We start from the raw sequence: 144,179 nt of genomic DNA, 5'->3' as shown, positions 1-144,179 counted from the left end.
GAGTAAGGGAAAACAATAGAACCCCTAATATAAACTCAAATCCCAAAGTAGAAGACTCGTGGGCCTTTTTTCTTGGGTGCAGCCCAGAAAAATGAAAAGCACTTTAAAGAAATATCTCACACTTGCCAGGACAACTATAGTAGCTGTGGTAGGGGACCCACTGAATCTGGAGGTACTGAAGGACAACAAGACCCTCACAATCTCCCATGCTACCAGAGCATATAAAAGGGGAGGAAAGATGGCTAGGTAAATGGCCAGTTTTATGCTGACCTTCTAGTGTCCTTACCATGGCTGGCCTCTCACTCTACCAACATCCTACTGCTGGATTTACCATGTGGTATGTCTGGTGGGTCCAGTGATTTATACCATCATGGCAAGAGTGATCCTCCTTTGAGGCCACATCTTCTCTGGCTTCATTTTTTGAAAGATACTTGTCCTGGATACAGAATTCTTGGTTGATAGTTTTTTGGGGTTGTTGTTTGTTTGTTTTTATTCTTTCAGTAACTTAAAGATTCTCTACTGTCTGCTGGCTTACATTGTTTACCACGAGAGAAATCTGCTGCCATCTTTGTTCCTGTGTTCACAATTTGTCCTTTTCCTTCAGCTGACTTTTAGGTTTTCTCTTTATTACTAGTTTTAAGTAGCTTGATTCATGTTTATTTTATTGTTTTTTTTTTAAGCTTTTTGGATCTGTGGCTTTACAATTTTAATCAAATTTGGAAAAGTATTGACTATTGTATCTCCAAATACTTTTTCCGTTTATCCTTCTTTTTCTCCTTCAGGAACTGCAATTACATACACATAAGGCTGCTTGAGGTCATTCCACAGCTCACTGATAACTGTCTTCATGCTTTTTTAGTCTTTTATGTTTCTGTGATTCATTTTGGATATTTTTTAAGTCTTCAAATTCGCTAATCTCTTTTTCTGCCATGAGTTATCTCTACCTTTAATCCAATAGGGTTTATTTTACATCTCGGGCATTCTTTTAACTCTATAGTTTAGTTTGTTTCTTTTTTATACTTTCTATGTCTCTACTTAATATCATCAATATTTCCTCTTGCATCTTGAATAAATGAAAAGCAATTATAATAACTTGAATGTCTGTCTAATAATTCAATTATCTGTGTCAATTCTAGTTCAGTTGCGATTGATTGATTTTTCTCCTCATCATGGGTTCTGTTTACCTAGATGAGGAATGTCTGGTAATATTTAATTAAATACTAGACATTATTAATTTTAACTTGTGTGTTAGCTATTTTTGTATTCTTATAAATATTCTTCAGTTTTGTTCTGGGATATGGGTACATTACCTGGAAATAATTTGATCTTTATAGGTTTTGTTTATAAGCTTTTTTAGTATGGATCAGAGCAGCATTTAGAATATGGCTAATACTTCCCCACTATTGAGGCAAAATTCTTTCATGTAATCTACCCAACATTCAGTAAATAATGAAGTTTTCTACTCTGCCTGGTTGGAATTGGACCTCTTTTCAGCCCTGTGTGAGCTCTAGAGATTGTTCCCTCTAATCCTTCCAGTGGTTCTTTCTCCACTTCTGGTAGTTTACTTTCATGCATGCGCTGATCACTACTCAGCTGAAGACTTGAGGAAGACCCTCTACAGATTTCTGGAGGTCCTCTCCACTACCCTGCTTTGTGAACTCTAGCCAAACTAGCCTCCCTGGACCTCCAGCCCGATTTCTCCACCTGGTGTACCCTTCCTTATACCATCTCTGGTTTTCCAACTTTCTGGGGTCATTGTCTTCCTTGCCTGATGCCCAATGTCTTGAAAACTTTTTTTTAAAGATTTTATTTATTTATTTATTTGAGAGAGAGAGCACGAGCAGAGGGAGGGGCAGAGGGAGAGAGAGAGGGAGAAGTAGACTCCCTGCTGAGCATAGAACCTGACAATGCAGGCCTCAATATCAGAACCCTGAGATCATGACCTGAGCTGAAGTCAGACACTTAACAGACTGAGCCACCCAGGTGCCCCTTGGAAATTCTTATTTAATGTACTATGTCAGGTGCTTTAGTCATTTCAGGTTGGAGGGTATATTCATCTTCTGTCATCTCATCTTAGCAAGAAGCACAAAATAGTGTAATATTTTTTCTAGTGTCTTAAGTTTACTGGTAATATTTGAGTTCATATATTCTGATGATATTCTGTTTGGGGTGATCTGGGATGGCAGTTTTCAATCAACAGTCTTTCTTCCTCAAATTAAAATATCTATAAACATCTCCTTGTTTAGGATTCTAAAGCTAAGATCCTAATGTATTAAAATGTCTAGAGTAAGAGCAAACCACAAAAACATTTTGCTTACACATTGCCAAGTATCTAAAATCTAGATGTATCCAAGTAGCCTGATGTTTGATTTCATATAGACCTAATATGTGAATGCTTACTTTTTCTCTTTCCTGTCAGCTGTTGGAGTTCAGTATCCATGAGTGCAAACTACAGACAATTCACCATTCCAAAGCTAATCCCATTCTTCTCTTTAAGCAGCTTTGGAATGTAGCCATACCTGAGCCAAGGAGGGTCCAGGAGGTTAAAAATAAGAAATATTTTTCTCTAATTGGATATTGTAAAAATCATTCTACAAGTGGAAAGTAACTTTTTAATGACAAATCACTTTTTAGTTATTTTTAAACTTGTTTATATTCTTCTTGACAGAAATATTTTTCTTCTCTGGGGATCATTTTGTCCTTTTCCATTTGGCTTCTACTTTTGAGATAAAGCCATTATCAATAAACCATTTGGGAGGAGAAAAAAGGAAGATAGCTTATCCTAGGCAGAAAGCCCCATATTCATCTTATCCAAACATGCATGGACCCAGTGACACACCCCACAGCTAAGTGGCAAAGTATACCTAATACTAATTAAAATCTCTAAGACTGAGAGCATTTTTATTTTGTGTTCTGTCTCTATTAAATACCTTCAATCCTATTATATTACTGTGCTGTCACAACAGTGTTATTCTAAGTCACAAGTCTTTCCACTATTCATAAATTATAGCTTGCTGTCAGTTTGTACCAGGCACTGGCCTACTTTGGGGGGAAAAAAAAAGGATTCTCTATTTTTTTAAATACAGTTAAGAGTCTTTCTAAACATCATCAGTTACTTGGTTACTTGACAGACCTCCCCAGTAGCACATGCTCTATTTTTAAACTTTCTTAAAATCCAAACATCATTTTTATTTTTATACAGCTTAAAAAAAATGCTTCAAAGGATATTTTCATTGAATTGTGTTAAGACCAAGACAAATTTTGTTGTTATATTTTATTAAAACTGCCCTCTTTATTTTTCATCATTGAGAATGGAAAATTACACTTTTCCTCCCATTTTCCTTTTAACATTTGCATGTAGACAACCACACATCTTTCAAACTTGGTTCAACTATCCCTGAAGGAAAACATCATTTACATTAAAAGAAATGAAAGAGAAAAAATATGGTAAGTATCTAACGATGTAGATTTTTTTCATTTTCTCATGTACATTACAGGATATAATTTAGTCTCTGAAGCTACCTAATAGAAATTCCTTCCATTTAGGTGGTGGTATGAGGCAAAATCTGGGAAGCAGCAGTCTTAATAAATATACAAGGGACCTGGACCCGAGAAAGGAAAAAAATTAAAATCCAGTTGTCTTGAATTATTTGGCCCGACCGTAATTCCTGGATTTTAGGATTTCTGGTTAGAAATCCTACCCAAGTGTAGAGAAGCTTTATCACAAAATAACCCTCTACAACATTGGGATTGCATCCCCCCTCACCTTGCCCTCCAGCCCAACCCTTAATACTAGCAATGAAAATTCTGATCCAAAAGATCTAGGAATTTAACCTCAGAGTCCACAGTCCGAGAATGTGCTTTTATTTTGACAGTAGAATGAATCTACCAGAGGTTACCAAATCCAAAGGGTTTGGGTATCTGGCTCCAGCGCCAAGTGGTTTAGGAGACTAATGCAAATGAATGTCTGCTGTCTGCAGACCCAGAATCAGGATGTCAGAGAAGCCTTCTGCCTAAAGAATGTAAAGTCAGGAGCTCTGTGAAGCGGATGCTTTCAGAATGTAGCCCAAGATTTTCTACCTCTCAGTACTATTTTCCTTTCTTTGCTTCTCTTTTTCTTCCTAAATTTCATACTATACCCTATTATGGAAAATATGAGAAAGGCAGACCAAATTAAAGAATAACATAGCTATTACCTCCATAGAGGTAAGCATGCTACCTTTTGTCATATTACCATCTTGGCTTTGTATTGTTTTTATTGCTTTCCTTAGTAATCATTTTTCATATGGTATTGTATCACAATACTTTCTCATTTTTATTAAAAATATCTTAAATTTAATTTTCAGGGGCGCCTGGGTGGCGCAGTCACTTAAGCGTCCTACTCTTGGTTTTGGCTTATATCATGATCTCACGGTCATGAGATCAAGCCCCACGTTAAGGCTTCACACTCAGCACAGAGTCTGCTTAAGTTTCTCTTTCCCTCTCCCTCTGCCCCTACCCGCCCCCACCGCTCTCTCTTTCTCTTAAATAAATAAATCTTAACAAAAAATTTAATTTTCATAAGATGTAAAATCTTTCCAGTATAAGGGTACACTATGTATTTAGTTTAGTTGTTTTTTTTTTTTTTCTCTCCTTGGGAGATTTTGCTTGTTTCTACCTTTCTATTCTTAAAAACAGTGCAGCAGTGGATGTCTTTGTTTATACATCTTTCTATGCATTTCTATATGTATTTATGTTTCTGGCATATATTCTAGAAGCAAAATTACCGGGTCCAAGTGTATGAAAAATTTTAAATCTCTCAATACAAATAACCATACTGCTTTGCAGAAAGGTCAAACCCATTAATATCTCCATCTTTAATATATGAGAACACTTGTCTTTCTATGTCATTATAGCATTAAGAAGTATAACTATTTTATACTAATATTAGGACAAATCCTATCTCATTGTTATTTTCATTTCTGGTTTTTCATTACTTACAAGGTTACATATTTTATATGTTAAATAGGAATGTAGTTTTCACTACTGAAAACTGCCTACTTGTCTCACTTGCTCATTTATCTTCTGAGGTTCTAGTGTTTTTCTTCTTGGGTTCGTAGAACTCAGTATACACTAAGAATATTAAACATTTCTTATCAAAATGTGTTGCAAATATCCCAATTCACAATCGTGACTATAACAACTTTCACATATGTTTTGTATGTAACCAAATCTACCATACTTTCTTTTTATAGATCTTTACATTGTTTTATTTGCTGTTTGTTCTTTGCAGAGTTGCAATAACAAGCTAAAGACAAGGCAGGCTGCAACCCGGACTCACTGCTGACAAATTGTTTATTATGAACAAAAATTTTGTTCATAAAGTTCATCGGCAAATGAGTACATTTCCCCAGTCCAAAGAATCTTTAGTTACGTGATCCGTAGTCTGTTGCTAATAAACTGTCTCAAGTCTGTCCCCATTGAGCCCTCTCGTGTCCGTGGTTCAAAACATATGGTCAGTATTAAATTGATAACCCCACTTACAATCATTGGCTTAATAACTTCCAACAACAAATATTTGCTGAACACCTACTCTGAACTAGGTCAGATTGAAGAGCATCCCAGTTTTAAACAAGAGCACGCCCTAAACAGATTCAATACCTAAAGAGCATATTTAAGTAAATTGTTATATCTCAAATGTCTCTATGAGCCTATTCTTCTGCCTCCATCTGTTCGACATTTAGGGCCATCAGTAATAAGGGCCAAATGAGGAGTAGGTAACAGGAGTGAAAAGTTAAGTGTTAGTGTTCATTAGGCAGCATAAACAAAGCTGCAAAATAAGAAGTGGAGGAAACTGAGTCCAGCCTGGAACCAGGATCTGCGAATAGGCTTTCTGAAGTATTCAGACTTTTCCTCCCAAAGGCAATACTGACAAGCCCATTTTGACTCATCTTCAAAATAGCCCCTATCATCCTCTTCCAACTGCATTTCTTTAGAATTAAAAACTGGGTTTGGATTTGGATTCAAAACATAATCAAGGACTTTTTCACTGCAAGACAATTTTTAATCTCCAAGATCTTGAAAAAAGGCAGCCAAGGACCAAGAAACACAAGCATGGAAGATATTCCTGTTTTCTGACAAAGAAAGTGAAATGCTATTACTAATCTGGCCACATCCCTCCACTCCCCACCCTAACTGATTTCTGAGGGGCATCTGTTTGGCCATTTTGTGGACTCCTTTATAAATTTCATTAAGACCAGAACTAGCAGAGTTCCTTGAACAAGGGGACTGACTCAGCCCCATTGTTCCTCAGTAACCTCAGTCAGCGGCTCTTGGCCTAAAAATTTCATGACACTTGTCCTGTTCCCAAGCTCAGATGTGAGCTTTCACTCTGTCAAATCATCACAGTCTTTGCAGGTCCCTCTCATCTGATCCTCTTGTATACTTCCATCTGGAGACTCTTTGCACCCCGAGTCCCCCGCAACCTCAACAGATGATACAGCTGCTTCTGCTCCTCCTTGTTTTCCCATGTGGTTGCTGAACAAAGTGCTTGCAGTATCAAAGTGAAACTGGTATATCCTCTCTCTTACTCTATCTCTCTGCCTTTTCTCATTTCCCCCAATTCTATTGGTTTTTATAATTAAAATGATGAGGGAAAATAAAACACTGCTCAGAGAGGGGAAACAAACAAGGTTTGATTCTTCTCTGACCTAGCTGGATTATAACCCAGGACATGCACTTCCAATAGCAGTAAAGTGAAAATCTTCACCAGGCTAATAAAGTACACTGCAGGGTGGTCTGATGCTTCTGTAGTTTACAAACCAGAACACTCTAGGACCATATATACAGACTGCTGCACAGTTTACTCAGGACAGGTCAAAAGTCGCCCTTCTGAGCAATACTCCCCTCTGAATGTTCTGAATATTGGAACTCGCAGAACTTTTTCCCTTCTCTACTGCCAGATTAAGTGTGAGACATCACTGGCTGACTGTTGGCCAGATAAAATATGTATTCAAATAGATAGATTATCTGACCATCATTAAATTATAGAATTCCTTAAATTCTACAGCTTAACTATCACAACAACAAATATTTGGCTCTTGCTATATGCTTGGCTCTGTGCTAATCACAGAGAATATAAAGGTAAATTTAAAGGTAAATAAAATACACTCTTACCCTTGAGGAATTCACAGTCAAGTGGGGAAGACAGACTAGTTCATAGATAATCCAATGCAATGCAACACACATAACAGAAGAACAAAGAAAAAGTACCATTGAAACACTAACTCCAGTGCAACTGATGAATGACTAAACTCTACCTCTGAAACTACTAATATACACTATATGTTATAAACTCTCTATATAAACTCTGCCTCTGAAACTATAACATATACTGTATGTTAATTAATTAAATTTAAATTTAAAGAAAAGAAAAAAAGAAAGGAGACAAAGAAAAGAAAAGAAAAGAAGAAAAGATAGAAAACACTAGTTGCAAAAAACATCTTGCCGAAACACTGACTAGGAAGTGACCAACTTCACCTAGGGTGCTAACATGTATTCATTAAGCACTTCTTATGACTGTATTAGGCACTCAGGATATAGAAGGGAACACAGCTCCTGTCTTTCTGTAGTGTAAACCAAGCTGGAGAGACAAACTTAGAACAAATAAATACCTAAATTAAAGTATAATCATAAACAATAGAAAGTGCCATGAGGGAAGAAACAGAGTGGTATAAAAGGAATTGATAGGGAGAACTAATTAAAATTGGGAAATCAAGGAAGGGCTTTTAGAGGAAATACCATTATAGCTAAGTCATAGAAGAGCGTTACTGAGTCACCCTGACTTGCAGTGGACTTGAATTTGGTGTTAACATGTTGGTGATATTTGTTACCGCAGCATATCACAGCCTTTTCTCACTAATGGAGACAGACTGGGAGAACTGATCAAACTCTTCCCACATTATACTTATTTCCTTGTAAGCATTCTCATTAGGTTTCCATGGGTGTGTTGTATTGCCTATATTTCATGGGAACTTTGTGATTGTTCTTGTTAAGAATTGCCCCTAACCAATGTTATTATAGCAAATAATAATAACCACTTCACTGAATTAATGTGACAAATAAATTCGATCATCAAAATTTATTCCACTCTCTCTTCTTTTTCTCCTTCTGTCTTTTCTTCCTTCTTTACTTGCTACCTTTCTTCCTTACTCATCCATTTCTTTTCCTTTCTCCTTCCCACCCTCTGTAAACAATGGTTGCTAAACAAATGCTAGTGATTTCCTGTTAATTGATAAAATAATACCCAAAGTGCTAAATACTGGGGCTTTCTTATCTTCTCCCCTTTGTCTTCCTTTTCTCTCTTCTCCCACCCCAGAACGCCTACTCTGGTCCAAGCTAACTTCCTTGTTTTTTTCTTCTCTGACATGGTTTAGGGATTCAGTCTGAATTCAGCCTCCCCCCCCCCATTTGGGGGAGGGGAGGTGTTGAGAGTGAGAACTTCCACTTCCCAGAGACACACTTTGAATTTCTAGACTGCGTAGTGGGACCTCATCTCTTACAAGCCTCTTTGTCTATAAAAATTCCACTATTATCATAATCAGAAACAGGGGATCACAAAAGTCTTTGGCAGGGGGAAATCATGGAGCTTAAGAAATCTTATAGGTCTTTAGGCTCATGGTTCCAGCCTGATTTCCTGCTTCCCTCTCTGAAGTGGTAACTGGACCAAAGGAACAAGATTTAAAGTGCGCCAAAAAGAAGAAAGGATACACGAGCTGTAAGCTAGCCAACCCTGCTTGCGTTGCAAGGCAAGGATTGCAAATAAGCAGCTGGTACTGGGTGAGGATGCTTATCTACTTACATGACTCCAGCCACTGCTGCTGGGGTCCTCCTTTATTCTTAATTTTATCCAGTTCCTGCCGTTTGACTTCATCTCTAGTTTTCAGCCCTAGGACTGAAAACTCAACTATTGTCCCTATCAGCGGATCGTACTTCTCGATTTTACTTCTCCAAGTTCTCCGTCCTGTATATCTGGGTTTGGACATTTCCTCTGGCTCCATTTACTTCAGGCCAATCATTAGAAGCCCACCTTAACTCTGACTCTAGTAGATCAGCCCAAGACGGGATTGTGCACATATGAAGACTTTATAAATAAACAACTTTTAAAAATGAACAAGATGAAGTGTTTAGTGCAAAAGGCCATGGTGTGCTGGAGCTAACTAACACTGGCTCGTGAGAACTAATCGTTAGGTTTTTAGGAATTTTGCAAGTCAGTTGTTAAACAGTCATTATTGAAAATTATGTTATTTATACTTGCAGTTAAATAAATTATATTAAAATAAAGGGAATGCATATGTAAAACTCATCACTTTGAAATTACTATTTTCTTTGCTCTTGGGGTTATCTGTATCTAATGTATCTGTATAATGGAAATGCTATATAATGGTGTGTCATTGCACACATCTTCCTAACTCTGTCTGTATTCAGTGATCCAGGCATGGTGAGTGTATTCACACCATGGAAATCAGCAAATGCTACAAAGAGCTTTTTTCTCCCATAGAGCCAGCTGTTAAATAGTTGACTGCGCACAACTACAAGAGTGCTGGTGTCTTTCAGAAATGGTTAATAAAGACAAAAGCATGGGGTAGGGAGAGTATTTGTAGTTACTTCCCTGGAATCCATTCTCATACTGTCCCCTTCCTAAATAAGACCTTAAATTTTTCATCCATGTAGTTTGCATGGTACCTTGCCTTCAGCTGCAGAACAGGGTCCTTTTTCATTTGTTGTCCCAAGCGCAGTGGCCAATCCCAAACCTCTGACTACAGTCAACCTGGTTCAAGGATGAATTAATGGTCCAAATCAAACCAACATGGCCACTGAGGCTGATTTGAAGGACCTGCCATTCATAACCTTTCATTCCTACTACATAGGAACAAGGACGTTTGCAGCTGCAAAAGACACTTGTAGCTGTCCTGGAACCACAAATGAAAAAGACTACCCAAGAATGAATTTAAGCTGAGGAAGTAGAACCAAAAAATGGTGAGAAAGAAACTAGATTCTGGACCAGGCGCAGACTGAAAATCTAATTATAGACTTTCTGTAAGTCAGTGAATTCCTTTTTGACTTCAGTGTGATTGGAATTAGACTTTCAGTTACTTGTGCCAAAGCAATGCCTTCCTGATACATGACATGGAGTTTATATCTTTAGATGAGGTAATTGTAGGAAAAAGTAAATACTCTTAGCCATTCATATCATGGTTGTTTGTGTATATAGGCCTGACTCTTCACCAGAGAGCAAACTCTTTGTAGGCTGAAACTTCTTACTGCACATCTTTGTATCTACAGCTCACTTAACACTGTGCCCTGCATAAAGTAGGGGGCAAGTAGTAATAAGTGCTTAATTTAGGTTTGCTTAATTGAATTGGTTCGTAAGTCAGGGAGGGATTGTGCAAGAAGTGGAGTGAATCCGAGTAAATTCCTCTTCCCTTCTTTGGCCAAGCAGCCAATTTGAATCCATCTGTTGTCATTTGTGAATGTCCTAGGAAAAAAAGAATGAAGTAATATGACTCTTGAGTCCAACAGTCCAGTCTCTCCATGGAGAAGGTGGTAGTTCTCTGCTGGAATGCAGTGAAAATAAGTCATCATCTTTTTGGTTAGCATAATCGCTAAGAAGACTCCTTTTATCTGTGTTTTCATGATGTCAAATATCTGGATAAGAATTAAATGTGCAGTCAACATGTCTTGCAAAATCTATGCATGTGGCACCACAGTGACGAAATATCCAGGTACTTAACCAGACTTCTCATCTATCCACAAGTCTGGGTTGTTTATGTCAGAAAGTGACGGTAACAAGTATGACAATCCCAGAACTCTATGGCACTGTAGCTCTGAATGACACCAGTCCCTTATGACTTGGAGAGGAAGATAAGTACTAACACAGGCAGATCACATGAGTATTTCAGCTACATTTCAAGGCCGAAAGGAAATAACTACAAAAACAGGAATTCTGCCTCCACTTTCCCATCCTTTCCCTGTCTTTTCTCCAACCCTCTCACTGTCAACATGCAATGTATCTTCTTTATTTATATTAGTTTAATTTTCTCTCAATTTCCTAGAATGTAAGCTCCAAGAGGGCAAGTATTCGTCTCCATTTTTTCCACAGCTCTCGTAGCGGTATCTGAAATAGACTCTAGCATATAGTAAATGCTCAGTAAACATTTCTGGGACAAGTGAGTTGGCCGATGGATGGCAATTTGTTAATTAACTCATAGATCAGAAACTAAAAAGGCCTGGTAAAAACAAAAAACAAAAAACTTTGTTTTTCTAAATTAAATGAAAAGACCCTGTGCTGGCTCCACCACAGTCTAACTTTGTGACTACAAACAATTTGTTTCTCATGGTGTCCCTTGGTTTCTCCAGATAATAGTCCCAGCCCTACATTCTTCAAAAACTTTTAGGCATCTCAAAAGAGACAATAGCTGCAAAGGTGTCATTGCCGAAGCTCAGCACGGATGGTTTTTCATAGGATTAAACAATTATCTCAGTTGTCCACTTACTTATTAAACTGGCAAAATTCCATTTTCAGCTTTTGTTCCTGTACATACCAGCAACCATGCATTAATCAGTTTTCTATATTGCTATTGCTTTCAATGTATTGTTATTAACATTTTTAATTAACTAACCATTTCCAAACAAAACTGCCATGTCTTACACTACAAATTTGCCTTCGAAGTCACAAACTTTCTAATGATAAATATAGACATACTTAACAAATCCAATCGAACTGGTACTTACTTCAAATGTGAAGTAGTATTTCTCCAGAGTAATCACTCTTCCCTCCAGTATGTTAACAGCAGATCAGTCTTTCTGTTGTAAGCATTCTGTTTACCCTGTTCTTATTTTCTCCTTCAAGCTAAATTCTATTTTGCAAGGTCCCCCTTCCAGTCTTAAAAAAAAAAAGATCCTGTACCTTTAATAGCAGAGACCTGATGAGAGGTTTCTTTCCAAACTTGTTCCCTGGCTTCCAAGTGACGAAACCAGCTGTAATTTGAGAGCAGAGAGATCCTCAGGATATCATTAGCCAAAGGAAAAGCTCCACATTCCCACCCAGTCCAGAAGTTGAAATCGTATCAGAGGGCAAGAGCCTCTCTCTCCAGCTACAGGCTCCATCTCTCAGGAGCAAGGGGGAACTCCGAGAGAGAGTGGGGCAACCGAGCCCTGGAGGAGGGGTTCCCTCTCCTGCCGGTGATCCCGCCGCCGCCGCCGCCGCCGCCGCCGGGAAGGAGCCGGCTGAGTTCCAGCCCGGAGCGCAGGAGCCAGAGCCTGCGTGCATCCTGCGCTGTGTGGCCGTGCTACCCAGGCGCCGGTGACACAGCCACATGAAGCCTGCCGGGGAGGGGGGGCCAGGGTGCAGCAAGCCGGCGGGGATTGAGGCTGTCGCCGTCTTGGGGAGGCACTGACTCCCAGGGGGACCCCCTTCTTCGTGCCCGGGCGAACTGTCTTCTCCAGGGGTCCCCGGTCATCCTGACTCTCCAGGATGGTGTTCCTGAAGTTGCTCTGGATAGGTTTCTTCTGCCGCCTGTGTCAGGGCTACTTCGATGGCCCTCTCTACCCGGAGATGTCCAATGGGACTCTGCACCACTACTTCGTGCCCGACGGGGACTATGAAGAGAATGATGACCCTGAGAAGTGCCAGTTGCTGTTCAGGGTGAGTGACCACCGGCGCTGCTCCCAGGGGGAGGGGAGCCAGGCCAGCAGTCTGCTGAGCCTCACCCTCCGGGAAGAGTTCACCGTGCTGGGCCGCCAGGTGGAGGATGCTGGGCGTGTCCTGGAGGGCATCAGTAAGAGCATCTCCTACGACCTGGACGGGGAAGAGAGCTATGGCAAGTACCTGCGGCGGGAGTCCCACCAGATCGGGGATGCCTACTCCAACTCGGACAAGTCTCTCACTGAGCTGGAAAGCAAGTTTAAGCAGGGCCAGGAACAGGACAGCAGGCAAGAGAGCAGGCTCAACGAGGACTTCTTGGGGATGCTGGTCCACACCAGGTCCCTGCTGAAGGAAACGCTTGACATCTCCATGGGGCTCAGGGACAAATACGAGCTGCTGGCCCTCACCATCAGGAGCCATGGGACCCGGCTAGGTCGGCTGAAAAATGATTATCTTAAAGTGTAGGTGAAAGGGCACACTGGCAGGGAGAGGGCATCAAGTCAGCCCGGTTGTGGAGGGTGGGGGCAGAAGACAGGGCTAACATTTCCCTTATACTTCTTATTTTTTATATCTGGAGTTGCACTTGGAGAATGATCTGAAGTGAACTTTAAAGGAAATGAGTGAGAGTCGAGTTGTTTCGTTTCTGTACATTATTTATGGAATTGCTATTGATTTGTTACTTGGAAAGAACAACTTATGGCTATGCCTCCTGCCTTCCCTAGAGGACTTTATAACTCTGCAGAGACACCTGTTTCAGCCATGTCTAGAAGGACACAGTTTATGCAGTAGGGAGCGATTACATTTCCCCACCCTGGAGATTATGGGAAAATACTCAGAGAGGATAGTGCAGAGTTCCCTTTCGCCCTCAGCCTTGGCTCTTGGGCTCTGAAAGTTGTCAGTTGTCTGTTTTTCAGATGAGGTCCCAGGTGCTGCTCAGCCTGCCTGCCAGCAGATGGAAGTCGCCAGTTTCTTCTTCTCCTTTTCTCTCTTATTTATTAACCATGGTCTCCAAGGTTTTGTTTTTAGTTTTGGGGGTTTTTTGTTTGTTTTTCGTTTTTTTTTGTTTTGTTTTTTTTTTTTTTTTTGTAAGAGTATTGCCTAGAAATATGCAAATCGTCCTTTGCAGGGAGATGTCCAAGGTGCCTCTGTGAGTGTAAGTTGAAGTGACCACATTTAAGAAGTCCAAGCTTTGTGGTGGGTACACACTCATGTTGCTAAGCTGATTTGTTGTGTCTCTCATTGTATGCCTGTGTCCTCAGAGCTGCAGTCCATTACAAAATAGTAGATAGATTGAACACACCCCTGAATGCCGATGATGTAGGTTACCAATGTATTCGTTCTGGGTTTGGGGGTTTTGCTTCTGTTTGCGTATTGGAAACTTGTACTTCAAGTAGGGGGGGATTCTAATTTAAATAACTCCTTCATTAAGTTTTATTATTCAGCCAATAAATATGTTCGCGTATAATACTGGCTTATTTTCTAATTGATATCCATAACTTTCATATTGCAAAGAGAAGTACAGTGCAAGAGGAAAGAGAAGGGTGGGATTTAAGCCAGTTTACTCAGAGTATATGATAAAGAAGGCAGAGGGATGGCTATGTATTTGGCAATCCTCTCTTCCCTGGCCCCCCTTATCATCCTCAAAAGAAAAAAATCTAGGTCTAGCCAGAAGTTGATCTCTGCTGGTCTGCCTAAAAACTCCATTTTCCCCAGTTTTTCCCATAGAAACAACTGGAAAATCTTATGACAAGGCTTGTTAAGTTATATGCCCTCATAATGCAGACGGAGGGTTCCATTCTAAGTTATAAGAACTATAATGATGTTTAATAATTTTGAAGCCAGGTCTATGTTATTGACTAATGATTTCAAAAGGTGGAAATGCACTTTATTTCATGTCTTCCCCCAGCCCCTCACTCTCACCTTAAATATGTTTTTCTTTCACACACACACACACACACACAGGAAAATAAATAAATGTTCATAATCTACTCTTCAACAGTGAAGCATTTTTTTTCTCTCCCATGCACGAAGACTCTAGTTTTCTATTCCTATGATGTGTCCAGTATATCCTCCTATTACTTTAGGGGAAACTGAGGCCCAGAAAGTGGCTGACCCTTGTTTTAACAGCTCCTGGTCTCTTACAGTACAGAACTTTCCCACACGGCTCCTTGCAAGGATGCTGAGGCCCAAACCTTTGCATAAACCTCATTGTTTAAAATATAAAAGAACAACACATGGAATAATACTTAAAATAATTGTTTGTAATTTCTTAGCTGCCTCTATACTGGTGTGTGGGGGGAAGGTAAATGATTGTTGAAAAGGGTTTCCTTCTTTATTCTATGAAAGATGAGGGAAAAACAGCAGAGGCAAAGGAGATGATATTTGGCACTTAAATGATTGTAGTTTGTAGTCACAGCACTTAATATCTCAAAACTTTCCTATCACTCACTTCACAGGACTGAAGTCTAATCCATGGACATATTAAATGTCACCTCTTCAATTTTCCCATCTGTAATAGAATATTAAGCACATGACACAGTTAGAAAACTGGCTTCCCTGTGCATGCTAATTTCAATCAATCCATAATGGCTGCATACACTATTAGGCTAGGAAGGATTTATAAGGCACCTTTTAAAGATGTAAAGAGGGCTGTCCCCAGTTAGAGATGCCTTCCATGGGTGCAGAAAGAGGATCAGTGGTGCATCTGCTACAAATTTGAAAACCCTGAAACAGATTGTGTATGAGGTTCTTTCTAGGGCGAACATTCTATGAGTCCTGCAAAACCAGAACGAAATTATCTGACTTTGAATCATCCATTCAAGGCTAGAGGTACAGCCAGGAATCCCACAGAGTCTTATGTAAATGGCCCTAGAGGGCAAATGAGAATTTTCCGGGGGTGGGGTGGGGGTGGGGGTGGGTAGTGAGCCGTCCTAGATACCAACCCAGAGGCTAACATCACAAAGCTTTTCCAAATCCTCTTATGGGGGGAAACAGACCCACTCAGTTCTTTCCTCCCCACTTCCTTGTTATGCTTATTGGGACCTCCTTGCTTGCCAGGTGACAAATTCTTTTCAATAGTGCTTCTTTATTTCTCAGACCATGAAATAATATTTTGAGAATCTGAAGAAAACTACATATTTTCTTCCCTGAGAAATCTGACAAAAATATCCATACATTTTAGGATATGCATTATTTTTATAAATACCAATCACTTAACATGCATCAGGTATGGAATTAGGTTGTGGGTAATTCTGGGATTCACAAAGCCTTGGGACTTAATCTAACTAACAGTTTTAAAAAGCCTCTTGGAGTTTTATTTGAGTAAGAGACATTTTCGTTATTGCTATAATTTTCAGTTAGTTTTTTTTTTTTAAGATTTTATTTATTTATTTGAAAGAGAGAAAGAGAGCACAAGCCAGGAGTAGGGGAAGAGGAAGAAGAAGTAGACTCCCCACTGAACCCAGAGCCCGATGCAGGGCTTGATGTGGGGCTCCATCCCAGGACCCTGGGATCATGACCTGAGCCAAAGGCAGATACTTAACCGACTGAGCCACCCAGGCACCCCAAGTTTCAGTTAGTTATAACAACAAAACTGCTAACTTTTTTGAGAACTCAGGGCCTGTGCTAAGAACTTTGCCTGAACTACTTTGCCTTAATTCTAGCAACAAACTGTGAAGGAAGTATCATAGAAAAGGAATTATTCCATGCCAAGTGCTTTGAACAGTACCTGACACAGAGTGAATCCTCAATCAATGTTACTTACTATTATGGTTAGTTTGGTAACTGAGGCCCAGAAAGCCTAGGGAATTTTCCCAAGGTGAGAACTGTGTGATGTCTTACATACTTCACTATATTCTCCCTTTTTAAACTGATGGTTATCTAGTGGAGTATAGATCAAATTAAAGAAGACTGTGGAGGGTGGGGGTCCCCTGGAGCCACCAGCTGTCTACTGCACATGTTGTCCCTATAGGCCTGTCAACTGACTTCCTACAGCAATTCAGATGTCTGATCTCTGTCCATCAGAAGCTGAGTGGCTCCTGTGTTTACCGAATTTCTCGCTGAGTCTTTCTCTGTGTGATGCATTGTTAAATACCACTACTCCTCACTCTCCCAATCTGACCATGTGAAAATTTCCGTATACCTACTTTGAAACATTCCATAGGTATCTGTCTATCTAGAGTCTTGATAAAGGACACCAGGCCATGTTAGCCTTTGCAACCACCAAAGCCACACTCCTAGAAGCCGGCAGAAGCCTGCTGGTGTAGGTATGTTATGAAAGGCAGCACGGAGAGGCTGTTCCATAGTTCACATAGTTTTCATTGCCTTTTAAATTCTTGTTTATAACTCTGCTAAGGAAATAGGCTCAAAGCTTTCTGAGAGAAGCCTTGAAACTTAGATTATAAACTATTTTAGCAAGTAATAAAAATGTCCATGAAAACCACCAAAGATATGAAATCACTCTAAATGGGTTGTATGCTCAAATTTCCTTGGGACATTTTTCAGAGGATCATTATTAAAATCTTCTTGATAAGAAACAATAATCAGTTGTGAAATATAAATGCTAACTGCGGTTTGTCAGTGTTTTCATATAAAATCAGTGTTTTCATTAAAAAACAACTGGAGACATAAGTCTTGGTTAGAAATAGAATACAGAAATGCGTAACAATAATTCGCTGATATAGAGAATGAGATTCTGTGAATCACCTTAGCAATTTTGGAATTGGGGTTATCCTTAGGAATATTATCTCCACAGTCAAGATCCCAATAGGTATGTCATTCATCCAACATTTTTAAAGAGCCCCCGTATGAGGTACAATGGAAAATGGCATATAGACACATGAGAAAAAGGACACCTAGACAAAGAATCAGAGCATCATGTGGGATTGGCAAAGTACAAGCTTCTATGGGAGCTTAGCAAGAATCTAAACTAGAATTGTTTGGGAAATGTAAAGCAGTATAAATAAAATAAGGATTTGGTATAATCACACATTTAAGAGATACAAGGGTTTCATCGCTGCTGGTATTACTGTTGTTCTGCTTTTAAATTTTAACATTTTTTTCCAACTATATAAGCCGTAACTGTTGTATTCTAATAACCATGTAAACAGCAAAACACAAAGAAAACAAAATCATTCATAGTCTCGAACTCCCCCAGCATACACCTACTATTTGCATTTTAGTGTACTTACTGTTTTAGTATTTTTTTTTTTAAAGATTTTATTTATTTGACAGAGAGAGATACAGCGAGAGAGGGAACACAAGCAGGGGGAGTGGGAGAGGGAGAAGCAGGCTTCCTGCTGAGCAGGGAGCCCGATGTGGGGCTCGATCCCAGGACCCTGGGATCATGACCTGAGCTGAAGGCAGATGCCTAACAACTGAGCCACCCAGGCGCCCCTGTTTTAGTATTTTTAATACAAATCTACTATGTAACTATATTTTCCTTTGTGAAAAAAAAATGATATCCTAGTAATACCTTGTTTTGTAGCATCTGTATATTTTAGGTATTAAATATGTTCAGTAGCATAGATCTTTTAAAAAAATGCTTAAATCTCCCCACGGTACTCCAGGAGGCAGAGGTTCTGGGTTCTAGATCTTGCCCCACCATGTATTAGTTGTACAGCTTTGAATAAATCCCTTAAGTGTTCTGAAATTCCATCCCTTTGTTTGCAAAATGCAAATAATAGCCAATATTTATTAAACAAGCACCGCTCAAAGTATTTTTGGTGTATTATCTGATATAATCCTCCCAGAGTTATATTCTAGGTAGATGTTACATTTTCTGAACTTTTTGGATAAAGAAACTGAGACACAAAGAGTAAGTTAAGTGACTTACCCAAGGTCTCACAGCCAGACAGAAATGGATTCAAGATTCCAGTGCAGGCGGTCTATCTCCTCTCCCACCCTACTAACCACTAATGATGCTTTTCCTTTCGGAAGGCAGGAGACACAAGATTTCTTAGCTCCCTAGCTATTCTAAATGGCCTGTGAAATGAACATTTTCCTTGTATGATTTCTTTAATTGAAAAAATGCAAACCCAATTTCTCTCAAAGAACTTATTTCTCTGCTTGATTTTATGTTGGGTGAAGAATCTCCTTACACATATGTGTGTGGCTCCATGATTCTTTGCCTAAGAGCAACCGGCTTCTTGCTAAATCTTATATTTTCCAAGCACTTTCACTCATACTATCACATTTGACAACACATGATTATCGATGCTGAACCAGCCAGGACAGCTCGTGGTGTTCAGCATTTGGTGATGGGAGCCCAATGTTCACATCTAGAAAAGTTACTCAGTCAGGACTGAAGCCAAATGGAAAGATTCTTTGTCTGGGCACCACTTACCTTATAGGTCTGCCTTTCATGCATCTATTCATCTATTCAAAACACATTCACCGAGTTCTTGCTTCAACAGCATGTATACTAAAAATGGAACAAAATACAGTCATTGAATGCCTACTAGGTATCAGGCCCTGCTCAGGATACATCAATCAGACAAAATCCATGCTCCCCTTGATCTTATATTGAAATATGCAAGTTTAATGACTCATTAGGACTCCTCTAGTGGGATGATAACAAATAAATGAAAAAATATCTATAATGGGATATTAGGCAGTGATATGTACTATTTTAGTTAAGATGGTTAAGGAAGATCTCACTGGGTAAGTGAGAGATATTAGAACAGAACCTTAAATATTGAGTAGAAGACCAAGAAAGTAAATGTTAGAGGAAAGAGCATTTCTGGTAAAAGAATAGTAAGTGCAAAGTCCTTCAGGAAGAGATAATTTTAAGTTTGAGAAGGCGGGGGGGGAGGGGGGCAGAGGGGGAAACAATGGGCCTAGAGCAGAGCAAATCAAAGAAAGAATTAGAGAATTTGAAGTCAGAAAGGAGATCCAGGCTAGGTAATATAAGAACTGGATGGCCATCAAAAGAAATTTGGATATAATTCTAATTTTAATGCACTGGAGCTCTAAGGAGAAGATATATTTGGATACTAACTAATATATTTTATATAATATATATAACTAATATATTTGGGTACTAAGGAATAATATTTGGGTATTATTCAAATTTCAATGATCTCATTTCCATTTGAATTCCAAACACCAGAGGTCTAAGGAGAGGAGTGATTTGTTCTGATTTACCCAAAAAAGATACTCTGGGAAAGATTATCTGTACGGAAGCAAGAATGGAAGCAGGAAGGCCATGTGGTTGGGTGACTACTAGGCCATCTGATGAGAGATGATGGAGGTTTGCTCTAAGGTGGTGGTGGTGAAGGTGGCAGAAATGGACTTCAATCTTCCACATTGCCCATTGTTGATTTTTGTCCCAGAAGAATGTGAGTCATTCTTCTTAATCTTCTTATGTATTATTCCAATTCCCTAACTCTTGGCTCCATTTCTTCTATTCCTCCAACTTTGGATTTGACAGTACTGCCCCCCTCAGATTCTTGACCACCTTCCCTGCCCCCACCAAGGCTGTTGGATATGTGTGAATTGAATTCAGCTGCCTTCCTGACGACATCAGGAAATATATGGACCCCAGCTGACCCCTCTGACTCAAAGCCCCAACTGGGCCCACCAGCCCAAACCCAGTCTAACTTACTTGATGGGTTGGAATGACACTGCTCTGAAGGTGGAGATTTGCACTCAACCACAGGAATGCCTCACATGGCTGACTAGTACACAAAAAATAACTGTGATTGAACTAAAGCTTAGATATCTATCTTCCCTTTATTATTTTTTTAAAGATTTTATTTATTTATTTGAGACAGAGAGAATGAGAGACAGAGAGCATGAGAAGGAAGAGGGTCAGAGGGAGAAGCAGACTCCCTGCCGAGCAGGGAGCCCGATGCGGGACTCGATCCCGGGACTCCAGGATCATGACCTGAGCCGAAGGCAGTCGCTTAACCAACTGAGTCACCCAGGCGCCCCTCTATCTTCCCTTTATTAATGATCTCAAGCAGCATCACTATATTTCTGCATTTTTCTTCACAGGCATTTTAAGTAGATAAGCTATATCTAAAGATAAAGCTTTTCTCTTGAGGCTTTCTGATGACTTCAGAATTTTGCATTGCCATATATTCAGTAAAGATACAGAGCATCCTATTTTGACTCTAAGAAGCATTTTCTCAGAAGGCTTGTACATTGCACCATTTCCCATTTTTTGCTATCACACAACCCCCCCCACACACACACAAAAAAAAACACCACCAAAAGATATTTTGTGTCAACAGCTTGCTGTTTACAAAGAGGAACCTGACAGTTATGATTAATGAGGTAAAGCCTCCATCCTCCAAGGCTGGCAGTAATGGCGTGCATTTTCCAGTTGTGAAAAGTTTCCTCCTGCAGGCAGTTAAAGAAGTGTGTTTCCTGAATGTCTTCTCTTGCTTTGATCTTTGCCCAGCGTTCATTGCAAGACCAAGCAAATATGGGCGCTCCACTAAACTTTCAAAATGTATGCTTTGCTGGCAGTTCCACTGAGTCAGTCACTAACATTTTCCACATGATTCTACTATGAATTAAATTATAAAGAGCAGAAAACCTAGTGGGTTCGCTTTGCTCTGAATTATATTTCTGCCTACCCGTCAAGTGTCAGTTTTCTCCTGCCCTGGTTTCCCCCCCTCCTTCTTGCCTTAGCCAAACTCTTTCTCCCTATTTCCTCCTTTGCTCTCTCTCTGCCCCTCTTCTTGCTGTTAGGAGCATGGAAAGTAGAGGCAGAAAACTCTGTTCCCCGTAATGCCTCTGTAATTTATTAACTGCAGGACCTAAGCAAATTGTGTAACTTCTGAGAGCCTCTCTTCTTCCTGCTGTACAGTGGGGATTGTGACACATAGTTTGCATGGTTTTTGTGAGGATTTGATGAGCCCATGTATGGAAAGGAGTTACCATAATCTTGAACAATAGCAAGTGCCACTCATCCCACAACGTTTGACCACGCATAGCTCATTGAAAATCCTCTTTTGGGAAAGGACAATCTTTTGAGAAGGGACAGCCTTTTAAGAACGTTGAAATTTGGGGTGCCTGGGTGGCTCAATCGTTAAGCATCTGCCTTCGGCTAATAGTTAATCTGAGCCTTTGGCTCAGGTTATGGTCCCAGGGTCCTGGGATCAAGCCCCGCATCCGGCTCCCTGCTCAGCGGGAAGCCTGCTTCTCCCTCTCCCACTCCCCCTGCTTGTGTTCCCTCTCTCGTTGTGTCTCTCTCTGTCAAATAAATAAAATCTTAAAAAAAAAAAAGGTTGAAATTTTTTTAAAAAATGTATTTCAAGGGCGCCTGGGTGGCTCAGTTGGTTAAGCGACCGCCTTCGGCTCAGGTCATGATCCTGGAGTCCCTGGATCGAGTCCCGCATCGGGCTCCCTGCTTGGCAGGGAGTCTGCTTCTCCCTCTGACCCTCCCCCCTCTCATGTACTCTCTCTCATTCTCTCTCTCTCAAATAAATAAATAAAATCTTTTAAAAAAATGTATTTCAAATAAGCCGTGGACATTCTATGTATGTCCCCCAAACCAGTATTGGGCTTCCTTCCCATTCCAGGCAGGCACCTCAGAAGCCAAAGATGCATCGGTTCCCATTCGTCTAAGAGTTGCTCCTATGTGCGTGTCGGCACTGCAAACACTCCTCGCCATTTAGGCCAAGAGAATGAATTCTGCAGCAGGAAATAGGTTAGGAATTTCGCTGACCCCTCCTCTCCAAATGTTAACAGTGCCTTTGCTCTTCGCCTCTAGCATGACGGGGAGGTACATGAAACGGGAAGCTCAGCACGCAGGTGGCTACCATGAGAGAACTCTCAAAACTTGGCAACAGGGCTACCAGGTGAGAAAGAATAAGAATATTAATTCTTGGGGCGCCTGGGTGGCTCAGCCAGTTAAGCGGCTGCCTTCGGCTCAGGTCATGATCCCGGGGTCCTGGAATTGAGCCCCACATCGGGCTCCCTGCTCGGCGGGGAGCCTGCTTCTCCCTCTCCCTCTGCCTGTCTCTCTGCCTACTTGTTCTCTCTCTCTCTGTCAGATAAATAAATAAAATCTTAAAAAAAAAAAGAATATTAATTCCTAATATTTATTGAGCATCAGTTATATACTTGGCTCTGGATACCTTGGAAAAGTCCAGTAGTTAGGCCTATAAGCCTGAAGGCCAGCCCCTATTTGCAGTGATCTCAATATGGAAAGCAGGAGGGTGAAAACATGAGTCTCTTTATGTAACCCCAGACTCTCTCTGTGTGGTTTGCTGTCCCCAACCGCCTGATAGGCCTCTAGAGTCTCCAGGTCATGAGCTTGCCAGCGCTGATAGAATGGAATGATCCAAGTGGGCTTCACTGGGAGTACTTGGGGCATTTATAGTTTTGCAGACTTTCTGAAGTAAGAAGGCAGCTTTGTAATTCTATAACTCACCTGCTCCTGTTCCTGGGTAACCTCTCCCCGGGCTGCAAGGGAAGAGACCTTGGCTCAACTGAACATGGACTCAGGATAAGGCACGGTGACCCCTGCAGCTCAGGCCCAGAAGAGACTTGAATCTACGTCCTCTTCAATATGAAAGCAGACATGTTGACCCGGTGAACACTAATATGTGCATATATTGAGCAATAAATATAGGGGGTGAATAAGCAGTATTTCTTTTCTAATTAGAGGCATTTTCGTCACTTGGAAAACTTCAGAAGTAGAACAATTTTTCACTGTTTGGCTCAAACAAAAACTCATTCAGGCTTAGAAATTGGCAAAGGGCAGACTAATGATAAATACTTATCCCAAATCACATTTTCCATAGACCCTCTAATTTCCAAGAGTTTTACCATAAAAAGAATCACAGTGAAAAATCTGGACTGACAATTCACAATAACGACATAATATTAACAGGATGTCAGAGTTTACGGAGCTTTCCCATTTCCTCTGTAAAAGCCTTACCATTACCAAAACATGCAGCCACCACTTTGCCTTTCAACCATTTGTTAAAAAACTATTTTTCAAAGGGGCTATTCATTAATTTTTCTATTCATTCAACAACTATTTCTTGAGTACCTACTATGTGCAATCACTAGACTAGATTCAGAGGCTGGTAATTGCAATAATAACAGTAATAACAATAAAACAAGACAATAACAATAACAATAAAACCCAGACAATATTTTTACGCTACTTACCATGTGCTCAGCACACTATTCTGAACACGTCACATATATTTTAACACAGATAATCCTTGCAACAACCCTTCACAAGTGTTGCTTGCAAACTGCTCAGCTACCTTTCTAGAATATCACCTGATGCCTAAACCAACTCTTGTTGTTGTCTCTTCCCCGATCTCCAGCCTTGCTACAGTCCCTTCTCTGACCACCAGTCTCTTCTGGTCCATCCTGTCCTCTAATTGAACCCTAATTCTGGAAGTACCAGGAAGTCTTTAAATCAGGAGTTCAGGAATATTTGGAGAAAGTTCTTCCTCAGTGACCCCCGGAGCTAAAAAAAAAACAAACTTTGTATTTAACTGAGAACAAAATGTGAGGAAATTAGCAAGAGAGAACCTTGACCCCAGGCTCAAGTTTCCAGGACTGAGGCAGCCAGCCTGAGAAAGAAACCCAAGATTTCAACATTATGTTAACCTCTGTCAGGTTAAAAGAGTAATAAAACTGTACTTGTAACTATATCCCTATATATAGTTTTGGCCCTGGAGGCTGAGACCATCAGAGCTAGAAATAACCTTCACACATGGAGAATCTGAAGTCTAAACAGGTAAAGAAACCTATTCTAGGGGCACCTGGGTGGCTCAGTCTTTAAGTATCTGCCTTCAGTTCAGGTCATGATCCCAGAGTCCTGGGATCAAGCCCTGCATCAGACTCCTTGCTCAGCCAGGAGCCTGCTTCTCCCACTCCTACTCCCCCCGCTTGTGATCCCTCTTTCACTGTGTCTCTCTCTGTTAAATAAATAAATAAAATTTAAAAAAGAAAGAAAGAAACCTATTCTAGGGGCGCCTGGGCGGCTCAGTTGGTTAAGTGACTGCCTTCGGCTCAGGTCATGATCCTGGAGTCCCAGGATCGAGTCCCGCATCCAGCTCCCTGCTCGGCAGGGAGTCTGATTCTCCCTCTGACCCACCCCCCTCTTATGTGCTCTCTCTCTCTCTCTCTCTCAAATAAATAAATAAAATCTTTTTTTAAAAAAAAGAAACCTATTCCAGTTCAGGTAAATTCATGGTATTAAGGCCAGGGTATCACAGAATCACAACTCAGAGGGCCAAGCTCAATATTCACTAGGTCATCAGTTGCCTGAATCTTCCCTATAATATTACAGCCTTGCCAAGTGATTATAGAGCCCATGCTTGCACTCCTAAAATTATGGGGCACTCCCTTCTCTCTGGAGGAGTGCATTCATCTGTTGGATAGTTCCAACTCTTATGAAGTCCTTCCATATTTTGACCTGAAATCTTTCTCCATGTGGCTTTCTTTTTTTTTAATTTTTTTATTTTTTTACCCAGGAACCCACAGCCCCCATTTATCCCTTTTTCACATCAAGTTAATCAAAGACCTAGCAGCTCTTTTGGCTAGGCTCAATATCCCAAGTTCCTCCAACCCTTCCTTTTGTAATTTAACAATAACCAAGTTCTCCTAGCTTTACAGGAAGCAATGATTTATGATGGTTAAAAGCATGAGCTTTGCAAACAGATAAACCTGTGGGTTGAATCTGTTCTATACTTACAACATTATTTTCCAAGGGTAGTTTACTTCTTCTGACCACACCCTGGGTTACTTTTATGTAAATTGGTGATGATGATACGCACTTCAAAGGGCCGTTGTGGTGAATAAATGAAAGAAAACTCAAGCATCATATCTAGCACTTCATAGGAATTCAAAATCTATTCAAATGGATGAATGAATGAACCCCTGGTTGGGTGCTGATAAGGGAGTTTTACAGAATGAATAGCAAACCTGGAGAAGACCTTGTAGAGGAAAGTGTCAAAGGAAAAATGAAGGAGAAAGACCTAAATGAGAATCCAAAGCGGCCATGGATGACAAGCTTTCTGTGCAGGCCATTCTTTCACAAGTTCATCAACCATCTGATGAGCAGTGTGCTTCATGCTCATGACTCTGCTCAGTAAGGGGAGAGGAGGGAAGAGTCTTTTTAAACTAATTCTGGACTTTCTCATAAAGGTCTGACCACATGCTAATTTGAAAGCCCAAACAAGAAGTTATTTTGGGAATGGGAGAAAAGGTACTTTATATCTTTTTTTCTCCCTTCGACAAAAACAGCTGAACAAACTTTCCTAACCCTTTCCCAGAAGTTTCATGTTTGGGCTGAGCTCAGCCCTGGAAGGTTTCACTCTCAGGAGGAACGCCTGAGAAAGTCATTAAAAGCAAATGAAAGCCCTGGAATGGAAATACACAGGGAAGATGGGAATTCAATTGGCTTTTTCTCCAGGTGATCCATCTTGCAATAACAGGGAGATGAAACAAAAGCAAACTATCTCAAGAATAATATCTCCTAAATAATTATAAACTTTAGCATAGCATATAGGAGAGACCGACGGACAACCTGACTTGCATTGATCATGGCTCATCCTTTTGTTATCAGGGCTATCTGTGGTGAATGACTGAAACTCCCTGGGATTTTGAAGAAGACCAAATAAAAGACTCCAGCGTGGTATATGGTCTGGCACAGGTGTTACACCATTTCATGAGGTATAAAGTGACATAGAGCAATCAGTCTTTGTTAGTATGATGGGCTTGAAATAATTAATACCGAGAGTCCATACTCTTTCTCCTTTTCCTTGCCTCTTTGGCCTCTCCTCCTCCTCCCTTTTCTCCCCTGGCTTTGGTAGTAACGAAAATACTGCACTGACACATTATCCACCCCACTTCCCAAAAAAATTTTATCAATTTTATCAACCACATCCATTGAGGGATAGAGTGTGACACAGGAAAAAAAAGGGGGGGGTAGAGATCAAAGAGGCTGATAAGCATCTTACAGTGCATAGGACAACCCCACGACAAAGGATTATCTAGCCCACAATGTCAATAATATCAAGGTTGAGAAACCCTGACTTATAACATGTAAAACCTAAGGATATAGTGGGATCAGGGGGAGGTAGTAGTTAGATTGAGGATCTTGAATATCAGACTAAAATCCTTCCTAAAGGTAATGGGCATATTACAGGATTCAAGGCATGAAGAAAATAGAATTTTAGCAAGATGTGTAATACAAAGGTTTGTCTAATATATTAGAGCATAGAGATACCAGAGAGTTCCAGGCATCCAGATGCAAATTCATATATTTTATATATTATTATGGTTATAATGTCCCAACATCTGGCTGAAAAGTGAAAGCATCTATCAACAGGCTAATTTTATCTCCTCGGCCTCCACAGACAAAAAAGCTGGATTTCTGTTCTTTCCATTGATTAGGGCTTCCTCTACACGTTGGCAAGACAATTAAAGGGGATGAGAGGTGTTGATTTAGTCTAACTAATAGGTTGGCATGATGTAGACAAAACATCTGGTTGATTGGCGCTTTCATTCTTCACATGGTGGTTTTGACATGGAAGAATCATAATCATTGTTGGATACTTGCTAGTCATCATTGTAAACCCAGCTGATAACAGGGTAGAATCAACTGGTCCTAAAATAAAGAATTGTAGGTATGAATCTTCAACCTGAAAGACCATTGCTTATAAGAAAGGGGAGCTCTAGAATTGAGAATGAAGGACTCAGGAATAACCTTAATGTTTCCCTGTGATTGCTCCTATCCAAATACCCTCTCACAGTTGCCTTATATTCATGGGAAGTTTGTGCAACCCATAAAAACATTAAGTTAAGCCATATTCCCTGGACCAGGAGATATCTGCCTGAAGAAAGGGGCTCCTTTTTCTTCACACACATGTTCCTGTCTGCTCACAAACCCAGGGGAATGTGTCCATCCAGAAGAGGGATATTGTCTTTTTGTTATTTGGGTGGGTTTTTTTTTTTAATTATTTATCTGTTAAGAGGGAACACCTTGTTCTAATTCATCTAAAGGAACATTATTGACCATGGAGGTCTTTTTTCTACCTTTCCAAATCTTATATATCGTTCCAAGCCCAGCTCATTCTACCTCCCTAAAGTCTTCTCTGAGGATCCTGTCAAAAGTGATATATATAATGCATAAGAACTTTGACTGGTAAAAACTACTGGGGTCACTGCATCAAAGTCTTATTAAAGCTCAAGGAGAAAAAATTCTGTGATTCATAATGTAGTGCCTTTCATGATTACAAGATGGGGAGGAGGTAACATTAATCAAATATCTGCTTTCCTCATCCTTTCCTGCCACTTATTGACATTGTCGTTCATTTTCGGTATCAGTGCCAGACACCTGTGTAGCAACAGTGAGCAACAATAGATATTATCTCTGTGTTCTTAGAACTTAAATCTAGTAAAACAAGTTAGTAATCAAATAATCATATACCTTCTGATGAATTAGAAATAGTCCCATTTCTTTACTACGTCATTCCTCAGAAAGTGGCATTTACTTCCCTCCCCTTGAATCTGGATGACCTTGTGACTTGCTTTTACCAATAGACTGCATTGAAAGTGACACTGTGCCAGGTCTGGACTCAAGCTTTAAAAGGTCTGTCAGCTTCTACCCTTGCTCCTGGAAGCTAGCCATCAAGCAGTGATGAACATTGGGCTAGACCACTGAATGAAGGAGCCCACGTGGAGAGGGACCGGGGAAATGAGAGGCCATGATGATCACAGCAGGACCAACAGATCTCCCCACTGAATGTAGCCACATCAGCAAATACATCTCACAATGTAGAACAGGAAAACTACCCAGCTGGCCCCAGTCAACCCAAAGAATTGTGAGAAATTTAAATGGCCATTGGTTTAAACCACAAAGTATGCAGGTCATTTATTACACAGTGATAGCAAAAATAGATCATATCTAAGGTAGACCTCTATCACATTCTCTTTCTGTCACATTACCCTTTTTTATTTTCTTTAAAGCTCTAATCACTACCTAAAATTATTTTCTTTACTTTCTGTTGTCTCCCCCAACAGGAGAAAAACAGTGAGAACAGGGACTTTGCCTGTACTGCTTCTTGCTGTAACCCTTGTGCCTAGAACAATGCCTCACATAGAGCAGAATGCTCAATAAATATTTGTAAATTAAGTGAATAGATGGATAGTTGCAACTAGGACAGATGAGTTAAATGAGAAGCAGATATTGCTGTAACGGTTTCTAAATGAGGGGATTAGAGGGGTACCTGGGGGACTCCATTGGTTAAGCGTCTGCTTTTGGCTCAGGTCATGATCTCAGGGTCCTGGGATGGAGCCCCATGTAGAGCTCTCTGCTCAATGGGGAGTCTGATTGTCCCTCTGCCCCTGGCCTTCTGCCTGCTTGTGCATTCTCTCTCTCTCTCTCAAATAAATAAATAAAATCTTTAAAATAAAAATAAATAAATAAATAAGGGATTAGAACCAGTGAGGGAAGTCAGAGAAGATATGACTTGTTTTGATAAAAATCTTCACATGATTATGTCCAGCAGGAGAGTGGGGATTATTTTCTTTCTAGTTACTGTTCAATTAACTATTCTCTCGTAAGTGACATTATCACTTTAAACTTTTTATGGAGGCAGAATATAGAATATTTTTCAAACTATTTTTAAAGCAACCTTCTAAGGTTCCATCTACTAATTAATTAAGAAGTTAGGAATCCCCTGAGGTATCAGAAATTCATTTTGCAAAAATTGCTCAGGAAAAGAAGATGTGGCATCTGCTCTATTCCTCTGCTAGAAATTGAAATTAAAGAGAAAATTCTTGCTTAATTTGAAGAAATATTTTTTTTCTAAATATGAGGAAAATTTTTTAAAGAGCATTTCGTGTTTCCTAGGCACAGAGTTCATTTGGGAATTTCTTTACATAGAAAAAGAAAGTGTTCTTAAAAAGGGAAGTCAGCAAGAGAGAAACATGGAAATATCCCTTTCCTCCTTCTAGAAAATGTTTCTTTGTTGGCAGAAGAGGTCCAAAGTTGTGTGACCCAAATGCCAGAGTGCTGTGGACACATTGTCGCAGGGCTGTGAGTGAGCTGGTGAGTAAGCAACCAAGACCCTTCCTTTAAAGCCGAACAATGAGGATAAGAAAATGAAGATCAAAAAGAGAAAAAGAATAAAAGTGAAAAGGAAATAATGCAGCTAATGTAAATTTAGATGTGTGTGTAAAATATATATTGGGGTGGTGGTAAAATTAAGTCTATTTTCTTCCACATACTTTTATATATTTTATACATGTTGGGTTTTTGTTTTTTTTTTTTTAAGATTTATTTGTTTATTTTAGAGAGAGAGTGTGAACAGGGGGAGGGACAGAGGGAGAGGGAGAAAAATAATCTCAGGCAAACTGCATGCTGAGTGTGGAGCCCAATGCAGGACTCAATCCCACAACCCTGAGTTCATGACCTGAGCTGAAACCAAGAGTCAGACACTTAACCAACTGAGCCACCCAGGCGCCCCATAAATGTTGGTTTTATACACATACACACATACATACAATACATAGATATAAAAATATATATACATGTACATATAAATATATACATACTTATCTATGCATATATATTTATATAAATAAAATACATGTGAACATATGTATAAATATATACATGCATATATATGTAAATCTATGAATATATATATATATGCATCTTGGGTTTCTATCTGTTTTATAATCTTTCTTTAAATCACCATTTTGATCTTTATTCAAAGCTTAGTTTTGTCTGTCTTAACAGAAGATTAGGTAAATTGTTAGCATGAACGAAATGGATATTCATGGTTATATAACTCTGAGTTGAGTTTGAGCAAAAAATACTATCACTCGATATACAGAGAGATAAGATTCAGATCAACAAGTAAACACAGACTCTGGATTCATTTGGATTTTTGTTTGAATCTTTGATTCACCACTTGCAATCTCTAGAAACTGGGAACTTTATTTAGCTATTTATCTCTAAAACGCAAGTTCTTTCCCTTCAATTCAAGAAATATTATGGAGTACCTTCCTCGTTAGCTTCTGAGACTACAGCTGTGGGCAGGACAGCTAGCCACTGCCCTCGTGGAGTTTATAGTTTGTCGGGGGAAAGAGACATCTGCAAAGAAGATGATAAGTGAGCTGAAAATCTTTTCAAAAGATTTTCATTTAGCAAATTTCTCTTATCAAGTGGTTAAGAGAATTTTGTGAAATAATTCATGCAATGTCCCTGGCACTGTGTGTAGTCATACACAGTCAATAATTTAGAGTTCCAAGCCCCTTGGCCTTAAAGCAAACAGAAAGTAGACACCCAGTACTTTCCATATTTGAAAGGTTGATGAGGGCAAGTTCTTATCTGTGTATTCCCCATGACAGTTCTGGTGCTTAAACTGGGTTAGTAGACGACTGAATTGATCCCTCTTAAGGCTTAAATACAAAATAAATTTTGTAAGCATGCAGCTTTGTAGCTCCGCCTGCTCTTTGAGGGCCAGAACAGTGTCTCACCCACCTTTTACAATCCCGCAGTGATCACCACAATACTTAAGAAATTATAGGAAGTGTAGACCAAAGGGAAAACACTAAAATGGTAGAAGAAATAGCTCTCTCTCCACACCACTCACCTGAAAATTATATAATTTCTAAAGGCCAGAACCTTTACTTTCAAGTGAGTTTTGAAATTCTTGCTTCCCTCACAAAATAGTGAAATGAGATAAATAAGTGAAAGTGTTCTGAAAACTTTAAGACACCACAAAAGCATACAAGAGTGCTATTATTAAGATGTTTTCATTGTTTAACCCCCTGAAGTCTGGCTTTACCCAACCATCACTTCTCTGAGACTCCTCTCTTAAAAGTTACTCATAAACTTGGTCTTATCAGTTTCTCAGAGTTGATTACATTTGCGATGATGACTCATGCTGATTTGGATATAGAACCCGGGGTATATGTTTAAAAAGAGAAATAGACGAACTATTTCTGTTGCATCTTCTTTCCCAGTAGAAAAGTCACATGGAAGCCAATTTATCAGAAGGTACCTAAGTAGGCAAAGAACTGGATCTCTTGTAGTCAACTCTGGTGATGGGAATGTTTAATGACTCCAGTGTGTCTGATTCCGGGATAAGAAGGCATCTGCCTGTGAAAAAATGGATGTTTATACCATCTAATCAGGGCACTCGTTTCTCTGGCTTGTGTCTGTCTGCTTCTCTCTTTTTGGCCAACATCCCTTCTGAATGACACGTTCTTTCCTTTGATAAGGTAATGCCTTCAATCAGGTTTCAATCCTGTCTAATGCCTGGACAGCAACTGTCTTTTATGTAACCCTGCCTGTCTCTGCTCCATCAAACCTCAAGTGCTCGTTTCATGGTTTAACTCTCCATGGCCATCCTATTTCATTTTCTGTGTATTCTTAGAGGGTCCTTCATTGTTACCTCATTTTTCACCGACAGCAATGGTCTTCTAATTCATCTCTGAATCGATGGCCCCTTATTTGTTCTCATCTTCCTTCTCTATGCAACATGACAATGTCCACCTTGCCTGTAGTAGACTTTTCCCAACATTATCTCTCTTCTCAATGGTCCCCCAATTTCTTGTGGGGGAATTACCTTGTCCTCCTTATATCTAAAGTTGGTGGAAATGTAATTCCTGGCTTGCAAATGCCTACCTCCAACTGTGGACCAGACTCTGGTTCAACCAGTGCCCGACTGTGGCCAAATCTCAATCAATCAGAAGCTTTTGGGATTTTGAGGGGCAGTCATTCTTATAACAGGGGAGGACAGAGTAGCAGTCACTACAATAACACCAGCATACAGAATGCTACAGATTTTTGCCAAATGGCCCAAGCGTCCTGCATTTTGGGCCTCTGGATTGATGTATGTAGATCGACATTTATATAGACACACATATATACTTATATAATAAATGTAAAGTATATAATATATACTATATTTTACAATCTATATATTATGTATTATATCTATTACACTATATACTACATTAGGTTATGTCGTATATCATACATTGGTTTCTATCATTCCTAAGCCTTGTCTTTCTACTACCTTTTTAAAAAATATTGTAAAACACTTTCATTGCATTTGAGGACATTTTCAATAAGATCTTGAGTTTGAAGCCTTGGCTAGGTGGTCCTTTTGCACCCCATTGCCAGTTACGGGATTATCAAAACTATAAATTCCAGCATATTGACTATTTCAACACTTTATTCAGCTGTTCCTATCTAATAATCTCATTAGCTCTGAAAAACACCAAATATAAATGCTTAATATATAGTACAAACCAACAGGTTTTTTTCACAGAATAAAACAACAAAAGACTGATTTTCTACACATGTCCCCTATTCGCTAGATCTTTAGTAATATTACTCAGGTTATTTCAAAGGTGATAACATTTATATACCATTACTTATGTTTTTCTCAAATTTTTTATCTGGCTTCTGAAAGGTATAAATAAGGATGCATATAGTCAAAATTGTTTTTATAGACTTTTGATGTTTATATTGTCATACGTCTTACACAAACAAATATATGGAGAGAAGGACAGATGTACAATGACAAGTGTACGTTTAAGTCATTAGTGGTTATATGAATTTTGTTTATATGGCTATTTGCTCTTACGGGCATTATAAATGACAAGAGAAAATAATTCTGATTTTATGATCTCCTGAAATTCTTCTACTAAATCCATTTTCTTCAAGTAGTGGGTTTTTATTGCTTGCTGCCAAGAAGTGTTTAGTCTCCTTATGAAAGCAGCAAAATGGCTTCTCATCACCTCCCCAGCACAGTGCCTTGTATATAATAGGTGCTCAATAAAGTCTGAATAATCCACCTATTGTTTATTAGGTATTCAGCAACTGGAGCTGAAATGAATTGAACGGGCTTTTCTCAGACCCATAGCAACTACAAAACTAGACTATTTCACCACCATTCAGAAAACTGTACTCACAAGATTACATTCTGGAATCTTGACAAATAAGATTTCAGCAACTCTTTCTTTAAGCACTTCTTAGACAAATTATGTGTCGCACTGTTACTAGGAGTTCTGGCAAGGATCTACAAGTCTTGTTGTTCCAAAGCAACCGCGTGTGTTTGTCGGCAGTGTGACTATGAAGTGGCTGTAAGGAACTGCGCTGTTGGTTTGGGCCTCCGGTTTCACCAGACTCTGACTCAACAGCAACACTGGTTTGCAGAATCAGATGGAAGAAGGTATGCTGAATTGGAATTGCAGATAATAGAGTGGGATGGTTTCTGCCTTCTGAAGCACAGAAAAAAAAAGTGTTTTCTCTCTCTGTTACAGGGTTTCTGTAGTACCTCCCTTATCCAGCATGATATCAATTCTATTTGGCAGTTGTGCAAAAGTCTGTTAAATAAAAATGAGAGATTGCAGTCGTGTTCCTGGGAAACTTCTTCTTAAGCAACTTATTCAGTAAAATATATTTTAAAAATATTAAAAATCGACTTTTTTTAAAAAAAGATTTTATTTATTTATTTGAGAGGGAGAGAGTGTGCTGGCGGGGGGGGCGGGCGTGTGGGGAGGAGCAGAGGGAGAGGGAGAAGCAGGCTCCTGGCTGAGCAGGGAGCCCAACGCGGGGCTCCATCCCATGACACTGAGATCATGACCTCAGCCGAAGGCAGACACTTAACCCACTGAGCCACCCAGCACCCAAGAATCGACTTTGATTAAAAAAAAAAAACAAACGACCAGTATTTATGTGACTCAAAGGTTTACCAAAACAAGACTATGTGCTAACTTTGTCAAGGAGTATTTTTACTTCTTCCTGACAATGAACCTCTCCCTGAAAAGAGCTGCCATAGAAAACCACTAGTTCTTGCTATCCACAGAGATCTGAATTTCATCAATAAGGCCACAGAACTCACTAAACACCACCCCACACTTCTACCGGGCACACAGATGCGGTGGAGACAATACCATCTCAGCAGTTTTTCGTTCCCGACCCAGTGTGTCCTTCCCCAACTTTGCAGAACACTCAAGCCTTGAAGTGCCAAAATGGCCCTGGAATGTCATTGATGAAACCTCCACGGAGGGTGATGCGACACTCAAGGCACGCATGCTTCATCTTTAGTCACCGATTACAATCAGGGAGGGAGGTTTTGGGGGCAATAATATATTGCCAGATTTCTGGAAAATCACCCTGAAAGAACATCTTTAAGAGAAATGGCTTAGAGCAAAGCAAATCAAATAATTTCGCCACTAAGAAAAATGTAAGAAAGAAAGTTAAACTGGGTTAGCTAAAGAAAAAACAAAAGCCTTGGTGAGGAGACAACCTTCCCTCTCTTAGTTAGAGTAATGATGGAGACTTTGTCTCAGGGAATAAAGGATGTGTGATCCATTCTGTGCCATGCACAAGTTTAACCCATAGAATGTCAAACCCAAATTCCAGAGATTACCAACGATGTAATAGATAAACCACCACAAATTGGTTATTCATATAGAAAAAAGTAAAATTAGATTTCTGCCAGTTCCACAAAAATCAACTCCAGATGTATTAAAGATCTCAATGTCAAAAGTGAGCATTTTAGTGAGAAATATAGGTGAGTTTCTTTCTGGTCTTAAGGGAGAGAAGGATTTCTTAAAACACAAAATGTGCCAATGTGGGTGAAAAAAAAATGGATGAATTTAGCTATATTAAAATCAAGACTACTTTGTTAATGAGAAGACACATTAAAGAAAAAAGAAAATTCTTGTTAAACTGGAAGATATTTTTAATATGTATAACCAATAAAAGATTAATAACAACATATAAAGAACATTTGGAAATCATAAGAAAAGCACAAATAACACAATAACAAATGGTCAAATGCACAAGCAAGCACTTGGAGGTAAAGGAAACATATTGCCAACATATATACAAAGAAAGATGTAGTTTCATCAGATATGTGGAAAATACAAATTACAACGTAAGATATCATTTTAGACCATTTTGACTGGCAAAATAATGAAAATGCTAATGCTAATGTTTAGCAATTACCAAGTGTTGAGAAAAATTTAGATGAATAGGGTCGAGAGGTAAAGCTTAACTTTCAAAGACCAATCTACCACAAACTGATCTCCCAGAAGTGGAGCTGGCCTCCTGCAAAGCACCATGGAAACTAGCATTGGTCAAATACTTAACGTGACACTGATTCTAGTTAACCTCAAGGCTTAGACCACAGCACCCTGATTATGCCCTGTGATGGACTGGTGATTCTGGAAACATGGACACTCATGTCAGGCAGCAAATTCTGCCACTCACTCACATCATCATACAGCTACAAGTGATAGATTGGGAACTTGACCTCTTGATCACTGCAGGAGAGAAGTTGATGGTACGATCTACTAGGAAGACTCAACCAGCAAGACAGGGCTGGACTAAAAGTTCTGCTATGTCACTGGCTATTTTACTTTGTATTCTAATCACATTGGGAGAGGAGCTGGAGTATCATTAACTGTACAGATTAAAAGCCCTACAACCCAAGAACCAGGATCTTCTTCTATAGCCTGACATCTGCCCATGCCAGATAACTGTGACCTACCCTATATGGAGTGGCCAAAGTGGACTTTGCAAGTAAAATTCTGGTTCTTATATTGAGTGGTGAATCCTTAAGTGGTTGTTGTATTTTTGAAAATAAATAATTATGAACAAATAAGCAAACAACTAAACAAGTTCATCAGTCGGTGATAAGAGTGCTTCATGGCCAAAGACTATGATTAATCCAACGCTGTGCTCCTAGGTGCAACACAAAAGAAAAAATGACTTTATGTACCTTTAACTTGGATGGTTTATATACCTCATCTAAAATTCTAATGATAATTTGTGATGTAGCTACTTTTATATCCATATTTTGCACAAAATAACAGGCTCACAGAGGATAAGTCAACAGCCCAATACTAAGTATCTAATAAAAATTAAATATCAGATTTGGATGTAACTCTATCTGATTATGTGTTGGTTTGATTACGTTGCAGTGACACTAACCTCCAAACTTTTGGTGGCTTAACACAATATATTTTCACGTATCCACTTAAGAGTCCCAGGCGTCACTGGAGTAGCTCTGCTCTGTGTGGTCATCCAGTGGCCTAAACACCTTCCACCTGTGGCTCCATAACCCTCTAGATCCTTACCATTGTATGTAGGAAAGAACGTGAAAGAACATACTAGGGAGTTGTATAGGCCAGATTTAGAGTGATATTCGTTATTCCTACTCAAGTTGCATTAGAGAAAGTGTCACTTGAGCACACTTAACTGTGGGGGAGCCTGGCAAATGTGGGAAGAGTAAATTTGAGTGGACAGCTGGTGACTTCCACCACAGGTTCCAAATATCAGGGTCTTCCCAACGTAACGTAGGTTGCTTCCTGTAAAGATAAATGCCAAAGATCAAAAATGACCTTGGACAATCACTTGATAATGGCAGGCCATGAGGAACAAGTTCTGTGATGCTAGGGCACATGTGCTCCTTGGGTACTGAATTTGTTAAAGTATAAAAAACATAACCCAAGCAAAGCTGTGAGGTGCTTCTTCATTATGCTTGAATCCATGGATTCCCACTAAGCAACTGTATTATACAAAGAGCTAATCATCCTTGAATTAGTAACTTGTGGAAGAAACTACACTGACTGACGTGGTATGTGTGTGCGCGTTGGAACGAACGCAGGGAAACAATGAAAAATGGAAACAATCATAACATTGAAAATCAGTATATGTTGATTGTCATCCAAGACCACCTTTCCCGGGAATTGCTTCACCAAATATAGAATTTTTATTTTCTCTTTTTTAGTTTTGGCCAGATAGTCAATTAGAGTCTAATGCATTCAAGAATAATCAATATTAATTGTAGGTTCTTAAAAATTAAGACTTGTAAAAAGAGAGGGCTTTTCAAACAATTTCTGAAGTCTAAGTTACTAGGAGACAGTAGCAGATATTGTCTAGCCAAGCATGTACATGCCCTACTAACTCAATCGATTATCTGCTTTCTTACTTCTATAAATAATAATAGTAACCATTTGTTAAGCACATACTGTGTGCTAAGAGCTTTATATACACTGCACCATTTATCCACAATGATGCCATCTGGTAGTTACTAGGATTAATAATTTTCAGATGCAGACATTGAATTTAGAAAGGTTAACTACCTAAAATCACAGAGCTAGGAAGTAGGGTAGATCAGGGTTATAATGTGGATTTCTCTCATTCCAGCACCCCTTGTTCCTCCCCATCATGATAAGCAGCCAAAAGTCTACCTCAGAGTTAGTAATGTTATTCACAATGTAGACAATACCCTTATTTTGATGCGAGTTTTTCTACTGGGAAGGCTACAGCTGGTACTATGTATATGGTGAGTATAAGTAATATCCTTGCACTTTGCATCTCAAGATTGTTACAATTATCTACCCAATTCTACCCAAGATACAGGGTGCCTGACAGCTGAATTGAAAATAGAAGAGATTGAGATATTCTCTTGGTTTAGTCCTTATGGAAACAACACTTACCCCTATGTTCCCATCAGTTTAGAATATTAAGAATGTGTATTTTTTTTTCAATGTGGGACTTGAAGTCACTGACCCTGAGATCCAGACCTGAGCTGAGATCAAGAGTCAGACACTCAAACGACTGAGCCACCCAGGAGCCCCTAAGAGTGTGTGTTTTTAACCAATACAGGATCTTTTTGATGGCACTCAAGTTATATCCTGCAGGATGAACAGTTTCCCTAGTAGCATGGCTGCTCTTGACTGGAAATCCATTTCACATATACTCTGTAATATGAAATTGAATGGAATTTTTCCCGTTTCCTTAGAACTGACTCTTAAGACCCAATGCTGACAATGAAAAAGTGACATTTTTAGAAGAATAAAAAACAAAGTTGAGCCAGGCTCTAAGACTTATTTAAAAGCAATAGACCTGGCTCTTCCAAACCCAACCATGTTTCAGCTACATGAATTCATCTTCCTTTCCCCATTCCCTCTAACCTTCAGCCTAAATAAAGAGAAAGAGCCAGAGGTGTATGGGAGTAAGGAGTCATTGGGCTGGGGGATGGTGCCCCCTAACTTCACCCCAAACCAAGTCAAGAGGGCACTCGGGGAACCACATTAGAACCTGGGGGTGCCTGCAGGAGTGTGGAATTATCATCTCATTCCTCAGTTGGACTTTTGCTTAAGCAATACACATGCTAATCTACCTATTTCAACCAGGGAAAGGGACTAAGGAAAGATGGCAACAAGCAGATAGGGGCATCGATCTGGAAGTGAGACTTCCAGAGGTGTATGAAAATATCAAGGTTAAGTGGACATTGCAGGAGGTAGTTGAACAGGAAATATCTTGCTGTTAACACATATGTCCAAGAAGGCTGGGCACTCAGTAAGATATCAAGAGCATCAAGAAGCTGTGGGATAAACTGCCAGGAGCACAAACTGAATGGTTTCAAGAAAGTTAAATTAGAAAGAATCTCATATTAGAAAACTATGCAATAAGGAAATCTCAAAGGGCCCTCTTGCATCCCACAATAGAGCCAACATTGAATGTTTGCATCAGCAGCCAGCAGGTCTTAGCCAGAGACTCAGAGACTGCCAAGAGACATGCAGAATTGAAGTGACCTGCTAAGTTAAAGACACTTGTCCTATTCCATCTTCTTCCATACTAGAGAGACCAAGGGTCTCTGACCCTGGGTCAATCTGAAGTGGGATGCAGAAGAGCAGGACAAAAGCAATAAATTGACTATGACATTGAGGCATTAAATTCAACTAGACTGGACTGAACTTCCTTGTATCTAAAATTTACTGGAAACCTGTCAGATCTGCCTAAAATAGTTTAGATTATTAACATAATAGATGTCATTAGATTATTTGCAAATGGTCACTCCCTCCCCCTTGACCTCCTCCATAGGCTGGAGGAGAATAGCATGAATCCTGCCCATTCATGCAGGCTGTGGCTATGGCACTTGCTTTGGTATATGGGATGTTGGCAGACTTGATATAAGCAAGAACTTAAACAGCATTTATGTGGATTGGCTGGCCCCTCTTCACTCCTGCCCTTCACCATGAGAAGAACATGCCTCAATTGGTCACTGGTCAGAAAAGAACGGGAGACACTTGAAGAGGACATGAACCCAACTCAGGAACTACAGCCAAGCCCAGTCTGGAACAGCTGGAGCCCAGCCAACTGGTGCAATGTGAGAAATAAATGGACAGATATGAGTTAATTTAGCCATTCTACAATACTGATAAGCATTAGGTTTTTATCCTTTCAATTTTTTTAAATTCAGAATTTTCTTCAATGAACATACCTTTCTATGTATCATTGTGCATATGAGGGATTATTTCTATAAGCTAGATAACTAGCAAAAGAATTTCTGGGCCAAAGGTATTGCACACTAAGACTTTGCTATACACTGCCAAAATTACCTGGAAAGCTGTTGTAACTATTCATATCATCACTATTGACATTCCTTCCCACTGGCTATAAAAGGGCCTATTTGTCCATGCCCTCCCCAGGACAGGCCTTAATAATCTTTCACAATTTTACCATACTGAGGGGGGAAAAAAATCTCATTGTTTCAATATCATTGGTTGAAAATAGTAAAGCATTACTATGTATGCACACGTGGTAGGGTTTCTACAACATAAGTGAAAGATCAAGTTGCAGAACTATATGTAGGGGTGCCTGGGTGGCTCAGTCGTTAAGCGTCTGCCTTCAGCTCAGGTCATGGTCCCAGGGTCCTGGGATCGAGCCCCGGATCGGGCTCCAGCCCCGCGTCGGGCTCCCTGCTCCGCGGGAAGCCTGCTTCTCCCTCTCCCGCTCCCCCTGCTTGTGTTCCTGCTCTTGCTCTCTCTCTCTCTCTGTCAAATAAATAAATAAAATCTTTAAAAAAAAAAAACTATATGTAATATGATCCCATTTCTTGTATACACATATGACCTTACACATGCCTTGTGTATAAATGTGTGCACATGTATGTGTGTGTGTGTGGGCATACCTTTATGTAAGTCTATATAAACATTTAAATCTGGAAAAATATTCTCCAAACTGTTACCATGATTCTCTCTTACAAACTAGTTTGAGGACAAGGAAATAAAAAGAGAATTTTAGCTGTGCACTTTATTAGTTCTGTATTGTTTAAAATTTTATGATCATGTAAGATTTTATAATAAAAGAAAGCGATACAGATAAAAATGTTTGTTTGAATGCAAAACAAAAATCTTCATTTTCCCAAATTATGCAGCCATAATCTCCATTTAATGATTTCTTTTATTTTTAACCTCACTGAGAAATAAGTTAGCAGAGTCATGTGATATATCACAATTCTTGTGTGTTTGACATTTACATTAATGTTATTTAACTTAGTAACATATCAAATATGGCAAGTTATAAATAAAAAATATTTAAAAATTGTTTATTGATAAGGCAATCAGTAATAATAATCCTCTTATTAATTATAAAGGAATGAAATTTTAAAAATCTTATTCTAGATATATCTGTGACTGGGCATATGGGAGTAACAAAGTAGTGCTAACGTACTCTAAAACAAATGAGTCCAGGGGTGCCTGGGTGACTCAGCCAGTTAAGCATCTGCCTTCAGCTCAGGTCATGATCCTAGGGTCCTGGGATCCAGCCCTGAGTTGGGATCCCTGCTCAGCGGGGATCCTGCGTCTCCCTCTCCCTCTGCCCCTATCCCCACTCATGCTCTCTCTCTCTCTCTCTCAAATAAATAAATAAATAAATAAATAAATAAATAAATAAATAAATAAAATCTTTAAAAAAAATGAAAAATGAGTCCAGATTTCCACTTGTATTTCAGGAGTCTGTTAGTCTCAGAGCTCTGGGTTTATCTTTTTTTTTTTTTTAAGCCGTTAATGGACCACCCTAATCCTTTAGTTTACTAGAAGAGTAAAACAATTTCTCCATTGAGATGTTTTTATATCTCCAATTTATCTACCCAAAAGCATCTCACAATTGAAATTTACTCCTACATTTGCAAATCAAGTACACATGTCCGGATGAAGAATTTTTTTAGTGGCTTTTGATACTCAAGATGACATATTCTCTGAAGTAGGAAAAAAATCAAATATTTTGAGGAATTGATACTTGGCTAGACAAATAATGAACATACAAATCATTGTTTCTCAAATGCTTTATGTAAACAGTGTGTCCTCTTCCCCCATTGTTCCAGTCATGCAGTGAGTACGGAGTTACACTCTTGTAAGCCAAAAATGCAATCAGAGCCTTGTGAGCTAATTGGAAAATGATCATGAAAGAGAAACAAAGAACCCTATAAAGTTAAGAACAAATAAAACATATTGTAAATACATCTGGATAAGAATATAAGAGTTAGGATCTAGTTTCAAGTGCGCAAAAGACATTAATATGCTTTCCCAAATGCAAGTTTGCCCATGAATTACACACATTTGGACAATGTTCTTGAAGAGATTTCAATGTAGCTTTTTTTTCCCCAGTCACATTCTAAATTCATCTTCCACATTCTAAATTCATCTTCCACAGCATATTATCAAATCCTAAATCCATTTTCCCAGGCATATGTCGAAGTGTTTTGTTGAGGTATTCAAACAGCCTGGAGAGTACTTCATTTGTTAAACAACAATTCAACAAACAGAATTATTTTTTACTTTGTTGAAGTTATTTGATTGCTGGTTTCCAGAAAGGGTTCATGCAGGAGATACACTTACAAGAAAACAGTATGGAAACTTTCCTTGGGTCCCACTGGGACTCCTAGAATTTAGCTAAAGGATAAAAGACATGGTCCATCATTGAGATCACTTGAACCTTTGTACTGAGACTCAAAAGAAATCCATTAATTTCAAGGTAGACCAATACGATTCAGACCAATGTTACCAATGTTACAATATTGGTTTGTGAACCATTTGATAATCTTAGGAAGGCAATAGTTTATCAGTTTATGTACTCAAATCCGCAGGTAACATTCATTTAATCTTATTTCCAGCTTTTTGAGTTAACCTCAGCCACCATCAGTTTGTTACATATCCTTCTAAATGTAAAAATTCTAAGCACTAACTTTCAGAGAGGTGGAAGTATCTGAGGCCCAGCTGTTTGTAAGAATGTTTGCTGGAGGTTTGCCTGGGTGGCTCAGTCAGTTAAGCATCTGCCTTTAGCTCAGGTCATGATCCTGGGGTCCTGGGATCAAGTCCCATGTTGGGGTCCCTGCTCAGCGGGGAGTCTGCTTTTCCCTCTGCCTCTGTCCCTCCCCCCCCACTCATGCTCTCTCTCTCTCTCAAATAAAAAAATAAAATCATTTAAAAAGAAATTTAAAAAAAAAAGAATGTTTGCTGGACCCAACTGCAGTCAGTACTATAGACAATCTCCTGTCTTGTGTTCAACAGATGTTTAAAGGAATGCAATGGTTTGCATATCTAAAACCAAAACTGTGGTATATACCTGTGAGCTTTGAGGGGTAGAAGTTAAGAATTCCTAGGAGCAGGTCTAGCCCCTGGAAAGAAATATATGTATATATACAAACTTCTGTCTTCCAAGACTCTTCACCTTTTCCTCTTGAGCCTTTTATTTACATCCAAGAGTAGATGGTTTTCCCCTCTTTTCTGCCTTAATTGAGTCCTGCCCATCTGTCTAACTTTGACTCTTTCGGTTTTCCCTTTATCTGTACATCTGCAAGGGTCTGTCTGTTCCTCAAGTGCACCACACTGACCTCTATCTCAAACATTTTTGCATTGCTCTTCTCCCTGCGTGGAATGTTCTCACACTGTCTCCTGTCCTTCTGTTCTCTCTGCCTGGAATGTTTTTCAACCTTTCCCAAAAGCTGATTCTGTCTCGTTTTTCAGGTCTCAGCTCCAGCATTTTCTCCATAAAATTAAAGAAAAAAAAAAAAAAGCTTCCCTGGACCGGGACACTAATAGCCTTTCACTCAAATTTCTCTCCATCTGATTACCCTGTTTAGTATTTTTATATCACTTATCACTAACTGAAATTATCTCATTAACTTATTTGCTATTGCATGTGTTCCTCAATGGAATAATAGCTCCTTGAGGAGAATCTTAAAGAGTTCATAGTAGGCTCTTAAACATGCTTATTGAATAAATGAGTAAATGATTATTGCAGTTGCTTTTAGTCTCTACATTGCTACATAGCAATGAGAAGCTCATGTTTTGAACTCAGAACTACATTCGAATTCTACCCTTGCTAATTACCAGCTTAGTAACTTGGACAAGTTACCAAGTTTCTTTGAGCTTCAGTTTACTCATCTGTAAAGTAGGAATAATAGCATTTACTTCACTGAGTTTTGTGAAAACTGAACAAAATAAAGCATAAAACACGGACCAAAGTTTCTGCTCTATAAGAAATGCTCAGTAAACATTAGTGACAGCGCTGGATTTCTCTCAAAGGACATTTATATTTGAAAAGATCAGGAAGAGACTCAATCTTAACGGAGAAGCTGTCCTTCGCCGACAGTAGGACACCTCCCACTGCTAGAGTAGGCAGTTAGACCTGAGCAGGAGGGAAGAAAGCCAGACGGCAGATAGGAGATTGCCAGGGACTACCCAGTCTCTGCCCAGAGACTACCCTTCAGACCAACCCCTTTTGCGGTTTAGCCCAGCCTGATAAGTAGGAGATACGGGCTGCAGTGACTGGCCCAATTTTGGAGCATGCGCACTTAAGGAAAACCGTGTCCGCTAGTAAGCCCCATGCTGTTTTAATATCATTATAATATCATATACACTGTGGTTTTAGCTACCCCTCCCCTGCCCCGTGGGTTTTGCTTAGGTGCTCGTGGGAAGACGGTGTACATGAACCTGTGTCAAAGGTTGGAGGGAAGGAGACCCGGGCGGATCCAGAGGGTGGCATGGCAATGACAAGATAGGAAGGAGGAGACCCAATAGACCCCCCATAAAAATAATCCAGTATGGAACTCAGCAGGCTGCTACCTACCCCCCGGTCAGGCTGCTCCTACGACTGTGGAGAGTATTTTCACTTTGCTAAATAAAACCTTCACTGCTTTAACTATCAAGTCTCATCACTGGATTCTTTCTTTGAAGAAGTCAAGGGCTGGGGAATTGTACAATTCACTACCTGGTAACACCACAACTGGACTTTCTTTGGGCAAAAATGAGATCATATTAAGAAGGCAAGTTAACTAGCACCTTTCACATCATACTTGGAAGAGAACATTGCCAATGGAGAAGGCAAGAACAGCCTTTGGGAGACTGAGACAGGAGGTCAGATGCTGCCAGAAGATTACCTGACTGGTGAGTAGAAGGTCGTATCCAGCAGCATTTCCTGAGTGAATTTCCCAAAATCAGTTACTAGCCCTGTAGATCCAGAAATGTCAGTCTTCCAGAGTTGATAAGACTCAGTGAGGCTGCCTTGCAATATCCAAACTAAAGCGTATAAACTAGAGACCAACTTGTTGAATTAGAATAAGAACCCTCGGGGCACCTGAGTGGCTCAGTCAGTTGAGCATTCTCTTGATTTAGGCTCAGGTAGTGATCTCAGGGTGGTGGGATCCAACCGATCTTGGGTCTCCTGCTCAGGGTGAAGTCTGCTTGAGATTCTCTCTCCCTCTCTCTCTCTGCCCCTCCCCCCACTCACATGCCCACACGCTCTCTCTCAAATAAATAAATAAAATCTAAAAAAAAAAGAAAAAAGAATAAGAACTCTTAAGTTCAAAATGTCAAATATTCACATTAGCCGAGAAGTCCCTCTTAGAAAAAAATCCATGAAAATCAAATTTTGATGTAAAAATGGCTTGGTGAGCAAGAAAACTATTTGTGCATGTTAAATGTTATCAGGGATGTGCTACCAGACACTAAGGCACCCATCTGTGCCGCCAGATCCTTTGATGGTGTTGGAGGGACAATATCAGCTTTCCTCTTCTAATTTCTGTTGTTGTTGTTGTTTTTTTAATGTTCCCTCATCTTTCAACTGATCCCTTCCTTAGATATCTTAACATCAATTTCCTGCAACTGCTCGTCTTACTAATTTAGCTAGGTGAGAGATGGAAGAAACTTTTCAGCCAGTTAGCCATTACATTCCATTATAATTTTCTAGAATTAGTTTTCTATAATTGCATTCTCTAAGCATCTTTTGAAAGGTCTTATTATGCTTTAGTATATTCCATGTTTATGGAATGACTGAGTTCACATACTATGACTGAGTTCACACTTTTGAAAATTGTCAATGACTATAGGAGTAATAAGGATTTGTACACATTGAGGCTGTTCACAAATAATTCGTTTCCTCCTTCCAATAACATAGCTGGATTGCAGTTCACTACCTCCTTGAAGGGATACATGACTGTTGATTTGCTTAACTGATGAAATGGGTAGAATTGATATGTGACACCTACAGGTGGGAGTCTTTAAATTCTAGGCATGATTAGCCATTCTTCCTTTCCCTCTGCCACAGCATCTGGTGATGTTCCAGGACTTCATCAATCTTGATCCTTGAGCTCATGGAGCACATCTCAACTCCCACCCATGATGGGCATGTCATGTGTGTAAGAAATGCCCATCCCTTTAATGTCTTAAGTTGCCAAGCTTTTGGAGTTACTTATTTATGCATGATAACCCAACCTATTCTCACTAATAAAGAAGTGAAAATCTCTAGAGTATCCCCTGATGATTATCTGGGTTGTTAGGTTTTCTGTTTTTCTTTTTTTTTTTAGCTTAGAAATGTTTCATATTCACCATCTATAAAATAAGATTATTAGATCAAAAGATGTCTAAGATTCTTCCAAATGGCAAATTATACTCTGCATTTACTAGTTTTCCTGAGCTCTGCCTTTAAGTTGATGCTCATATTGATGAATCTGTGTTTTCATTAACAGCCTTTCAGAAGAGTTTCTACTCTTCTGTGATCTGATCATAGAATACTCCTTTGTGGAGATCTTCTTTTAATAGTGTAAGGGAAGATTCCCAGACAAGATCTTTTCTATGTTTACAAGAGATTTCTTTCCAAAGTTTTGAGTTTATAGAAACAGAGCTCAGCTAAGCAACTTTTTGGTAGGAATTGGTAGGTAAAACAAAAGACTCCTTGTGGCCCTGTAAAGGGAAAAAGATGTCTGTTTAACTGCTAAAAACATGTTGAGGAGAGGGAAAAAATGGCTCATTGAGCACATGATAGCAACGCTGAAATATTTGGGGAGGAAGAAAACATCCTCAGGAGAAATAAGATATCTGCTATTTAGGAATTACTGAAAAGAAATAATTCTTATACTAAATGTATCCATTACCAGCCAATGGAATATGTTTGTGAGTGACAGCTTTCTCAAGTAGAAATTATCACTCATCATTAAGCTTCATGCAATTAACCAAACAGGTAAGAGGGAAAATGCCACTGCTGAACCTTTTAGGCTTCCCATTTCTCACGTATTCGTCTTGAAAACTCAATATATTCCTCACTGAGAGTAACATATGGAATGACTAAATCTTAAGTATTAATTCAAAGCCATTTTTTTCTCTCCACTGTCCCAGGATGCAAAAGACAGCTGAGAACAAAGTCAGAGCCTGAAAAAACATAGCCTTTCTCCCCTAGGCTCAGATAACAGACTTGTAGCCAAATGGAATTTTACCAAACTTTCTAAAATGAGTAACATTGTGTGAGCACTGTTCCCTTGGGAACTGTGTAAAAATGAGATGTCTATCTCAAAGGGTTCTCCAAGAAAAATCCTTAAAGAAATGGACATTTGTCTTGACCTAGAGACAACTGCAGAAAATTACAAACACCCAAGAATAGCTTAACATAAAAAACTTGAATTTTTACCAAATATGATAATAAAAAAGATATTAAAATTTATTGAATGTCAATTATTCATTCTTTCAACAACATTTATTGATTGTATATAAGGTGCCAAGAACTATGCCAGATGCTTTCACATGAACTGCATAATTTGGTCAGGAACTCTATAGAGTACAGATTACTTTATAGATAAATGGCTTATCTGAAGTCACACAACTAATAGGGCTTTTTATTCAAAAGGTATTCATTAAGGCTCTACTACATGCCAGCACTTTTTGATGCACTGGGGTGTATCATTAACATTTAGAAGGCCAAGGATGAGAGTATAAATTGAAGCCCCTATACCATATGTCTAAGTATTTAAAATTATAAACAGTGATGTGCTGGATCCAGCTTTTTGCAGTTCAAAAGAGCCAACTGTATTTATCTCTTCCCAAATTCACATTCAGTAATGCTGCATCTGTACCTTGAAATTAGCCATGGCAGGAACATTTATACACCACAACAAATGGCAAATGCTACAAATTGGGTGGTGATGGGTGTTGCTTTCAGGGAGTGTCTTGTTGAACACTTACCAGCATACCACTGCTTATAACAATCTAACTATTAAATAAAATATGTTCTATCCTCCAACCTCGAAAAAATAAAAAAAATTTAGGATTCCCAGATGCCATATTATACTACATGCTAACTAACTAGAATTTAAATAAAAACTTGAAGCAACGACAAAAAAAAAATAGAATTCCCAGATGCCTTGTTCCATACCAGAATTTGGGGAGGGAGGGCTAGTCCCTAGGCTGTAGTTCCCAGCCTGCAGGCTGAGAGCCACAGACCCCTCCACTTTTCATCCTATCCCAGTTTCATCCTGCACAGGGAGGGAGACTGTGTGGATACTCCAAAATACACATCCATGCTTCATCTATCCATACACCCTACACACATACACTGCTGCCCCTGGATCATCCCATGGGCCTCAGTGTGTATATACTAGGGCTGTAGTACAACCTCAGTGGCCTGGAGAAAGAGAAGAGATCACTCACAGACCCTAGAAGCAGGCACAAGTCTTTGCAGTTCTGAAATTTAAGGGTCTGGGCTTGCAGAGCACTATCTAGGATGGAGGGATAGTGTAGGTTCTAGGTGGGTTCCTTGGTCTCACAGATGGATCACACATGGTACAGATGAAGGAGCATCAGAGTAGAGCCCCCTAAAACACAGGGCACTATTGCCTGTTCTAAGAATGGTACAAAATACAGAAGTCCCAAAGCCCTCATGGAATTCATGTTCCACTAAGAGGAAATATAACAGTTTAATTGTTTAAAACAAATTATTTCCAAGGTCAAATTGGCTATATTACCACCCTTTTTTTCAGCACAAGTGAAAAAAAATATTAATATTTACCATTTATTGACATCTTATTATTTATCAGAAATTATTAAATTCTTGGAAACCGAATAACTAAAAACTCAGAGCTTAGCTATTGATTTTATTTCCTAAAAATTTATTTATTTATGTATTTATTTTTAACTTAGATTTTTTTTAATTTTTTAAAATTTAAATTCAATTAATTAACGTAACTGTTGGATCCTATTGGCTAGTATTTTGGTGAAAATTTTTGTTTCCATGTTCATGAGGGATATTGGTCTGTAATTCTTCTTTTGGGTGGGGTCTTTGTCTGGTTTTGGGATCAAGGTTATGCTGTCCTCATAGAGTTTGGAAGTTTTCCTTCCATTTCTATTTTTTGAAACAGTTTCAGAAGAATAGTATTAATTCTTCTTAAATGTTTGGTAGAATCTCCTGGGAATCCATCTGGCCCTGGGCTCTTGTTTGTTGGGAGATTTTTGATTACTGCTGGTTATGGGTCTGTTCAGGTTTTCTATTTCTTCCTGGTTCAGTTTGTTAGTTTATATGTCTCTACGAATGCATCCATTTCTTCCAGATTGCCTAATTCATTGGCATATAGTTGTTCATAATATGTTCTAATAATTGTTTGTATTTCTTTGGTGTTGGTTGTGATCTCTCCTCTTTCATTCACGATTTTATTTATTTGGGTCCTTTCTCTTTTCTTTTTGTTAAGTCTGGCCAGGGGTTTATCAATCTTAATTCTTTCAACAAACCAGCTCTTAGTTTTGTTGATCTGTTCTACTGTTCTTTTGGTTTCTATTTCATTGATTTCTGCTCTAATCTTTATTATTTCTCTTCTCCTGCTGGGTTTAGGCTTTATTTGATGTTCTTTCTCCAGCTCCTTTAAGTGTAAGATTAGGTTGTGTATTTGAGACCTTTCTTGTTTCTTGAGAAAGGCTTGTACTGCTATATACTTTCCTCTTATGACTGCCTTTGCTGCATCCCCAAAATTTTGAACAGTTGTGTTTTCATTTTCATTTGTTTCCATGAATTTTTAAAATTGTTCTTTAATTTCCTGATTGACCCATTCATTCTTTAGTAGGATGCACTTTTGCCTCCACGTATTTGAGTCTTTCCAAATTTCTTCTTGTAGTTGAGTTCCAGTTTCAAAGCACTGTGGTCTGAAAATATGCAAGGAATGATCCCAATCTTTTGGTACCAGTTGAGATCTGATTTGTGACCCAGTATGTCATCTATTCTGGAGAACATTCCATGTGCACTTGAGAAGAATGGGTATTCTGTTGCTTTAGGATAGAATGTTCTGAATATATCTGTGAAGTCCATCTGGTCCAGTGTGTCTGTCACTCAAAGCCGTTATTTCCTTGTTGATCTTCTGCTTAGATGATCTGTCCAGTGGAGTGAGGGGGGGTGTTAAAGTACCCTCTTATTATTGTATTATTATCTATGTGTTTCTTTAATTTTATTATTATTTGGCTTATATAATTGGTTGCTCCCATGTTAGGGGCATAAATATTTACAATTGTTAGATTTTCTTGTTGGATAGACCCTTTAATTATGATAGAGTGTCCTTCCTCATCTCTTATTACAATCTTGGTTTAAAATCTAATTTGTCTGATATACAGATTGCCATCCCAGCTTTCTTTTGATGTCTATTAGTATGATAAATGGTTTCCCACCCCCTCACTTTAAATCTGGATGTGTCTTTGGGTCTAAAATTAGTCTCTTGTGACAGGATATTGATGGGTCTTGCTTTTTTATCCAACTTGATACCCTGTGTCTTTTGATTGGGGCATTTAGCCCATTTACATTCAGAGTAACTATTGAAAAATATGAATTTAGTGCTATTGTATTACCTGTAAAGTGACTATTTCTGTATATTGTCTCTGTTCCTTTCTGGTCTATGTTACTTTTGGGCTCTCTCTTTGCTTAGAGGATCCCTTTTAATATTTCTTGTAGGGCTGGCTTGGTGATCACAAATTCTTTTAGTTTCTGTTTGTCCTGGAAGCTTTTTATCAATCCATTTTGAATGACATTCTAGCTGGACAAAGTATTCTTGGCTGCATATTTTTCTCATTTAGCACCCTGAATATATCATGCCAGTCCTTTCTGGACTGCCAGGTCTCTGTGGATAGGTCTGCTGCCAGTCTAATATTTCTACCCTTGTAGGTTACAGACCTCTTGTCCAAAGGTGCTTTCAGGATTTCTTTTTGTCTCTGAGATTTGTAATTATATGTAGGGGTGTTGACCTATTTTTACTGATTTTGAGGGGGGTTCTCTGTGCCTCCTGGACTTTGATGCCTGTTTCCTTCCCCAGATTAGGGAAGTTCTACAGTATTACTTGTTCCAATATACCTTCTGTCCCCCTCTCTCTTTCCTCTTCTTCTGGGATCCTAATTATTCTAATATTTTTTCACTTTATGGTATCACTGATCTCTCAAATTCTCCCCTCATGATCCAGTAGTTGTTTATCTCTCTTTTCCTCAGCTTCTTTATTCTCCATCATTTGGTCTTCAAAACACTAATCCTCTCTTCTGCCTCATTTATCCTAGAAGTTAGAGCCTCTATTTTTTATTGCATCTCATTAATAGCCTTTTTGATTTCAACTTCGTTAGATTTTAGTTCTTTTATTACTCCGGAAAGGGATTCTCTAGTGTCTTCTAAGCTTTTTTTCAAGCCCAGCTAGTATCTTTATAATCGTTATTTTGAACTCTAGTTCCAATATCTTACTAACGTCCATATTGATTAGGTCCCTGGCAGTCAGTACTACCTCTTGTCCTCTTTTTTTTTTTTTTTTTTTTAAAGATTTTATTTATTTATTTGACAGAGAGAGACACAGCGAGAGAGGGAACACAAGCAGGGGGAGTGGGAGAGGGAGAAGCAGGCTCCCCGCAGAGCAGGGAGCCCGACGCGGGACTCGATCCCAGGACCCTGGGATCATGACCTGAGCTGAAGGCAGTCGCTTAACCAACTGAGCCACCCAGGCGCCCATCTTGTCCTCTTTTTTTGAGGTGAGTTTTTCCATCTTGGCATTCTGTCGAGAAAAGAATAGTTGAATGAGAAAACAAAAACAAAATACTAAAATGGCAACAATGACCCCAGAGAAATATGGACTAAACAAATCAGAAGGGACCCAAAGCCAAAAAAAAAAAAAAAAGAAGAAGAAAGAGAATATAATCAGACAGGTGAACAGAATAGAGCAACACACTGGATTCTGTGCATATTCTGGTCTGTTTTTTAGAAGACTAGATCCCAAAATTATAATATATATATATATATATATATATATACATACAAAAATAAAATGAATACAATGAAAGGATAGACTGCAACTGTAAAAATGAAAATTAAAAGACAAGAAAAAACAAAAGATAAAATAACAACAACAACAAAAAGGAAGGGATATAAACAGACAGGTCAATAGAACAGATCAATACACTCACTATCTCTTGAGTGTATTTTGGTCAGTTTCTTAGAAGAAACTACATCTCAAAATTGTAAAGAAAGAAAAACTTATATATACAAAAATAAAATTAAATACATTGAGAGGATAGAATATAACTGTAAAGATGAAAATTAAAAAAGACTAACAGAATTAAAAAACAAAAAAGAGAATATGATCAGACAGGTGAATAGAACAGAGCCATACACTAGATTTTGCATCCCAAAATTGTAAAGAAAGAAAAACTTATATATATACAAATACAAAAATAAATACAATGAAGGGACAGAATGTATATGAACATTTAAAAAGATTTTAAAAAAGAGTTGATAAAAAGTTGGTTGAAAAAATTAAAAAAAAAATTAAAGTTGAAAGACTAAAGAATCATGGGGGAAAAGCCATGAATTCTATGTGCTGTATTCCCCTAGCGCTGGAGTTTTGCAATTCTCATTGATCGGTAAACTTGGTCTTGGCTGGATATTCTTGCTGATCTTCTTAGGGAGAGGCCTGTTGCACTGATTCCCAAATGTATTTGCCCCAGGTGGAATTGCACCGCACTTGCCAGGGGCCAGGCTAAGTAATCCCCTCCGGTTTGCTCTACGTGGCTTTTGTTCCCTGAAGGCTTTCTGTACAGCTTTAGAGGATGAGAATGAAGATGGTGGCCTCCCAATCTCTGACCCAGGAGGAGCCAAAAGCTCATGGCCCCACTCTTCAGTGCAAGTAGTCAATCACTCCTGTCTCCCTGGTCTCTGTCCACACTCCATGTTCACCCAGCCTGTGACCGAGCATTTCTATATCTGGCACACGATCCTGTTTCGAGTCTCCAAACCCTGCAAACTCCTGTGGTGTGCTCCCGCACCACTCCTCCCTAGGGAGGAAGGGGGGGTCTCACTGGTTCTGCCTTGTGTTGGGCCCCTGCTCAAAGAGTAATCACCCAACTGTGCCGTGGATCACAGTTTATGGCAACCCCGAGCTGAGAGCCCACTCCTGGGCTCACTCTTTGCAGCTGGCTCCCCACTCTGATGCCTGGGAGCTCTGCTGTACTTAGGCACCCCCAGGCTTCTTGTGACCCTGAGGATCCTGAGACCACACTGTCCCACCTATGATTCCATCCCCACTTCACCACCTGAGCACCTTTCAGGCAGGGGCATCTCTCACTGGAACAGACTTCTAAAAGTTTCGATTTTGTGCTCTGCTGCTCTATCACTTTCTGGTAACTGGCTTACAGAAGCTCCCTCCCCCTGTGGTTTATCCTCCCATGAATCGCCCTGGATTCACTTCTCCGCACGTCCTACCTTGCAGAAAGTGGTCACTTTCCTATTTGTAGAGTTGCAGCTATTCTTTTCTTCAATCTCCAGTTGAGCGTTCAGGTGTTCAGAATGGTTTGATAGCTATCTAGCTGAATTCCTGGGACCAGACGAGACTAAGGTCTCCTACTCCTCCGTCATCTTCTAGCTACTGATTTTAGGTAGCAAAATGATTACTAATATTTATTTAGCATCACAGTATTTGTTATGGGACAGACTCAGGACAGCTTCTCACTCAATGCAAATGTTCCTTGTAAACTACCTGGCTGAATCCTTTTGCAAATTCCAGACTGGGCTTGCTCCTTACTCATGGGACCTGTCACCATGGGTGATAAAAACACTTTCTCGTTATTTACTTGAGGATTAGGACCATGTGGGCACCAAGAACTGGTTGTTCATTGTTTACCAGCACAGCGCCAGGTTTCACATTTGTATAGTAAATACTTCAGTATAGGCCAAAAAAAAAAAAATATATATATATATATATGAACAGTAATTATATTTGGGAAAAGGAACCCAAAAGAGGGAGAAGAAAGGGGTGCCTGGGTGGCTCAGTTGTTAAGCGTCTGCCTTCAGCTCAGGTCATGATCCCAGTATCCTGGGATCAAGCCCTGCGTCAGGCTCCCTGCTCAGCAGGAAGCCTGCTTCTCCCTCCCCACTGCCCCTGCTTGTGTTCCTGCTCTCACTATCTCTCTTTCTGTCAAATAAATAATAAATAAAATCTTTAAAAAAAAAAAGAAAGAGAAGAAAGACTTACTTTTCATTTAATCTTTCTATATTTTTCTTAATAATGTGAGGACAATGGGATTATGGGCCATTTTGGTTTCCTTTATATAAAATTATATAGAGACTCTTTTTAAAAAATATTTTATTTATTTATTGGTGAGAGAGAGAGTGCAGAGCAAGAGAGAGAAAGGTCAGGAGCAGGGGGGCTGGGGGTAGGGGCAGAGGGAAAGGGAGAAACAGAAGCAGGCTCTCCACTGAGAAGGGACCCTGGGATCATGACCTGAGCTAAAGGCAGACGCTTAACTGACTGAGCCACCCAGGTGCTCAGTCTTTTTTGAACTTCTTAAACCTTTTGAAAATGACTAAAATTTAAACAAAAAGAATGCTGCTATATATCAACTGTTTATATGGTAAATATTCTTTGTAAATCCTACTGTTTTTCCTTCTTCAAAATAGGAAATTGTGTAAGCAGCAGAATTTTTCCATAAGTCCTAGATTTCACTGAGGCTAACTAGTCCTGCCATCTATAATAGCTTCTTAAACCCAGGACAAGTCCCTGAGCATCACCATATGTTAAATATAATACGATGTACGTGTGCTGCCGCTGAAGTCACCAGGCTTCCTCCTCCAGAGACACCACCAACCTTCCAATCTCTGAGTGGGGTCTTGCTCAATCTCATCCACTCTTTCTGTTAGGGCAATACTGAAGAAGGCTTTCAAGAAATCCAGAGCCGCTCTTGTTGGTGCTCGCTCATCATATATTTCTGTGTTTCTCCTGCGTAACACACTGACTGTACTTAAGTTCAATTCGCTGCACTTAACATGGACTTAATTTTAAGAATAAACTTTTCTTAAATCTGAAAAAAAAAAAAAGAAAGAAAGAAAGAAACAGATGGGCAAAGTGTCAACATTTCTGGCTCTGGACCCAATACTACTTCTTGCACATTTGGTTACCTTCTGTAGTTCATGAACCTCTGCGGTCTCATTTTCTCCGTCTAAAATCCAGAATAGTGCTGTGGTTTGCTACTTCCTGGATAGTACCCTAAACAGCCATATGTGAGAGCAAGCTGAAGACTATGAAAGATTGACACAGATAGGAGAGAGCCCTCAGAGAAATGCTCATGTATTTATTTTTTTTAATCTTAAAGAGGCTTCTCACAGTCAAGGGTATGATTTGTTTGTTTGTTGTTTGTTTTCAATCTGGGAATTCATTCTTTAAATGCAGAATTTAAATCTAGAATTACTGACAGGTCTGTTTGTTGTTTTGTTTTGTTTTACTCTTCTGTTAGAAGTCATGTACGTGCAACACTTTTTTTCAACAACTTTCTTAAAGCTGGAGCCGAATTTACCTAATTTACTCCAGTGATGGTTACAAAAGCACAAAGTGTGAAATAAAAATTAGTTGAATGTATTTCTATGATGTCATCTAAATGTTTAGAATATAATTAACTGATTGCTTCTGGCACACCTATAGCCTCAGTTACCATGGGCTTTAAAATGCTGGCAACGTGTATGAGGGCACCTCACATGCACATACCCTCCTCCTGTCCTTGGGAAACAAAACCTGCTGTTATTTTCACTGGACGCTGGGTGTCAGTAATTTGACCTGGGGACTTGGGGAAAGGAAGAAGGGAGATGGGGGAGGGGACCACAAATGAAGAGACACCATTTAGATTTTACTGTGAAAGGAGATGACAGGGCATCATGGAGGGAGGGGACGCTGCAGTTTTGGGAGGGGGAGTTGTCCTGGGCAAGAACCCACAGCAGAGGCCATGGGAGAGTTGGGCTGCATTTTCTTTCTCCAGGGTTAGCTCTTTTGTTCCTGCCTGTCTGTCTCACAGCTGTGAGAGTCCTTCAGGCAAGAAGCAACAAGTTGCAGGCTGAGGCTGCTTCAGTGTCTTTTGGGAAGGGTGGTTTTGGGGAAGGAGGGCAGAGGGCTCATGCAGCTCTCTCCTGGACCTCAGTTCCCACCTGCAGACTTTCTTTTAGTGGAAGCCCCTACCCTGTTAGGAACTAGGACTTGAGACTTGTCCACCAGCCCTCCCCTTGCACTGGGCACTCTCCATCTGAATGCCTGGCAGCCAGGCTTTGGGTCCCTGGCCTACCGCCCACTCCGGCCTTTCCCTTTTGTTGTCCTCAGGCCTGTGTAATTGTGAGTCAAGTCACTGGGCAACCAGGTGCCTTCAGAAAAGCCCCATGTTCTCTGGCAGCTACTGTTCATTTCAGCCAAAGCTGCCAAGAAAGGAGGGCATTAGGCTGAAAGGGACCCATCCCAACCTTCCTCCCAGCCCCAGAAAGAGTCAAGCTCCCTTCAGAAAGGCTCAAATGGAATATTCTATGGGAAAGCAAATACCACCTCCCCTCTGCTGAGGTGGGAGCTGGTGGCTCCTCCCTGTGAACTGCGCATCTCAATGTCTTTTCTCCAAGTAAGTTTGACAGTAAAAGGACTGTCACTGTGAACAGGTGAGACAGAAGTCTCCTTCACTGGCTTCCGTTGCTGCTGCTGACTCAGGGTCAGAAGAACAGACAGGTGAGAACTGCTCTTCCTTCTACCAGGAAAGACTGAACTAAGGCAATGCTTTGCACTGAGCCCTGGGGTTTTGTGGCTTCAGGCACTAATATGATATCAAGTCTTTTCTCCTTCTAACTGTTTCTCCTCCAGGCCATAAAAACTCTTTCCTTTTCCTTTCCCTTCCTTCTGTCCTTCCTTTCTTCCCTGTCTCTCTCTCCCTCCCCACCACCTCTCTCTCTCTCTTTCTCTTTCTACCTCCAAGCTCCCTTCAGGAGTTGCTACACCTTCAGATTGGGACATCCTTCCTCATTGGCAAACCTCAGCTGTGTTTGGGGGCAGGGCTTCTGTGGAGCTGTCAGGAGCAGAAAGAAAGGCTCCCAAGTAATAGTGCTACATCACATGTCAGATGTAGGAAACTGCGGGCAGATCAACTGGGATGTGCCGGTTACCAGAAGGCTCCCACACCAAAGGACGTTGAGGATCAAAGCTGACTGTTTTCTTTCCTTGGTAAATTTTGCATGGTTTGGCGCCTAAAGCACATCTGAGAACAGGTAGGACTCAGCTCAACTTTGCCTTATTTGAAGAGCTTCAGGTCTGTGGATTGGGGGCGGGGGGGGGGGACATCTAATTGGAAATCCAGGCACATATGTCTCACAGCCATGTGCGCTGCGAAGGGGATGGTCCATCAGGCATTTGGAATGGCTTGATTTTGGAATGCAGTGGATCTGATTGCTTCTTGGCAGCTTTCCTTTCCCAATTATGTTTGGCTTAGTCTAGTAGTCAAGTTACTTTACAGTCCCTACGCTGATCCAGAAAACCTACAGAGGGGACAGAGAGAATACTGTCTCAAAAGCAGACTGGGTGGTGGAAGGGAGGGTTCTGGCTGGATTTGGAAACAGTCACTGAATAATCCACAGCCCAGCCCAAAGACAGGGACTGCATATTATACCTTGGCCCTTTGTTAAGTCCAAAAGCTAATGGAACATGCTTCTCTAGAATACTGGTCAATTAAGACTGACCTTTGTGTGTGCTTTCAGTTGTTCCCCAAATGTAGCTCAAGAAGAGACATGACAGATATTTTGAATTGATTTTATTATAAAACATAGGATTTCTCATAACAAATATATGTCCTGGTTCAATGATTTAGAAATCTTAAAATATAGACCCAGTATGCTGCATTACATGTATGGTATAATGTATTATGTATATAATATATATATAATATGTAAAGTATAATTACATTATACTTTGATATAGGAGTTTCAATCTGAATGTGGTAATTCTACCAGAGTGAAGCTTTTTATAAAAATTTTTCTTGTTTATAATTTAGGAAGGAAGTGTTTACACAAAATTTGATACTTTAAACAAGGTAGCAGGCAGAATGGTAAACCTACTCAAGAGAATGGAGACTGTTTTTTCTAATGGCTTTATAGAATTCATTATCCACAGGAGTATATTCATGAATTATTAAGTAGCTCAGCCACTTACTAAATCAAGATAAAAAAAATTAAAAACCACAGACTCTAAGTTGAAGGCCCTTAAGTAGCAGGTGTAATGAGTGGAGTGTGCATGTATTCAAATGATACTAACGTTCGGACACTCAAATACAGTCTGGTCAACCTTTACCTTACCAAATGGAAATGAGTTGAGTTTTATGATTTAAAGGTTGATATATAAAAGAATAGTAATACTTCCTAAGCCTTTATGGTGTAATGTCTGGAAAACTTCCTGTCCTCTTCTTCCAGTGATGAAATGTCGGATGGTGAGGTCAACTAATGACCAACAAACTTGAGATTTGGCTACTATTTTAATAGTACATTTTTGGTAAATTAAAATTATTGCCTGGGAAATTATTCAGCCACAGGTTCTCCATGATGTAGTTTGGTGTAGTGGTGGGGTTCCTATTTCCTCTGCTTTCAAGTCAGTTACTTCACCTGTCCAAACTCAAGGTCACCTGTAAAATAGAAGTGATAGCACTGAACCCAGTGTTTCTGGAGGATTAAATAATTAATATAATCAAAAGCATTAGCAGAGGGGCCAGAACATAGTAAGTGCTAAATAAATGATTTTATACATACACCACACACACACATTTCCATACAATTTGCATGTTTCTTGCATTGTGATCATTTTCTGATCCTACCACCTAGAAGCAGGAGGACAGACACACTAGCGAATCCTGATATCTGATCATAGCAGGTCTGATGACTTAACCTAAGGAAGAGAAGATGGAAATTAACAGATACTGACATTTGATAACATGAGTCCACTCTGTTCTTTCCTTCTCTTACCAAAAAAAAAAAAAAAAAAACAGTCAAAAATTATAGCCTTTTGTTTTAGGGGTCAGTAATCTAGTAGATGAATCAGCCTTCTCTGATGTATATTATTAATTTCCATCGATTTAAATTTTATGTATAGTAACTGTGGAACTTCTACATCAACTTCCTGAGAATACTGTCCAAAACCCATCGTACAAATTAGTATAATTAATTAGTGTTTGAGGAAATTTTGCACTCTCTTTTATTAGAACTAGGAAATGTTTACTTTTTATGTGCACAGTGAACTGGCAAACCTAGGTTTGGAGCACCTCTCCCACTAGCCAGCATTGCGGGCTTGGACAAATCATACCCAGCATCTCTGAGCTTCCATTATCCTTGCATATCAGATGAGGGCACTGAGCCCAGTGATATCATGAGTTGTTTCTTTCAGGCTCTGAGAGTTCTAGTTCTAAGTTCTTTTATTTCCAAGATCAATGCAGGAAATAACTTTCAGAGCTACTTTCTTGAGTTTCTAAACAGTGCTAGAGAAAACCAGCTGAAAGAACCTGAATTTATAAAATTTTTAAAAAGACAAAACCACACCCATTGCTGAAGTAGAATAATCTCTAAAACAGACCATTTAGTTGTGCCAAACAGGAGTCCCAAATAAACTTCCATAACTCTGAAGGGGAAAAATATGGTGAGTCAGTTAGGAAGGAATACACACACACCACCCCCCTAAGTGATGGGATTAAATTAAAAGAAATCTGTCCTATCAGATTGAAATCCCCTTAATCCAAGATTTGTTTTCCAGGACAAGCAAATCTACTCCCTCCCATGCAAACCAATCTGATATTTCATAAACCAAATTATAATTGTAAGAAGTCAAATAATAATTAAGTCCTAAAATAAATAAACATTTTTGTTTTATAGGTGCCCTTTAATTTAGCAAAGAGGACCCATTGGTAAAATATATTCATATATATATGAATATATATATATTTATTATATATTATATATAAAAGATATATAATACATAGAGATATATATATTTATTATATATAATATATAGAGAAGCTATATAGAGAGAGCTAGGAATACTACTTTTTTCTTTTTCTCTTTTTTTCTCTTCTTCAAAGAAACAGTTTATCTAATAGCTACAAGTCTATGATGCTTCAACAGGGCTCAATTTTAACAGGTCACATGGGCTAAATGGAAAAACGGATTTCAGCAAATCACACTTATGTACAAGCCTACAAACTTGCAGAAAGAATTTGCCTTTAAATGCTGATGATCCTTGATCTTCCTTTCTTTTTGAATGTTCATCACATTTGCCCCAATAGAGCTTTAAGTAAAACAAGATGAGTTAAAGAGGGAAACCATATTCCCATTTCTCTCTGTTTTTGTTTGGATTACCAATCACATTTTGTCATAAACTGAGAAAGGGATTGTGAAGAATAGAAATGACCTGACAAGCTCCTTCATAGATACCCAAACAATTTAACTTCAGCAACACCCAAGTCTTTCCAGTTCTTCCACATTCTCCCGGTGCCTCGGGCAGCTCCCATCAGCCTCTGGTCCCGAAAGCACCTCCTCTCTTGAAATACCTTCCCCAGGATCTCCATTCGGCCAAGCAGGCTGCAGGCTTGGGGGGGAGGGGGAGGGAAGAGTCAGGTTCCCCTATATCTGGAAGTGTGGTTTTTCCTTTCCAGTTCAAACATGTTAGATAGAAAAAAGAAAGAAAAAAAGAAAAGAGAGAGAGAAATGGAAAGCTTCGGGTGGCAGGTTGGAATGTAATTGTTGTTGGTTGGTACAGATGTCTATAAGGGGTGATCACTTTAACAGTAAGTGGGATATGGGCACAGTGCCATCTTTAAGTAGAGGGACAATGTGTATTATAGTGGAAAAAATGTGTTCACTTAGAATCAATGTATCAAGTTTCAAGTTTTATAAAAATCCTTTCAACCAAAACCTTTTCAAACCCGTTAATGAACCCATTATAGAAAATGAGTGGAGGGGCGCCTGGGTGGCTCAGTCGGTTAAGCGTCTGCCTTCGACTCGGGTCAGAAGCCCAGAGTCCTGGGATCAAGCCCCACATTGGGCTCCCTGATCAGCGGAGAGCCTGCTTCTACCTCTTCCTCTGTCTGCTGCTCTGCCTACTTGTGCTCTTTCTCTCTGTCAAATAAATAAATAAAACCTTTAAAAAAAAAAATGAGTGGAGTCTGAAATATACACCGACACTCATGGAATTTTGATGATAAAAATAAATGAAAAGAATTTATTTTTTTAATTGTCTTACTCCCTTGGAGACCTTAAGATGGATTCTGCTACCATCTGTATGCTGATATTCCCTAGCCTCTTTCTTCTGCTGTTTATTCAGGTAATTGCAGTACATTTTTCATTGGGTTGTGATGAAGATTCCATGAGTTATTGTATGTCAAGCACTTAGTATATGATTGGCATGAAGAAGACATTTGGTAAATGTAAACTTTTACTGTTATTACTAATACTGTAATCTTACCAGCAATATAATTAAAACCAATATTCTTATTGTACAACCAAACTAGTTATTCTTTCTTAAGATCCTATAAACAGTTACCACTATTCTTCCAAACTCTCAAGGTAAAAAAAAAAAATTAAAAATTAAAAAACTTCTTTCCTCATTAAGGTACTAATTTCTCTTTTCCTTATATTAGAAATGTTACATCTGTGCTATATTGTATAATTTGAAGTCTCATATTTTGAAGGACATTTAAAACTGGAAAGTAACCATGCATCCTGAAAGGTACAGAATCAAGAGATCACATATTATAAAGAATAGGCTGAAAAATGGAGTAGATTTAGAGAAGAGAGGGAATGAAGGAGACACATGATTTTAGTTCATTCTATCTGAAGGCCTATTACAGTGGGATAAATACATCCTATACCATTTTGAAATCAGATCAGGGCCAATATGTCAAATGTATTTTAAATGGTAGCTATGTTGGGGCACCTGGGTGACTCAGTGGGTTAAGTGTCCTGACTCTTGATTTTGGCTCAGGTCGTGATCTCAGGGTTGTGGGATTGAGCCCCACGTCTGGCTCTGCACTGAGGGTGGAGCCTGCTTGAGATTCTCTCCCTTTCCTTCTCTCTCTGCCCTCCCCCCCCCCCCCCCCCCCAACCCCTAGCTTTGTTCTCAATATAAAGAGGGTGAGCTTGAAAGCTACATATATTTATTTTGTGTGTGTTGATATTCTGAGGTATCTTTTGCCTTTGATTCTTGGCAAGTAATTTTAGCAAGTGAATAATCCATCAGTTTATAAATAGATCAGGTTAAGTACCAAAACGAATAAATAACAAGAAAAACATATTAGGATACATGCATGTATTTTTTTTTTCCCGCTTCTATTTTTCCTGTGGACTCCCCATTATCCATGTTGATATTTATTTGCTATGAAACCAGAACTTTTTCTATCTCTCATCTGCTTGCCACGCACTGAAAAAACATAGCTTTGTACTAAGAAGACTTGTTATAGCTTCATGTCTGGTAAACATATCCACATCTCCATATGGCTATCTATAGGAACAAGGAATTCATATGCATTCAGAAGCATTGATCACATCCTGTCATCCTCTCTAAGCAGGTGTCCTGGAACTTCTCAGACAACTCTCAGTGCTATTTGTCCCCAGCCTTATTTTCTTGTTTACTTTCATAATTATCTCACTTTTTTCTTGAACTCTGGAGCTTCATGGCGAAATCTGAACTTTCTGATACAGCATTTCAGGCAAAAAGAAGATGCTTAGTATTATTTGAATAGGTTTAACTTTATATATAAGGAGAAATGAAGAGAACTATTTTCTGTATTTAAGTATGATTGTCTACCACTGTAATAAAAGCATGCCTTATATCACTCGGTCAAGGACAGCAAATTCTTGCCTGTGGGCTGAGTATGGCCTTCAGCCTGCTTTCTCCAGCCTGTGAGGTAAGACTACTTTTTACATTCTTACAAAAATTTTTTAAAAATTAAAAAGAATATGTGCTAGGGACTCTAGATAGCCTGGAAAGCCAAAAATATATACCGTCTGCCCTTTTATAGGAAATATGTGTCAACCCTGACTTAGATAAAGAGTTACTACAGTTCTCCTTTTTGCCCTTGTGTACCATGTTATTTAAGGATCTGGTTAGATTATTCTATATTTACTGGAATCATCACTGTCCTCTGAAACCACACATAGAAAAAACCTGCCAGCTTCCCCTTCTCCCATCAGGGAAATTAAGCACCCTACCCATTCCTCATTGAAACTTATGTTTGAACTTTCTGAGGGCCCCTTAGTCGAAATCTATGAGATAAACACCCAAGTTTGAACTAATAATATTTCCGATGATTTTTCTAAATAGTAGTGCTGCCCTGTTTCTATATAAATTATTAAGAAAAAAAATGGATGAGAGTTCCTGAGTAGGCATCACCATGAAGCCTTGTGAACTGTGTTTCTCTTTTATCATTAGGTAACTTCAGTGTGGTTGAGCTAACTGGAGAAAGCAATCTTTTCTTGTCTTGGCCCGGCTTCATAACCTCACTAAATAATCCAAGTTAATGATTTGAGGAAGTATATGTAAAACAATCACCTAAAAGTTGTTTTATTTTAATGTAGTGTAAAGTATTTTTGAAAGTTATGTTAATGGTACATAAAGTCTTCCTGTCTGTAAGTTCAAGGAAGACAGGGAGCTGCTTTGTCCTGCTTGTCATTGAACCCTCCAGTGTCTACTGCAGTGCCTAATACACCGAAGGAATTTGTTTAGCAGTCACTGTGTGTGTGTGTGTGTGCGCGCGCACACACGCATGCGTGGGCGCATATGTATGTGTGCACGTGCACACGTGTGCGTCCCTCCCCTTCATCCCAAGACAGTGAGGTCTTGTTTCTATCATCACATGTCACCTTCTGTTAATGAGCTAATCATTACATGGAACAGGTTAAGAAGTTCTACTTCTAAAAAAAAAAAAAAGAAGTTCTACTTCTTCCATATAAATTCTACATTTTCCAGCTAAGTTCTACTTCTTCAATCTAAGTTTAGAGTCCTGGCAAACTATACATGAAAAAAGTGAGATTTAGAACATTGACACAATTTCAGAAGACCCCCCCCCATGTAGTCATTAATGGAATCATAATCAACACTGAGGTGTTCAGTCTGTAATACCTTGTGCCTCTCTTTTCACTTGATTTCCTTTCTTATAAATACTTCATGCCCTCAAAATTTGGTGTGTTTCTTTTTTTTTAAGATTTTATTTATTTATTTGAGAGAGAGAATGAGAGAGAGAGAGAGAGCATGAGGGGGGGGAGGGTCAGAGGGAGAAGCAGACTCCCTGCCGAGCAGGGAGCCCGACGCGGGACTCGATCCCGGGACTCCAGGATCATGACCTAAGCCGAAGGCAGTCGCTTAACCAACTGAGCCACCCAGGCACCCATGGTGTGTTTCTTAATAAAAAGAATTCATTATTCCTAAGTAAGGTGAAGGTTCATGAAAATACTCAGTGAAGGTTTAAATTAAATGAACCACAATATCGAGGCACACTCTTAATAGATAACTATTTTCTGTTTTAATAAACAGAAAATCCCAGAGAACAAATCAAGCAAGACAAGAATGGGAAGCTTGCAGAGCCTGGGAACTTTTATACGGCATTTAGAAAATGAATTGTATCAGTAAAAAAGTAAATGATAGAATAGAAATAGCACAATGTACTGGATTATAGTACCTCTTAAAATAAATAAATTGCATTAAAATTTCCCTCAGTAGAACAAGTTACTAATTTAGTGCCATAAAAACATTTTTTTCCCAAAAGGCACATGCAGCTGGATGTCAGTTAAAATAGCACAGCTATCATTAGTGATACTTTCAATTTGTGGAGCATTTTTCTCCCTTAAAAAACTTTCAGAGATTTTATGCCAACATAATTATAAAGTGCCCATGTCATTGGTTCTGAACTCGTTATCTAAAATTTCTGGAAAAAAACAAAGAATTCTTTTCATCCGGATCCTGATTCAGCATGTTTATCTTATTTACTTTTAGTCACCGTGTTTCTATTTACAGCATATGAAATACTCTCACCAGAACAAAGGTCCCAGTGCTGATAGGCAAACCTCAAACTCTGGCAGCCGAGCGAACGGCAGGAGCCAGAGTCCACTTGGATTGTTCACAGGCTTAGAAGTCAAGTTCAGACTTGATCTGCCTGAGATTCCTTTCAACCAGGATTTGTCATAGCAGGTAGCTGACAAGATTTCCCTGCGAGGACCGGCAACATGCACTGTGCCATCCAAAATGCAGTGGTGCTGGATGGGGCTCATTTGATGCAGATCTTCTGGCATGACGGCTCAGAGTCTCTCTACCCAGCTGTATGGCTGAGAGACAACTGCCCGTGCTCCGATTGCTACCTGGATTCTGCAAAAGCGCGGAAACTTCTCATCGAAGCTCTTGATGTGAACATCGGTATTAAAAGCTTGACATTTGACAGAAAAAAGGTAATCCGCTCTCAATGATCTCTCCTTTCTCTCCCAAGTTCAATGAAGGGGCTGGTCTCTGATAACTTACACAATGAATTACTTTTCATTTGATCGTATGTATAGCTACATCTGGAAGCACATGTGCTTATTGGCTTGGTGCAAAGTAAGCATGCTCAGTGAGTGGGAGCTTCTGTTATTGTTACTGCTATTTTTATTACTTCTATTTTGAAGAAAAATTGCAGTATTGCTCATTATTCCTTCAGTACGTGGACAGCCTTGAAGACACAGGCGATTTCTATAATAAAAAGAATGCTTCTGGGCCTCAGTTTACTCACCTGTAAAATAGGGATACTAATAGAACTTGTTCGTAGAGATGACGTGAGGATTCAGTGAGATAATATGGGTAAAATGTTCAACATGGTGTCTGGCATGTGGTGAGCACTCAGAAACGTGTATTGATTAATGTATTTTTAGTCAAATGCAAGGCTTGTTCTAGGATTCCCAAAAACATAGCTCTCAAAACTACAAACTGGATGCGGCCACCAGCCTGCGTTTCTCTCTTCCAGATTCACTAGGATAGTTATCAGAAGAGCAAGTGTGACCAGCGAGGTCATGGCTCTCCCCCCTTCTTGTCTTCACCAGGACTCAAGGACTTTACTCCCAGGGTTCACGGCTTGCGAGCTGTGGTGACCTTAGAATTGTTATTCACTCTTACGTCCCTCACTTGAAAAACATGAATACCAGCAGTACCTTCTTTCTAGACTTGTATGAGGACTAGATGAGTTATGTCTGCTATGCTCGTTACACAGGATGCACTCCAAGTGCTGCTGTCATTGTTACTTATTATGATGACCATCTGTCTCATCATCATCATTCCTAGTTCTGATCCTCTTGGAAGGAATACTAAATCCAGTGATACCTGAATTTAAGTCATCACAGAAAGTTTGGAAACAACAGGTTTAGAGGACATAGAACAAGAAAAGAACTTCTGATCTAGTCAGCTTTTATTTCTTGTGTGATATTTAAGGGACCTCAGACCACAGATGTATCCCCTTGGCCTTCAGTTTTCTTGTTTTCCAAAAGTGTATTCTATGCCTGTGAGTACATAAGTGAAAATAAGATAAAATAAAAATAAAAGACTAAGGGCTAATTGGATCCCCTGAATATCTTAGATTGACGTTCAAAAACAGAGCAATACTATGGGCGCCTGTGTGGCTCAGTTGTTAAGCGTCTGTCTTCGGCTCAGGTCATGGTCCCAGGGTCCTGGGATCGAGTCCCACATCGGGCTCCTTGCTCAGCGGGGAGCCTGCTTCTCCCTCTCCCACTCCCCCTGCTTGTATTCCCTCTCTTGCTGTGTCTCTCTCTATCAAATAAATAAGTAAAATCTTTAAAAAACTCCAAAACCAAAAAACAAAACAAAACAAAAAGCAATAATAAACCAAAGTACATAGACACATACTATACATATACATAATATAAATATACATATGATATTTGCTTTCTGTGTTACAAGGTTTGTATCACGTGGCCAAATGAGCATTACAGCGAATTTGAAGCTGACTGGCTGAAGAAAAGATGCTTTTCACAGCAGGCCAGAGAAAAACTCCAAAGAGAGTTATTTTTGCCAGGTAACCTTGCCGTGGTCGTAAATGTCTTTTAAAACTTGTATGGTAAGAAATTTGCTCAGAGAAGCAAATTCAAACCCTTGTGCTTTGGTTAAAACCTTATTGTAATTTATGCGGTATGTTTAATGATTTACCAACACGGATCATTTGGGTAGAGATGAAAGGAAATATAGAGGAGTTCTAGACATTCTAAAGAGCCAGGAGGAGAAAAAAGTGCAGCAAACTTGTATCCTTGTCATCTACCACGAATCCTGGCACACCAGATACTCCCTAAGTGACCGCTGCAAAGGAGTAGGGCGAATGAGGCGGACTTCTTAATTTTATCTAAAGCCACAACAACACAAAATCAACAAAGCAGGAATTCCTAACCTGGTATCCACAAATAAAATTATGTGATCCCCGAACCCCATGGGATGGTATACACGGCATTGAGTGAGCACGGGGAGTGTGTGTGTGAGTGCATGTGTGCATGTGTGTGCATAGCACGTTTGTGTGGAGAGAGATTAATGGGTCTCAAGAAAATCTGTAACTACAAAAATGTTCAGAAAATCTGCAGTAGTTGGATTTGGTGGAAAAAGACTCTATTCTTGAGCTGAGAGACAGAATAAAAGAAATACTTAATACAGGTAAAAAGTTAATCATTGACTCTGTGTAACTTGAACATTTGTATCATAAGACTATGTGGGTCAAAGGCAAATTCTAAAAATATCATGATTCTTATGTGTTTACCAGAATTTTGACTTCTACACACACATTAACAAGGCAAGTCTCCCTGAACTTTCTTTTCCACTGTTAACCAGATATATTGGACCAGACTTGTTAAATTCTGTAACACCCCTTCTGAGGATTCTGGGTCACACACCAAGATAGAGATTTCACCTACTCCTTTCAGATCTGAAATTATCAAACATGTACAGTAAGTGGTTTTAAATGCTAGTTTCCTGGGTATGGAGATGTTACTAATTAATTAGCTTGAACCACACAGCTCCACTTTGTCCTATGGTTATCAACAGATAGGCATGATATTGTCCTCTTCCTGTTTAGGCACAGGCCGTGTTGTCAAGAACTAGGTTCCTCTATATCCTTAGTCTCATCATTCTGACAACGGACAAGGTTTTGCTCTAGTGCTTTCTGTCTAAACTGCCAGGAATCCACTTTCTTCTTTACCTAGCTAGCTGGCGGAATCCAGATGGGCATCCAGGGGAAGATGTTTATCCTGCCCTTCCCCAGAGAGTGTACTGTTAGATTCTTCAAGGAGTCTCCAGTTACATAACCGAGTAGCAATTGTCTGGGTCAAATAGCTGTTTCACGAATGTATTATTATTTTTTATTTATTTTAGATTTCTTCTGGTACTCAAAATATTTTTCCTTAACTCTGCCCCAATTTTGTAATCCTGTTGGATTTTGCTTTCATTTCCTTCAAGTTCTTCTTTTGATTACTTCAGGGAACAAAAGCCAACTTTTTATTATTACAGCTTAAGCTTTTAAGCATTGTAAAAAGATACAGCCACCCTCCTCCATTAATATTTCTTGACGAATGCAGTTTTATAGCTTACATTTCTCAGTACTATCAGGCAGTAGCAAAAGGGAAAGGATACTACACTCAGTTAAGTAGTGGAAAAAACCAGTCACACGGACAGGCTGCGGTCATGAATAATATAAGGAGAGCTGGCTGCTATTTTGACACTGGAAAATACTTTAATGGTTTAAAACAAGATCAGATTTTTAAAATATATCCTCAAGCTGTGCAGTTGGTGGGGTAAAGGAGAAAGCAACAGGCCATTTTTGGAGTATTGCTTCTATGGCTTTTTGCCTGCAGAATTTGACGTCTTATTGTCCTCCTGTCGCGTATTTTCAAACATTTATACTCCAGAACATGCAAACAAACTCAGTTACATTTGTGAAGGGATTTTGTTTTTTGTCCTCAGTGGCCACGTTGCCTTTACTGCTCTTTCCTTAGAGTGAGGAAAAACTTAAAATCTGGCATCAAGATGCAGACCACTTTTCCTTGATCTTCCCTTGACACTAGCTGTCGAACTCAAGAATGAAAAGACATATGATGATCAGCCAGAAAAAGACTCTTGTCCATGGACCGCCACAGCTGGAAGGAAAGACATGGATAATAGTCATTCCCTCATAAATTTCTATTCAGTTGCACATATATTGGGCATCTATTTTGTGCCAGAAATTCTAAGGAAATACCAAGTTAAAAAAAGACACAGATTCTGTCCTTGAGCATTTATCATGTCTAAGAGGGGGACCCAAGCCATGAAAACAAATAAGTATAATATTTTATTTTAAGTGCATGAAAGCATGCAGAGAAGGTTAATTATAACAAAAAGAAAGGAATCTGAAGAGACAAGAAAATAATCTTCAGAAGCCAGGTGATACTGTGAGCTGGATTTTGAAGAAACAGTTTGTTAGGCAAAGATAGTGAGGAAATTCTCAACAGAGGAAAGGGCATGAAGAAAATCATGGATGTATAAAATAGGAGGGTAGGCTTGGAAATTGCAATTTGTTTAATACCGGTGAAGTTAAAATTGTTAAGGCAACAGAGAAGAAGGAAGGGGCCAAACCATGAAGCGACTTCATGCCCTACTAAGGAGCTCAGTCCAAAACCCTGTGGCAAGGACATTTTCTCAACATAGAGCTCAGGTATGTTCCCTTCCATTTGTTTTCCATGCTGATTCTCTTCCTATAGGACCAAAGAAATGAGTTCAATATCTTTATAAGTTTAAGAAGGATGCTTTATTTTCTTTCGAATGCATTTTTTATCTTCAGAGTTATATCATTCTGATTTTGACCAGATGCATATAATTTCTCAAATGCTTACAAGCTTGTGAATATCTTCTTGGCTTCCTCTTTCTCTGGTTGCATTCTCCCCTGCCCCAGTAGGTCCCTTTGGTTCTTGGTTTGTATTTATTTTCCAAAAGAGATTGGAGTGATCGGATCTGTGTTGGAAATTCTTGGTAATGGTCATCTGTATTGGATGGGCTGACGTGGGGAGTGGGACAGGGAAGAGGGTGACCGTAGCATGGCCTAGAAATAGTCCTACAAGAGGCATTGAGAACGTAAGCTAGGGAAGTAGCAGAGATGATGGGGAAGAATTTGTATTCAAAGAAACAATATTGGCCTGTAGGATAGGAGGTTGCTGGCCTTGTTCTCTATTCTCCACCAATTTAAAAGCTGACTGTTGAAGCCTAGCATGTAAATGTTTCCAAACATATGAATGAAAATTGGAAACTCTAATAAAACATTGGAAATACGAAGAATTTTATTAATGTAATTATATTTTAGCTTCCATGTCAAATTGGAATGATTATACTCTCATTTTTGTGCTTAACTTTGAGATGCAAAATTCCCAAAATATAATTGATAGGACTAAAATGGGAAAAATCCATATATAGTTTGATCTTATATATAGGAACCTAAATATTTGTTCTTTTTATTAACATTCAGTGTCAGAATGAATGTTCATTTTCCTATCTCTTTGAATTGGTACTACAATATTTGTATACTATTCTCTGACTTTAATAATATTTGTTATTTCAAATTGAGGTTTAAAAGATTGTAATTTGAAGAAAATCTTTTTTCCATGGAAGTAGTCTACTCACTTTTCTCAGCAGTCCAGAGATTGAATACATTGCATAGTCAGAAAAGAACATTTCCCCTCAATTCGATATAGCAGAGCAAATCTTCACCTGCCTATTTAATTGGATTACCACCCATCATTTCATAGCTATAAACCCCTCTTTTGTTTCAAGAAGCACATGACACAAGAGGGAGTCAAAACTCTCATGTAACTGTCAGGGCCCTCTAAAATTTCTGTGCCTCTCACATAGCTGGGGGGCGCGGGGAGGGAAGCAGAGTTCCCCCTTTCTTGCCATGCACTTCCTTGAAAATGAAAATTTTTATTATGGCACAAAGAACAGGGTTGGTCTGGTGCAGAGGCTATGTTTACAGAAATTTGTCAAAAAAAGCAAAAATCACTATTTTTTTAATTAGCAAGTAATGAACACAATAAGTATGTCTAACTCCAACTGATAATTCACCCATGTCCCTAAGCCTTGCTCCACACTTCACCCATTCTTGAACCCCCAGAGGTGGGAGTCTGCAGTGCAAGTCAGGGATGGAGTGAGGGTATTTGCTTCATATATTACTTGGTAATTATAAAAAGGGCTGCGAGCTTATTTTTTTTCAGGCTGCCTCAGAGTTCCCCAGCTGGATCAGGGCTGCCAGGTCCTTATGGCTTTGGAACAGCTCTGTGAAAACAGCTGCATCGGGGGAGCCTGGGTGGCTTAGTCGGTTGAGTGTCCAACTCTTGATTTCAGGCTCAGGCCGTGGTCTTGGGGCTGTGGGGTTCCTCGCTTAGTCGGGAGTCTGCTGGAGATTCTCCCTCTGCCCCTTTCCTGGCTCATGTGCTCTCTTTCTCTCTGATAAATAAAGAAATCTTTTAAAAAAACAAAAACAAAACAACCCACTGCCTCAGAACAATCTAGCCACCGTGTCATGTACCCAAATGTATTGCCTTCCCAAGGAAGACCTAGTCAACATCCCTTGCTTGCCATTATCCAGGCTCACACTCTGATGCACAGGTGGGAGATTAGCTCCAAGTCTTCGTGTGTTTAAGAAGCAAGTCTCTGTTCTGTTTTGCCTATCCTATCTGAAATGGACCTACTGAGTTCCAGAGAAATGTCTTTGGGGTTTTGATTAAATGAATACAGGTATCTTCAATGTCTGTGAGTTGACAAATGTGTATTTTGCTTCATTTTTCCTCTGTGCCATATTGATGTCTTCCAATGTGCCCTATTTTTTTCTGAATTACCTGTCATTTATTAGTCAATGTCTGCGTTGTACTTGACAAACCTGGGCATAATAGCTAAAGAGTGTAACGTCCCTACATGGGATGGAGCCTCCCTTGTCCTGTCAGTGAGCCCAAGGTGGGAGACTCACAGCTTGAGAAGAGTCCTGCAGTGCCTTCTATGCAGCAGATGCCACTGACCTGGAGGTCGTTCCCACACTCATCTGCCTAGTTTGGGATCACTTCTTTTTTTTTTTTTTTTTAAAGATTTTATTTATTTATTTGACAGAGAGAGACACAGTGAGAGCAGGATCACAAGCAGGGGGAGAGGGAGAGGGAGAAACAGGCTTCCCGCGGAGCAGGGAGCCCGATGCGGGGCTCGATCCCAGGACCCTGGGATCATGACCTGAGCCGAAGGCAGACGCTTAACGACTGAGCCACCCAGGCGCCCCGGGATCACTTCTAACTTTAGGTAAAATCCGCTTCCTTTCACGCTTTCTTATCTCCATCCGTACTGCCAACAAGAAAACACATAACCACATTCTGAGAGATAAATATTAAAGAGAAGTCTATTTTACAACTGGATACATGACAGAAATGCAGAAAGAAAAAGAAAAAAAAAGCATGTATCTTCTTTTATTCCTTTTAAGAATTCTTAGATAAGAAACATTAATTACATTCTTTTTAAGAAATGATTTTTTAATTAAAAAATGATTTCTTAATAACTTCATAAAACAAAGTATCGTTGCATCATCCAATGTTAATGCTAAACAGGACCTTGAAAAGCTGGTGTCTTTAAAAGTCTTGAAAAAGTCTGAGGATATTTTTGAGAACCTAAAGCAAATGTATCTTAAGGAAGAATTATTGCAGAATGTTTCTTTTTCATATTTTCTCAGTATATTTACCACATCCAAAACTAAGGAAAATATACTAACGTTTTTTACTCTTAGAAAAGTAATTTTCTGTTATTATGCCAAAGTATATTTATTTTTTTCTTTTCTTTTGTTTTCTCTTCTTTTCTTTTCTTTCCTTTCTTTTATTTTTTCCCCCCCAAAGAGAATAAAAGTAGAATGGGCTTTCTTCAATGAGTGAAAAGCTTGTTTCTCACAAACTAGTCTTGCTTTTTCTTTCAGCCTGGGAATGGATTTTATAGCATAAGGTAGCTGGATTGTAAATTTTGAATTTATAAATTTAGAAAATTCCAAATGGTGGCAATTTCAAGAAGTAAAATTGGGTTGCTTTATATGCTGACTTCATTTTTACCAACCCTACACATGAATTATATATTTAACCTGTCATCTTTGCTAGGGCCTACACACCAGGAGATTCACCAGTCAAAAAAAAAAAAAATGGAGGACGCCTGATTTAAAAACTGTTACTTCTCACTTCTAATTTCACTTTGCTTCTTCAAGATGGCAGACCATTGAAATACACAACTTTAGTTCCAGGATAATAGATATCTTCATTATACTTAAATTTCTTCCTTAAAATTCCAACCCCAAACTTTCAAAAGTGCCCATGGAAAAAAATTGATTAATTTTTTTTCAATGTTTCTATCCCTTAGGGGGAAAAAAAGGTTAAAACAAATGATGTTGCTTTTTACACATTCTGTTGATTTGCCTAATTTCTAATTTAGTAAATTTAAAAAAATAATTTAAGCTCTACTCCATTCAGTGGATTCACTAACTATTATTTTTCTCAAAATTTTGTATTCTTCTCAATCTGCAACTTTGCTCTTAATCAAAAGAACAATATAGCACTAAAATCAGAGTGCTCTTGACCCTAGGCCTTGTTAGGTCTGCGATTTTGAGCAACTTATTTTTCTATACCCCAAAATCTTTATCTGTATGATAGAGATAGCACCTAATTACCTTTAAGTAGTGTCAGGTTGGGTGAAAAGCACTGTCGTACTATACGTATAAACTCACTTCATCTTTACACCACTCCCTCGAAAGCACTATAAATAACCAGAGAACAGCCCTGAGCTGTTCTTGAACAGTGTATCAGTTTACAAAAAAAATTAAACTTAAAATTAAAAATGCAGAATTCTATTAGTGAAATTCTTTCTCCTTTACTCCCACTGGCTGTCAGGCTTCTATGCACAGGGCCTGCTTGTCCAAAGACTGATATTCAACAGGTTATAGGGAGAAACGATTGTATGGGTTGTCCCTCTTGCCAACAACTTAGCTGGAGCTTTTTATCATCTCATATCTAGATTACTGAAATAACATGGCCTCTGTTCCCACCCGCCGGGCACAACCCTGCAGGGTAATCTTCCTGATGCCCACCTTGATCTCTCTTCCCCTTTGCTCTGCTATCTCACTGTGGCATGATAAAGTCCTAAGTCTTCACTGGAGCTTTCTAATCATCCCACAGCCTGGTGCCCCTTCCACGAACATGTAGACTTTGTCCAAACCCTGCCTGTTTCCTGGATCACTTATTCCATTCTTTCTGTCCGGCCAGACTTCACCTATCCATTCTGCAAGTCCCACCTCACATCCCAGTGAAGCCCTTTGCCAAAAATTCCACCCTATATTTATATTATCCCTAAGCCAAATTACAAACTACAAATAAGAAAGAAAGCCCAGAAAACAGACCTTAGGAGAGAAAGTGAAGTGTGGTATGTAAAGAAAGCTCTTCACCTGTGAAACAACTTTGTGTTATGGAATGAGAACAGGCTTTGGAGTCAGCAGAGCTGGCTTTGGCTCTCTGCTCTGTGAACTTGACTTAGTTTCATAAATGATCTGAACCTCACCTTCTCCATATGTAAAAAAAAGGCAGTGCCTCTCGGTTTTGGAACGTGAAGAGTAAATGATAAAGTACTTGCTCCCTTTTTCCTCTAATTTAGACAGCCATGAACGTAGATGAACATAGGAGCAGAGGCATATCAAAGAGTATTCGGGCAAGGACAGAAGGAGAAATAAACAACAGTGACATGACAATATCTTATGCTTGAGTTCCCCTTACGTGGAGAATAATCATGTTCTATTCCTGACTAAAAACATGAGAGTGGCTTGGAGGTGAACTGTCGCCATGAAAAGGATTTTAATCGCTCAGACACTGGCTTGAAGTCTGGACCAAAATTTCACCTGCCTGGCAGATAGTTTCATTTAAATAAATTTAAGGAAGTCAGTGAAAGGGCTGGTCAACTACGAACCTAATTCCAATCAGGGATATAGAAATGTTTGCTGAGGCTGGGGTGATCAGCAAACTCTGGGGAAAATGGCTGTGTTATCTATTAGCTAAGGATTGCTACAGATGAGTATACCAACCATCAGCTGACATATTTTTCACGTATAAGCTAAATACTTCAATGAAAAAATCCCTGACCCAAACTAGCTACAAGCTCAGGATCACATAAAAGCAGATAATCTCAGTAACAAAGATAAAGGGAAGCTATCAAAAGAGAATGGTGTGCTCATGCAAGAAGGAAGGGCAGAGTCTCTAAGCTCTAACTTTAATAGAGTGTAATAGAAGTTTCTAGCCCAGAATAAATTCATCAAGCCAAATATACAATGGACAACCAAAAGGGGATTTATAAAGTGATTTGTTTGGAGCAATTTTTTTTTTAAAAATGAGGAAACCAGAGGAAAGACAGCCCCCCTGATGGGAACAGATGATTTTAGGGAATCCTGTTCCACTCTTTCCCATCTTAGTTGATACAAATCCTTCTCTCTGGCGGCAGGATCATCCTTGACTCCTCTTTATCTCTTTTACTACACATCCAGTGTATCAACAAAATCTACTAGCCCTATTAGCAAAATAATCTAGAATCCATCCACATCTTATTACCTCCACCACCAATCTCTGTCTTAACTACCAATGTTATTCACACTCTTCTTCTTCCACCTCTTCTCCTACTCCTTCGCCAATCTTCTTCTTCACATTTTAAAAGCATTGCTCTATGTCAGGCACTGAGCTCAGCACCTAATATTTATTGCTCTATTTAATCCTAGCAACAACCTCATAATAGCATTACATTATAACTATTTTACACATGATAGAAATTAAGTAAGTAGTCCAAAATCAAAGAGACAATACATAGCGAAGCCAAGATTTGACTAAAGAGTATCTGTTCTATTAAATACCATTCTATCACTCTCACCTCTTCTAGGTGGTTGCTGCGATTTTTGTGGGCTTCTGTCTCTGTGTCAATGCAATTATTGCACTGAATGGTCATTGTGCGTTTGACTGTCTTCCCCAGTCTGAGGAATAACTAATATTAGTAAAGGTGTCATTTATTGAGTACCTACCATGCACTATGAATTTATTCAGCAAATATTTATGTGTCTTCTATGTTCTAGAACAGGCAGTCTTCTAGGTGTTGGGGATGAGGTGGTGAACAAAACAGAAAGACTCTATCTATAGGGAGTTTACATTCTATTAGAGAAAGAGATCAATAAATTAAAAATATATACATATATATGCACACACCATATATAATATATATAAATTTACAAGTACATCTACAGCACATCAAGTGCCATAAGGAAGGACATGGACACAGGCAGGTTGGTGGATGTGGTGGAGGAAATGTATAGAAGTTCCCTTCTGAGTCCTTCTATTTTTCCACGGAAATAAGAGGCAAAGCTGTCAGCTGAGTATAAGGAGGAGGAGGAGGTGGAAGGTTTGAGGACAGAGAATGTGAGAAATGGTCAGCTGGTAAGAGAGAATTAAGCAGACATTAGTAGACATGCAATAAGATCAGTTATCATGGTGTGTTTTCCTTCAGTCATGTTCAGCTGCTCCGGTTCACATGCAGATTTAATCAGGTATGCTGTGTTAAATTGCTTACAGGTAGCGTATCATTTAAATTTCATAACAACCCTGAAAGCCATTTTCATCCTGTATTTTCTGAATGAAGTAACTGAACTGTGAGAGTGTATCACTTTCTGACGTTCTTGCAGATGGGAAGTATCAGAATTCAGGTTTGAATCTAGATGTCACCCTCAAACCTCGAGTTATTAACTTTGACACAATGTGTGACACAATCAAATTGGACCTGCATCCCCATCTCCACACATGCTTCACACATTCTCAATGAACTACCTTCGGAAATGAAGATGTGACTGATAGACAATTTTTACACATTTTCACTGATTGAAAAGTTAATCTGAGTCAACAGAGTTGAGACAGCCAAAAAAGATTAATTAGGTTTAGGTTGCATGAATGAAAATGTGGTAGTGAGCCTACCATGCAGGCATGGGCCAGACCACATCTATAGTATTATGTCTGGTTCAAGACATCATTGCTGTTAGAGAGTATCAGCAGACTTGAACACATCATACAATGAAGAGCAGAGAGCCTAGGGCAGGGATTGGAAGCCATAAGACATGAAAAACATGGGGAATAAAAAGGCTATTTGGACTTAGAAAGAAAAACAGCACAGTTGCTGTGCTTATATGCATCTCCAAGACTGTCATATTCTATGGGATTATGGAGCACAGAATTAGGGCCTAAAAGAAAGGTGACAGAGGTAGATTGTATCTTAGCATAAGGAGGAAGCTTATGAAAACTGGAGCTTTCTGGAACCAATAAGGGCTGCTCCATAGGAAGATGTGAGCAGTGTACGTAATTGAAAGTGACCAAGAGGGTTTTCCATAACCTTTACATGGATATCCTAGGGGACAGTCACAGCAAGAACAGAAGGTAAAACTGAATTTTCTATTTGCCCTGAAACTCTAAGGAAGTCTGAGATAATCGTCTCCCTTTCTGACACCTTACGTGATTGTTTTCCTTCAACATATGCTTTTTTTCTGTAAACTGTAATCAAATTATTTGTGTGGTTTCCCAGCTCTGACGAGCACTAGCTGTGTGATTCTACACAAATTATCTAAGATCCTAGGCCTGTCTCCTAATCTATAAAATGGGAACAATACTAGGACCTCTGTTATGTGGTTGTTGTGATGATTACATGAATTAATCCATATTAGGTGCTCAGAAGAGCACCTAGAATCCTAAGTGCTCCATTAATGTTAGCTCTCGGTTTTCAAGAACTCACCACACCCTGCCTTTTCATGTCCCTGCCTTGTTTTATCCTGTGTTCTTGGATTCTCCAACAAGAAGGTCACTGTTGTCACAGGGCTGAGCATATAGAATATACCAAGTACCTAATAGTCCAAAAATTTCATTTCATTTCAAGCAACATAAACTTGTGTAGAAGTGTGTTTTATACATCCTTGGGGAGACTTTTTGAGTTTGGTGGGATTATCACCTAGGGAAAAGGTTTTATAGATTTCTCCATCTTTTAAAATACTAAAGAGTGTTCAGACACAATCTCATCTTTCAGGGTGTGCCTCCAGTCTCTAGTCCCCATTAGAAAATAAGCAATGATTTGTTTAGGATACAGACATACTAGTTTTCTGGAAATCTACTGCTTGCCAGCCTTGGGCTCTATGCTGGAGGGTGGAGGGAGAAGGGGGCAGTAGAGGTGAGGAATTAAAGATATGTGACATGCTCTCCGTCCCTTGCAAGGAACTTGTAATCTAGTGGAAGAAAGAGAGATAAGTCCTGCCTGACCGACCCTTGTTACCTTTTACACTTCATCTGCTACCCTCCTCTTTGCCTGGGTTCTAGCCCTAGAAACTTTGAGTTCCCCCAACAAGATGAGAGATTCTCCCTCTTCCTACTGTCTCTCCGCCGAGACACTCTTCTCCCTGCCCTTTGCGTCTTTGCCTTCTCTCACCCACTGGCGTCTGGCTTCAGTAGTGTCTCTTTAGCTAGATAGTTCTTAACTGCCATGTGTAAATATGTTCGCCATCTGGCTCCCAATAATTGTTTGCAGAGGCACCCCATTTGTTACCTCCAGAGCACTTGCTACAATGTTCATTCTTATGTATTTACTTGTTTGCTTCCTTGCTTATTCACTTTTCCCTTCACAAAACAGATGTGCGATCACATCATTTTTATTCACGAATGTGATCTCTTTTGAATAGCAAGGCTTTCCACAAGTATGTGTTGAATAAGTGCAAGATCATTTCAGCTCAATGTGGCAAGTGCTGAGGCTGAGGTGTGTTTCAGTGCCGGGGGACCACAGAAGATAGCCATCTAGCTCAGTCTTATAGACCCTAAAGGAGGGCATTGCAGAGGCTGGCCGTGCCCCCTCCCCCCACCGCCCCCACAGCCCTGCAGTACTCTTCCCATGCATGCCAGCCACTTTCTAGCACAGACTGCCACTCGGCTGAAGGGGTTTCTCTGCCTTGGTCTCCACAAGTGCCTAGAGAAGCGGCCGAAGAAAGGTAGGCATGGGTGGCATGTGCACCCCAGCTTCCTTGCCCTGGGTGGGACAACCCTGAAGTATAGTCTACAGTATTGCCATAAGGCCCAGGGTCCATTTAACCAGTCATTAAAATGATTTCCAGAGGCTTCCTTCCCTGTCTTACTTCCCCACCTCCTATTAGTTCTCCTGGGGATCCCTCCTTAATACATGGCTTGCATTCAGATCCTCATCTCAGGTCAGCTTCTGGAAGATCTCAGTCTAAGAGAGAGCAGTGATCAGATTCTTGAGACATGTCAAATTCACTAGACAAGAAGTTAAAGAATATCCGGAGAGGCAGGATCCCCTTAGCCCAGGGAAGAGACTCAAAGCCCTATTTACACCCAGGTACGTTTCCTCTGCAAGGGTCAGATTTTGGCTTTGTCTGGGCCCTGCTAAGTATTCACTGGAAGAGACAGTACGTGATTGGCTGATCTGAAGCACATTAGACTTGGTATTTCAGAGCCAAGAACAGTTCAGTGCAGGTGGACGGAAGGTTCTAAACTCAAAATAACACATTGCAACCCAGGATGCTGCACTCAGGAATCTTTAACCAAAGAGCTTCTTTGTGTCTTTTCCTCTTTTGAAATACAACTCAAGATCCAGGAATGTGATGCCTAACCCCGAAAAGGAAATCTTGGACAAACAGTTCCTTGAAAGCCAGCATGTAGCATGTTCATAAATTTTATGATGTGTGAAGCACATGTTCAAGGAAGTATTTATTAGTAGGCCATAAGTTAAATTAGAAAGGGTGGTTCATGCCTTAAATATTCCGTCATTTTCCATACTGTTTATGTCTCCAGACCCAAGTGTGAAATTTAAATTTGCTTTTAATGTATTCACCTGACAAATGATTTACTCTAGTCAAACATGTTTTCTCTTGAGTCCATGGTAGTTCTGTTCTGTGACTGGGGGAGACTGGGGAAGTGCTTCTAAATTGCTTTTTCAATGTTGAAGTTTCTGTGCAGATATCATGAAATGATTTTACTGGTGGATTTATTGAAACTTAGTTTATTTCTCCCCAAATATTAGAATATTTTATATTGTGGATGTTATGATGAGTTTAGAAACTGGGTAGTCACAGTGCTATCTCGGAAAGTCACTTGTAACATAACTGAGTGTATGAGTGGCTCATATTAGGACACAGTTTCTATAATGAGCTCTGGCCCTTGGTTGCTGATTTTTGTCAAGTCCTTGCCAGGGCATGCCAGAATGAGAGCTGGAGTCGGAAAATAGAGAACTTCACAGAACTTAAAAGGCATTGTAACCGCCCTCTGATAGTAAAATCCGGTAAATCTGAGATTACTTATGGTAGAGACTACACTGTGTGTAGTACTGAGAGCCTTGGTTTATATTGGGAGTCTCAGCATGAACATGGTTAATTTTACACATGTAACGAGTAACAGACTTATTGAAAGAACCTAACTCATTCTGTGTTTTTAGAATGAAAAATAGTGTGTGTGCCCATGTGTGTGCGTGTGTGCGTGCACACACATGTGTTATTATATAATGGGAAAATGACTCATGTGGAAAAAAAAAACTCATTAAAACATGCTATAAGTGTATATAGATGTATATGGTATGTGCCCTAAGGAGGCCCTCCTTAAATCCACAAAGTAGTCAAAATATGAACTCGAAGTTTTTAAAACATTTACATCTTGGAAAATGTTTTTGCAATCTCTGTGTATTCTATTTCCCTGACACATGGTCACTGACACTCTCTGGAAAGTGATAATGGCCCTAAGTTAAAGCAAACCAACCTGGACCCCTGAAATACACTGGCATAAATTAAGAAGAGAAGCTCGATGATTTTTAAGCCTTGGTTCATTTCACAAAAGGTGGACAGCAATGTCGTTGTAAATGAAACCTACTCCACGTTTTTTCTGCATCTAAAATCCTGACTAGGAGCCAAGGTTTATCTTTAATTTTTTGTTTAATTCCATTGTTTCTTGGCCTTTTGGCTAAGATCAAGTGTAGTAATTTTTTTTTTTAAATCCAGTATAATTAACACACAGTGTTATATTCAAGATTTATCTTTAAACACCCCTGCTTGAACAAGTTCAGACAAAGTGGTCCTAAGTGTAACTTGCTTTGCTTTCTTTTTTTATCTAGTAGATTTCCTTTGTAAGGGACAGAATAAGAAATGGACATTCAGACATAGGGCATAAAAACACATGTGACAACAGTATTTCAAGGCATCACCTGTTTATTTTATGTGTAGTTGTCAAAATTAGACTTTGGAATCGGTTGCCTGGATTTGACTAACTAGCTCTGCAAATCATTAGCTCTGCATGATTTGGATCTCTCTTCCTCCCTTCTTCATAACTTGGGAATGCTGAAAGCATCTATTTTTTATTGTGGACATTAAAAGAAATAACATATGGAAAGCACCTCGCACTGTGCCTACCATCTAGAAAGGACTCAGCAAATACTGGCTATTACTATAGGTGGTCGGAATAGCAGTTGTCTACCGTGTGCCAAGCACTATTCTAGGCTCTTTGCATGGTCAACAAATGACCTGCATGGTAAATATAATTGTGGCTATTTTATAAATTAAGAGACGGAGGCTCAGAAAAGACACCAAGAAACTAGCTGGTAAGATGCAGGACAATGATTGAAACCCAGGCCCTGTGCCTCCATTCTTTACCCTATTCATATCCTGTTTCATACAGTACTAGCTGCATGTGGCTGATTAGCTGGCGGGAGAGCAGGAGGTGGCCTCCTCAACCTGCAGGCACTTTTTCACTTCTAAGGCTATTATCTGACTCCTGAGAAATCTCCGTTTCTGCAGAAACAGCCATGATTTCCAGTCTACAACAACTACACAGGAACATTGATCCAGTCCTCATTCTTAAACTGTGGGCTTGGGGCTGTTTTCCAGAACATGATGTATATTCCCCCGTTTGAGAAGTGAGGCATGGCTCAGGATGATACTGAGATCATAAGATCTCATTCTGTCACTTGTTGGGAAGGTTTGCCTTCCTAAGGCAGATTCTTTCTTCCAAAACTGAAGAAATCAAATGGATTAGATTGAGTTAGGTCTCTCCTGAATGCAGTTGTTAATATCTGAGTTATTTCCCTTGGCAAAATGACATCTCTGTGTTCTGCCTCCTTTGGGAGAGCCTGATTTGCAAAGCAAATTATTTTTTCCATCTGATTTCCTTTCTGTTTCTTCAAGTAAACTTTTTTCATGAGCATTTGATCATGAGCAATCAGAAAGCTAATGAAGGCATTTGATTTTATCTACTGTGGTGTTGTCATCAAAGGATCTATGCAAAATGCATTTTTTATGCATCCCAGGACCACACCTTTCATCTTTTCTTCCCCATGGACAGTTTTTGTTGACTCCAAAGAATGATTTGACCTCAGAGAAAGCTTCTTATCAGGTGAAATAAGAGGAAGAAGGAGCTGTACCGACCAAGGCAAACACTCCTTCCACCTCTAAGAATGTGCATATGCTGTTCTAAGTCCATCATTCAGATTTTATCATCTATTTGGAGTTGAGCAATGTAACATGGCCATTAAAACACACAGGGTCTCAGTGGAGATGTTTCTAAGCAGAGTCCAGGCAAAGAAGCCCTAAGGATGTACAGATCAAGAGCTATCCATGAGCTCAACATTCTCTCGACAAATAAGGTCTAGTGAATACCTGTCATGGGTCAGGCAGTGGTAGGCAGGAGGTATATAGTAGATTGGCATGGCCCCAGGGAACAAAATCTAGTGGCTTGGGCAGTTCGAATGTGACTGAAATTTCGTAAATCCCATGATAAATCAAAGGTCAACTTCAATGAACTAGTCCCTTCTCAGAGGTTCTCATTTTATATAAAAGCAATGTAATCCCATCTGGTTTCTTCTTTTTCTTATTCACAGAATGTCAGTACTGGGGCACAGAGCTCCAGCTACCTACACTGGATTTTGAAGATGTTTTAAAAAATGATGAACATGCCTACAAGTGGCTCTCCAGCCTCAAGAAAGTAGGCATAGTACGACTCACAGGAGCATCTGACAAACGAGGACAAGTTTTAAAACTTGGGAAAAGGATTGGTTTCCTTTATCTCACATTTTATGGGTGAGTCACCAAATAGTTTATATTCTGCCATTATATATAAAGTTTGATATATTTCCCAGAAGGGAGACACTTATGATTGGAGATACAAAATTTCCATAATGCCCTGAGCAGGAAGTCAAATGGGAAGACGTGCCTAAAATCCCTAACTGGGATTTTAAAGGATTCTAAAAGCCCAAGGGCATCAGACATCAAAGACAGGCTAGTTATAGAGGGTGTGTTAGTTTGCTAGGGCTGCCATAACAGAGTACCATAGAGTTTGGGTGGCTTAAACAACAGAAATTCATTTCCTCAGACTTCTGAAAGCCAGAAGTCCAAGGTGAAGGTGGTTGCAGGTTTGGTTTCCGGTGAGAGCTCTCTTCCTGACTTGGAGATGGGTTCTCATATGGCCTTTCCTCTCTGCCCCTGCACTGCTGGTGTCTCCTCCTCTTCTTATAAGGGCACCAGTCCTGTTGGAGAAGGGCCCCACCCTTACGATTTCATTTAACCTTAATCACCTTCTTAAAGGCTCCATCTCCAAATACAGTCACACTGATGGTAAGGGCTTCATCACTTGATTTTGGGGAGAGGGCCATTCAGTTCACAGCAGGTAGGATGGAAGACTGTGTTTCTCCAAGACTTTTATAAATGCTGAAGTTCATTAAAGTTTTACCGCCCAAGACTTGGCGCAAAATAAAGTAGGGCCCTGGGGAAGTGAAACCAGCCCCCAGATGTGTTAAAAAAGATAAAACTAACATGCAGAAAATTAGGTCTATGCACTTTGGCAAGTAACAGGAAATGTATCTGATTTTAACTTTGGAACAAGAAGCTGTTTGCATAAGAATTGCCTGGGAGGTAACATTCATTATGGATAATGAAACACTAACAACAGGAAATACTTATTTGGAAGTGGGGGGTATGACTGTATTTCTAATCTGTAGGGTGAACCTTTCATGCGGGACATATACAATGATTCTTGGGCTCACGGAGCAGAGGGCATTGGGAGTGAAAATGACCTTTAAAATCCAAAGGTTGCAAAACAGGTGGCACACAGGCTGTATTCAGATATGTTTTGGTTGGCCCACAGGATGTTGAAAGAAAATAGAATTAGTTGTCAACACTTAAAAACTGGGAGATTTTACATTAAATATGGATCTGACTTTTCTTGAAAAATCAAATCTGGCAACAACTGAGACTAAATCCCTGCGTGCCAGGAACCTGCTTGATGTAAGCGGACGCTGCCCCTTGAAGAGAGCATGTTCTCACACTCCAGTTTCTCAAATTGTGCCCCCCCACCACCCCCCAGACCTGCAAGGGCCCTGCCTGCCCTTGAGTTTGCCACCCCTAATCTAGAGTAAGACCCTGTCTGTAGATAAACAGAGGATCAAAAATAGCTAATCTCTTGCCCCCAATGATTTGATCAAGTTTATCCATGGCAGAAGACTCTATCACGTGTAGGCTTAGATGACCCAGCCCCCACCCCCACCCCAAGAACTTACTGCTACAATTAGCACACTGTGTCCTACATAATTTTTATCTCCCCTACATCTGCAAGAATTTAAGCTGTTTTGGGGCACCTGGGTGGTTCAGTTGGTCAAGCAGCTGACTCTTGATTTTGATTCAGGTGATGATCTCAGGGTCATGAGTCTGCTTGAGATTCTCTCTGTCCCTCTGCCCCTCCCCCCACTCATGTGTGCGCACTTGCACATGCCTGTTCTCTCTCTCTCTAAAATAAATAAACCTTTAAAAAAATTTAAGCTGTTTTAGAGATTATATCAGTAACAGACAAAACAAAGAGTTGGAAAAAGACTTGAAATTATTAAGAGCCTCAATCTAATTATTTGTTCTTTAATGTTCACAATTTTCTGAAATAGGTAATTTCCCCCAGTTCGCTGATAAAGAATCTGAAGTCCAGAGAATTAAACTATAACCCAAGTTTTCACAGGTAGTAGAAAAGGAACCAGAGTTAGAATCCGGGTCTGTTTTATCCACGGGCTTCCTAATTCACGTCACTATCAATGATATTAAGGAAGAACATGGAAAGGATGCTTTTAGGCACCAGAAGTAAAGAGAATACTTCAAAATAAATCTCTTCTATATTCTTCTACTTAGTTTTTATTTGCTGACAACAGACTTTTTGTATCTATGCAACAAATGTCACAATTTCACAACAGCAGCCAAATTTGGGGGGCTCTTTGTTATAGTTTCCTAATGCTCACCCCCACCCATCATATTTAGGGTCAGATTCTTAGTGCTGATTTATGACTTGCGTTTTGTTTTGTTTTGTTGTCACAAATCCTAAAATGGCTTGATAATTTGACCACTGATCTAATTGATCTAATCTTGTGAAATTTACTGGAATAAATACTCAAGGTTTGTTGTCAAAAACAAATCAGACCTCCCACTACTGTTGTATTTCATTTTTCCAAGACCTTTACATCTAACCAGACAGGTTTAACCTACTCAATCTCACCTTCCATGCAGAGGATCACATTTCTTCCCTGAATCTCTCAAACTATACCACATTCCAAGAAAGGCCTCTCTGGTCACCTTACTGCTACTTCCACAACTGATTACCAAGATCTCTATGGGCTTTTTGTTTTTTGTTTTAATTTTAATTTTTAATTCGTTACCTCAAGAACTTACAGAAGAGAACAGTTTTGCCATTGTTGCTTTGTTTTTGTTTGCTCATGTGTTTTTTGTTAAGAGAATGAGGAAAGTGAATGTTTTCCTGAAGTGATTTCCCTTTTCTGCTCCTTTCCACAGTAATGTGGAAAGTGATATTAAAACTTTTGTAACATGAGATTCAAAAGAAGAAGGGATATTTACAGCAATAGTTCTCAACTGAGGTTACACATCGGAATAGCCAATTTTAAAAATGCTGACATCTGGGTCCATTCTCCAGAGATTTTTCAAAACAGGATTTGGATTTGACCTGAGTATCAGGACTTTTAAAAACTCTGCAGGTGATTCTTGTGTGCAGCTAAGGTTACAAACCTCTGGTTGAGAGGAGGGGTTACTTCAAGAGAAGGCAGGTCTCAGTTGGTGTAGAATTTGGGTGCTTTACATCCTCTCCGCTCTTACAGTTAAATACACCAAGTGGCATTTTTCATGTTCTTCTTTGTGATGTGGTAATGCCTGGACATGACTTACGTTTACAACAGAATCAGCAGCTGCCTGCAACGTGGTCCCTTTCTTTCATAGCTTTGTTTCTCCATTGGCAAAGAGCCTTATTCTTGTTTGAAAAATAGTTGACAGGTGAGTGAGCGAATGCAATGAATAAATGAAGGCAATAAATAATGGAGAGGAGAGATTGCCGGAAACAGAAGGATAAGGAAAGGAAAGCGGGAGGAGGAAGCCTAAAGGCTAACTTTGCATTCCATGTAGATTTTTCAAGGAGCCTGGTTTCTACTCTTGCTTAGATGCCAAAAATAATAATAGCATGGTGCCACTTTACACATGCCTCCCTTGGGAAACAAATATCCACCCAGCACTTTTCCATTCAAATAGGATTACTAGTTTGGAGAATTTGAATGCATGGGTCCAAAGTGAGAATTATAATATCTATTTTTGGTTCTTGGCTGTCATCTCAATTGTTGAAGTGTTGGTGAGAGAAGTAAGAACAGTAGATTCCAGCATTTTGCACAGTCTTAGCATATAGTAGGTAAGGAATAAATGTTTAATAATAGATGCACACCTAGATGTTTTCAAAAAACTATAAAGCAACAGGTGAATGCAAAAATTATCAGAGCATTTCATAATCATAAAATTATGTTAAAATACTAAATCAAAATGGTAATAGCTTTGAGGACAAAAGTATATATCATTTCCATGTCTATATTTTCTCAGATGCTTATCATTATTTTGTCAGTGCATCATCTAGACAATATTTTTCTCATGCAACTCTGTGAAATGATCAGCAACCTTACTGCCTTGATGATGAAAGCACTCCTGGGAGAAAAGAATAAGACTTGGTAAAGAAGCTCTCATTGTCAATTTTGTCAGATATATATATATGTAGAACAGTATGTAATGAGATAACATTTTCAGAAGGATTTAGACCTTACATTTGGATCGATATAGTTTTTACAGTGTGGGGCCAAAAGCCTTTTGACTTTTTGGCCAAAAGCCAAAATATCATTCTGGATAATTTTTTTTTAATTATTTTTTTAAAATTTACATTTAATTAATATACAGACTGATACTCATTTCAGGTGTACAATATAATGATTCATCAATTCTATACATTACTCAGTGCTCCTCACAATAAGTATACTCTTGATCCCCTTTATCTCTTTCATGCTCTCCCCATCAGCCTCCCCTCTGGCAACCACCAATTTGTTCTCTATATTTAAGAGTCTGTTTCTTTGTCTCCTTTTTTCTTTGTTTGTTTGTTTGTTTTTTTCTTAAATTCCACATGTGATATGGTATTTGTCTTTCTCTGACTGACTTATTTTGCTTAGCATTTTACCCTCTAGATTCATCCATGTTGTGGCAAGTGGCAAGATCTCATTCTTTTTTATGTCCACTGTATATACACCACATCTTCTTTATCCATTCATCTATGGATGAACACTTGGGCTGCTTCTGTATCTTGGCTATTATAAATAATGCTATAATAAACATAGGGGTGCATGTATCTTTTCAAATTAGTGTTTCTGTTTTCTTTGGGTAAATACCCAGTAGTAGAATTAGTTCTACTTTTAACTTTTTGAGGAACTTCCATACTGTTTTCCATAGTGGCTGCATCAGTTCGCATTCCCACCAACAGTGCATGAGGGTTCCTTTTTCTCCACATCCTCAACAACACTTGTTTCTCATGCTTTTGATTTTAGCCACTCTGACAGGTGTGAGATGATATCTCATTGTGGTTTTGATGATAATTTTTTAATTGAAGAAATTATCTGAATTTATGACACAATCTAACCCAATGGGAAATAGTCATTGTAAACTAGACTTTTTCTATACACTGCCACCCTCAATGATTATACCAAGTTAGAATGTTTTCAAGAATGCTACCAGCAGAATAAATCTGAAAGGAAGTACAGTCGCTGTCGATCACACTGAATGTCTTGATTGGCAGTAATATTGTTTTACCCATCTGTACACTACACTGTGCAAGGCACTGTGTTAAGCATTTTGTTCTGACCTAGATTTGGGTTTCTACTTTATGAAAAAGCCTCTGTAGCTCTAGGAAAGACAACCCTCTCCCTCTGTGAGATCACTACCCTCTGTGAGATCACTACCAGCACCTCATCTCCAAGCCCAGGCAAATAAATAAAACAAAATAAGCATTTTACTCCTTACTCAAATGAGCCCGTTTTGCATTCTGAATGACCTAGCCAGAAAGAGAAGTGGAAATTCTCCTCTCTCCTGCAAATTCATAACATCTAGTAAGGCAATTTCTATTTTTTTTTTTTTTAAGATTCTGCTTCTAGCAGAGATGCATGCAGTGTGAAAGAAAATCAACCGCTCTGCTGTAAGATATCCTTACTGTCTGTTTGCTGGGTTTTAGTAATGCTTACTGGTCATGGGCTTTTGAAACCATACTTCTGGTAAGAAAACATTGAGGAGAACAATGTTCTTCCCTAAAAGGGCAAAATCATACTATGAAAATATTCCTTTTCCAGTTGGTTGGACAACGAATTAAATGGGCCAGGTCAGGGTTTTGTTATTTACATAAGTTCATGTAATGGTGTGTGTGTGTGTACATGCATGTGACACGGAGAGAAGGAAGAGATTCAGTGTCAATTTTTTAAAGTATTTACCCCCAGCATTGTGTATTAACTAGCTGTTTTGCTTGTAACAGGATAATCTCTGAAAATAAGGCATGCATATCTCATTGCCATCATTGCTGTCATATTGAGCTCCTTGTAGACTGAAATGGTGGCCTAATCAGAATGATATCTTCAGTACTAGCTCAGTGCCTGGCACACAGTGAGCACTCAGGGAATTTTAATAAAAGGGAATGTATGCTAAGATATTGAGGACTTCATTCGGTCAAGACATCAAAAATTCTTTCTTAGCATTGTCGACTTTTTTTTTTTTTAATTTTATTTATTTACTTGAGAGAGAGAGCGAGAGCTAGAGAGAGGGAACAGAGGGAGAGGGAGAAACAGACTCCTTGCTGAGCGGAGAGCCCAATGTGGGGCTCAATCCCAGGACCCTGGGATCATGACCTGAGCTAAAGATAGACACTTAACCGACTGAGCTACACAGGCGCCCCAGCATTGTAAACCCTTAGTGAGAAAATTAACCTTGTGAGCAACTCTGAGTGACCCTTCTTCGTCAGAAAGTCAAGCAGAAGAAAATACAAATTTCAACCTTAGCTAGCAAGACTGCCTTCTTCCCAGAATACAGTCCAGAAGTTTCAGATTTTCTTCTTTCTAAGAATGTTTTATTTGCTGGCATAAGCAAGTTGCATTACTACATTACCATATTCTTATTAGATTAATAAGAATAATGAGGTAAAAATGAAAAATATGTTTTTCTGAAACACCAACATCAGGAATAAAATAGGCAGCGAAAATGAGAAAAAGGGGTAAAAGGAACTTAATGGATCCTGGTAGTAGTCAGATTTTATCTTGTGGAGACAAGCATGGAAGCTGTACAATTACTGAATAAAACTTACAAGGTTACAAATGGTAGTGGGAAAATTTAAATAAATACTTTGGAACACTTCATTCCTAAAAAATGGGGGGAGAGTTGGGAACCCAACGCCCCAGAACATCTGCATTACATTACTGCCCGGAGAGCTGCCTGTAGGACCAATAGAGAAACACAGTTGAATCATGGCTCCACCACTGGCTATTTGTAGGTGAGAAGGTGATCTAAGCTTTTCATGTAATCTCCTGGAGCTCTATGATTCTCCTCTACTGAGGACTTGCTTCTCTCTTTCTACAGGACCGCTTTAATACCTGGCATGCCCTTTGAAACCTTTAGATGAAAGTTCGCTGGAAAATATAAGAGGCTACTCCTGCTGCCCAGTTTTGCATCTGCATGAGCGCCTTGCATGCAGGCTTCATCAGATGAATAAAATCATGTCAAACCAAAAATGTTTCTAGTGGGCTGTTTGTCAAATACACCAGCCAGGCCAGTTAAGAATTAACAATATTGAAATGGCCTCTGGGGAGTACAAGAATATATCCTTTCCAGCATTCACTGGATTTCTGCTAGCATTTCTGTAAGCCAGCCCAGCAGCATTTCACACATTCGGTTGTATTAGTGATTGAGGGTCTATGAGTGAAAAATACTATTATTCCTTGGCTTCCGGCCCCTTAGAATTTGCTCCTACCACTAGCACTGCCTCCAAACCTGACTTTGAAACAGCCGCTTGTTTGATATACATGTTACTGGAAAACATTTATGAAGTGTGGAGACTTAACAGGGAAAGAAAAAACAAGTTTATCCATTTTGGTGAAGTTTCTAGCCAAGAAATTGTTTGAGAAAACCACATAGCCCTTCTTGAATAAAAATGGCTCTGAGTTATGAAAAACCAACCTAAAAGCAATTTAGACTTGAGAAGAAAACCTGTCTGAGTTCTGAATCTAGTTGTAATTCCATCCTACTTTGTAAAAACTTCACACTGGGATTTCTTTTTTTGTTGTTGTTTTTTTGTTTTTTTGTTTTTATTCTCATGTTAATCCCCATACATTCCATCATTAGTTTTAGATGAAGTGTTCCATGATTCATTGTTTGTGCATAACACCCAGTGCTCCATGCAGAATGTGCCCTCTTTAATCCCCATCACCAGGCTAACCCATCCTCCCACCCCCCTCCCCTCTAGAACCCTGTTTGTTTTTCAGAGTCCATCGTCTCTCATGGTTCGTCTACCCCTCCAATTTCCCCCGCTTCATTCTTCCCCTCCCGCTACCTTCTTCTTCTTCTTTTTTTTTTCTTAACATATATTGCATTATTTGTTTCAGAGGTACAGATCTGAGATTCAACAGTCTTGCACAATTCACAGCGCTTACCAGAGCACATACCCTCCCCAGTGTCCATCACCCAGTCACCCCATCCCTCCCACCCCACCCCCCACTCCAGCAGCCCTCAGTTTGTTTCCTGAGATTAAGAATTCCTCATATCAGTGAGATCATATGATACATGTCTTTCTCTGTTTGACTTATTTCACTCAACATAATACCCTCCAGTTCCATCCACGTTGTTGCAAATGGCAAGATCTCATTCCTTTTGATGGCTGCATAATATTCCATTGTATATATATACCACATCTTCTTTATCCAAAGGTGCACACTGGGATTTCTTAATGAGTTGTTTTAGACTTAGTACTGACCCTAGTGTTTGAGTAGGGGTGGGGAGAACCTTTAAAATGTGTATTCTTGTGAGTATTAGGGTTTCCCAAGCAAAGTAACAAGCTGTGTTCTTTCGGTCATTGTGAACCCCAGCTTATATTATCAGCCAATAGAAAGGTCCCTGGGGTTCCCTTTGTAATACTCAGTTTTGCAGTAATTAAAGTTGCTGCCAGCAAAACCACTTGAGTATGAGATCATCTCATGAATGAAAGGAAAAATAATTTCTGTGTCTCATGCTCCCCTAGAAATCACCTGAGGAAACTTTGAGACCCTAGTAAACCACTTGCTTCTCCACAAGCCCTGACCCCCCCTTACCTCCTCGATTTTCCTCTGGGCATTGGGTGGGGACAAAATGATTTTCTGTTAAGCACCTTTTATGTGCCAAGTATTGAACTCAATGTTTTACGGTCATTATCTTGAATCTTCACAATTCTAATAAGAACCATTATTCCCATTTTAGAGATAAGGAAACTGAGGCAGAAGAATCAGGCTTCAAACCCAAGTTTACTTGATTCAACAGTCTGCAGTCTTTCCTTGGCACTGTACTTGTTTGGTGGTTTATCTAGCATTCTCCCCATAGTTCCTAATGCCGTAAGAATTACTAACTACCAAATGTGGCTTCCACACATATTTATAGCTCAGATGCAAGGGAACACTTTAACAGGATTATATAGAAATTTCTCAAACTAAGTCATAACAACAGCACCAGAATATTCATTCCAATCCCATCTATTAAGTTCAAATTATAGCCAACTGTTCATGCAAAGGGAAAGTGACAATTGACAAGGAATCAAATAACTTGTGACAAGAGAAAATGAAGTTTATATTTTAACCTTGCACATCAAAAATCTAAACCAGCATCTAGCTCCTGTTCTGTTGAAATAAATTAAGCACAATTTGACCTACCACCCCCAAAAAACTAAATATGCTTAATGTGGAATTCTCATAAGCTTTTTTTTTTCTTCTGCAATGCACTGCATTCTTAGTTTTTCATAATGAAACACTTTAGAACTTTGGAGGAAATTGCTAAAACTTTTTTCTTTATGTTTTTAGAGGTGGTTGCCATCTTTCTATCACTACCCGTCTTTATTTTTATTATTGGGAGTATTATTAACCTTTCAAAATAAATTTTTAAAAAAGCAACTTTTCATGGTAAAATACAATCTAGACACAGAAAAATCACATAAGACAAATATATAGCTAAATGAATTTTTGTAAGGCACGTGCTCTTGAAACACCATCCACGTCAAGAAATAGAACATTGCCAGTCACTCTGGAACCAATCCACATATGCCCTAAGCAATCACAAACCTCTCTTTTCTCCCCAAATGTAATAGCTCTCCTGAATTTTATGGTATTCACTATCTTGTTTTCCTGAGCATCCTTTTTTTTTTTTTAACAGTAGTTTGGTTTCCCAATTTTTTAGATTTTTTATATATTTTTTCTCCCCTATTAGTAGTTCTGTGAGTAAATAAAATTTACTACTTAGTACAGTGCCTGTGTGAATGTATCTCTATTCATTTTGGTTGTCTGAATCCTATTCTCTTGTAAATTCCTCAGGAAGGCCCCAAGAGAACAATATTCTCTAAATTCTTGCATGTTGACAGCAATTTAAGATCTTTATACTTGAAAATCAGCTTGGCTAAATATAAAATTCTTGGCTCACATCATTTTTAATATGTCACTACAGTTTTATTGGTAATCTAATTTTCTTTCCCTTATAAATAATTTGATATTTTTACTTGGACGCCCAAAAGATTTTTCTTTTTAAAGACCAGTAACTTTATAGGATATCTCGGTGTTGGATATTCTGGGGTAACTTTTTCAGGGAGTGTATGGTTTGGTCTTTCAATGTTTCAAATCTTTTTTTTTTTTTTAATTTCAAGAATTTTTTTTTAATTATAGTTCTTAATAATTGTTCTCTTTAATCTGGATTTCTTCTTTTGAGGATTCATATTATGTGTATATTAAATCTTCTGTTAATTAAAATTTACTACTTTCTCTCAGATCTTTCTTATCTCTTGTCTTTTTTGATATTTAAGTTTTTCTCCTTTTTATCTTCTCCTCATCCAAAGGTGTTATCTGTTGTGCTTATTCAATATTGCATCCCTTTTAGCTTAGTCTTCATTTTTAATGATTTTTAAAATTTTTCCTTTCTGAGTGTATCACTCCCATTCTGAGTTTCTATCTCTGATGTAAGTTATTCTTTCATATATTGTATCATTTCATTAATGTCTTCTGGACTCAACAGAAGTAGGTATAAATAGAAAAATAGAAGTTGGAAAAACTAAAACATTTTTTATCTTTGGGGGGCGTATCCTTCTGGCATATATTATCTATAGGTATGTTATTTTGCTATTCATTCTCTTTTTCTCTTAAAATAACTTTATGAAACTAAACCTTAATCAGGTGCTATTTCTAATTTTTATGGGAATTTTTTTCTTCACTATTAAAAGGAGATATGATTCAGAAACATTTTGTTATGGTTTTAAGCTGTATTTCAAAACAATGGCTGATGACCTTCTAAGACCTCCTGGTTTCTCTCCTTTACTTTTAGCTGGAACTTCTTTTTCCTTTGTCCTTACTGTCCCCGGACTGCTCAGTTTGGTGTCATTTTCTCAGGAGGAAGCTTCCTCGTGGATGAGAGTTTTATCTGTTAAGTATTTCGAGTTCCCGAGGGCCCAGACTAATTCAGTCCCTTACCACGGACCCCTCATAGGCAGCTGAGTTGGAATGTGAACATACCTCCCAGGTTGACTGCTATTCTCAAGGTGCCTTTCTACAGGTGCCAGTACCTGTCATTAGTGCTCTGGGAATTTTTCGGATCCATCCAGTACCTAGTTGCTTCCCTCTGCTTCCTCCTTTGCACCGTTTCTGATGCCGCAGATTGTGGCTTTGGAAAGTCTGTCTCTATAGCCCACTCATATTTTGGGCTTCATGGATATATCCTGTCACCTAATTTGGGTTTAGATGTTGTCCCTGAGTTTTTGGGTCTGCACACTAGATGTCCTATGAAGAAAATTCAGAGAGATTAAGAACTATGTCACCATCATCACCCCAGGATCCTCCTTGTTTGCTTTGTATCTTTATGCTTCATGGAGATTTCCATATGAGTTTAATGGATTGAGTAAGAGCAATGCTAGATATCAGACAGGTTACTTTTGTTCTTCCAGTTTATAGTGGGGATATTAATTCTCACCAAAAATGATATGGAGTTTTTCATTTTCAGGAATAAATGCAATGTAAAAATGAGTGTCCACAATATAAGTAGAACTGAAAAGATGATGGCTTTTTAAAACACAACTCTAGCAATTTTGCCAAGTATTGTTTACAAACAACTGTAACGCTTCCCCTAGAAATCAGACAATAGGAATGACTGGTGGCCAAATTATTCATAATTTAAATATACCTAAAACATATAGCTTTGGCCAGGACTAAAGTTAATAGCCAGACAGTCGGGAACATAACACAATTTACTGTCTTACAGTCCATGCCTTCATTCAACAAATATTTTTTTTTTTTAAAGATTTTATTTATTTATTTGAGACAGAGAATGAGAGACAGAGAGCATGAGAGGGAGGAGGGTCAGAGGGAGAAGCAGACTCCCTGCCGAGCAGGGAGCCCGATGCGGGACTCGATCCCGGGACTCCAGGATCATGACCTGAGCCGAAGGCAGTCGCTTAACCAACTGAGCCACCCAGGCGCCCTCAACAAATATTTTTGGCAGTGGGTTAAATGCTATGAGATAAAGAGTATGTTTCAACTCAGTTCCTAACTTGATGAGATTTTTTTTTTTTTTTTTGGTAAGACTTTACAGGACAATAAGGGAAGGAGAAATTTGAAGCAAAGTCAGGAATAACCATAGAGCAAACCATACCCACTCTGGCCCATATTTGACTTCTATCACTTCCCCTAAGAGGCTGTGTTCTCTCCCTCCACCGGACCTTCTCACATGCTATTTTTTCTGCCCACAATGACCTGTCCCCTTCTAGGTATATTCTACTCAATCTTCAGGTCTCAACCTAATCTTCACTTCTTTATTCTCTTAACACTTTGTACTTCAGCTTTGGAAGGTAAGTCACACTGATTTTTCTTCCCCATAGATCGTATGTTCCATGAGGTGCAAGTACCATGTCTGCTCGGTTCACACCTGCATCCTCAGTTCCTGGCCCATTGTGTGGGTCTAACAAGTGATAACGGAAAAATAAATATCTGAAGCTCAGAAGGGTGACTGCATCTGGGAAGTCATATATGGATTTGTCCCAACTACAGTTAGAAATGATAGGGGCACCTGGGTGGCTCAGTTGGTTAGGCGTCTGCCTTCAGCTCAGGTTGTGATCCCAGGGTCCTGGGATCGAGCATCCCATCGGGTTCTCTGCTCAGTGGGTAGTTTTCTTCTCCTTCCCGCTGCTCTTGCTCTCTCTCTCACTCCCTCCCTCTCAAATAAATAAATAGAATCTTTTTAAAAAATTAAAAAGAAATGATATACAGTGTAATATTCCTTTGGATGATTATAAATGTTTTTGTTTATTTTAGCTAGGAGATAATTTTCTTTTTCTAAGATTTATTTATTTATTTGAGAGAGAGCATGTGCTCACATGAATGCATGCACGAGAGCAGGGGAGGGGAAAGACAGAGGGAGAGGGAGAGAAAGAATCTCACTCTCCACTCAGCATGGAGCCCAACACGGACTCGATCTCACGACCCTGAGAACATGACCTGAGCCAAAATCAAGAGTTGGACACTTAACCAACTGAGCCACCCAGGCTCCGCTAGGAGATAATTGTCTATGTTAGAACTTAAAAAATAAAAATAACGTATGAGCATTATGTTTTAGATCTAACAGAACAAATAGTGATAGTCAAAAGAAGGCATTCTTCTGTTACCTGATGAGAGCAGCTTGCAGCAGGTTGAGATTAGAAATTGTAGCTGTTGGTGATAAGAAATACAGGTTGCAATTGTAGAACATCTTTTCATGTAAGCCATACTTCAGAAAAGAAAAAGATTAAAAATAAATCTAACATGGTTTTCCAGGTGTGAGCTGTTAGCCAAAAGATTATAAAATCTATCACACCAAGGGTATAAAGAACAAATCTAGCAAAAACAATATTTAAGCATTCCATAAACATTAAAGGATTCAAATTTGTCACAAAACACTATTAATTTCATGAACTATCATGAATATCTATGACTGGCCATCTAGACTGGAGTGGATCTAGTGAATAAGTATTCAAACAAAGCCCACAAAATAGTCTCTAAAAGTCATGATTTTAATGTACAGGAGCTTTTGACAAAATCCTTAAATGGAAAATATAAAAGAAATTTCTTTTTTTAAATTTTAATTCCAGTATAGTTAACATGCAGTGCTGTATTAGTTTCAGGTATACAGTATAGTGATTTAACAATTCTATATATCACTCAGTGTGCATCATGATATAATCTATAATTCTATATATTCTATATAATTCTCTATATATAATTATATATATAATAATAATATATTATAATAATAATTCTATATATAATATAGAATTCTATATTATAACCATCAGTTTCTTCTCTATAGTTAAGAGTCTGTGTTTTGGTTTATCCGATTTTGAGAATGACACAAGTAGCTCAGTGGAAATACCTAGATTTGTTTAAAATAGGATCTCTGGCAAAAGCAGGATTATGAGCACAGTTTCAATTGCCTGTCCCAGCATAATACCAGGCAAGTCTATACCAATGGGTTAAGATGCTATGCTGAGCCTACCTCTTGAGTTTTAGAAAAATCTGGGTCCTGCACCTCTGCTTTGGTCATGACAGTTTCTGACAGTCTGCTTGAGCTGCTTTACTTGGAGGAGCATTAGAATCTGCTTCTAATGAAAGATGCTTATAAATACACCCTCATCTCACTAAGGCCCCACGAGTGGGCTTTTAAAAAACAGTTTCTCCACAGGCCAATGGATCACATTCGCATTTATTTCTGCTGTGTTTTCCTTTGGATTTGAGAAGGAAACGTGAAAGCTTAGGGTCATAAACAATCAGCAGCAGCTTTCTTGGCATGATTCATTTCTATAAGGAGGTAGAAAGGTAGACCAAATGACATTTCTAGGATTTTTCCAGACTTATGTTAGACAATTATGGGAATGTTTTATGATTGGAATTGGCAAGCTCCTCTCCTGGGATTTATCATTATGTGCGAGCATAGACTTTTAGGCTATGTATCCCACACCGTGCCTAAGACACTTTAGGGCTTAAAAATGTTTATTATTCCCTGCCAGTTAGCACAGAGGGCTGGAGAACTGCTCTGATGATGCCAAGTCACAGGCCCCATCCCTGTAGAAGCCAGTTAATGTCAAACAAAGGAAAGATCCATTCCCTGGCTAAAACATGCACCTTGAATCTCAGCCAGCTCTTGGCTGCACGAAAATTCAGTGAGTTTACCCTTGATCATAGGAGGACCCAGGAAAGGGAATGTAGGTGAATCAATGCAAAACCATCATCACTCTTGAAAAGAAAATCTAAATATAGTCATTTCCTATTCACAATGTCAAAAGCATTGTCTTCTTAGAAGACATTATAGATTCCACAACTTGATGAAATTACTTTTTTTGTATCCTTAAATCCTTTCCTACATGTTGATTATTGTTGGAATGCTGATGGTGACAACAGGCAGAATCTACATTAGGTGTGGGTCACGGAGTGACATGAGGCTCATAGAGAACATGTATTTCCTGGCTACAGTCAACAGTATAATGGATTGTCTGACTCATATTTGAAATTAGTTGCAGTAGGCTATATATACTCTTCTTTCATGGAGTCTCTTTCCAGCTTATGGCCACATAGAGATGGTTCTTTAAACTTTGGTGGAAGATTTACCAGGTTTTCCATTTTAAATTTATTTTTTTATTTTTTTAAAGATTTTATTTATTTATTTGAAAGAGAGAGAGAGCATGAGCAGGAGGGAGAAGTGGGAGAGGGAGAAGCAGACTCCCCACTGACCAGGGAGCCTGACTCAGGGCTCGATCCCAGGACCCCGAGATCATGACCTGAGCCGAAAGCAGACTCTTAACCGACTGAGCCACCCAGGCCCCTCCATTTTACATTTAGATGAAATATAAGACAAAACAAAAAAACAGAGCCAAATAGTTTCATCCTCAATCCCAGAGAATGGGGAAGAAACCCTACCTTTCACTTCAGATTCCTCTCCCTAAAATACATCACCCAGAAATTCACATTCTCCTTTTCTTAGAGGTCTTCTGGAGCATTCCCAAAGCATTATCTCTGCCATGATATTCTCCTGGCCCCCAATCCTTATCTCCTTACCTTGCTTTATATTCTTTATAGCACTTATTTCTGTTATTACATTTGGTAATTACTTGTTTGTCTTTCTTGTGCCCTGCTATATCTCTAATGCTAAAACAATGCCTGGAATAGAATAGGTAATCAATATAGATCTATTGGAAAATGATTTGATTAAAGTGAACATAAATTAATAAGTAGATATTATGACAGCAAGAAAATGACAAGCATATATGGTGACACATTTTTCAAAACAGCTTTGCCTTATTTTAAAACACGACTTCCTTCCAATTACCCATTGTCTCAATCTGCCAAGGGAAAAGCCTTACAAAATCTGAATATTGGTTTAGTTTCCTGACAGAGTTGCAAGTAATCCCTAGTTCATTTATTAACCTTTTTTTTCTTAACTTTTAAGTCAAGTTATTTCTTTTGGTCCTGGAGGTAAAATTGATATAACATAAAATTAACAATTTTAAAGTGCACAGTTTTGTGTCATTTAGTACATTGACAATGTTGTGGAACCATTACCTCTATCTAGTTTTAATGCATTCTCATTAATAAAATTATTTAAAAAAAAAACTAATTATTCATCTTGGAGTGGTAGAAAACTAATCCATTACATTATAAAATGGTAAATAAAGGGAAAGAATCAAGTATTTATCTCAGTATCCCTAGGTAGCTACCAAATACTAGATGAAGGAAAGTAGATATTTTTAAAAGTACTGACAAATGAAAAAGAAATTAAAAGAAATTATTAATTTCACTATTTGGGAGCCCCAATGAATTAGTGAATCTAGCCACTGAGCCTAAGTATGTACAAATATCATAAAAAGAAAGACATCTTGGCATTCTGTGTCTTTAACAGAAGAGTACAATGCCATCTATAGTTTTGCCAAAGAGAGGAAATAGAATTTGTCCAAGCCTCTGCATTTAGTTGCAAATTTTCTAGAAACAGAGAGAACAGAGAAACATGTTGAACCACATCATGATACACAATCAGCAAAGTCCAGACTGTGAGGAACTCCGTAGGCCCAACTCCCTAAATTCTTCAAACAATAAATTGTAGGAAGAACAGGCTGGAGGGGAAACCTGTAGATTAAGAGATTTAAAAGACATAACAATTGTTGCTAATGGGCAATATTAAACAAAGTGTCTAAGGATGCACATTCAAAAAATGCAAAGAAATTATAAATATAGAAGTCATGGTATGGTTACTTTGGAGAAGAGAGAGATGAGACTGGCTGGGACAGGACATATAAACTTAAAGTTATATTTCCTGATCTGAGTAGTAGTTACAAGAGTGTAATTAAAAATTCATTAAGTTCAAATAAAATAAAATAAAATAAATATTCATTAAGTTCCCTCTAAGATCAGGAACAAGATGAGAGTGCTGGTTTTCACCACTGCTATTCAACAATGTACTAGAAGTTCTGTCCAGGGCAGTTGGGCAAGATATAGAAATAAAGGCATCAAATTAGAAAGGAAGCAATAAGTCTATCTCTACTCATAGATAGCATGATCCTATATATAAAAAACTCCACAGAATACACACAGCTATTAGAGCTAATAAATGAATTCAGGAAAGTTGTAGGATACAGGAGCAGTACACAGAATTGAGTTGCATTTATATACACTCACAATGAACAATCTGAAAAAGAAATTTTTAAAAATTCCATTTACAATAGCATCCAGAAGAATAAAATACCTAGGAATAAATTTAACCAAGGAGATAAAAAACATAAAATGAAAACTATAAAACATTGTGAAGGAAATTAAAGAAGACCTAATAAACAGAAGGACATCCCACATTCATAGGAAGACATAATATTGTTAATATTGTAATCACATAAAGATGTGATTACTACCCAAAGCAGTTTACAGATCCAATGCAATGCTTCCCAAAATTCCAATGGCTTTCTTGTGGAAATGGAAAAGCAATGCTCAAATTCATATGAAATTGCAAGGGGCTCTGAATAGCCAAAACAATAATAAATAACAAGAACAAAGTTGGAGGACGCATATCCTGATTTCAAAGCTTATTACAAATCTATAGTAATCAACATATTGTGGTGCTGGGATAAAGATAACCAGGCAGACTAATGGAACAGAACTGGGAGCCCATGCATCTATGGCTAACTGATTTTGAACAAGGGTGCTGAAACCTTTCAATGGGAAAAGAACAGTGCTTTCAACAAACAGTGCTGGGACAACTGTACATGCACATGCAAAAAGAATGAAGTTGGGGCCCTTCTCACACATTATACAGAAATTGGCTCAAATGGATCAAGGACCTACATATAAAACCATAAGATTCTATGGAGAAAACATAGGTGTAAATCTTCATCACCTTGGATTGGGCAATGGATTCTCAGATATAACACCAAAAACACAAACAACAACCAAAATAGATGAATAGAACTTCATCACAATTAAAAATTTTTGAGCATCAAAGATCATCACTAATGGGCACCTGGCTGGCTCAGTTGGTTAAGCGACTGCCTTCGGCTCAGGTCATGATCCTGGAGTCCCGGGATCAAGTCCCACATCGGGCTCCCTGCTCGGCAGGGAGTCTGCTTCTCCCTCTAACCCTACCCCCTCTTGCGCTATCTCTCTCACTCTCTCTCTCTCAAATAAATAAATAAAATCTTAAAAAAAAAAAAAAAAAGAGCATCACTAAGAAAATGAAAAGACAACCTACAGAAAGAGTAAGAAATAGGGGCGCCTGGGTGGCTCAGTCGTTAAGCGTCTGCCTTCAGCTCAGGTCATGATCCCAGGGTCCTGGGATCGAGCCCCGCATCGGGCTCCCTGCTCCACGGGAAGCCTGCTTCTCCCTCTTCCACTGCCCCTGCTTGTGTTCCCTCTCTGTCAAATAGATAAACAAAATCTTTTTTAAAAAATAAAAAAAAAGCAGGGGCACCTGGGTGGCTCAGTCGTTAAGCATCTGCCTTCGGCTCAGGTCATGATCCCAGGATCCTGGGATTGAGCCCCGCATCAGGCTCCCTGCTCAGCGGGAAGCCTGCTTCTCCCTCTCCCACTCCCCCTGCTGTGTTCCCTCTCTCGCTGGGTCTCTCTCTGTCAAATAAATAAATAAAATCTTTAAAAAAAAAAAAAAGAAAGGGTAAGAAATAGTTGCAAATCATAGGTCTGTTAAGGGTTTAGTATCTAGGCTATCTAAAGTGCTCATAGAAATTACAAAAGGACAAACCACTCAATTTAAAAATGGGTAAAGGACTTGAATTGACATTTGTCCAAAGGAAATATACAGATGGCCAAAAAGTATATGAAAAGATGCTCAACATCATTAACCATTGGGAAAATACACATCAAAACTATGAGATACCACATCACACCCACTAGGATGGTTAAAACCGCCAACAGCAACAACAACAACAAAACCCAGAAAAGAACAAGTGTTGATGAGGATGTGAAGAAACTGGAAGCCTCACATATTGCTGGTGGGACTGTAAAGTGATCCAACCACTGTGGAAAGCCGTTGGGCACCTCCTCAAACAGTTGAAGATAGAATTATGATGTAATTCCGTCATTCCACTCCTAGGCATTACCCAAAAGAATTGAAAACAGGTGCTCAAATAAGTACGTGCACACAAATGCTCATGCCAGCACTAGTCACAACAACCAAGGAGTAGAAATAGTGCACATGTCCATCAGTTGATGAGTCAATAAACGAACTGTGGCATATCCATACAATAAAATATTATTCAACCATAAAAAGGAATGAAGTAATGATACATGATCCATCGTGGAGGAATCCCAGAAATATTCTGTTGAATATTTACCATTCCCAAGAGAGTTAAAAGAGAAAATGAAACCAGTGGAACAAGCCAGACACAAGAGGTCACACACTGTATGATTCCATTTATATTAAATATCCCAAATAGATAAATCCTTAGAGACAGAATGCATGCTGGTGTTTGCCGGGGACTGGGAGGAGGGCAGAATGGGAAGAAAATGCTTCATGGGTAAGAGGTTTCCGTGTGGAGTGATGGAAATGTTTTGCACCTAGATACTGTTTTGCACAGTGTTTTCACCAACACTGTGAAAGTCCTGAGGGCCACTGAACTGTCCACTAAATGGTTCATTTTATGTTATGTGAATTTCACTTCAATAAATGATTTTAAATGCACTAAGCTATTAAAAAACATAACCTACAATCCCACACATACCTCTTCATAAACTCTGTAGGATAGACTAATGTGTAAATGTACTTTTCTCTGAGAAGAGACAAGAAGGGAGGAGTGCATACTCTTAAATGGTAACTTTGGACAAGGAAAGGTTGGGCTCTCTTCCTGGCTCACATCATTATGGTAATTATTTCATAAAATGAAAAGTTTCCATTTCCCCCATGTATCCAGTTCATTCTAACACATTTCCTCTGGCTTACTGACAGCCCGTTTAAACACATGTTTCTTGTATTTTACAGACATACTTGGCAAGTGCAAGACAAAATTGACGCAAACAATGTGGCTTACACAACCGGGAAGCTAAGCTTTCACACTGATTATCCAGCCCTCCATCATCCACCTGGGGTAAGGTGAGCCTCAACATATTTTCCATAAGGCAGGCCAAGGACCAATATCCAAGGACCAATATCCTCCTATATTTTGAGTCTAAAGACTCTATGTTTCACTAGCTAATTTGTCCTACATAGATCCTTCTTCAAGCACAATCCAAACACGAAATCTCTGTGCCTAAAATCCTGAATAGCCTGACATTCCCAAGGGATAGAAGATTTTGGTGTATTTTTTAAAAAACATTTCTTTGTTTCCTTTTGGAAATAACTATTGGCACTTTTTGCTTTGTCTAGACAAATTTTATGATAGCAGTACATCTTGAGGTCCTTTTGCATATTTACCATTCCCAAGAGAGTTAAAAGAGAAAATGAAACCAGGTAACACAATGTAGGGTTTTCCCATTAAGTCACATGGCCACTAATCTTATCAGTTAGTCATCACTGCATAAAAACCACTTGATAACTTAGTGGCTTAAAAGAATACTATTGGGGTGCCTGGGTGGCTCAATCAGTTAAGCATCTGCCTTCGACTCAGGTCATGATCCCTGGGTCCTGGGATCGAACCCCATATCTGGTTCCCTGCTCAGCAGGGAGCCTGCTTCTCCCTCTGCTGCTGCCCCTGTTTGTGCTCTCTCTCTCTTAAATAAATAAATAAAATCTTTTAAAAAAATAAATAGAAGAATATGTTTTTACATATTCTTACGTAAAAAATATTAGCACATGTTTTTACAATTTGGGCTGTGTTCAGCTGGGCAGTTCTGCTGTTGGGCTTACTAGGAGCTGATTGACCTGGGTGGAAAACCTAAGGTGGCTTGTCTCTGCTCCACTTGATCTGTCATCCTCCAGCAGGCTAGACCAGGCTTACGTGAATTTTCAGAGAGCAAGCCAAAACATAAAGGCCTCTTGAGACCTACATTAGTAATCAGCACAATGTCAAATGGACGAAATAAAGTTTAAAAAATTAGTCTAGAAGGGACGCCTGGGTGGCTCAGTTGGTTAAGCGTCTGCCTTTGGCTCAGGTCATGATCTCCGGGGTCCTGGGATCGAGTCCCGCATTGGACTCCTTGGTCAGTGGGGAGTCTGCTTCTCTCTCTGCCTGCTGCTCCCCCTGCTTCTGCTCTCTCTCTGACAAATAAATAAATAAAATCTTTTAAAATAATAGACTAGAAAACTAAAGATTCTAATTTAATATTTTAATTATCTGCTATTTCTTATGAGTTTAGGTTTTGTTTCCAGGTTAAAATTGAAAGCCTAAGGGACAGTGATTACATGGCTTTGTAAATATTCTTGAAGTACAATATAATGCTTGACATTTTCATAGCATTTTTTACTTTTTCTTTTTTTTTCTTTTTTTTTTTTAAAGATTTTATTTATTTATTTGAGAGAGAGAGAATGAGAGACAGAGAGCACAAGAGGGAAGAGGGCAGAGGGAGAAGCAGACCCCCTGCTCAGCAGGGAGTCCGATGCGGGACTCGATCCTGGGACTCCAGGATCATGACCTGAGCCGAAGGCAGTCGCTTAACCAACTGAGCCACCCAGGCGCCCGCATTTTTTACTTTTTCAAAGTATTGCTACATATATTATGTTGTCTGATCTCTCTTAACATTCCTGTAAGGCAGACGATTGATCATGTCTTTTTATGTTAGATGACAAAATGACACACAGCAACGTTAAATGCTTTCACCGAGTGACATCGGATAAAAGGACATTTAAAATGGAACCCAGGCCTCTGACTAGTTAGTTTTTTCACCATACCATGCTGATCTTGAGTTGGATTTTCTAATTACCATAATTTACATAATGTGATGAGCATAGACATCATCAGACATTACAAACTCTTTAAATACAGGAACTGAATCTTCCACTTCTCTCTATCTCAAGACTTAGCCCAGCACATTTCACATAATAGACTTCAAAAATATGATGTAAAGAGGCAAAGAAACACCACAAAGTTGTACCTGTCTCCATCAGTGAATGAAACATTCAAAGATAAGTGACCTGATAGATGCTTCTTAAATGAAAGATGATTCCTAAAATGTCTAGATTGTAGTAGGAGAATAATTAGAATGTAGGCAGCTGTTTGTGCTATTGGTCAAGTTTCCATTTGGAATCATTTAGGGATCTTTGTACCAAAGTTTGAGCTTTTTTATAACAAATAGAATAAGTCACTTTTCACTGCAGATGAAATGATCTGAATAATAAGTTACCTGTTGAGAGTTGAATTTCATCAATTTGGATCATGTGGGGCAGAGATAAAGTGACACTTTTTTTTTTTAAGATTTTATTTATTTATTTGACAGAGAAAGACAAAGCGAGAGAGGGGACACAAGCAGGGGGAGTGGGAGAGGGAGAAGCAGGCTTCCCACTGAGCAGGGAGCCCGATGTGGGGCTCCCTCCCAGGACCCCGGGATCATGACCTGAGCCGAAGGCAGACGCTTAATGACTGAGCCACCCAGGCGCCCCGAGGTGACACGTCTTTAAAGAAACACAGATGTTCCTTCGCTCACTGTCTTTAGGCCGAACGTCCCATGCTGCTATAAAGTAACATCTAGAAAGAAAATATTTTTGGTTCTGAATGAATTACGTGAAATAGAATTTGATTTTATACATATCAGGTGTATATGTACTGTTTGAATTAGGTGACGGAAGTGTTGTCTGGCACCATCATATTTTTTCTTTCATAAGATTGCATTAAAATATAAATATATAAAAGAAGATTATTACTTGGCCTTGTCATATATGTAAAAGACATCAATTGATCTTTTTTTTAAAGATTTATATTTGAAATATTCTGTGACTTCATTATGGCAAAATCTAAGGATTTAAAGAACACTGATTCTCTCAAAGACTGAGTTGTGCCATTGTTCTGCCTTCTTGGAGTTTGGTAGACTTGAGGCTAATGTTTCCATTTTATCCTCTTGTTAATCATGCTGCTTCACCCTTTATCACCCTGCTGATGAGATGGTTTTCCACAGTGACTGGTCAGCTTATGCACATATTTTTTCAAGCTTAAAAAATTGGCATCAGTTTAAGGTTGGAACAATTATTAATGTAGATCAGTTCTCTCCTAACATCAGAAAATAAGGCATAATCAACCTGAAATGGGAATTTAAATTTACAAAGCACATACATACACACACCACACGATACTAAACTATTGAGTCCCATAAAAGAATTTCCCCCTTTTATAGGAAAAGAACTTGCTGTACGATGATTTTGAGGCAAATAGACAAAGGTTTGAATGTCAGTTTTGCCATGTGTAGCTGAGTTCTTACTAGCTGGCCAACTTTTTCACTTCTGGGTCTCAGGTTCTTCAACCATGAAATGGAGAGGAAAGTATGAAATTCTAAGGACTGTTGTGAGGAATTGATAAATGTACAATCATAATTTGAGAACAAGTATGTATGAGATTTAAAATATTGAGAAAATGTGTGCAGTTTGGGGAAGAAGGTAGGATTTGTGTTCTAGATCTGCATTACCCAATATAGTAGTCACTAGCCATATATGATCATTTAAATTTTAATTTAAATTAATTATGTTTAAATAAAATTTAAAATGCAGTTCTTCAGTCACATTGACCACATTTTAAGTGCACAATAGCCATGTGGGACTAGTGTCTACGTATTGGGCTATATAAGAAGAACATTTCTGTCACCACAGAAAGTTCGAATGGACAGCACTGTTCTAGACCATTCATGGAAATAACCAAGTGGATATTTTTCCCACTCATATTCCCCCTATTCTGGATGTTTGATCAAATTTGCCTCTTTCTTATTTTTGTTTAACTCAGAATAAAGTTGAGGTGCCTCGTTAGCGCAGTAGGTAGCGCGTCAGTCTCATAACTCAGAATAAAGTTGTCACAGCTGAATAGTGTTCCTTTCTTTAAGCAGAAAATCTGGTTCTAAACTTAGGTAATCAAAATCACTCACTCACACTAACTAAAGGAGTCATAGAAACTCCATCCAAAAAATATATTTCTACATTTTACTATTTTTTGCTTTTCAAAATGAAATAATGTTGAACATTTCCCCCTAAATCTTAGTAAAAATAAATATCCTTTTTGTTTCTTATTCCCAGTGTTTCTTGGGTTTATCCATCCCCATAGCCCCCACCCAACCTCCATTCCCTTCTTATCCTTTATACCTGAACTGTCTCTTTAAAATCTCAAGTAGTCACTGTCTCACTAATTCCCTCCTTTAAAAAAAATGTATCCTATGTAACACCACTGGACTGATATTCTTCAACTCAGTCTTGGCTACATTACATCTGTAATGTAAAACCCTTTAACAATTCCCCTCTGTGCACAAGAGAATGTCCAATATTCTTCATCTGACATTCAAGACTCCATGATGAAGGCTTCAATGACCTTTTCAACTGGATTTATTCTTTTTAGTCGTGAACCTCTATTGCAACCAAACTTTTTGATACCTAGTGAGGCGTGCATTTTTGCACATCCTTTATCACTGCACTTGATTTGCTCTCTCCATTCTGCTCTGCATATCCAAAATCTTATCCATCCTCCTTTGCCCAGTTGAAATCCCACCTCCCCTGTAAAACCAACAGGAAGCGAGTAAATACTCCAACATGAAGTGTTCGCTCCCTGCAGCTATTATGATCTGTGCCTTTTGTTTACTAATGAACATCATTATGCCTATGTTCATGACTCACACTGAAATAATGTTTGAACTACAGAATACTGGTTAAAAGCAACTTTTTTCTCTCCAGTCCCTTTCCTTGCCGACACAAAAGAGATTTAAGAGGTTTTTTGACTTTAGTGCATTCATAACTTTCTGAATCTTTAACAGTGTTAAAAAATGTAAATGTTTACCATTTTAAAACACATTTCTCTATTTCTTTTTACAGGTTCAGTTTCTGCACTGCATAAAACAAACAGTCACTGGGGGTGATTCAGAAATTGTAGATGGGTTTAACGTATGCCGAAAGCTCAAGGAAAAAAATCCTCACGCATTCCAGATTTTGTCCTCCACTTTTGTGGACTTTACAGACATTGGAGTGGATTACTGTGATTTCTCTGTACAATCTAAACACAAGATTATAGAGTAAGTACTATTTATACATTTCTCATAGCAATTAAATAGCTGACTGCAAAAGCTTCATTACCCTAAACCTAAAACTTAGAGGAAAGCTTCAGTTAACTCCAGAGCTTATTTTTTATTAACAGTTTAATCCAATTTTAGAGGGAAAAAGAAAAAACAGAATATTTTCACCATAAAAAAAATCATTATCAAATTCCATGAACTCTCTCTCTTCCTAATTATTATGAGAGAAATAACTAAGACTTTATATACATTTGATTTTTTTCACATACAAGTTCTACATAAGTATAATCAGTACGATTATAGTAGTCAGAATCCTTCAGCCAGAAGGGAAAAGAATCTAATTCAAATTAGGTAGAGCTGATAGATAAGCAATGTCATCTGATATTGATCTCTTTTTTCTTCATCTCTTAGCTTTGCCATCCTCTGTGTTGGTTTCCTTTTCAAAGATGTCAGTAGAAGCTCTGCATTTTCACTGTCCTCAGAGCTGGTAATCACATACACAGAAAGCCCTTATTTCCCAATAGTTACAACAAAACTAGATGACTCACTGCCAGATTTGTATTTAAGTCCATCCTTGAAGCACTCACCATGGCCAGGAAGTCAGAGAATTCAACCGGCCATTCCTGGATTACATGTTCATCTCCGGAGCAAAATCAGTCTCATTTGTGAGAATGAAACAGGAATGTCTGCCTAAATTGATGCCAACAAAAATCATATTTCCCTACATAGGACATTTTATTATTTTTTTCATTTAACATTATTTTAACATAATTTTTCTAAGTATCTACAAAGGCCACAGATTTATCCTTTTATTCAAGAATTATCTTACCTTGTGCTTTCTTGGAATTGATTTATTTAATCAGACCTCAGTTCATGAATTTTGGGGTGTTTCCAATTTTTATTTTATCTTATTTATTTATTTATTTTACTTAGTTAACATATAGCACAATATTGGTTTCTGGAGTAGAATTCAGTAATTCATCACTTACATACAACACCCAGTGCTCATCACAAAAAGTGCCCTCCTTAATACCCATCACCCATCTAGCCCATCCCCCATCCACCTCCCTCCATCAACCCTCGGTTTATTCTCTATCTTTAAGAGTCTCTTATGGCTTATTTCCCTCTCTCCCTTATCCCCACCCCTTCCCATATGTTCATCTTTTTTCTTTCTTAAATTCCACATATGAGTGAGATCATATGGTATTTGTCTTTTTCAGCCTGACTTACTTCACTCAGCTTAATACTCTCTAGCTCTATCCACGTCATTGCAAATGGCAAGATTTCATTCTCTTTGTTGTTTGAGCAATATTCCAATGTGTATATATACCACATCTTCCTTATCCATTCATCAGTCGACAGACATTTGGGCTCTCTCTATAGTTTGGCTATTGTTGATAATGCTGCTATAAACATTGGGGTACATGTATGCCTTTAAATCTGTATTTTTGTATCCTTTGGGTAAATACCTAGGAGTGCAGTTGCTGGGTCATAGGGATGTTTCCAACTTTAAAGTTGAGTTTGTATTCTTCTTTTAGTAGAAGCCACATAATATGAAAATTAACTCATTTAACAAATAATGAAACCCCCAATATACAAACTCATCTTTCTTATATAAACATATGGCCTTCATTTATTCATTCAACAAGTTTTTATTGAAAGCAGCTACTCTTCTTGGTGGTTGGGATACATCCATGGACAAAACAAAGATTCCTGCCCTCATGTAGCTTAAAGTCTAATGGGGGAAGAGGAAATTCGAGATTTTAAAACAAATGAGTAAATTACAGTGACCGTTAAAACATTTTTTAAGTATTTAAGAAAAAAGAAGAAGTAGGGCAGAATAAGGGGAATCCATAGAACCACAGACTTAGGGAAGATGGAACTTGCATTATTCATGTGTGGTGAGGAAAAGATTTCCTGAGTAGGTGATATTTGAGCATATCTTAAAATTTAATCTTTAAAAACTTAAAGGACTGAAGGAGTTTGTCCAGAAGAGGAGCAGTTTCCAGAAGCAGCTAGAGCAAGTGTCCTAAGAAGGCTCTAAGAACACATCTGGTGTGTTCAAAGGACAGCAAGGAGGCTGGTGTGGAGCAGAGTTTTAAGACAGGAGGTCAGACGGGAGTAAGTTCATGTCAAGCCTTGTTATCCATGGTTTAAAAACATATTGCCTTTCACTCTTAGTGAAATAGGGAGCTGCTGCGAGATTTCGAGCAGAAGAGAGACATTTATATTTATATAAATTTATTTATATTTTAAATGGGTCACCCTGACTGTTGTGCAGAATATGGTGAAGAAGAGCAAGGGCAGGAACAGGAAGACCAGTCAGGAAGCCACTGCAGGACAGTAGGCTAGAGGTGAGGGTAACTTGAACATGAGTAGCCCATGTGGTGGTAGAGGCAGTGTGGAGAAGTGTTTAAGGATGTGTTATGGGGGGGTGCCTGAGTGGCTCAGTCGTTAAGTGTCTGCCTTCGGCTCAGGTCATGATCCCAGGATCCTGGGATCAAGCCCCGCATCGGGCTCCCTGCTCGGCGGGAATCCTGCTTCTCCCTCTCCCACTCCCTCTGCTTGTGTTCCCTCTTTCACTTTGTCTCTCTCTGTCAAATAAATAAATAAAATCTTTAAAAAAAAAAAAAGGATGTGTTATGGGAAACAGCATATTTTCCTGACAGATGGGATGAAGGGTGTGAGAGAAAGATAGCCATCAAAAATAAATTCTAGTTCAGAATGCTGTTCTCTGAGAGGTCAGTCACCAAGGTGGAAAAGAGAAGAAATAACTCTTGGATTCCTAGTTTCAACATGACAGTTTTAACTATTCAAAAATTACCTTAAAAATCCACAACAGATGGCATAATTTTGTTGTGGCAGAATATAATTGCAGATTCTGCAAGGCTAGTGAACGAAGGCAAAACAAATAAACAAACCCTTAGTTATTGAGTGAGATTAATTGAATGCTCCTCATCTGAATCATAATTTGTCTTTGTTATTTTTTGTAGTAGAATTCCAAAATTTGGTCATTGTCAAGTGTTAAGGTCTCAGGGGATATCCCTAGACAATATCAAGTGGTTAATGTTAATCCACTCAAAAGTGTATTTTTAACAACAGGGGGTGAAACGAATAGGGTTTTCAATTAATTGAGGGACTTGGTTGCCTGGGTGTTTGAGTTAATTTAATATTCCTCATGGTTAAATGTTTAACTCCTTTGAGATGTTTATGTCCTATCTAGTATAAAAAGATCTTGGAGGCTGCTGGCAGAGTTAGGGTACAATGAAGTATGATGAAAAATAAACAGATAAAGAAACTAGGAAAAATAATAATGGTGAGACTAAGCTACAGCAGTGCATCCTCATGCTTACAAGTTCAATCCCATGAATACCGTTCCTACTCCTTGCCTCATTAGTGGTGCAATCATGGTCTAATGACTCAGACTTGCTAAGCTACAGTCACAATATTAATGCCTACCACATACAACCAAAGTGGGAATTATAGAGACAATAGATAGACTCCCTTACCGCAGTGCCTGGCTCTGAAAGAGCAGAATAAATTTTTTAGCTAGCTAAAATTCTATAAAGTCCAACACAACTACTAGTGATAGATTTCAGTTTCAGCTCTGAGTTTCTACAGACCAAAGCAAGGAGGGAACATAATCCATTTGCAAGATTCAAGACACTTCTAAAGTGTAAAATAAATTTTTCCTGCAGATTCTAGTAAAATGTGATGTGGTGGGCAACCCCACAGTGACATACCCACAACAAAATCAAGTAGTCCCATCAAATATCACAACTCTCAATGAGACAGACCATTGTAACTAACAAGGAGTATTCATGGCACCAAATCTGATTGCAGGAAATGATTCTACAGTCCTTTCACTGGGTTCCTTTGTTGGCATCACTGATGACATTTTGCTTTTGCTGATTTGCAGTCAGCAGACTGCTCGTTAACGTTTAAATGTGTGCCCCTTATGTATTGCTAGAATGTAACCACTTAACTATTTGTCTTTGGAGGCTTTTTACCCTTCCCGAGCATGTAGCCCTGCATTGGGACCTCCCTTTCATTCTGTGGCTGCACACAGAACGCTTACTGAGACTCAAGTTTGCGTTTTAGGTTGATCTTCAAGATGTCAACCAATCATCTCCTCTAACATTGTTCAGTCCTTAGAATAATGTCTTCTCTAGACCTCAAAACTAAATTTTCTTTCTTTTCCCCTCATGTCATTGCTGAAAATGCTAAATAATGAATTTGTGTCTTGTTTTCTCAGATAGAAAGTAAACACCAGGCGAAAGAAGACAGACTGTTTCTCTCTTGATCTCTCTCTCTTTCTCTCACACAGAGAGAGAGAAAGAGAGAGAGAAAATATTTATTATTATCTACATATGTGAACTCTTTGGAAATGAAAGTGTAATACAATGGTCCATGGGGCACACAATTCTGATTTTCCTTAAGTTGATGAGTCACAAAATTCTTTTCATGATATGTGAGGATACACACACGGACTCTAAAAGAGAGAGCTCATTACTAGCATAACAATTTCCATCAAGGAATTCTAGTGTTAATTAAAAAAAGAAACAGATCACCAGAAGACCTCCAAGAAGTTTCAAAGTCATGACAACTTTGTCTGTAACACAGAGGATGGCACAAAGGGTGTCATCATTATATGTACAGAAAATAGGATAAGGGAAAAAGGAGAGGGAGGGAAAGTGAGTCGGGAACCATAAGGCTAGAATCCTAAGATTAAAAGACAAAATGGCCTCAAACTGAAAGGGTCTGAAACCCGCAGTGTAAACTCTAACAGGGCAATTGAAAGGTCAGGTACTGCCCTTTGTGCCATTCAAACCTGGAGGCCCACAGTCTCTTCTGCTGACTGACCTTTTCCTTGATTCTTTGTTCATAAAGCCACAACCTGCAGGCCACAGAGTATTCTTTGTCTATGTGGAGAGGATGGGGAAGGAGGGAGGGCACTCCTTGCTTATTCAGTCATATTTGCTTTTTAATCAATATATGTAAATTCTGGTTTTAAGAGTCCAAGAGCCTTATTGAAAACCTGTTCCTTTCTTTCACTTTCTTTCCCCAGGGTGGGTTCAATAGGTAATTTTCCATCACTACCAAAATGCAAAGCATTGGGGCTAATGACCAGTTCTTAGAGTTTACCATTATAATTGCCTTTGGCTCAGAGGATTGAATATTAATCTGAGTCACAAAGCACAGGGACCCAGAGAGCCACAATTTATATAGCACAGGCAATCACATTTTCCTCCTATACCCTGCTTGTTGATAATGGTTTACTCTGTGTGATTGGTCAGCTAAGTGTGATCTAGACTCCAAATCAGTGTCACCAAGCCCTTGGGTACATGGACTGTCTCTGTGGTTTGACCCATCAGGTCTGGATCCCCGAGAGCTGTAGGATCATACTACCACCTCCTGGGCTGGCCCAGGAACAACTCTAGGCACTTTGCCACCACCCTTGCCCACCTTCAGTTTTTATTCATCCTTCCTTTTTTCTATCTAAAGAAAGGATAGAGTTGGTAGATGCTTTAGGACTGGCTGAAAGTTTACCTTCCCAGTAAGTTTAAAAATATATCTTCCTTTTGCTTCTGTGTATAGAGAGTGCTCATGCTGTGCTACTGATAATGAGCATAGCTTAAATTAAAAAATAATGGTATTTTTTTTACATCGAAAGTAATATTATCTTACATTGTCATGATCATGATGCATATTCTAAGGAAGGATAGAGAGATCACAATATACTATCTCAAAAGTACTAAAAAGACCTTGGTATTCTCCCAAGATACTGAAAAAAGTATAGAGAATCACATATGCAATGAATATTTACTAACTGCCTACTATGTGCAGGTTCTATGTTAAATGCTGAGAATACAACATTAAATGAGATAGAGTATTGGTCTTTTAGAAGCCTATATACTAAGATACATAGTATAGATAGAGAGATACAAAAAACATATCCCAGGCTAGATTCTTCTTTTCTCTGTGTCTTGGTTTCCCTACCTGTAAACTAGGGATTGAATTAGAAGAGTGAATTTCAAACTTTTAGAAAATAGATTTTTCTTCCCAATCATGCTTCAAAAAAATTATACTTAAAACCCTAAAAAAGTGGTTGACCCATGAACTTGTAACATTAAAAATACTTTAATACATAAAAGCTACTATTTTAAAAAATGAAGAATGAATTCATTTCCCGAAATATATAAAAAAATTTTAACTGGAATCTTTCAGTAACATTTATTTTAAATTAATTTGAATCATTCTGGCATTTATGTAGTAGTAAGTCTTCAAAAAATACCTGCTAAGTGGATGGCCAACATGAAAAGATACTCAACATCATTAATCATCAGGGAAATGCAAATCAACACCACAATGAGCTATCACCTCACATCTGTCAGAATAGCTAAAATCAAAAACACAAGAAACAGCAAGTGTTGATGAGGATGCGGAGAAAAAGGAACCCTCGTGCACTGTTGGTGGGAATGCAAACTGGTGCAGCCACTGTGGAAAACAGTACGAAGGTTCCTCAAAAAGTTAAAAATAGAATTACCCCACAGTGCAGTAATTACACTATGTAGAATTTAAGAAACAAGACTAAGGAAAAAAGAGACAAACCAAGAAACAGACTCTTAGCTACAGAGAACAAATTGATGGTTGCCAGAGGGGAGGGGTGGGGAAGTAGGCAAAATAGGTAAAGGGGATTAAGAGCACACTTATCTTGATGAGCACTGGATGATGCATAGAATTGCCATATCCCTATATTATACACATAAAGCTTAATATAACACTGTATGTTAACTATACTGGATTTAAAATCCTTTAAAAACTGCTAAATGAATGAATAAAGAACAAATGAATACATCATACCACAGATAGCCATACCTTTTGTACATGTTTTTGGATTCTTCAATACTATATTTCAGACACATCTTCCAAGACAAATTGACCCTCAGAAATGTAAATAAATACTTCATGGCTTTTTAACTTTTTTCTCTTTAAAAAACAGATTAGATGATAAAGGCCAAGTGGTTCGCATCAACTTCAATAATGCAACCAGAGACACGGTATTTGATGTACCTGTTGAAAGAGTTCAGCCTTTTTATGCTGCTCTGAAGGAGTTTGTTGATCTCATGAACTGTAAAGAATCCAAGTTTACTTTCAAGATGAATCCAGGTCAGTGAGCACATTTTCTTAAACAACTGAAAACATGGATGTTCTTCAACCTTAACCATGTAGAGCATTATCTTGAGCAGTTTTTCTCAAATGTGGCATGTGGAACACTTATAACAGAATCTTTGTGAGCAGCCCCCACCCCTGCTCTGTTGCGTCTCCAGACTTAAAAATACTCATTCTTTACAAACTCTTAGGGAATCTTTAAGCACACCAAAATTGAATAACCTCCAACCTAAAGAAGAAATATGTGAAAGACAAGCTACAAGCCAAATGAAATCTCATGTCTGAGGTCAAGACTGATGACTTTTATTTTCTGTCCTGATAGCCAGTCAATATGAACTGAGGTTTCTATTTGATTCTTCTATCCCAGTAAACAAATAAAATTATCCCCATGATTCTCACTCATGAAGTACATGAGTCACGTTTACTCATTTAACTTACCTGATCTGGCAGAGATAGTGCCACCTGAAATAAAGCAGTATTGGAAGTAGTCCAGCTACGTGAAATAAAGGAACAGAAAGCATTGTATTTGTTCGGGACCGTCTCTACTCAGTGAAGCAACTTCAAACTTGAGCCTTTCCATATCTATTAGTAAAAAGCAGGATTTCTCTCTACTGTTGATTTGGCCAAGTGGGAGATACTTTTAACTTCTGATTATCTTTTGAATTGATCTTTGGCATGATAAAGTAATACTAGAAATCTCTATAAATCCACTGATATGCAGTCACCACAGGCTGATTTTAAGAGCAGTAACATATGAAATTGAAATACCAGGAGAGAAAAATACCAAAAAAATAGAAGTTGGAATCCAAGCTCCACTATTTAATGGTAGTGTAGCCTCAGGCAAATTCCTCAACTTCCTGGAGCCTCAGTTTCCTCACACAAAAAGATGAGCTAAAACTCTTTTCAGGATTTTTATGAGGCTTAGAAATAATGAACACAAAATACTGGCAACATAGAAGACAAACCAAGTCACTATCCTTAAAATTATTTGAAGCTGTTAAACTGGAAATAAACACTTCTAAGTAAGAGCTAAATAACAACAAGGAAGAACAATTCAAAGTTTTACACGAAGATAATATTTTAAGTAGACACTATAAAAGTGTCTACAGATGCCTGTACTTTAAATGTCAAAAGGTCTAAAGCAGTTTGTGTCCAATGGCCTGATTTCTGTGAAAAAGTAAATGTATAGTTTTCAGTCAGAGAAAGACAAATACCATATGATTTCACTCATCTGTGGAATTTAAGAAACAAAACAGATGAATATGGGGGGGGGGGGAATACCGAGAGGGAAGCAAACCATAAAACAGACTCTTAACTATAGAGAACAAACTGAGGGTTGCTGGAGCAGAGGGGGATGGGCGGATGGGCTAAACGGGTGATGGGTATTAAGGGGGGCACTTGTTGTGATGAGCACCTAGTGTTGTATGAAAGTAATGAATTACTAAATTCTACTCCTGCAACTAACATTACACTATATGTTAACTAACTAGAATTTAGATAAAAACTTGAAACAAAAAACCCAGACAAACAAATAAAGAAACATAACTGTTTCTTGATGTGAACAAAGTAGCAATGTTATTTTGCATTTTACATTTTCTAGCTCTGCAAATCATTTAAACTCATGATTATTCATGTTGAAAAAAATCTTTTGTCTAGGTGATGTGATTACTTTCGATAACTGGCGCTTACTTCATGGCCGACGTAGCTATGAAGCAGGAACTGAGATATCCCGCCATCTAGAAGGAGCTTATGCCGACTGGGATGTAGTGATGTCAAGGCTTCGTATCTTAAGGCAGAGTATCCAGAACAGAAACTGAATCTCCTGTCTATAATTTCAGTTAAGATTCCAATTATAAGATATGGCAAGGTTGTCTTCACAGACCAGGATCCATGTCATTTACATATTAATTTCTTTCACATTGAACATGTCACCTTTCTTGGACAGGTTTTCTCTTCTTCATAATCATATATAATGCCAATTTTTTAGATGTTTTAGCAGTGTTCTTTCCAAATAAAGCATTTCTTCTGCTCTATTGCATGTATGATCTAATTTCTTTTGCCTGTATATGAGAGTCTCCAGAATGCCTACAAATAGTTTTGTATCAAATAAAACTTTTTCAAATAAAGCCTTTTTTAAATAAAGCTTTTGTTTCAAATAAAGGTTGTGTTTCAAATAAAACCTGTCTCAAATAAAACATGTTTCTGCTCTGTTGCCTGTAGAATCTCAGTTTTCATGACTGCATGTGACTGTCTCTGGCGTGATTGGAAGAAGGCTTCATATTTTCAAAGATCTGTTTTATTCAGTTTTATTATAGATTTCTATTATCCAAATTTTCAGACCTCAACACCATGTGATCTCAACATTTTCTTTAACAGCTGAATTATGACACCAAACCCAAACATGTCAAATTAAGAAAAAAACCTAGTCTCGCTAAGTTTCTCTTGCCCTAAGAAAACATTCCTAAGGACTTCCAGAATAGCTTACACCTGTCTGTGAATCAGTTCTCATTCCTTGCCTTCAACTAATAACTAGGAAAGGTACAACCAAGGTGCACGCAACTCTCCAAACACAGACACGGTGTCTGCTAACCTCAAAACAGCTTCACCGGCTGATCTTGCCTTCCTCTATGGCCACTCCTTGTCCCCAGTGGTGGAACACAGATGTCACTGCCAGCCATGAACGTCCCGCTCCTGTTAAGCCCAGTCCCTTCCCTACCCCTGCTGAAAGCAAATTACCATTTACTGAAATCATGGTAATATATAGATTTTTAGTTGATACTTGTGGGGACCTAACCAGCCCTTTTATTTTTAAAGTGTTAATGACTGTCACCACTGTGAGCTCTACCTGTTGCCTTAAGACCAAATGAAAACTCTCCTTCCATCCATGTGTTACTTCTACTTTGAATTCACTGGGTGTCCATGGCACTGGGAGGCTAGATCATAGGTGCTGTGAGCCCACGTCAGCACACACCTCTGATTCTCTAAACTCCAGTAGTGAGTCCACATCACCAGCCCAGACTCCCCTTTCCCTGACAACCTGCCTTTTTCTGGGCCTTTGTTGTCCTTTCCTATCGTCTGGTCTTGATCAAGGTTATGGTAATATATCGTGTATGATTAGTGTCTTTGAACTAAAAGGAATGGGTTGGGTTCTCAATCCCATCTCTCGCAAAGCACTCCTATTGAACAGGTGAGTTCAACAGAGGCACGGCCTGATTCTAAAAGGCAGCATTCAATAGCCAAAAATAATTTTCTGTAGTGACCCTAGCTTCATCCATTTACAGCATCTAAACCCTAGGCATTTGCCAGGTTACAGTGACTTATTATACTTTTATTCATTCAGCAGATATTTATCATATAGCTGGTATATGTCATGCACTCTGCTAGACTAAGGACAGAGAAGGACTTGAGATGTGCCTGCTTATAGTCTGGTAGGGGAACAGATAAGGATATAGATGATGATATATTATATTAACAGAATGGTTCATAGGAAGGCAACCAAGCCAGACTGGGAAGATTGATCAAAGCTTCAGACTGAGTTCAATGGGTGTCAATTGTAGTTTTTCAGGCAAAGACGGGAACATAGCTGTCCAAGTCGAAGGACAGAAGAGGCACAGAGAACTGAGGGTGAACAGAGTGCATGTGTTGACTTAAAGTGAAAAATCATGGACCAGCTTTTACACCATTTACAGTGGCGTAAATTCTGGGACTGGATGCCTAGGTTCAAACTATAATGATGACAGTTAACTGTGTATTTGAACATATAACATCTTCCCTGAAGCTTCAGTTTTTCTATCTATAAGTGAGAATAGTAACAGTTCTCATCTCATTAAATTTTTATGAGAATTAAAGTTCATGTAAAGCAATGTTTTCCCAAACTTCTCAAATGAGTCACACGTTGATTTGTGTGCGTGTTGTTTTTAAGTTTTTTAAGTTAAGTTTATGTGTGTGTGTGCGTGTGTATATACACACACACACATACATCTTTTTTTTTGGCTTTTTAAGTTTTTATTTCAATTCCAGTTAACATACCATCAATTTGTTCTCTCTGATTAAGAGTCTGTTTCTTGATTTGTCCCTCTCTCTCTCTTTTTCCTTTGCTCATTTGTTTTCTTGGATTCCACATATGAGTGAAATCATATGGTATTTGTCTTTCTCTGACTGACTTATTTCACTTAGCATAATACACTCTAGCTCCATCCATGTCATTGTAAATGACAAGATTTCACTTTATATGGCTGAGTAATATTCCATTGTGTGTGTTTATATATATATATTTATTATATTTATTTATATATAATAATATATTATATATAATGTAATAATATATAATATATAAATATATTATATATTTAATATGTAAATATATTATATATTTATATTTATATTATATATATTATATTTATATATATATAAACACACACACACACATCTTCTTTGTATACCTGGACTGCTTCCATATCTTGGCTATTGTAAATAATGCTTCTATAAACACAGGGGTGCATGTATCCCTTTAAATTAGTGTTTTTGTATTCTTTGGGTAAATACCCACTAGTGCAATTGCTGGATCATGGAGTAATTCTATTTTTAACTGTTTGAGGAACCTCCATACTGTTTTCCACAATGACTGTACCACTTTACATTCTCACCAACAGTGCATGAGGGCTCCTTTTTCTCCACATCCTTGCCAACACCTGTTACTTCTTGTGTTACTAATTTTAGCCATCCTGACAGGTGTGAGGCAATACCTCACTGTGGTGTTGATTTGCATTCCCCTGATGATGAGTGATGTTGAGCATCTTTTCATGTGTCTGTTGGCCATCTGGATGTCATCTTTAGAAAAATGTCTACTCATGTCTTCTGCCCATCTTTTAACTGGATTGTTTTTTGGGTGTTGAGTTTTAGAACATCTTCATAGATTCTGGATACTAGCTCTTTATCAGGTATGTCATTTGCAAATATCTTCTCCCATTCCATAGGCTGCCTTTTAGTTTTGTTGATTGTTTCCTTCTCTGTGCAGAAGCTTTTTATTTTGATGAAGTCCAAATAGTTTATTTTTGCTTTTATTTCTCTTGCCTCAGGAGATACATCTAGAAAGAAGTTGCTATGGCTGATGTCAAAGAAGTTACTGCCTGTGTTCTCTTCTAGGATTTTTATGATTCCAGGTCTCATATTTAGATCTTTAATCCATTCTGAATTTAATTTTGTGTATGGTGTAAGAAAGTGGTCCAGTTTCTTTTTATCTTTTTTTTTTTATTGTTGCTGACCAGTTTTCCCAACTCCATTTGTTGAAGAGACTTTTTCCCATTGCATATTCTTTCTTGCTTTGTCAAAGATTAATTGACCATATACTTGTGGGTTTATATCTGGCCTTTCTATTCTGTTCCACTGATCTGTTTGCCTATTTTTATGCCAGTACCATACTGTCTTGATTACTACAGCTTTGTAATATAACTTGAAATCTGGAATTGTTTTGCTTTTCTTTTTCAAGATTGCTTTGGCTCTTCAGGGTCTTTTGTGATTCCATACAAATTTTAGAATTTGTTCTAGTTCTGTGAATGTGTGTATTTTAATACAACTGCCTAGACTCATTCCCTAAAGATTATAATTCAGTGGGTCTGTGATAAGGACCAGGAACTATATTTTTATCAAAGATCCCAGGTGATATGCCTCATCAGAAAAGTTTGAAAAATATTGATGTAAAGCATTTAGTATAGTTTCTAGCTGAAAGTAAGTACTCAACAGATGTTAACTATTATCAGTTATAATAACAGAGGTTGTAGAGGAAGAGGGTAGATTAGGGTAAAAAGAGATATATGAAGCTGGAGACAGAGATGGGGCCAAGTCATGAAATGTCGAAATATACGTTGCACTAAAGAGCGGATATTTTTATCTTGAAAGCAATGAGGAGCCATTTAAAAGTTTTTAAGTACTAAAGAGGCTTGATCAGATATTCATTATTAAAAGATGCATTGGGCTACATTGTGGACGGAATTGTAAATGAGCAAGACCATAAATTCACTTATGAGGTTGTGAATCTATTTACTGCAAGCAGTCAGATGAGAAATTAGGAAGGATTGAATGAGAATGCTTGGGAGAGGGACAAGGAGAGGAGAGATATTTAGAAGCCAAGTCTAGAGGACCTGAGGACCCATGGCACATGAAGAAGGAGGGAGATGTTTAAGATGTCTCCTGGGTTTCTACTTGGGAAAGATACATTAACACTGATTCCAAGTACAAGGAGAGAAACCACAACAGCAGAAACAAGATTGTGGGCAAGAAAACAAATCCACTTTTGAACAGACTGAATTTGAATTGCCCCCGAGTTAGTCCACTTGGCAGCAGGATGTATATGCACACACACAGCTTGGGACAGACAAGCTCTCCTGGAATGGAGAGCTCCATTTGGAAAGTATATAGATGGCAGATGAAATCATCACTTGTTTTCCTGGAGACATTTAGTGATTGTGACCAAGGTCACAAGCCTCACGGTAAGATGATAAGCTAGTGATACTGGCCTAGTTTGTGGAATCAGTTACACTTTAGACATAAAGAATTTGCAGTGGCTTATATTCAAACTCAGCTAGACCTCTTACATATCATATTTTGTTGCTAGAAGACAGCATTCCAAGCCAGCACCCCATGGCCTGGCTGTTTCCTTCTCTGTCAGAAATTATTTCTGCCCTGGAAAGGACGGACAGAAGTATTGGATGCAGTTGCAACAATTTCTGAAGTGTTATATACGACATGACATATTATGGGCTACGGCAGCTGGTGCCAACTAAAGATGATTGGGTTTCCTGGATATAATGGTCTAAAGATTTGACTTTCCCCCAAACTCATAATAGATCTGAGGTAACTTGGACTGGAATTTACCCATATTTGGCAGCAGGGATTCCTGTTCCATTGCTCTGATTTGACTTGGAGAATATTAGCTGCTTGGCTGGTTAATCGGAATAACTCCACAGGTCACGAGAATGACATGTCACAAAGTATCTTCACTGGTCTCTATTTCTCCCTCCAGCCAACTACTAAAAGGTGAGCAAGTGAATATTGGTACAGGGAATTTATGCGAAAGAAGGAATTCCATGGAGAAACTGAGTGACACTGAGGGTAATTTCACTGTTCAGGAATTGAAACTAGGAAACAGGAAACATTTTATAAACAAAAATACCCCTTTATGTTAAATATGATTTTGAGGACACATTTGAACTGAAATCTCTTGCAGCTGTCTCTGCACAGCTGCCTGGAATACTCTTCCCTACTGTCTTTTAAACCTAGAAAATTCTTCCTCCTCCTTCAAAATTTAGGTTAAATTTCACCTCCACTGTGAGACCTTTCCTTATTCTTCTAGTGTGGCTTAAGTGTGGCCTTTCTTCTGGCTTCCACTGAGCCTTACATACAGGTTTGTGTATTTATCCATTCATTCTAGAAATATTCATGAGCATGTGCTATGTACCAGACACTATTTAGTGCACTGGTAATACAGTGATGAGCAAGACAGACATAAGGTCTCTCTTAGAGTTAATGGTCTAGTGGGAATATCAGGCATTGATCAAATACTCACAGAAATAAATAATCTGAATTATGGCAAATGCTATAGGTGGAAAGTCCAAGAAGCTACAGGAGCATAAAATAAAAGGATAGGACTAATAAGAAGAAAGTGGGGGCTCAGGGAAGGCTTCCCTGAGGAAGCAGCTTTTGAGCTGTTTGATGAAGAATGATATACAATGATGATACTTTGGCCTCAACAGAAACTCTAAATCTAACAGTAAGGAAAATTTTTAAAAGATTTTATTTTATTTATTTATATATTTAGAGAGAGAGAGAGAGCAAGCAGGGGGAGGGACAGAGGGAGAGAATATCAAGCAGACACCCTACTGAGCGTGGAGCCCAACACAGGGCTCAATCTCATGACCCTGAGGTCCTGACCTGAGCTGAAATCAAGAGTCAGATGCTTCACTGACTGAGCAACACAGGTACCCCAATAAGGAAATTTTTTATCTCACAAAACATGAAGTCCAGAAGCTTCCCCATACTGTATATCCCCATTCCCACCTCTGTGTAGCTATTTTGGCTCTGTCTTCCTTCAAGTGTGTGCTTCATCCTCTGGTAAAGCTGGTAAAATGGCTACCGAAGTTCCAGGTCTCACATTCAGACATGACTGCAGAAAGAGAAAGAAAGAAACAGATTTTTCTTACGTCTCCTTCTTAGAAGCATAGAAACCCCTCCCAGAACTCCTCTGACAGGCTTCTCCTCATGCCTTCTCAACCAGAATTAGGTCAAATACACTCTCCTAAACTAACTACTGACTGAAGGAAATGGGATTTCCATGACAAACTTAAGCCAGGACCTTCCCTTGGGCTGAAGAGGTAGTTTCTATCTCTGATGCACATGATTGTGTGGAGAAGGAGTGAATAACTAAAAAGTTGGGATGAACATGAAGGTTAGATGGCATGTGGGCAACCACCAGTGTCTGTGCTAGATAAGAGAGACTTGTCTAGGGGAAGGGCTAAGCAGGCAGGGAGAGCGTGCCAGTGAGAGCAAATAGAGTAAAGACTCTGACATGGAAGGCAGCATGGTGCCCTTGAAGAAATAAAGGAAGGCCATGAGTCTAGAAGCCAGGTAGGCAACCAACAGTGTCTAATATATTGTGAACTCTTTAGGCAGAGATATATTCATTTGTGTCTCTCCAGTGCCTAAATGTTTGTGGAATAAGTGAGGGGAACTAGGGTGGTGGAGTACTCTATTTTACATCCTCAATGAAATCAGGTCCCATCCTCAGGATCTCAGTCATCCAAAAAAGTCTCAATTTTTTGTGTCAGGCAGGACCTCATTTCTTTCTCCCCCTCTACTGTGTAACATATTTTACCTATGCACATATCAAATTTTAGCCTCAAAAGCTTTCCCACTTTTTCCCACTCTTTCCAAGAATCAGTCCATTCACCAATTTAAAACACTTTGAAAAGGAACTTCCAGTTTCCAGTCCTCGCTCCATCCTCACAGCAAGTAAAAAAGCTGAACACACTGAAAAATCAACAACTCATCTTAGATCTGTCAGACAAATGAGGCTATAGGGGAAATCGCTGCCCTGCAAATTGTACAGACAGAAAGCAAATACAGAGAATCACAACGTACCAGAGTAGAAACTTCTACAGGTACCAGTGCCAGGGTAGGGAGACCTGAATTATAATTGGCAAACTGCTGAAGGCACAATATGGACAAGTCTAAGAGAAAAAAAAAACATATCAGACTATATCAGAGCTTAACCTACCTGGAAGATATAAAATACACAACTCTAGACTCCTTCAGCCATCCTGAGCCACCTAAAGAAGGAACAAATTGAGAAGCACTGAAGTTCACAGTTGACAAGCACAGGGTCACCAAAAGACTGAGACCTAATCATAGGATTACAGAGCACTTCCCCTCCCCACTTACATTTTGTCACTACCTTATTAAAGGACTATTTACTACCAATCCTTTTCCCTTATACATCATGTCCACCTTTCAACAAAAAATTACAAGGCTGACTAAAAGATAAAAAAAACAGAGTTTGAAGAGACTGAACAAGTCTCAGAACCAGAGTCAGATATGATAGGCATGTTGGAATTATCAGACCAGTAATTCTAAACAAACAAACAAACAAACATACAAACAAAAAACTATGATTAATATGCTAAGATCTTTAATAGAAAAGTAGACAACACATAATAACTGATAGCTAGTATAAGCAGAGAGGTGGAAATTCTAAGAAATAATCAAAAAGAAATGCTAGAGATCAAAAACACTATAACAGAAATGAAGAATATCTTTGATGGGCTCATAAGTGGAGTAGAACCAGCTGAGGAAAGAATATCTGAGCTTGAGGATATGAAAGTATAAATTTCCAAAACTGAAAAGCAAAAAGCAAAAAAAAAAAAAAAAAAACCTAAAAAAAATTAAAAAAAAAAATCCAAGGACTGTGGGACAGCTACAACTTGAATATAATTGATTTGATTTTCCATCTGGATGACATATCCACTGCTGGAAGTAGGGTATTGAAGTCCCCTACTATTATTGTATTATTGTCTCTTTCTTGTTTCAGAGCTTTTAGTATCTGCTTAAGTAAGGTATTCAGATACTCTGATTCATAGAAGGGTTCATATCTACAATATATAAAGAACTCATACAACTCAATAACCACCAACAACTATCCAGTTGAAAAATGAGCAGAGGAGCTAAATAGACATTTTTCCAGAGAAGACATAAAAAATGGTTGACAGGTACATGAAAAGATGCTCATCATTAATTATCAGGGAAACGCAATCAAACCACAATGAGATATAACCTCACATCTTAGAATAGCTATCAACCAAAAGACAAGAGATTAAGTGTTGGCAAGGACATGGAGAAAAGGGGACCCTTGTGTACTGCTGGTGGGAATGCAAACTGGTACAGCCACTGGAAAACAGTGTGGAGGTTCCTCAAAAAATTAAAAATAGAGGAGCACCTGGGTGGCTCAATTAGTTAAGCAACTGCTTTTGGCTCAGGTCAAGTCCTGCATCAGGCTCCCTGCTCAGCAGGGAGTTTGCTTCTCCCTCTGACCCTCCCCCCCTCTCATGTTCTCTCTCTCTTTCGTGCTCTCATTCTCTCTCTTTCAAATAAATAAATAAAATCTTTTTTAAAAAAGTAAAAATAGAAATACCATATGATTCAATAATTCCACTTCTGGGTATATATGCAAAGAAAATAAAAGCAGAAAAAAAAAAAGAAAAGAAAAGAAAAGCAAGATATCAAAGATACATCTGCACTTCCATGTTCATTGCAGCGTTATTTATAATAGCCAAATTATGGAAACAACATAAGTGTCCATTAATGGATGAACATATAAAGATGATATATATATATTAACATACATATTATATAATAATGTATAAAACTATAATATATATAATATTCCATTTACATAATATATATGTATATACATGTATGTGCATATGTTATATATATGTATCTGTATTGTTTGTACATATATAACAGAATATTATTTAGCCATGAGAAAGAAGGAAATACTGCTATTTGCGATAGCATGAGTGGACCTTGAGGGCATTATGCTAAGTAAAATAAGTCAGAAAAGAAAGACAAACTCTATGTTATAGATAACAATACTGTACTACATACATGAAATTTTCTAGGAGATTCTATCTTAAATATTCTCACCACAAAAAGAAATGGCAATTATGTGACATTATAGAAGTGTTAACACTATGGTAGTAATCATATTACAATATATAAATGCATCAGATCAAAACATTGTATATCTTAAATTTATACAATGTTATATGTCAATTATATCTCAATAAAGCTGATAAAAAATGATGTGCAATAAGTATACTGTGAACAGATTTGGAATTTCATTTCTGCTAAAAGTGTAATATTTTTTATAATTCTATTCTAGTTTTAATGATTTGAAAAAAGAAACAGATGGAATTAGCAGATGTAATATTTTTGCTTAAATACTGTGTATTTGATATAGTCATTTAATTAAATATTTGAGTAACATTAAGTGCCAGTTCTTTTGAGGAAAAAAGGTCATTTTTTTCTCAGCTTCTCTTATAGAATTTTCCCCTGATAATCGCCGATGATTGGTTTTTAGGAAATTGCTTTATAAATTTGGACTTCTTTTCTTCCAGGAATAATGAAATAACCATTTGCATGAGATTCTGATAAACACTTAGATTTTTAAAGCAGAAACTAGTCTTAAATAGTATTTAATTCACTGTTTCCCAAAGTATCATGACAATATCATTAACAGTAAGTACAATTGTTTTAGAACTTCAGGGATAGATTTTTAAAAATTTTTTAATTGTTATATATGTTATAGTTATGACTTTCTAATTTATAGTAAGTGATGATTTGTTTCCATTTATGGTAATGGTATAAAGCTTTTTAAAAAATGAAACTTGGGGCGCCTGGGTGGCTCAGTTGGTTAAGCGACTGCCTTCGGCTCGGGTCAAGATCCTGGAGTCCCTGGATTGAGTCCCGCATCGGGCTCCCTGCTTGGCAGGGAGCCTGCTTCTCCCTCTGACCCTCCCCCCTCTCATGTGCTCTCTGTCTCTCTCATTCTCTCTGTCTCAAATAAATAAATAAAATCTTTAAAAAAAAATAAAATAAAAAATGAAACTTAAGTAACCATTAAAAGAAAAATATTTCTAATACTGTAGGTGGTACTATTTTGTAGGTGGTAGCGCACTGACCAAGGTTTGGAAAATGCTGATCATTTTATGAACAAGCAAACAGAATGGAGAGGAGAAATTTCTTTCCATGACCACATATAACAACATGTATTATTCTTCATACATTGTTATATGAACAATTCAAACACAAGTTTGGATTTCTGGTTCAGTTCTCTATCCACTTTTCTACACTATGAGTATTTCAATTTCATGTGGAATTAGGCTGGCTACTTGCTATTTCTAAATGTCTGACCCTGTGAAGTAATCCCAGAAATGATTCAGAGACAAAAGTGAAAGGGTACAAAGATCATTTGAGGATTTAATAAACATGAGAATCTAAATCAGTACAAAAGTGCTCAAATTATGGAGTGCAGTAAAAGAACATTGGAAGCTTGTTTAAAATGCTGACTTCCGATATAGCTCCATTTGGTTCCAGTAGGCTAGGTCTACAAATCTCGACATTTAACAGGCATCCCAGGGATAGGGCTGTAGGTGGCCCACAGACCACACTTTCAGAAACAGTGTTCTGATCACATGATCCCAAAGAAGCATTCCAGTCCTGACCGAAAAGGCCCCTGGGACCTTTAATAGCCACTGCACTTGCTCCATTCTCCTTGCTCAAGACTTCCCTTCTTTTCCTTTGGTACATCAGTAGCAAAAAACAGTCTCTTTACCCTATTGTATATTATTAGGGGTCACCAACTCTCCTTAAAAACTGAACATTTCCTTGGAAGCATTTACCATCACTGTAATCAAAGGGTTTTCTGCATAATTAATTATCTGGGATCTCTTTTTTCCCCTGGACATTGTTATGTTCACAATATGCAGTATATGTGGGAGCCAGGAGATACTCAATGATTAGTTGCTGATTAAACAAGCAAAGTATCATCTTTGGGTATAGATTTTTTTTCTTTTGAAAATAATTCAAATTTCACGTTTGGTAGAAGAGAGGAAATGTTTTCCTTCCTTTTATTTTTGGAGAAAGTGGCATTTCCAATGGTCATCCTATGATGTGTCCAGGAAGATGCTGGTTATAAATGTTCTCAAATTGATGAAATGAATATAATGAGAAAACATTTACAAAGAGTGCAAAAAGGGTGCTTTTGGCTTATTTATGTATGATGTAAGTAGTGGCCCTTCCTAAGCTTTACATTCTCAGGAAGCCATATGGAAACAATCACTGTCAATGATGCTTGATGAACCCAAATACTGCTATGATTTCTCTCCAAGAAATATCAGAGTGCTGACCCAGCTGCATAGTGTCCATTATATATTTAAAGACACAAATCACAAGGTTTTCCTTTTAATACATTTATGCAAAATTATAGATCTTACCACCAGAGTTGTTCTGGGTTAAATCATACACAGAGAGACCTAATTCTTCAGCTGGTGGTGGGGAAGCAGGGTAGAGAAGATGCAATGCACATAGATACGTGGTTTCATTGTAAGACATAAATCACAGCATTTCCTTTCTAATACACTGGGGCAAAATTGCAATCCTAGTTGTTTTGAGTTAAGTCATGCATAGAGAGACCTAATTCTTGGACCAGTGGTAGGGCAGGACCAGATGGGAAAAAAAGATGCAATGAATATAAATATGCACATTAAAGAAAACTTATTTAGTGGTTTCTATTTTTCCCCTATACAATTTGCTCTAAAATTTTAGGCAATGTCTTTGAAATATTGGATTCAACAAAAATTCAATTATGCAACTCTGGTGAAAGCTAACATTTAACAATCTGCAGAAAGTCTTGTATTTTTTCTTGGATACAACTAAAAGTATTGGTGGTGAGGAATAATGTACCTTCTTTCCCAGGAACCAAAGGAAGACCTGATCTCAAGTCTAAAGACCACATCTGAAACCACCACCACGTTGTTTCCCATTGGCATTATGTTCTGAAGAAACTGAACTGGGATCCAAGTGGAAAACCTCTTAAGGAAGACTAAGATGCCATTTACCTTCCTTTAGCAGCAACCACCAATTATGTAGCCTTTTAAATTAATTTTTAAAAACAGTGTGGTATTTAAAAAAAATAGAAAAGAGTATGATTTACTTATCTAATAAACCAACCAAACCAGATAGCCCCTACACTGAATGCTGATTTTTGGCAGATTTTATCCTTCATATTTTGGCACACACAAAAAGTGATTCAACAAGTATTTCCAATTAAAATAGGGAGCCATAGCCAGCATTGGTGACTCTGGATACGTGTCTCATCCTTTGTGACAGAATGAGTCCTGAGAGTAACTACAGCTGAGCTGCTAGTGGTTCAAGACCTTAATAACAAAGCCTCTTTAATCTATTCACTATGGTATTGGTACTGAAATAGCCAAACAGATCAGTGAAATGTAATAGGGAATCCAGAAATAAAACCTACCATGTAAAAGAATTTATTGTATTGACAAATTTGGTAGTTCAATTCTTAAGTAAAAGGATGGATTATTTATTGATAATGACACAGCAGACTATCTTTCTGGAAAAATAAACATAGAAATTTCCCCATCCCGATCTTACACCATCCACAAAAACAAATTATAGATAGATGAATGACTTCAATTTTTTTTAAAGAATAAAATCCTGAAAATAAACCTAGGAGACTGCATGTACAATCTGCACTGAAAACCTGAAGTTATAAAATAGAAATTATAGCCATTCGACTATACAGAACAAATTTTTGCAAGTTTTTTGTCTGAGTACAAACCAGCAAGGGCTGCTGCTGGCTCCCTGCCAAATGTCAAACCTGATAAAACCACAGACATAAGTGGGGAAATGTGGATTCCCAGAATCATCAAGAAAACGCAAGAAGCCCTGGAGAGAAAGATGACTATCTTGGCCAGGGTTGTGTAGGAAATGGGTAAATGCAGCATGGGCCGGAAATGGTCTGGAAAGCAGTGAGGAGATCCATTGGGGTAAATCTTTTTTAACTCTCTTCTTGTCTCAGTCTTGCTAGCCTTGGGGAAATCATGGCTTATTCCTTCAGCACCCAAATCAATGACAGCCAGAGTGACAGGAGTTAGCTCAAAAGCCTTAATCGGGTGAAGAATTATTGAAAATGGATACCACTGCCCAGATCCTACCCTCTACCTCCAAAATCCCCAGGATTGGCAATATTACACCTATAACCATCACCTCCTCACCATGCTATCTTTTCCTAAGAGTTAAAAGTGATGCAAGACCTCATTCTTCCCTCCACAAACTCACTGAGGTGTACAGAGATGAAGGCCTGGCCTTAGCCTTTAATTAACACTCATTTCCAGAGTAATTGTTACCTCTAGGCAATGTGATCTCACAAGACAAAATAACAATTCACCTAAGGATATGACCACTGTGAAAGAGAGGCAAAGCAGCAACTAAAGAACCAGCCAGAACAAAGGGGCCAATAATTTAGAATAAACATGAAAATGTATCATTAAGGAGATAAGGAAAGATAATAGTAATATGAAGCAATAATAAAAATTCATTTAAAAAGTTAGGGAAAGGGGTGCCTGGGTGGTTCAGCTGGTTAAGCGACTGCCTTCAGCTCAGGTCATGATCCTGGAGTCCCGGGATCGAGTCCCGCATCGGGCTCCCTGCTCAGCGGGGAGTCTGCTTCTCCCTCTGACCCTACCCCCTCTCATGCTCTCTCTCATTCTCTCTCTCTCAAATAAATAAATAAAATCCTTCAAAAAAAAAGTTAGGGAAAATAACATACAAAAAACATAGTTGTTGAAATAAAGAGTAAAATATATGAGACAAACAGCAGGATGAGTTCACCTAAGAATGGATTAGGAAATTTATCATTAGGGAGATCAGATCAAACTAAAAAAGACAATACAGTAAATTTTTTTTAAATAAAATAGGATGGCAAAAATAAGCCCCATTATAACTGAAATTCTATAAATAAATGAGAGCCAGTTTGAAGGTATTCCACTGGCCAAATGTGGGACAATTTGAACCTCAAATAAATGACTATGGCTACAGATTGCATAAGAGTAATTCCAGAGTCCATACTAATATAAATAAATAGATGGAGGTGAATGGAAAGCTCCACCTTTCAGTATTCCCATTAATCATGTGGAAGAGATAATGGAATTAAACTGCCATGATAGTAATAACTGATTCTGATAAAAATCATCAATGAATATTGAAACTAGTAGGTGAAAATTTGTTGAGGAACAGAATACTTACATAGTCCCAAAATAGCTGCCCATAAACACCTATTAATTACTTATTAATATAATTATGTATTAATGAATAAGTACAACATATATCAAGCAGACTTTAATGTAGAGCAATCTTGCAGACACCATCTTAACCAAGTAATGAAAGTCAACATCCGAAGTGATGGTTTAAATAGACACCATCTGCTTCCTTGTAGGAAGAACACAGCATCATTGTGCTATTCTTGTCAAAGGAAAAAAAGTGTATAACATTAATCTAAACATGGGAAAACATCAGATAACCCAAACTGAAGAACATTCTACAAAGCACTTGTACTTCTTGCCTGTACTTCTCAAAAATGTCAAGGTCATGAATGACAAAGAAAAAAATGAAAAACTCTTCCTGATTGAAGGAGACTAAAAAGATACGACAATTTAATGCAACAGGTGGTCCTAGATCCTAGAGAAAAAAGAATGGATGTGTTTACAAAGACATTATTGAGACAATGGGCCAAGGGCTCTGTGTTTGAATAGTAGTATTCTATCAATATTATTTGCCTCTAACAATTGTCCAGTAATTTTGTAGGATAGGGTTCTTCAAGTATTAAGGAGCAATAAGGCATTACATCTTCAATTTGGTCTTTCTCTAAAGTATGAAAAATAATAACACAATTATAACAATTGTAGGTTAAATATGTGGAGGGGGAAGAATAAAAAGGCAAACATAATAAATAAAACATTCATATAAATAGATAATGTTAACTTTTAGAGAATCTGAGTTAAGATTATACAAAAATCCTTTTTATTATTCTTGCAACTTTTCAGTAAGTTTGAAAGGAGAAAGGAAAGAATCTTTAAAATGGAGGTAATAATACCTACCTTGTAAATTTAAATAATATGTGTAAACTCAAGCATAGAAGGTGTCCAATAAAGGAGAGCTCTTCTACAACCTGGAGCTCTCAAAATATACCTCTGCAGTGGTTCTAATGGGCTTTTTGAAAAAGTTTTCAGACAATTTTTTATTTCTCTTTAACTTACAAGGATATTGTAGCATGTAGGGTTGTTTCAGTTATAGGAATCTCCCAGAGCTTCTTAAATCCATAAAAGTGTTGACTCTTACCTTTTATCCAAGGATTTTAGTAAAAGTAAGAATTCTACTGATAACTTACATTAATATAAAGCATATTCCCAAATGGATACTTATTGGATATTTATAATGACCCTGTATGAAGTTAAAATAATTACTCCCATTTTACAGATGAGAACGGAGAACAACAAAAAAAATGTTAAATGATTTATATATAATAAATAGTGGGGCACAATCCCACTTCACTTGATCTTAGCCAAAAGGCCGAGAAGCGATGGGGCACAATCCCACTTTTTGTGATTCTAAATCTAGTACTTTTTTTCTAGTTAGAATTAATGTTACCATATTATTCAGCATAACAGAATCTTATATGACTCAAAAAAATCAGTTTCTCTGAGACAAATAAAATCTTGCCAAAACAAGATTGGCAATACCAATGAGAGGAAGCAATTTAAAAGGAAACCTGGAATATATAGGAATAAATAAATCTAGCAACAAATGTGAAAAATTCAAATAAAAAACAATGTTAACTTTACTAACACACTTACCTAAACAATGTAAAAATAAATGATGGTCCTGGGTGTAAAAGTTCAATGTGATAAGTATGTCAGTTCTGTTCCAGTTAATTAATTCATAATAAAATGAAATTAGAACCATAATTCCAACTGGATCATTTTTTTTTAATTTTTATTTATTTATTTGAGAGAGAGAGAGAGAGCACAAGCAGGGAGGAGGGGCAGAAGGAGAGAGGAGAAGCAGACTCCCCGCTGAGCAGGTAGCCTGATGCAGGGCTGATCCCAGGACCCTGGGAACATGCACTGAGCTGCAGCAGGCAGACACTTAACTGACTGAGCTACCCAGTTGTCTCCTCCAACTGGATCATTTATGAACTCTGACAAGCTATTCTAAAATTCCATAAAAGATAAAATGCGTAAGAATAGCAAAGAACATTAAAAACAGAATAAAGGAAGAAGAACAAGGGCCTTCTATCCTACCAGATGTCAAAGAGAACTATGTTGTAGTAGCAGAAACCATGATGTTAGCCCAAGAATTGAAGACTGTTTCATGGTATAGCGTAGAGTCCAGAAACATAGCTACAATTTTATTTATTATAAAAGTGACATTTTATGCCAATAGGGAAAGATGGTCTTTCCAATATTGGAAAACTATTGGCCATTCATTTTGAAAGTGTTAAATTCAGACTATCTCTATCACAAGACCTTACTATGCACACACACACACACACGCACAAGTGCACACGCATGCATACACACACATGCACATGCACAAATACACACACAAAACCCTTCAAACAGATTTTGGAGTTATAATAAATGTACAAAATATGAACATACAATAAGAGCTATCAGAGAGCATTTTATAATCAGGGAGTAGGGAAGACTTCATAGACAAGATATAAAACCTAGAAGATAAGGGGAAGATTGGACCACAAAAACGTAAAACTTCTATACAGCAAACATTGACACAAATAAAGACAAAAGTCAGATGATGGACTGAAAAAATATTTGCAAAAGATTTAACAAATGACATTACAGAGAAAACATGAAAAACTACAAATTAATTTTTAAATAACAACTCAGCTTCAGAAAGCTCTCCCATTTCTTTTCATATGGTGGGAGATAGGTCCTTCATTGCTCCTCTGTATAGCCCTCTATCAAAAGTTATTTCACTTTGCATTATATTTATCTGATATACATAATCTCCTTTAGTGGATGGAGTTACCAAAAGTGAGACACACTAGCATTTCCTGAGTACCTCTAGTGTGAAAGGCTCTGCTTAGCATTCCACACTATGTTTTTCCATTATTCTTTAACAGGTCAAGAAACAGATGGTAAATATCTTGCCCAAGGTTATTGGGTGACTAAGGTGGAGAGTCACTGTACAAATCCAGTCTTTTTACTCCAAAGTCTGTATTTTAATTCCTATGCCTTGTGACTCTTGGTGTTCTGAGAACCTGCTACAGGATCTAGTGAGCCCTTGAAGAAAGAAATGAAAAAAATAATGTAGTCAAAATGGAGGGAAGTGACGTTTCTCTATGGTAGAGTAAGCCCCTAACAAAACGGTTCTTTAACAGATGACCATAAACATGGGAAAACACAGAGTCAAAAAGAAAAACTACCCGAGGTCTCTGCAGAGGAATCAAATTTTGAAGGGATATTAGAGCTTGGGAGAAGGGACTGGAAGAGGATGAGTTTTTCCATTTTTGCTTCTTTGGCCTGTGGACAAGCTGCAGTCACAACGTGATGCAGGGTGACTGGCCCTCTGATAGAAATCCCTCTATCCTGCTCACCGGATGAACTGAGTAGTGGATCCCAGAGAAACCACAGGTACCAGAAAGGGAAGAGGCAATTTCAGATGGAAGAAGTCTAAAGAAAGAGGGGCCCCAAATTATGTGTAAGAACTCTGAACTTTATGAGTTGGACACACTCAAATGACTCACCTAGAACTGAAAGAATTAATCTGAGATTTAAACTTCCACCACAGTTAAGACAGACTTTCCAGTTTGAGTTTCACCAAGTTAGCTGCCTGCTAGAATATCAACACTCTTTGGAGCATTAAAACAGTATACAGAGTCCTGACACAATCCAAAATTATTCAAATGTGAAGAACAAGGAAATGGATAGCATATGGATCATTTCAGTCCAAAAGGAGAAAAGAGAACGGAAAGAAAAACCTATTTGAAGAAAGAATACTGAAAAATTCCTAAATATAGTAGAGGATATATAAATACTGATCCACAGGTTAAAGAACCTCAGCAAACACTAAACAGGAAGAGCATAAATAAAAATCACATCTCGGCATATCATAAACTATGGAAATCAAAGATGAAGAGAAAACACTGAAAGCAACCAGAGATAAACATATTACATAAAGGGGCATGAGGATTCAAATAGCCATGAACTTCTTATCAAGAATTATAGGGACCAAAAAAAAAAAAAAAAAAGAATTATAGGGACCAAAAAACAGAAGGACCACATCTTTAAACTGCTAAAAGAAAACTGTCAACCTAGAACTCTATATCCAATGAACATATCTTCAAGAATCAAAGTGAAAAAAGCCGCTCTCATGTAAAATAAATTAAGAGAATAGATTGCCTGACTTATTTCACTTAGCATAATAGCACGGAGGACCACAGGGGAAGGGAGGGAAACTGAATGGGAAGAAATCAGAGAGGGAGACAAACCATGAGAGACTCTGGACTCCAGGAAACAAACTGAGGGTTACAGAAGGGAGGGGGGTGATGGGTATTAAGGAGGGCACGTGTTGGGATGAGCACTGGGTGTTATACACAACTAATGAATCGTTGAACACTACAACAAAAACTTATGATGTACAATATGTTGGCTAACAGAACATAAAAAAAAGAGAGAGAGAATAGATTGCCAGCAAATCCACACAAGAAATACTAAAAGAAGTTCTTCAGACTGAAAGGATTTGGTAGCATAGGTAAATACAAGTGTTTAAGAATGAGCAAAAAGTATCCAAAATTGTAAAAAGAGTAAACTGAAAAATGAGCTTCCTTTCTTAATGTCTTTAAAACACATATAAATGTTTAAAGCAAATATTGTTGTGATCACTGATTTCACGTGTCAACTTGACTGGGCATGGGATGTCCAGACAATTAGTAAAATATTATTTCTGGGTGAGCGTGTGAAGATGTTTCTGGAAGAGGATTTTCAGAGCAGCTAAAGTTTTCTGTGTGATACTCCAGTGGTGGATACACATCATTATACATTTGTCAGACCCATAGAATGTACAACACCAGGCGTGAACTCTGATGTAAACTGTTACGGACTTTGGGTGATGATGACTCCATGTTGGTTCATGGATTATAACAAATGTACCACTTGTGGTATTGGAGGTTGCTCATGTGTAAGTACAGGGAGCGACAGTAATTCTCAGTACTTTCAGCTCCATTTTTCTGTGAACCTAAAACTGCTCTAAAAAATTTAGTTTATTAATTAAAAAAATAAAAATAAACGGTCTATAAAGCATATTTACACATTCAGCACATTTATCCTCTGGCTATGGATCTAATGGAAAGACAAAGACAGCAGGCTCTTGTATTGCTAAATCACCAGAAGGATTTTACTTTTTAATATTTTACTTTACTCTCTGAAGAGATCCTAAGTTGTATCCAACCACTTAAGTGAAAAAGAATTTGGACTCAATGAAAAACTTTTACTTGGAAAAGTTTTTAACAGTTTCCATCATAAATGCAACCCTTAACCTCTCCTTATTTTCTATTTTGGGAACCCTAGGCTGAAAAGCGTATTTAGGCTACTGTATGGTCATCAGTGCTTACTCCCATGAGAATAAGGAAGATGAGGAGGAGGAGGAACAGAGGGAGGAAGAGAAGGACAGGATGGGGAAGTGGGGACACTGAGGGAGGAGAAAGTACTTTTAAATATTCCCTTTTTATTACTTTGCCTTCTGCTTCTATGGCAGATCACACTTTGATAGCCAAAAAACGGCCATTTTACTATTGTCAGATACTGTCCTTATGGGAGAGGGATTATTCATGATATTTGGGGTTAGAACAAAATATAGGCCAAATGTAAATTTTGCCACATGCCTTATCTGCATTGTCTGGTCAGGAAATCTTTCTGTAGAATCACAGTAAATGAAACCAGTGTGTGTCGTGTGTTGTATTTTATGGGGTTTGGAAAACTTATTTTGGAAGGGAAAACAAAACAAAACAAAACATAATTCCTAATAGAATCAGAATGGAAAAGGGTTTTGTGTTTGTGTGATTTCATGTGATCTTAAATGCTACATAGAACTATCTGGACCTAAAATAGAGGAGAAAGAGTTCAGACTGGAGGACTCCATATTTAATAAAATAAAATCTACATACAAAAATGCTGGCAGGATGGCAAAAAAAAATGACTTAGTAAACATTTAGGTCCCCCTTCCTAGCCCCCTGGGCTGGGCTTGCACAGAACGAAATGGTTCCCTTGATGCAAAGATGTCTGCCATTCCTGCATAAGGGGTCTTCTCTTTCCTGGGATGCCTAAGTCATTCACTAAGCATTTAAAGGAAGGACTCCAGAGGTAAGCCAGAAGGTGTGATCCCCCAGCCAAGTTAATTTCCCATCTTCCCCTCTGCTCATGCTTGCTTCTCTACACTGTCTCCTAACTCCATCAGCCACCCCCTCACCCAAGCCCTATAAGCAATCCATGACTTTCCCTCTCCCTCAGTCTCAGCATCTATCATTCACCTAAACCCTTTGCTTCCACATCTAAAATCAAGTTAGCTGCTATACACTCCCCCTCCATTCCCATTGCAACTCTCTAAGTAGAGGCCTCATCATCTGTTTCCTACACTACTGTAATACTCTCCTCCCTAGCCTCCCTCTAATCTTGGAGGGATGTCTCCCATCTATTCTGCCCTTGACAGCTAGATCAACTTCCAACATACAAATCCAGCTGATCCTCAGCCAAGATGTACCCATCTTGCCATAATAGTTGTTGGAATGGTTATTGCATACACCACCTATTAAATATTGAGCATCATCACCTTAGCTCATCTGTCACACTCTTCCTTAAAAGCATTCTCTCTTGATTCTCTTTAAAATTTATTGCTTTCAGGATATAGTCCAACAGCTTAGCAATGCAAATAAGGTGGGACAATTCCCCAAAATAGCAGTATTTTTTTGTTATCACCATTTCTACCTAATACCTTTTCCAAACCAGCAACCAAACTTTGCAATTTCTTGCCTTAGGGATTCTGATGAGAAAAAATTAGAAATTTAAGTTTTTTGTAAATATCTAAACCTTTTGAAGACATTAGATTATATTAGAGTCTCTGGAAGGTAAGGGAAAGAGAGAAGTGATGAGGTCATAGCAAACAATCATAAGGCATTTCAGGGAGGGGAGAAGGGAGAAGTAGAGTCCAAGCCCTACTCCCCCACCTTATAGCAGGAAGGTGGAGAGATCTTGGATGGGAAGGCAGAATGGCCTATACAGGGAATCTAGATCCTAGATGCTAGAGTTCCCACCTCAACAAAGATTCTCATGGGTGATGAAACAACAAACCTGCAGGGACCATGAAGACTGAAGCAATGGATCCTTCATGACAACCACTGTGGACAGCTGACTGATACCCTAAAGGGCCTCTCTAAAGACACAACCTTGGGAGCATGAGACACTCCAAGAATAACCAAAGGCATCCTATATTTCCTATCATAGATCTTATACTCAAAGCAGTTACCATTTATCTGTCAGCCCAGGGGATGGCAAACTTGATTTGTAGAGGCCCAGATGGTAAATATTTTAGCCCCAAGTTGCAAACTATGCAGTCTGTTGTAGCCACTCAACTCCACCATTGTAGCACAAAACAGCCAAAGGCAATATCTGAATAAATGGGTATGGCAGTGACACAACAAAACTTTATTTACAAACACAATTAGTAGATGAGATTTGGCCTAAGTGCCAAAATTTGTCAACCTCTTGTCCAGTATATTGAATTATACATTCACTAAGGTCAAAATCATATCTTTCCTTAATTCAGCAAAAGTTTGTTGGGAATTTACCATCAAAACCCCTGAAAAGTTGGCATCAGCATTTAGTAGTAAATAATATAAAATCTGTGCCCTAATGTAGCTTAGATTCTAGCATGTGGGGAGACAACAAGCAAAATCAATAAAATCTTAGAGCAATCGGTCTTACTCACCGGTTCTGTTCTCCAGCCTAGTGTTCAGTACCCAGAAAGTACTGAGTATACAGTTGCTCAATGAACATGTCTGGTACTAAAACGTTTTACAGCCAAACTTTAGTTCTGTTCTTCCTAAGCAACCAGAGGCCTAAGTTGCAGAGAACTGCAAAAGAAAGTGGAGTCCTGTGTTAGCCCTAAAGCAGCTGGATCAATAACTCATCCTTTACTGAAGTCTTGAGGCTGTGTCTGCCTTCACCTCCCACCAGGAGAGTGGTGAGGACCAGGAGCTGACGATAGGCATCTTCAATGTGGGTGTTTCTGCAAGGACACCATGCCATCTCCTGACATGACAGGTGATAGAAGCTCTTGTGGTAGGCTGAAAAATGACTCCCCAAAGACATCCACATCTTAATCCCCTGACTCTGTGAATGTGCTATCTTGCACGGCAAAGGCGATTTTCCAGCTCTGATAAATTAAGGATTTTGAGATGAGGAGATTATTCTGGATTGTCCAAGTGGACCCAATGTAATCACCAAGGCCCTTATAAGAGCAAAGTAGGAGGGTTAGAATAGGAAGGCCTCATGGGAAACAGAAAAGCAGAAGGGGGCGGAGCCAGTTGTGGAGAGATTTGAAGACACAACCTTGCTGGAAGATGGAGAACGGAGCCAGAAACCATGTAATGCAGGTGGTCCCTAGAAGTTAGAAAAGGCAAGAAATATATTTTCCCCTAGAATCTCCAAAAGAAATTCACCCTGCCAACACCTTGATTTTAGACCCATAAGATTCATTTCACACTTCTGATCTCCAGAACTTTAAGAGCATAAATTTGTGTTGTCTTAAGCCCCTCAGTGTGTGGTGATTTGTCACAGCAGTAATAGGAAATGAATACAGTCCCTCACTCCAGAACTGTCACAAGTAAAGACGCCTGCAGACCCCTGGGTCTTACCATAGATGTCCTAACCCACCACCAGCTCTGTGCTTGGGGCCCCTTTCCCAGAGGCAGCTGTGCAGAGATCCCTGGCACCACCTGAGCAGCTGAGCCAGGCTGGGGCTGGCCCAGGATCATTGCAGGTCCTGCAATTTTTTTCCCCTTTTCAGAGCTTTCTCCATCTGCTCCACCAAACCCAGCCAAGGGTTTTGCAGGACTATCCTCCTCCACTCCCTTCCTCTGCATCAGCCTTGACTCACCCCAGGCCAGCAGGGCTTCCTGTATCCTTGATGGGAAACCACTGTTCTTGGACACATCTCAGCTGTGCAGCTACAACCAATCTAGTCAGCCCAGGGAATGGATCCCAAGCGGGCTAACTGGTCATCAGGCATATCAAGCAAACCTGTGTCAATTCCAAAACTTTCAGGTGCCAGAAAAAGGATTATTTAAAAAGGTGCTGAGGATAAGATCTTCAATTAGACAGGCTTCCTAATCAGACGGTATTGCCAAGAAAGGTCCTCTATGTCTCCATCTACCCACCCCCATCACTGAAATTATACTGTTTTCTTCAACACAGGCTCTAGTTTGCAAGTCTATACAAAGGAGATTGGCCTAGATTGTTCTTCTAAGGAACCATTTACTGTACCACGATCTGTGATCTAAATAGTCAGTTAGGCTTCAGAGAAGGTTTCTCTTCATAGATTTAAACTGCATTCTGGCATCTGCCCCATAGCCCTGAAGGCCCCCTGCGCTAGCATTCTATCCGGAGTCTTGCTCTAGAATTTCCAGGTCGGGCTTAGCCAGTAAGGCCAAGATTATTTTTGCATGACAGGGTGAGACAAAGAACTCTTAATGTGGCTGAGTCCTCATCCAATCTTCAACTAATTTAGTTCTTATAAATCAAAACCTGAACTTACTTTCTATCTCATTTTTGGCTTCATTTATTCTTTGAATCTTTTGTTCCTTTCATTTTTACTCTTTTACCGTATTTTCATTGTCTTTGGTCTACTCTGTGTTTTTATTATTATTTATACTGCTTTCTTGTCTTCATTCTTTTTAGGACCTTACCATGGTTTAATTTCATTTGATTGTTTTAGCCTGACTGTTTTATTATAATTTTCATTGCTTTAACATTCTTTTTTGTTTCCTACTTGGAGTTATTTTGTTTGTTTGTTTTATCTGTTCTGGTTATCTAACATATAATTGGAAAGCATAAGGATATCATCTGCAGGAATAAGCTGTAATCCAAGCGAGAAAGAGTACAATATTTTCTCCTCCGGGGACCAACCGATTTGTTCTACAGGTAATTTCTGAAATGTTAGGAAGAATTACTAGCAGTCTGCTGTCAGGGTGAAGAATGAACATGAAGTACAATATAGAGTCTCAATGAGAAATAGGAGTTTAAGCACTCCTACTGGGGAGATAAAATGTCCACAAGGATGTATTAAGGGAAGTAGGAGGTGAGAGGCTCTGTCTTCCCCTCAGAGGTGCTGCTGGGGAGCTCAGAGTCCACAAAGAGTATTCTGAGCCTGACCGCTCCTTGGGAAAAGTGGGTCTGATTATTTATTTTAATATTTATTTACTGATCAACAAACTGCTTTTATTGCATTACTGGATCTATAAAATAGATTCATTTTAAAACTATTTTTAATTCATTTTAAAAAGTTAAGACAACATATGTCTATGTATATTGAATAATTTTTAAAGTTTCCTTAAGTTGACAATATGAACATTAAAAAAATGAGCAGAATATTTTTGGAACATATACCTGTGTCTAATACCGTGTCACTGGTATGCTACTGAACACTTTGTGTTATGTAATGTTTTCTTTAATTTTTTCATAAAATTGCAAACTTCACAGTTACATTTTATGGTTAATAATTTGACACCTTTAATTGACTTTTCTCAGTAGACTATTATACAATGAATTAAAAAATACTTTCTCTACAGGTGCTGAGTTTCCTAGAAAACTCAGAGCAAAATCTGCTAAATAGAAGATATTAGCCTTTTTTCTATATTTTTTGGATTAAATGGATAAAAATTCAGCCCAAATGTGCCCAAAGATACTCCCTTTTTACTTTTATTTAAAATGTCTGTATTTAATAAGTATTTTATTAGAAGGCAACAGTGATCCAAAAAATACAATTCTTTTAAATGTATCACCAGGTTTAGATGCTACAAAATTGTTGGCCTTCTTGTTTTCATTCCATTTTGGAATAGAATATAGCCATACCCAATTAAAATTAGAAGCCCCATCAAAGATAGAGAAACTCCAAGCATTATTTACTTCCTACTGTGCTTTGTCTTTTATTTGAAGTATTTAGGCCTTTGGCAGGCCCTGATTTCCTACTTTTATCTCCCGGTACCTGAAGACCACCAACAGCTCTGCTTCTCCCTCATCCTCTTAGATATACCTTTCTATTATCTTCTCCCTCACTCAGCCCTCTCCCCCCTGTCTTTACTCTTTCCGTGCTGGTTGTCTCCCTTTTAGCAAAAACATTTAACAGGAGACCACAATCTAGCTCTGTAGGACCTCCCAGCTACAATACTCAAAAGCAACTGACACTAGCTTTCGTAGCCCATCCTAATTCCCGGAAGAAAATGTTGGATTGGTCTTACTTGCTATGGATGTTCGCCTATTGTACTTTTCCTGGACCCATTTGCCCTTCTCTGCTTTGCTCTATAGCCAGGGGCCTGGTATTTCCCAGGATCCCTGTCAGCTGGCTTCTGGTGAGTTTGGACAATGGAAGGCTTTATTGAAAGATTGGAGAGCCAACGAAGGGGAAAGCCAGAGAATTTCCCCCTGTTACTCTGCCAGGGTGGCATCTCAGGGAGGGAATCCATCTTCCCCATGGCTTCAGGTCCTGCTGTCAGGGTTTCTATGGTTCCAAGCTCTGATTGGTGATCCTAACCCCTGGGTTCAGGTCATACCTCCTTCTCCCTTTGTCCCTTCAAGCCCAGAGGTAGTAATGACTTCTTGCTATTATTAATCCTGGGTTGCCTTCCTGCCCTCTTAGTATTTGCAGCTCTGCTATCACTTGTATAACCAATTACCCGCATTAAATTTCCTGTGTTTTAAATACTCAGAGTACTTTAGGCTCTCCTGGGAGATCCTGCAGGAATCACCTGGTCTAGTCATTTGGGATGGTAGGATAATGCTGCCCTCTTCCCAGTCCTGACCAAGGGGTAGAAGCAAGGAGGCAGAGTGATAAACATGGCCCCTGCTACTGACTGCAAGAAATGCAGAAGGAAAGAGGGGTTAACTGAGCATCAGACACTGGAAAGAAAGAAAGGTCTTCAGCCCCCAATTTTCTTTCAGCCACCTTGACCTTGGTCAGCCTAGGTAAGAGGGATTCAGAGGCTACTTGGTATCAAGATTTCCCAAGGCTAACATTGGTGTAACCTAATTCTCCATCTGGTTTAGCTAGAAAACAAATCATTCTTTGTCAAGTGCAAAGTTGTTGCTTTCTTACACACAAAAGGGAAACAGGCAAACCCTGTGAATTGTCAGTTCACTCATAAATCTCAAGCGTGAAGCTTTTTGTTGGCAAAAATGTCAAATATGTGTGAGTTCATAGCTCATTAAATCGAT

General features: G+C 38.6%; 2 protein-coding genes and 1 pseudogene across 2 annotated transcripts; all 3 read left to right on the top strand.

Moving 5' to 3' along the window:
- Positions 1-12,095: 12,095 nt before the first annotated feature.
- Positions 12,096-14,140, top strand: FIBIN (fin bud initiation factor homolog). Its single transcript, XM_021685877.1, has one exon. The coding sequence runs from the start codon at positions 12,515-12,517 to the stop codon at positions 13,148-13,150; it is 636 nt and encodes a 211-aa protein (XP_021541552.1). The 5' UTR covers positions 12,096-12,514; the 3' UTR covers positions 13,151-14,140.
- Positions 14,141-57,095: 42,955 nt separating this feature from the next.
- Positions 57,096-117,719, top strand: BBOX1 (gamma-butyrobetaine hydroxylase 1). Its single transcript, XM_021685329.1, has 8 exons — positions 57,096-57,272; positions 65,221-65,474; positions 66,970-67,084; positions 83,008-83,206; positions 103,220-103,325; positions 108,173-108,369; positions 115,373-115,539; positions 117,199-117,719. The coding sequence occupies exons 2-8, from the start codon at positions 65,256-65,258 to the stop codon at positions 117,357-117,359; spliced, it is 1,164 nt and encodes a 387-aa protein (XP_021541004.1). The 5' UTR covers positions 57,096-57,272; positions 65,221-65,255; the 3' UTR covers positions 117,360-117,719.
- LOC123326348 lies at positions 81,079-81,211 on the top strand (annotated as a pseudogene).
- Positions 117,720-144,179: the final 26,460 nt, after the last annotated feature.

This window comes from Neomonachus schauinslandi, chromosome 11, assembly GCF_002201575.2.
Source record: "Neomonachus schauinslandi chromosome 11, ASM220157v2, whole genome shotgun sequence".
NCBI classification, from domain to species: Eukaryota; Metazoa; Chordata; class Mammalia; order Carnivora; family Phocidae; genus Neomonachus; species Neomonachus schauinslandi.
This window is presented reverse-complemented; position numbering and strand designations above follow the sequence as displayed.

What these genes read in the sequence shown, in the direction of transcription:
- FIBIN (XM_021685877.1), top strand. Translation starts at nt 12,515, where the DNA reads ATGGTGTTCCTGAAGTTGCTCTGGATAGGTTTCTTCTGCCGCCTGTGT.
- BBOX1 (XM_021685329.1), top strand. Translation starts at nt 65,256, where the DNA reads ATGCACTGTGCCATCCAAAATGCAGTGGTGCTGGATGGGGCTCATTTG. An exon ending in TGACATTTGACAGAAAAAAG is followed by an intron (nt 65,475 to 66,969) that starts GTAATCCGCTCT and finishes CTGTGTTACAAG; the next exon opens with GTTTGTATCACGTGGCCAAA. An exon ending in CTTTATCTCACATTTTATGG is followed by an intron (nt 83,207 to 103,219) that starts GTGAGTCACCAA and finishes TGTATTTTACAG; the next exon opens with ACATACTTGGCAAGTGCAAG.